The 140,586-nt window shown below is 47.1% G+C and overlaps 6 protein-coding genes across 14 annotated transcripts; 4 read left to right on the forward strand and 2 right to left on the reverse strand.

The window, feature by feature from the left end:
- Positions 1-2,686: 2,686 nt before the first annotated feature.
- On the reverse strand, positions 2,687-8,689 carry SRSF3 (serine and arginine rich splicing factor 3). 2 transcript variants are annotated; one of them, XM_072844698.1, is made up of 6 exons: positions 8,579-8,689; positions 7,559-7,766; positions 6,884-7,018; positions 4,668-4,706; positions 3,809-3,895; positions 2,687-3,537 (listed from the first exon to the last, which is right to left on the reverse strand). In XM_072844698.1, exons 2-6 carry the CDS (start codon positions 7,762-7,764, stop codon positions 3,510-3,512), a joined length of 495 nt encoding a protein of 164 aa, XP_072700799.1. In that variant the 5' UTR covers positions 7,765-7,766; positions 8,579-8,689; the 3' UTR covers positions 2,687-3,509. The 2 variants fall into 2 exon arrangements, with proteins under 2 accessions (XP_072700799.1, XP_072700798.1); XM_072844697.1 differs by having other exon boundaries at positions 6,875-7,018.
- LOC140643201 (parathyroid hormone 4-like) lies at positions 8,154-20,010 on the forward strand. Its single transcript, XM_072844700.1, has 4 exons — positions 8,154-9,011; positions 16,059-16,175; positions 18,103-18,275; positions 19,267-20,010. Exons 3-4 carry the CDS (start codon positions 18,187-18,189, stop codon positions 19,667-19,669), a joined length of 492 nt encoding a protein of 163 aa, XP_072700801.1. The 5' UTR covers positions 8,154-9,011; positions 16,059-16,175; positions 18,103-18,186; the 3' UTR covers positions 19,670-20,010.
- Positions 20,011-21,762: 1,752 nt separating this feature from the next.
- Positions 21,763-39,712, forward strand: STK38 (serine/threonine kinase 38). Its single transcript, XM_072844992.1, has 14 exons — positions 21,763-22,000; positions 23,858-23,990; positions 26,288-26,339; positions 26,498-26,620; positions 27,189-27,272; positions 29,147-29,270; positions 30,165-30,319; positions 31,436-31,538; positions 32,433-32,494; positions 33,041-33,158; positions 33,357-33,480; positions 34,204-34,299; positions 34,552-34,646; positions 35,217-39,712. The coding sequence occupies exons 1-14, from the start codon at positions 21,766-21,768 to the stop codon at positions 35,345-35,347; spliced, it is 1,635 nt and encodes a 544-aa protein (XP_072701093.1). The 5' UTR covers positions 21,763-21,765; the 3' UTR covers positions 35,348-39,712.
- KCTD20 (potassium channel tetramerization domain containing 20) lies at positions 39,500-70,050 on the reverse strand. Of its 6 annotated transcripts, none has more exons than XM_072844995.1 (9): positions 70,006-70,050; positions 66,134-66,206; positions 47,847-48,046; positions 46,839-47,118; positions 45,858-45,960; positions 45,227-45,347; positions 44,083-44,280; positions 43,457-43,567; positions 39,500-42,845 (listed from the first exon to the last, which is right to left on the reverse strand). In XM_072844995.1, exons 3-9 carry the CDS (start codon positions 47,995-47,997, stop codon positions 42,553-42,555), a joined length of 1,257 nt encoding a protein of 418 aa, XP_072701096.1. In that variant the 5' UTR covers positions 47,998-48,046; positions 66,134-66,206; positions 70,006-70,050; the 3' UTR covers positions 39,500-42,552. The 6 variants fall into 6 exon arrangements, with proteins under 6 accessions (XP_072701096.1, XP_072701097.1, XP_072701100.1 ...); XM_072844996.1 differs by lacking the exon at positions 70,006-70,050 and adding an exon at positions 63,017-63,098 and having other exon boundaries at positions 66,134-66,198; XM_072844999.1 differs by lacking the exons at positions 66,134-66,206; positions 70,006-70,050 and adding an exon at positions 57,673-57,792 and having other exon boundaries at positions 46,839-46,981; positions 47,084-47,118.
- Positions 70,051-70,700: 650 nt separating this feature from the next.
- Positions 70,701-77,447, forward strand: ETV7 (ETS variant transcription factor 7). Of its 3 annotated transcripts, none has more exons than XM_072844882.1 (8): positions 70,701-70,834; positions 72,824-72,941; positions 73,181-73,393; positions 73,676-73,783; positions 74,693-74,884; positions 75,194-75,336; positions 75,677-75,777; positions 76,436-77,447. In XM_072844882.1, the coding sequence occupies exons 1-8, from the start codon at positions 70,829-70,831 to the stop codon at positions 76,545-76,547; spliced, it is 993 nt and encodes a 330-aa protein (XP_072700983.1). In that variant the 5' UTR covers positions 70,701-70,828; the 3' UTR covers positions 76,548-77,447. The 3 variants fall into 3 exon arrangements, with proteins under 3 accessions (XP_072700983.1, XP_072700984.1, XP_072700985.1); XM_072844883.1 differs by having other exon boundaries at positions 73,229-73,393; XM_072844884.1 differs by lacking the exon at positions 75,194-75,336.
- A 12,913-nt stretch (positions 77,448-90,360) lies between these two features.
- On the forward strand, positions 90,361-98,662 carry PNPLA1 (patatin like domain 1, omega-hydroxyceramide transacylase). The gene is made up of 7 exons (XM_072845041.1): positions 90,361-90,562; positions 94,062-94,294; positions 95,390-95,455; positions 96,788-97,000; positions 97,352-97,412; positions 97,528-97,634; positions 98,570-98,662. The coding sequence occupies exons 1-7, from the start codon at positions 90,361-90,363 to the stop codon at positions 98,660-98,662; spliced, it is 975 nt and encodes a 324-aa protein (XP_072701142.1).
- Positions 98,663-140,586: the final 41,924 nt, after the last annotated feature.

A 140,586-nucleotide genomic window follows, 5' to 3' on the forward strand; every position in this document is an offset into this window, starting at 1 on the left:
CCTCTCTATTTTCTGTTTTAAGTGCGAGGCACATTCTTAAAATGATCTTCTCTGCCATAAACAAAGAGCAGCATGTACATAAAAAGAAAAAAACAATCCCTTTCTTCGCAAAACCATTTGCACACAATACTCTCCCTAGGGAGAGTGTGAGAAAAGACCAAACCGCACATGAACAGAGGGTAGTTACATCGTTTAATGCGCTTAGATACTGCGCTGATGAGCGTCTGAGGAGCTCAGGCAGTATTAACCTCAGGATGCTTTTGCCGGGCAAAAGCGGAGGCAGCTAAACTTCTCCCCAAATTAGAAATGCCGCTTAACACATCTGTGTGAGCACCATGAAACCCGGCCCCGAGACAGTTTAGGAAGTAGCAGACAGAAGAGATTCCCCCGTCACTCGGGAGTCTTCAGAGCAGGGCTGTCTCCGAGGATGAGGTGCGAGGCACCTAGTTCTGCCAAGGAACCACTGGACAGCGTCTGTCTGGCCTCTTCTTGCCAGGACAGATCGCTTAGCAGCTCTTCCTGGTTTAAGAATCTTTGGGGAGAGGTGAGGGATGTTCCTGGCCTTGGAAGGTCAACACAAGCACTTCCTTGTAAATTTAATTTCAGAGTAGACTTTTTAAAGACAAGCCACAATGCTCGCCCTGTCAATAGTGCTCCCAGGCTGGTCACCCTCCGAGAGAAGCAAACTGGAAGCCTTAAATCCGAGAACGTGCTGCTAGATTAAAAATAACACTTGCTCATTATACCCTGGAAGATGGGCTGTACACAGCCAGTATTTACCCATTTCCCATCTTTCTCTAGAAGCTGCTGATTTTGTTCCCCATCAAAACCCCACCTGATTACATAAAACCAGTAGTCTGCTGTGAAACAGCAGTTCTGATCCAGCCTAAGGGCCGACTTCTTTGTTCAGCTGAGGAGTAAACTACAAAGTCAGAAACCTGAAACTGATAAATATTCCCAGTTCTGCAGACTCCCTCATGCCTGAAAACCACAACCTGCTTCCCTGCAGTGTACGCCGTCTCTAGCGCTTCACATTTCTGTCCCTCCTTTCCCCTCAGTAGTTGAAACTACCAAAGGCTACTTGTCCCCTGCCGTTCCCTCCCCCTGCATAACCACAAGAGGAACCGACGTGCCAGCAGAGCGGCTGGCTCCCAGGCAACATGAGCTGCAATCCTTCCACAAATCAAACCCTGGGAGAAGCACATATTAAAAAAGGGAACACAGCTGCCTGTGGCACATGATATCATCTCAGGCCTTGGCTGCCTTTTGTCAAATACAAACATCCCCAGAGGAGCTGGTCTGTCAACATTTTGAGACCAAACCTGAGTCGGAATCAGCAGGGCAGGAGCCCCGTTCGGCTGATGAGGCCACCCCGACCTCTGCTGGGGAGCCGCCACAGCATGCAGCGGCAGCCACCGCGCCAACGGCCTCCGAGTCCCGGCTTGGCCGTGAGCCCAGCCCTTCCCACACACCCCGGCCGATGCAGAAGCCCCGCTTTCCCAAGAGAACACTGCCAAAGGCACAGAAGAGACTAACTGCCCAGCTCTGCGCCAAGGACTACAGGTCGACTGAACTTCCACCCTGAGCAGCAGCAGCGCAGCAGTATCGATCATCACGTAAACATAACTTCATCAGGCCACACAGGCAAGGAGCAGAGCCAATATGTTTTTCTGTACCTTCTAAGCTCACCACGCTCCCAGTTGAAGATGATTTAGGGCTGCGCATACCTTTTGCAGCACCTGCAGCCTCCCCGCTTTTCAGTGAACAGGAGGGTGGTTGTGCTGGTACCACAACAAGCTGTTTGGGCCCAGGGCTGTTAAACTGCTAGTCAAGAGAATCATAGGATCATTTTGGTTGGAAAAGACCTTTAAGATAATTGAGTGCAGCCACAAATAGTACTAAGTAGTTTAGAAAAAATAAATAAATCAACACTACACCTCAGCAGCCAAGATGGCAACACCTCCGCCTCAGCTGCTGACTGTGATGAACCATGTATTGTCCACACTGCTCGTTTCCAGGCAAGAATTTCTTTCCATCACAGCTTTGCCATCATCTTGTCCCCGCCTGGATACCGCAAGTGAAGGAAATTAAACCACAAGACTGTTCAGTATGGTGGATTTAATCTAAATGCACATGATGGAAAGTGATGCAGCTCAACTTCTTTTGGATACAGGGAAAAAAGGAGGCATTAGGCCCTTTGCGAGTGCCAGTCACGCTCAAGCCACACCATGGTTTTACACTGCGAGTGAAATCTTCATGCAAAGCTTCAGTTTACAGACCAGCGATTTCAAAACTGAAACATGAAGAATACCTTAAATGCTGCTACAGACCCACATCCAGGATGCAAAAAAAAAAAAGTGTTGTGAACCTTTGAATCTCCAGCTCAGTTTTCACAGAGCTCGCTGTGAGGTGAGAAGTCAACCTAGCGCCTGCTAAGCTCCCCTAGGCTGCCTTTGTAGCGCTGGCATTAGACACCAGTGACAATGTGAGGCCCTGCCCTCGCCAAGGTACAACAGCATCTGAACATTTACTGTTGCAGGTGTCACAGCGAGATGTGGCGAGTGCCATTTTACTCCGTACTGCAGAGCGCATTTGATTTGAACCGAGCTGCACCACAAGACTCAAGTGCACGCCCTGCAAAGCGAATGTATAGAGCAGGTACTCAAGTTAAATACTGAACAACAAGTTGTAACCAAAACTTTAATCCCAAGGATCTCACAAAAGACATTTTACAAGTGACATGAAAATTCTTGTACAGTAAAGAAATGTTTAATTCATAACTTTTACAATGTACCATTACACACTCAACACATCCACTCCAGTTGTCAGTTCTGCTGTGTATTTGGTCTATTCAGAGGTTCTGGAATAGATGGTCATCTACTTAAGTACTCTAGTCACATGAAGTACAAAATTAACTGACCCTACGGCTAAAAATTTATATTTCACATAATATAAAGCAGCTCCGTTCCAGGTAATGGAAGTCAGAACTAGAGCTCTGGATAAAACTGCAGCTCAGTCATTCCCTTCACATGCCACTGGCTCGACGCTCCTGACCGTTTCCGAGAACTGTACTATGAAGCATCTACACCTTGTTCTGCACAGGCGAACACCACTCACAGCCACACTTCCGCAATGAACACATCTTCATTGCACACCTCCTCCCAAAAGCTGAATCCCAGCCAAACATACCCCGGCACGTCCAGACCAGAAACACTATCTATGCGAGAAACTGCTTACTGTTCAACACAAACAAAAAATTATGTAGAATGGTACATTGTAAAGTGATTAATATTACAAATCATATGATCTTCTGCTCAGAACCATATACAGATTCACATCTTTACATTTGCCACCTGTTACAAGATACAAGGAACAAAGCAAGTTCAACAGCTAAAACATTTTAAAAATGCACCAAGCTTCATGAAGTTTCAAAACAAAACAATGTTCTGTACATACTCCTCCCGTCCTCAGATCTAACGACTTCCTGTACACAGCTCCTTCTCAGAGTCCTATTTCCTCTCATTTGACCTGGAGCGACTGAGGAAAAAAAGATGTGTTAGTTTCCAGGTGCCAAGAGCAGCAGCTTTTGCTTCAACACCCCCCAGCCCAACTCAGTAGATGACATTTAAGCATTTTAGAAGTACTGCTCCTTTAATAAAACTGGGTATTTAATTCTTTAAGGTAAAGAACATTGTTAAGGAGCAAGAGATGATCTCCACCACAACCTGTTTCAGTGTTGCTAAGACATGGAAACAATCATTTTTACAGGTTTAGTCAAAACACGCAACCACTCTAAGACTCATCCTACCTGCGAGACCTGGAAAACGAACGAGAAGGCTTGTGATTCCTCTCCCGTGAGAGCGATCTCTCTCTTCTTCTGTCTCTGGAGAGGGACCTGTTGAAGATTACAAAGCAAGATGATTACAGTGTCAAAGCAACACTGAACTAATTAGGCTAACAAGGCTATCTGAAGAGCTTCCCTTCAGGAAGTTAAGGTTAACTACTCAACCAGGGGAAACCTGTTAAAGATTATGGTATTAGCTTTTCCATCAGGTAAGATTAATCAGCTTGAGCCACACAACACAGCTTAAGCTGTGGTGTGAACAGGCATCTATTCCTTTGCAGCCGCTTAAATCTGTTCAGAGTCAGACTGCAAGTGACCATGCCTCCACTAACACAGCCTGTCCACGTATACTTACACATCCCATCCAGTAATGCAGCACCCTATGCTACAAGAATATAAAAATCACCTACGAACTCTGGAAATTCAAAGATCCCAACATAAAACTGTGTTACACCGCTGGGTCATTACCACCTAACACTCTGCAGTACGCAACAGCAGAACACGCTCACTATGTTTCTTATCAGCTGTATTTGTGGCTCACAGTATCTGGAGGAGAGGAACCTTGGGCAGCTGCAGAACAGAAAAACTTCATTACTTCCATTCTTGATATCCTTCAACTGATGACCCTGGAATCTCAGCTAGCTGTGTAAATATATTAACTCCAGGCAAGCGGTATGACAGAAGCGGGCCCATTTCTCCCTTCTGCCGAATCCCAGTGCCTACCCTGGAGTCTATTAATGCATACAGACCAAAAATGAAGCTGGCTGTTTCTTTTTAAACCTTCTGGACAAAGCTGTCCAGTCTGTAATTAACTGATGCATACCTGCTGCGGCTACGAGAAAAGCTTCTCCTTCGCGGTGATCTAGAACCAGAAAAAGAAATGTGAGGCTTTTTATCAATTCTTTCAGCATTAACGGGGCGAGGCATTTCCCAACTTGTCAAACTCACTGTTGGGCCCAGGGAACGTGCCAAGAATAACTGGCATCCATCATCCAGTAAAAGGCATGGAAAGATTAGGCAGTAAATCAAAGCTCAGTGTGAACAGCACGTTTCCAACCACGAATTCGCTTTAACTAAGAATGCTTCATAGCAGAGTTGTCCAATGCAACACTTTCCATTTCAACTAAATACACTGCCCAGAACACCACACCAAAGTCCCACAAGTGGTTCCAAAAAAAATAGCACAGACCAAATGTTTTGGAACCCATGCAAGCCAAAAAGGTCCATGACAAGACATAAGAGATACCAAGTGGAAAAAAAGTGAAAATGAGCTCAGTGTCAATATTGATAATGCCATTAAGTGCTACATTAGAACTGCATATCTGTGATTGTCATTTTTAATGCCATAGAGTGTGTTTAGACTATTTTCTTTTAAAAAAAATAAAAAATAAAAGTAACCTTAGCTCGGCCCAGTTCATCCCAAAAAGTAATTGTTTTAAGTTTTGAAAACTGTTAGTAAAACCATTTAAAGGTGATAGGATTTTTCTGGCAAGGAAAAGCTAAGTTTGTTAGAGCTTTATTAAAAATTTAGTTTGGCATCTCACATGCAAATATATTGTTTTTTACGTTATTCACAGTGTAAGAGCTTCCATATCACCCTTAAAAGTTTTCTCAAGCAACATATGTACGTTACCACTCAATTATGCACAGCCAGCCTTTGATTGAGAAAAGTAATTACTTATAAGCCGCTTACTCCTTATTTTAACCAGCAGTAAACTGTATAAGCAGGAAAAACTTACTAGTTTTTGGTTTCAACAAGCTAGAAATGGTGAGGTGAGGCTGCCGGACTGACTGCCAAGAAGAATTTGCTGAAAAGGTTTTGCCAGATGTTGCGTTGTATTTAGTTGGTTGGCGAAGGGGGTGTTGTGGATTTTTCCTGCTTTTTTGTTAGCCGAAGGCTGCTGCTGTAGTTGTTGTGAAGACATTTGGTAAATAAACAGCTGAGCTGATTGGCCGGGAATGTGTGGGCGGTCGAGGTGGCTGCTGCCGATTTGGTTAAGGTTGGAGAGAAGGCTGAGAGAAAACAGCATGCTCGGGAACCAAAGGGCGGTGCAACCTGACGACTGGCCATGCCTGGGTCATGTGAAACGACACCAGCCAAGCTGAATGGGGCGCGCTGGTCACATGACGCTGAAAGGGCTAGTTGACTGGCTAATGCAGACTCAGAGGGTGGTGAGAAGAGACATGATGGTGACTCTGTAACGGGTTCATTTTTATTAATAGATGGACCAAAAAGCATAAAAAAAATGAAAAACAAGCCATCAGTACAACCATCTATTAGCTAACAAATACTCCTAATGTGTTATTTTTCAACAGCAAAAGGGTAAGCTTGAAACCCTGACTTGTGAGGACTTCACTCACCTGCAACAGGTAAATTCAGTCCTGCAAAAACCACGTTGCAGACTTAAACCGCCAGACCAGCTAGTCTGGGTCCAAGAACGTGTCAGTTACCAAAAATCCTGCTATATTCTAGAGCTGGGTTTGCAAACCTCAAGTGACAGGATCATCACACGATGTTTTAATTGCAAACTAACACTAAAGTGTAAAGACTCTAGATGTTTAGAGCAACTGTTACTTGAGCTATTACTAAACAGCTGCCTACTTGGAAAGTATTTAAATTGTGCAAACAAAGCAGAGAAACACATCTGTATGGAAATGCTAAGCTGCTGTATGTCATGTTTTGCCACTATGGAATAAAGGAAAGGAACAGCCTAAGTTGAAGTATGGGGAAGAAAGGGAAAGTGTGACTAGAAGATGAGCAGATTTTAGGAGGAACGAGGGTAAGTCCAGGATAGAGGGCACTGACTACCAACTGGCACAGTGACCTAAGGACAAAAGCCAACATTCAACACAACTTAAGTTCACCTCGATTTTGTGGGGTTTTGGGGTTTGTTTCTTTTTTTTTTAGCATTTGCCATCTCCAAATTGTGATCAGATAGATGAATGTTATCCATCAACATGCTTTTAAAAAGCCTGCTTCTAGGACGCTAAGTGGTAATAGTGCCAACAGCTCTATGAGCATACTCTGACCTAGAGTACCTGCGACGAGGAGGAGGACTTCTTCTGCGATAGTCATCTCGAGGACGCCTGCCCCAGGATGGAGGTGGACCACGGTTCCGACTCCGTTTCTCACCATTGGAGAGCTCCACTCTGACACGACACCCACAGAGGGTTCTGGGAAGAGATTGACATCAGTTAGCATGTCTAGGGACGAGCTGGCGTGCAGAAGAAAACCTATAGAATCAAGGGAGGGAAAAGGACTAGACAACAAGGGGAAAAATATTCTGTGTATACACTCTAGTCCAAGTACACAGTATTCAGAGTCTAAAAAAGTAGCCTCCAGTGTGACAGACAAAAGGTTGGGCCACTTCTGAAAGCTTGCCATGCTATTAAAGCAGGCAGAGAAGGAACCAAGGAGTCTCCCTGATCAGTTTTGCCTCTTTATAGTAACACCATCTTGAATTTTACTGCGCACCAAGAGGTCCAAGTCATGTCTAACTTGGGAGCCCAACTCCAAAATGTAAAATTAACTGTCCCAGTGCTATTCCTGCACTATTAAGAAAGACTTATAGCACCGTACGAATAAATATTGCATAACAAATGTGTCAAGTCCTTGGTTTTGCCACTTGAAGCTTCCCAATTTAAACTGTATCACTACCCACAATTTCTCATATTTTCACCAGGCAAGCCAATCACGCAAAAAGCACATTTTACCTTCCATCTAGTTCTCTTACTGCATCAGCTGCATCTCGTGGATCTTCAAATTCCACAAAGGCAAAACCAGGAGGATTTCTCGCCACCCATACACTGCGCAGTGGTCCATAGTAGCCAAAAGCTCGCTCTAATTCAGTTTTGTTGCCATTGTTTCCAAGGTTACCCACATAAACCTTGCAGTCCAGCGGACAAGAGTCACGATGCATTGCTAGGACAAAAAAAAAGGCTCATGTATATTTAACACACAGCAAGTGTTTATTCACTTACGAGGGAAGTAATTCTGTTGATTGCTTTTCCCAGAAACTTCAACAGCTGTATGATCCGACATGATAGAAACATTAACCTGTGTGGAAGGGGCGGGGGGAGGGGCAGGAGGAGAGTGTTCAAAACAAACACAAAACCTAGCTGCTATATCGTAACCGTGATTAAAATTCACTACTTCAAAGAATTCCGTTTACTTGGAAGGCCCCCAACTTCGAAGGGGGATGCTTCTCTGCGCCCCTCTCCCCTGCCCCTGGCTTACAGCGGGGGCCGGGCCTGCAGGGGGAGCGCTGCGCGGGAGAAGGGCTCCATTGTTCTCGGAGCGGGAGTCGGGGGAAGCTGCACATGCTGGGGGGAGAAGCAGCGCCATCTCCGGCGGAGGCCACGCCGGGAGCGCTCCGGGAATCCCTCCAGAGCGTCTCCTCAGCAATGCGTGAGGAACCAGCGCTCCCCCGGAGCGGGCGGGAAGGCGACACACCACCCCCGCGGCACCTCCCGCCCAGCCGCACCTCGCCTCACTGGCCACAGCCGCGGAGAAAAGACGGCGAGCGGGCTCTTCAAAGCAATCCGTGGCCTACCCGCCTTCTCCCCGCCCGGCTTTCCTCAGCGTGGCGGCAGCCACCGCCCGCGGCCCAGCTTTACAAAATGGCGGCTGCTCTTTGTTTGCCGCCACCGGGCCCCGCCGCTTCCATCCGCCCTGCCAGGGACCGAGACCGCGGGTGCCGCCTCCCCCCCGCCCTCCGAGGTGAAGATCCTCACCGATGCTAAGAGGGAGGGCGCGCGAAGGGAGCCCGCGCTAAATTCGTAGCCGACTCGACCCTCAACGAGACTCCCGCTCCGCTTTTCCTCACTGGACAAAATGGCGGCGGGCGCCTACCCCGCCCGCCCTTATATACTGGTAGCCCGCTCCCACGTGATGCCACCCGGCAGCAAATCAGAGGGTGCCGTTCCGCTGATTGACAACTCGCTTCATCCCGCCGCCTCCGCGCGGCCCCAAACGGCGGCGGGCGGGCTTCTTCTCAGCGACAACAGCGGGAGCCCTGCGGCCGCTCCGCCGGAGAGATCTTCCCCTCCTCTCGCCCAAAATTTCGCTTTAGAAACTGATGATCGAGGGAAGACTTCAGGTCTCTGAAATCAGGAAACGGCAACACACACAAGGAGGCTGTTTTGTTGGCTAAAAAGGAAAAAGAAGGTTTTCTTTTCTTGTTACGTCTTTCTGACCCAGTGGGATACATTCAGGCCGTGTTTTTTAAGCATCGTGTCCTCATCAAGTAGCATTTTACATGTATGAAAGCTTCGATTCACTAATGGCCAGTTTTCCCCATGGGTAGGGCCTTTAAATAAATGTGTTGAGCAAACCGGTGTTAACCCATAGTTTTTGGTAAATTTTATGTCTGGGCTTCCGCCTACTGAGGCACAGAAGAGTGATGTTTTGCAGCACTCGATTTGAACTGAGGAATTTTGGTTACAGAGGGCATTGTTAGTGGTGTTGACGTGCTTTGCTAAACTCTCATACATTTAGCTAGGACATAGGAGTTTTAACACCAGTTTAAAAAAAACTTGCTCCAGAGGGGTTGCCTTAGATAACAAACCTCTTGTTTTGCATTATCAGGTAATGTGAGAAACCCATCCAGCGCTGTTGCTGCAATAACTTCCCAAACGTCACTTTGCAGCCATATCTGTAGGTTGTGTTTAATCCAGACCGTACCTTTTTGACTTGGGCCAAACAACATATTTATCTGGTACAAGTATAATTAATAATACTTTGAGTAGGCATTTTGAGTACAAATGCCTTTGATAAGGCATTTTGAGTACAAATTAATGCACGTGCACTGTGTTTTCCAAGCAGGAACTGTGCAGAGGATGGGGCATCCTCAGTCTACTAGAATTGTACCAGCATCTAAAAAAAATTACTGGAATTAAAGACAACCAGCTGATATAATTTATTAGAATTTTCCAAAATCTTTTGCAGCATCCCTCATTATTTTTAAGAGCCTCGTCTCAGTAAAATCCTCCCAAGCGTCAAAATTGGCCAAGGGACAGAAAACCAACAAGGATTTTGAGGTAACTGATGCTCTAAACTATATCCTGTGTGCAGTTATCTGACAGTTACCTGCTTTTAATTAAACTAATGCATTGTAATCTAAGTTAGCTGATGGTTAATTTCCTGAGGCAGCACAAAGAAAGGAAATAATTCAAAGCTGACTTGGGGCTGTTCAGCCATTTCACTTTATGACTTCTCTGAGATGGTGATTTCCCATGCTCGCCTCCCTTCTCGATTGGTGTTTGCAACATTAACTAGACCCTGCATCACGTCACATAATATATATCTGAAACATGATTTAAGTTTTGCAATAATGAGTATTTAAAAAAAAAGAAACCAAAACAACCAAACATTAGTTAGAGAGCAACTCGGACAACCTTGTAATCTTAACAGATCTTTTAACTTCACACCAACGTTACACATGACATATGAAAATAATTACAGATGACAGACTTGGCAACAAAGGATTTATTCAGAAGTAGGTTCACCTCCTGCAAAGTAAACAGGGCATTCAGCACTCATGTAGGATATACTACCTGTTCTATTCAAGGCACTTCTTACATGGGCTTAGGCCCATCACCATGCTTTATAAATCACATGCCGTAAAAAGCATGTCATCCAAACATAATCCATTTTCAGTTTGCTTTTGGTGTTCAATCACCCTTCAATCTAGTTTCTAGATTGAAGAAAAGAAACTAAACGTGGCACATAACTATGACAAAAGGCAGAGGTCAGAACAGAGGCAACTGTATTCAGCCAAAACCCCAACCTATTTCCACAGTTGGTTTTAGGATGCCCCAACACAGCCACCCAGCACTTCAGTAATTCAAAAGTCAGCATTTTGGTTGTCCTCTGAAAGATGATACCCTGAATCAACTCTGAGCGTCACTATATATGTGTACATGTATACGTATAGGAAAGCTGCATTGTGTTACATTACTTTTTTCCTCATTGCAAGTTCATAAGATAGTTTGAAAAATTCTGCTGCATTGCAACTCTCTTGCTTTTGCAGTAAGAAAATACCATTTGTGTCCAGTATTTATGAGATGTACAGAACTTTTACATTCATCAGATATTCCGTAAAAGCAAGGAGAGAACATGGACCTTACAAACAAACCAGATCTACTTTAAACAGGTTGGCCAAGACTAGATTGAAAAGGCACCTAACGCCTGCACAATTACAGCAGAGCACAGTTATCTGTGTGACCAGAATTCATGACCACACTGACAAGAAGTAAGGTGTTATATTCAGGCTGCTGTCATGGTTTCTGAGATTTAAATCTCATATAAGAAAATGAACATATTCTAGCCGTTACGGTTTGGAAGAAACCTCAGGCACGTGAGTCAAATTTAAGGGATACTGAGGGAGACAGACAATATTTATTGAAGAGTATTTCTATCAGCAATAGGATCTCTTAAGAGTTGCTCCTCAAGCGAAACTAGACAATAGCAAAAACACTTATTTACTGGCATGATTATATCTACAGAAAGGTCTTTTGCTAGGAAATGTCATTACGCATACACAACAGGAACTGGTCTGAGGGGACGGGCCTTTACTTCAGTCAGAAAACTGAACGCACGTAGTCATACCTCAGCTAGCTGCTTGTGAAGTTCTTGTGGATTTAACTCATTTTCACATCCTGCCAATAGACTAATCTTGATGAAGGCTATTTTCTAAAGAAACAGTGACTTACACTTGTCTGATCTTTAGATATGTTACAACCAGCTCGTGTAAGCTTATTCCTGCCACGACTGCTCTTCTGTTTACAGGGTACAAGTCCCTGTTCCCCTATTCCCTCACTTTGAAAATGTACAAATTTTTACACTGTGAAAGCTTTTAGTTGTGCCTCAGACCTTAAGTAAAGGGAGAGTGGAACAAGAGACTGTAATTTATACCTCATAGGCCTAAACTAAGACACACTCGGCATCCAGTGCAGGGACACAGGATGCCCAAGACTGAAGCACTTCGGGATCATTCTGCAAGAAGTCCATTTACTGGAATGACATGTCATTTGGAGACTCTTAGCTCCTCAACCTTCATCCCCATCTTTCCAGGTGTGAGCCTTCTGCCATTGTTGGGGTCCCACCTCCTCCTACATCTTTTACATCTGAGGACTGGGTATTAATCAGAACCCCAGACCCTGTGCTGGGAGCCCCACGACCTCTGCATGGTGGCAGACTGACACACCGCTCTCCCTCAGGGCCAGTACACCGTTTGCTGGCACTAGAAAGAAATCAGAAATCCAGACCAGCTCTTGGCCAACTTGGACCTTTCAGAAACACCTTCTTGGTCCTACAGACATGAGCGACTGGGCATCCTCTCTAGCATAAAGCCCTCTAGGCTGGGGACAAGAGAGCCAATTCCCAGGTAACATCAGGGCTCCCCTGCTTCTCCGGCAGGATTTGGGGCTGCCCCTGAACCACAGCCCTCCACTCACCTGGGGTCAGCACCCACCTGCCCACCCCTGTCCCCGGCCCAGCCAAACCGAGGCGTGGGCACCAGATGGCGGCATTCTCTTCTCGCAGGGGCAGGTCCCAGCGAGCTCCCTCCCAGGGCGGGCAGGCCCCATGGCACTGGGAGATACCCCTCCTTTTATTTTGTTTCTGCTCAGTCGAGGTTCTCAGCAGGCTTCTCCAGGCATACTACAACGCTGTCGAACCAGGGATAAACTCAGGGAGCCCAGTGGGGGTTACAGAAGCAGCACAAGGGACTGGAGGCTTTGTCTCAGCTTCACCTGAATTTGTTTTGCACACAGAAAATATTCCATCTGGAGAATATTTTGGGAAGGAAAAAGAAAGAGGCAGCCCCAGGCTTGGCTCCGGGACAGGTTTTGCAGGACAAAACACTTACCCTTGCTACTGTGTTCAGAGCTGTGAGTCTCAGGCACTTCTGTAAATCTGGCTTGAGATCAGAAAATGGAAAATTCAAACAGTGAGCCTGACTCACTGCTGTTCAACTCTAATTTTAATCCCCTGGAAGATGGGAGTTCTCTCTGGGATGATGCAGTACGTAGTGGCTTAGGGGCCAGGATTTAAAACTGCCCACGCAGCCTAGACGCTGGCCCTGGAGCCTATCTCCCCTAAATGCGACTACCTACGCCTCTCCGGATTGCACAAGTCTGTCCCCCCCAGCAATCAGAAGGTGATACTGAAGAGCTATAAGCACCCAAACCGAGGGGAAGCCTGGAGCCTGCTCTCTCAAGGACCTAAATTTCATCTCCTTTAAATGGTTACTGAGGTGATGCTGCTGCTGGCTCCTTCCTCCCAGGGCAGAGGGCTAGTGATGGCCCCTGTCGTGCCAAGTGATGTGGGTGTGGTGGTGCAAAGCCTTCGTGGCCTCCGCGTTTGCTGCGAGGTGTCATTTCCTCTGATCTCTCAATTAGGGAGGCCAGGAAGGGAGAGCAGCCATTCATTAGCAGCTGCTGCACCAGCAGCTCAGGGGAACTACGTTCACCATCCAAGTGTGGTCAAACAGTTTCCTCTCACCAGGGCGGTGTCCTTTCCACGCACCGCACTGAGCAGCTCATATGAACTGTAGTCTGTTAGGCTAACAGCAGTTAGGGGGGAGAAAAACAACCCAATCCAAAAAAACAAACTCAATTTTTACATTGGAGAAGCACGAAGCCTTCTGGAGCCCACGCTCCTGTTAGTAGTGAGTAACAGAGAACACGTGGAAAAAAATCATCAGATCTTTCCGTCCCTCTCCCTACAGATAGAGGGATGCAGTGCAGTCTTTGTCTAATTAAGTTTTCAAATCCCAGGCAGAGGATCCCCCTTGCCCTAACGAGGCTATTTGCACATTTGCTTTGCTTTCTGTTCCCTCCCCCCATTCCTCCTTCCCCCTCAACTGGGCCTCCAGGCTTTCTCTTTCCTTTTTCTTTCATGCTCTGCAGCAAGCCATATTCCCTTCCTCCCCCACCTGGCTCCCCGGGGAGAGGACTGGAAAGCAAAACAAAAGAATCACTCACTGGGAAAGCATAATTTGCACAGCCCTCCTCGCTCGAACACTCCTGCTGAAAAAGGGGATTGAACAGCCAAGGCACCCTCTCCTGCGAAGTCAGGCTTTAAGACCAGGAAAAACCGGAGGGTGGGAGCAAAGGCTTTGAAGCCAAGGCTAAAACCTTTGATAGCTCCAAGTGTGCTTGGAGGGAGGCCCCGAGGTAAGCAAACTCCAATCAGCCGGGTTTGCTGGTTACTTCCCTGGCAAAACGGGCTCTTAGTTGGCTCTACGCTGTTCAGGGCTCTTGCAGAGATTAATCTATACCAGCTAAAAATATCACCTGGTAGTGCTGTTTGTACAATTTCTCCTTGTGAAATTAGCAATGTTCCCATCATAGAAATATTAACGACTATGTGTGTGGCTGTGGTATAAGCTGTGCAATCAACACATTTTATATTTCCTTTAGAAATACTGCAAACCATGGAAATCAATCCCTGCAAGCATCTCTTCCCTACTGCGCTGCTAGTGCTGGTAACTCTGTGCCGGCTGCTTCTCAAAGACATATCATAACTTCATTGCAGTCCATCCTCACATGCGCCTCTCAAGGAGATGTTACAAAGTAATGTCCAGGGTTATTTTGACTTCTTCTAAGTCCTTGGGTGGAAAGAAATATCCAGTGGAAGAGCGTAGCCACGGCAATGTGGTTTGGCCATTACAGAATGCTTCAAGTGCCCATTGACTGACCCCATTGCGGTGTCTCTGGCCCGCCTGCAGTCACTGGGATTAATGCGGTATTAGTTCTTCCGCTGGAGATGCCAGTAACTGCATTCAATGAAAACCTATTATATAATGGAGACTTGAAAAGTTCAAGGATGAATTGGACCAGATGTTTTGGACATGACTTTGGCCAATGCTTATTAGTCCTCAAAGATGTAACTAAGAAACCTTGGTTTCACAGGCAGATAATTCAGTGTAACTGCAGTGTAACTGCTACCCTGGAAACTAAGATGCGAAGCACGCCTGTTTTACCAACATTTAACAAATGTCATCTTTAATTGGTGATTAAAGTTCCTCACTTTGTTCTCTTTAATGAGTGACACTCTCCTTAACAATTGGGACTCACATAATGAAATCAGGAATGCTTATTTGATTGCTCTGAAATAGCGGGGCTCAAAATAAGCCATCATGAGGAATTTAATAAAAAGCAATTTGATGTCCATAGAAGCTGCGAGAATAGATGAGGTTGTGCGAGCACTGCTAACAGGGCCTGCCTCTGTTTGGACAACGTGTGTGCGTCCACCTGAGATGGGTTTAACGGGAAGGTATGGCTGTACCTATGTGAAAAGAATTGGTAGCTTCTGGTAACACTAAGCAAATTATCTCTTCAGTCTTTCCAGGGAATTTTTCCTCAGAGATGACAAAGGCATTCTCTTTCTTTCACTTAGAGAAATAGGAACTAGTCCTCTTAAATAGACTAGTGTTTCAGCCTAATGCTCCAGCCACATCCTGAGTATGCAAATTCTGTTGAAGTCACCTAGTTAGAGATGATGGAGCGAGTATCAAACCTCACACGGCATCAACTCCTATGGTTTCAAAGCATATCAGAATTTGGCTTTTGGCCTGAGCTACTACTTGCATTTTTACTGTTTAGTCAGTTGATAAGCCTTCTCCGTATCTCCCTGGTTTCCAAGATATAAACCAAATATATTTACTGTACAATCAGTGGATTTAAATGAAATTTGTACTGAACATTAAAATCCAGTGGGATCTTATTTACCAACTCCTCATTTAGATTTTCTGCTAGTAACTGTCCCATTTTGCTAATTGTCTGACAACTGGCATTACAGAGTTCATCAGTATTGTTGATTCAGATTCCTGCTACGCAACATTAGTGTCCTCTATGTGGGTCCATGAGGACAGCAAAGGAGGGAGACCTCTTTTGCATACCAGAGACATTTTTCCTGATCAACCCTGGAACAACAGGTTTGAATATCCCTTTTCCATCATCTTGGGGCACAGGAACGCTGTGTTAGAATAAAAAGTTCTCACAAAGCAGGAGAGACAGCAAAGCAGTAAGAAACTGTCCACAAGCTTGTGATCTTTTCCTTAGTCACAGCTGAACAGAACATTTTAGAATCCAAGATTTATTGTCACTGGAAACAGGGAGCTGTCTCATTTCACTCACACGAGAGGAAAGGCCTTAGTCACAAAGTGCTGTAGAGATCATTTCTATTGTTTTGGTGGTTTCTGGGCAGGTATAAAAGAAGGTGAAAGGCACTTGTTGTCATTGCAACTGGAACATCACGACAAGACTGGCAAGGAGACACATCTCTGCAGATCAGAACTTCACTGTGATCTCTACAAGATCAACGGTAAGTAGGTGATGTTACTTTTGTGACTGGAAGGTGCTTTTTAATTAATACATAGTTTATTGTTGATAACAATAGTAAAGTATAGCTTATCTGTTATGTATAAGCAGGAGTTCTACGTTAGCATAACCTAAAATAATATACAGCACGTAAGTACACATATATCTATATGTATATTTATGTGTATATGTCTGTATTTAATACATAAATTTTAAAATTGGAACTAGTACCTATTTGTTCTTTCATGCCTAGTTTAATTTGAACGTATTGTCCAAGGAAATTACTCACAAATTAGTGGAGTAGAGTTTATTAAGAAAAGCTTAATTTTTACAACCAAATGTATGATATAATTTGCCTTTCTATCCAGTCACTGACAATTCAATATTCAAGTTAGTATAAAGAAAATTCATTTGAGGAGGTGCTGAATTTTTTATTAACCCAAACTGCTTCTGCACAAAAAGAAGCATTTCTTAAAAAAATTAGTAGCCTCGTTATACGGGAACATATCTTTACTATTCTTACATAACAATGTAAATGCTGCAACTTTTGTTTTGTTGTCCATCTAGGTTTTGATGTAACAATTAATACAGGATTTCTAGTAAATAACTAAAGGGACAGGCTGGAGCCAATCCTAAAAGCAGGGTACAGTCATTAGTGTAAAAAATGCAGACATTTCAATGATAGACCTGGCGATAAAGGAGCGGTGGGGTTGAAAGGATGGGTAGATAGAGGCGTACCAATGCCAGGAGCAGATATATAACTGAATGCAGTTATTACTTAGACGAAAATAATCATTGCACAGTGACATTTTCTAGTTGTCATTTCCCTAAGCCAGAAATCCAGTTCTTTACAGAAAAGAAATCCAGTATCAGTCTAATATTAATCATCCTCGTTGTGCTTTAGCCCCAGTCGGCAATTAAGCACCACACAGCTGCTCGCTCACCCTCCCCCCCCGGTGGGATGGGGGAGAGAATCGGGAGAGCAAAAGTAAGAAAACTCGTGGGTTGAGATAAGAACAGTTTAATAATTTGAACAACAAAAAAAATTGTAATGAGAATGAAAACAACAAGAGAGCGAGAGAGGAACAAAACCCAAGGAAAAAAAAAAAAGTGATAACAACTGCTCACCACCTGCCAACCGATGCCCATCCCATCCCCGAGCAGCGACCGCTGCCCCCTGGCCAACTCCCCCAGTTTCTATACTGAGCATGATGCCATATGGTATGGAATAGCCCTTTGGCCAGTTTGGATCAACTATCCTGGCTGTTCCCCCTCCCAGTTCCTTGTGCACCTGGCAGAGCAAGGGAAGCTGCAAAGTCCTTGACCGGTGTAAACACGCCTTAGCAACAGCCAAAACATCAGCGTGTTACCAATATTATTCTCATACTAAAATCCAAAACGCAGCACTATACCAGTTACGAGGAAAAAAATTAACTCTATCCCAGCTGAAAGCAGGACACTCGCGCAGTGGCAGATTCGGATGTCAGCACTTGTATTGCTTGTGGAAAAGGTTGTTTTAATAACGGTCCAAATCCCAGGGCTGAGTACACCTTTGAACTTGATCTGCATGGTCCAGTCTTAAACTCTTCTCAGAGTTTTGTGACAGATTTCTTAGGCAGCAATCCCAATCTTTTTGTTAATTTTCTGCTAAGGTTTTATCAGGAAGGTCTCTTGCCAGTTCTAAATGAAATTATCTCCTGTGCTTGCAAATGCACAAGAGTGGGAAGCAGTATATTGAGAGGCAAGAGTGGAAAAGGAGATCTAGGACTCTTAGCAAGGAAATGTAGAAATATACTATGAAATCTATTAATCTTTTACTGGTATATGTTACAAATCCACACATCTGATGTTCTGGGAGGTCCTGGGATGATGTACCATAGTACAATGCTCCGCTTTTACCAGTGCTTAAAGGCTGAAATTAATTTTGTCAGGTGAAAGAAGGAACAGAGAAAAAAAGATATTTGATCATACTGTCAGCTTCTTGTCCCGTGGAGCAGATTTAAAGAAGAGAGAAAATGTTCCTGCCCCAGAGATCTCTGCAGACGGTTACATTTTTGGCAATTCTTTTTTTTGCCTGTTTTGCAACGTGTCAAGACACTGAAAAGTAAGCAATATCATCCTTTTACTTAGTATCGTTAGAAGACTTTGATTTAATGGGCTGTATTCTCCACTGCTGTCATTTACTCCAGGGCATGGTGGAAGGAAAATTCTATACATTTGATATGGCAACATTTTACATAGCCCTCTATGCAGTATAAAATTAGACCAATTGCATTTTTAGATGTGTAACATATACCACATTTCAGTGGATGCTTTTAAACACAGTGTAGCAAACCAAGGATGTTCAACACAAGCCATGGAAATGGCACGTACTAAAATTCCGTATTTAGGTTCCCATTCAGATCCAAATCTGCAGTGGGAGTCTATAGCTGCAGTTAGCTGTTATCTAAACAGCCTGAAATCCAGAAATATTTGCATCCCAGAATCAGCCTGCCCTCCCCAGTTATATTTGGCTCAAAATTTTTGGTATATCTGAGGAAAATAAGGATTTGTTTTCATTTCATGGACACCACTGATTTCTGTTAAATTACTCCTGACGTACAGCTCTGGAAGGAAAGAAACAAACCCAACAATCCTGGAACACTAAGGTCATGAAAAGGGCATTTTATTCTGGTATTTAACCTCTGAAAAGAACCCAAATTTGGGAAAGGCCAAATCTCTGTAAGAGCTCTTTATTCCTGCTAAGGTAATTTTGTCACTGTCTCTGCAGTGACAAATTCAAGGCATACCTTTTGGGAATGGCATAGTGTTTCAGCTTCCCATCTTCAGGAACTGGCTGCCTCACAGGCTGCCCGAGCCAGCCTGCGTGGGAGTGCCGATGCTGCGGGCTTTGCCAGGCTCAGGCTGGCTGTGGGCACCAGCACTACTAGCCTCACCTCGGGGCTGTCCTCCACATCATGTGTGGACACCACCAATGCTCCTTCCTCAGCTTAGAGAAGCATCTAAGATTGATGGATGTAAATCAGCGCTGTTTGAAAGAGGAGCTTAGATCCGGCTGTGCTTGTTTCCTAACTAACTCTTTCCTCCCGTTGCAGTAAAAGAGCAGTGACGGAGCATCAGCTCATGCATGACAAAGGGAGGGCATTTCAAGGGCTGAAGCGCCTGATGTGGCTCCACAATGCCCTAGGTAGCGTGCACACAGCCAGCAGCAGGGATATTTCACTTTCAAATGCCATGGGGGATTCTCAGAAGAGCCAAGATCCCTCAGATCTCTACAACAGCATCAGCAGAGACGAGACTTCAAGCCTGATGAAGCAGCTGCTGGAACTGATGGAAGAAGAGCAGGGCTTCCCCCCGTTAAAGCAGCTGGATTTGCTGCAGTATGTGAAGACCCCAAAGGGTAACTGGAACCCACAAGACCTTTTCGACCTCCTTCAAATCAAAGAGCTGGGCAGCAAGAGACATCCTAGCACCCAGCCACAGAACTTTTCCCACTAGCCTCAATCCAGCCCAGTCCGTCCATTGCTTTAGACATGTGATGTTGTAAGGAAAAGCTCTAGCACAAAGGTGAACCGCAAAAGAAAAATAATGTCTGTTTGTTCCATTAATTACTTCTAGATGTTGACAAGAGACCCTTATAAGGACCCAGGTTCTCTCCCTAGCAGGCAGTCTGAGTACTGCGATTGTGAGATGGGGTCATTTGTCACAGGCCAGAAATCTCTCCATGGCCGGGCCCTCCCTGGCTGTTACTGGTGTCTTAGAGCTGTGGCAGCAATTTGTAGCTCTTGTAGGCCACATGTAGCAGGAGGTTTGGTTCATTAATCTGCATATTCACAGGCTCACTTGCAGTCTCATGTTTTGACTCCTGAAGAAGCAGTTGCCTCCTCATACCGATTCTCTTCCATTTCACACCTGCCTGCAGTTCTGCCCTGCTCTGCGGTAGTAATGACTCTCCGTATACTTTATGTCCAATGGTTTGGTTTTTTCCTGCTTCTCTGGCCTATAGAATGTTTTAAGCCTCTCGTCTCTCAAGTTTTCCTTCAGGGTGGCAAACTTTTGCCAGGCCACAGAGGTAGAAGTTGGCAGTGATCCCCACCCTCCTAGCCAAAGCCCTAGACATTTACCTTATTCTGCTGGTGGAAGAGATGAGAGTCAGCTTCCAGGGTCCCTATTTGAGCCTTTTGTTTCAAGACTTCCTACCTTTTCTTCGTTCATGTGAAATCCTCTCTAAGAGCTCCTACAGTGCATCAAGTTTTCTCGGCAGAAAACCAGCTTCATGAGGCCATCTGTGTTTCCTGAAAGAGGTAGCACATGATTTTGCTATTCACTTTTAATACCAAACTGACCGGTTCTGTCTAAGCAAAGCAAGGTCCAGTTTAATTGCAAAATCAGTCTTTCAGAAATTAAATCTCTGTCATGTGTGCTACAAATACATCAGCATTTCCATCATGTAGGGCCTATATGTGCCATTTTAAATCCTGAAATTCCTCTGTTGCTGATAGACTTCAACTGCATGTGCAGAAGGTATTTCTGAATGATTAAAACCCAAGAACTCTTTGATGTTGTTAATAATAAAAACGCTTTTCACCTTCTGAATTGCACTTGCTTTTTTTGTAGAAATGTAAATAAGATGAAGCAAAATCCTCTTTTGCTAGTATCCCCACACATTTGGGATGAGTGTGGAATCACATTTCTTTCATCATGCCATTCCTCAGAGCTCCCCAGTAGGTTCCCAAGCCCAATCAAACCATTACTGAAACAGATGGTTTCAGATGTTCTTGAAGAGCAGAAGAGGGCTGAGATGCAAAAGGGTTATACTGCCCAAAGAAGCAGTTTGCTGAGCTGGGACGTGGGAGCCCTTCCTCCCCTGAGCCCATCTCTGGGCTGTGCCAGACTTCAGAGCCGGGGGGTGAAACTGAGGGGACCTATGAAAAGCCCAAACCTCTTGGAAATCGCTGCGTCCCACTCGGCACGCTCTGTGGATCAGTCCGTCTACCCTTGCAGATGAGGCTTCCTCTTGGGCTGAGGGACTGTTTCCTGAGCTCCTCCTGGGAGGCTGAGGTGACCACTGCAGTCTTGGTGGCACCTCTCCCTGGGTACATCTCACCCCTGTGGTCACCACACGGTGACCTGATGCCTATCAACCCTGTGGGGATGGGGAAAAGCCAACCTCCCCTCAACCGTGGGCTGGATGGCGAGGCGAGGCCGCGCGCTGTGAAGCTGCAGGCCACAGTGCCATTACGCAGAGGAGGGAAAGAAGCAGGACAGGGCTCCCCAGGCCTGCAGGAGCACCGCAGGCAGGCTGGCACCCTACACCTTAAAGCGCTAGTACCTCTGGCTGGGCCCAATGGAGAAAAAGGCTGATTTGAAATAAAACGCGTGGATGTTACCACGCCCGACATCGCTGGGCCTGCACCAGCACCCCTCAGGTGCGGCCGCATCTCCCTGGGCCCGGAGCACACTGCGCATGCGCCAGAGCCCACACCGCCCCGGGCTCCTCGGCCTGGCGCGAAGCCTCTACGCGCATGCGCCGCTGGCGAGAGAGGGCGGGGCGCGGTAGCGCCGCCCCGCGGGCAGAGGGCGGTGACGGGAGGATGGTGGCGCATGCGCGGTGCCGTGGCAGTCGCTGGGGTGCCTGTCCCGTCCGGATCGCCGTTGGTGCGGGGGGCGGCGGTAGCGGCGCGGGGGCTCCGGTCGCCCCGGTCCCGTTCCCGTTCCCTCCCGCCAGCTGCGCCCCCCCTCTCCGCAGTCGCTTCGCCTGGCTTGGCGGCACCGGGACCCTCGCCGCCGCCTTGGGCTCCTCGCCGCTCCCCCTCCCGGGGGGCTCCGGTAAGCCGCTCCCGCCTCGTTGCCATGGCGACCCCCGTGCTCCCCCCCGCCCGGTGCTCCGCAGCCCCTCCTCCCTGCCCCCGGGGCCCTTTGCCGCTCCCGGGGCGGGGGGGAGCAGGGGGCGGCCCCCCGAAGCCCCCGGGTCCGGTGGGGCTGGGAGCGGCGGCGCTGCGGGCCGGGTCCCTTCCCCGGGGGTGGCCGCGCTGCGGGCCCGGGGGCGGCGGGAGCACCCCTCTCCCCCGCGTCCGGGGGGCTTGGGCCCCTTTTGTCCGCTCCCGGTGATGCTGCCGGGCCCCTCCGCCAGCGCGGCGGCACGAAGGGCCGCACGAAGGGCCGCGGAGCCGCCGCCCCCGGGGGCTGCCTCGCCCCCGCCCGGCTCTGGTGGAGCCCGGGTGCCGGGAGCATCCTGCCCCGTCACCGTCCCGTCGCCGGGGTAGGGGTCGGTTGGCTCTGAGCGCCGGTCCCCGCAGAAAGGACACCTGAGCACCCAGAGGTGCTTTGGCACTGCTGTCTTCCACCCGGTTACTTTCTCTTGTCTTCCTCTTCCCTTTTTTTTATTTGCACCCCCTTGTAACCTGCTTCTGTCAGATAATTTTCCTATTCTGTTCTCTAGGAGGTGAAAACCAGAGGCATGGCTTTCACACCTGCCTGCTTACAGCACGCGGGGATGTAGCGTGCCATCTCCTCGGAGGTGTACGGAGAATGTGACCCATCACTCGTGTGGTGTCACTCAGAGCTGCTCCTCCGTAAAGACATAACTCCATCTCAAAAACCATATAGCTGGAGGTTCTTACCGGCTCCCACGCTGTTATTTTTTCTGTGAACGAGCCTGTAAGCGCAGCAAACAAAATAGTTGGTGTCTGTAAAGGACGCGATTTGCAAAGGCACAATAATGATGCCTTGTAAAGAGCTGCGGAAAGTAAACAGAAAAGAATAACTCATAAAATGTTGCCGGCGCCCAGGCATTTAAAAACGGGAAGTGTGTGTCTAACCTATATTTGTCTGCAATTTCTAGTAAGAGTTGCAAAACTCAGTTACCTTACTGTGCGTTACGTTGTGACCGGGAGAGCTAGACTGAGCTGCTTTTACGCTTGAAATCATTGCATTTTAATGCATTTTAGAAAGTGGAGCTGGGTTGTCAAATATGCCCTGAAACTGCGCTACCGGTTGGAAGTGGCATACTCTGATATATTTATTTCTTAAGAGAATCCCGTATGTAAATGTAGGGTACTTACACTAGGGTTTGTTTATTTTTATTATTTTTTTTAAACTACAGCTCGTTCAAAGGCAGTGGTCCTCTGGATTTTGCCAGATTTCTGTGTGACAGCATCTAGTAAAAGTGAGAGGGCTTAAAAGCAATTAAGTGCCTTTTTTTCCTCCTTCCTCAGTTGCTCCGTTACTGGCTTGGCTTTCAGGATTTTGATAAATTTTGCAGCAGAAGAGACAGCAGGCAACTGATGGAGTTATTTCTGCAAGGGTCATAGGAAGAGGAGCTTCTGGATTAGATGTTTCGGTGTGATATTTCTGAATTTGTAACATTAAAGATAGAATATATTGGGAGCAATAAACATTTGCAGTACTGCCTGAAATTGTGGTTTTTGAAGCATCACGTTTCTTAAGTTTCCTTCCCTCTTATTTTCAGATCAAAAATGTTCAAAACAGGAAGTTTGACTTGTACCTTTTATTTTGTAAGACTCTTCCCTACTTAGTCTTAGTTTAGACAACTGGGTTGTTAGCGTTTGTTGTTAAAAATCTTAACTCTGTGATTCAGCATCACTTAATTGATTGCAGCTCCTGTTTGAAGGTTATTTGTCATTTACAATGTTAAATGTTTCCTCCCTTTTTCTTTCCTAATAGCCATGGCAATGACAGGCCCAACACCATGCTCGTCCATGAGTAATCACACCAAGGAGCGAGTTACGATGACAAAGGTGACGTTAGAAAACTTCTACAGCAATCTCATCGCACAGCATGAAGAACGAGAGATGAGGTAAAAATCTTCCTTGCTTCCTTTCCCAAACTGGGTAAGAGCCAAAAATATGTATTAACTGCATTTAGTTTTCTGAAGCCAAAGCAAAAATAGACGATCTTTGCTGAGCGTGTACCTAAGCTCCCGAGATGGGCACCTGGATGGGGCTTGGCACGAGCACCCAGAGGCAGCTGGTGGGTTTCTGAATCCCACGGTAGCTTAGGCTGGAGCTTTTTGAGTTTCTTCTGCAACCAATTGAAATGTGCTTGCAAATGCAAAAGTGAGATGACTGTTATCAAGTTTTTAAAAAACCCATATATTTGATTATGCCTCTAAGTAGAAACTAACTTGGGATGATTCGAGTACAGTTCTGCAGTAGAAAGCCAACGTTTACAGATGTTTATCCTGCCTATCTTGGTTCTGTTGCCTCTTCCCATTTTATGTCCCTGGTTGTAATATTTAAAACTCATTCTAGAGCATCAGTTTCAGTTTGGATTATAATGTGTGATCAAGTCAGCTGATAAAGGAAGATAATCTTTTCAAAGACAGCGAGGGATTGCTGTAAGGACTGTCACTTAAGGTTTAACTTCTTGTCTGTGACTTAGCTGAACCTATGGCATCTCTTTAAATATATTGGTCAAAATACAACAAGCGATTTAACTGAGAAGTATTACTTTTACTTTCCTTTGGCTGGAACCATCTAATTTGCTGAATAACCCTAAAGTTGTAGCACTGCGACTTCTGACGTTCTCCCAACGTGCCATGTAGTCTATAATCAGAATTTTCAAAAAGGTTCAGGGTTTGTTCGCTTGCAGACTTGCTGCCAGAAACCTAACTAGATCCAAGAGGAATGCCTGCTAACTACAATAACTGCAGAAATGAGGAAGCAATTTAGAAATAAATACTAACTTGCATACATATTTTCTTCAAAGCTTCAAATTAGTAATGAGAGATTGAGGTCTAATCCAAACAGAAAACATCACCGATTTAATTCCTTTCTTTCTCTTTGCATAGCTCTTGCTTTTTATTATGAGCGCTATTGTCTACTCCCAAAATCTCAGTGACAGGTTTTTTTCTGTTTAGGATGAAGACTTTTGTCTGCAGAAACATACTGGACTTTACAAGTTACATGTTTTTTTTTAACAGTAGATGTGTCTGTGGGTGTGCAATTTGGAGATTAAATGGTGTTGACAAAATGTACACTGAAGCGCAGATAGGACCTATTAAGGATATTTGGGGGAATTTCAGCATCGCTCAGTCACGCTGAGCTATTTAATTCTGCATATTGCAGCAGTCGTCTTTTGCGACTGGAGTCCGTGTTTTGAGTGTGAAATGAGATGACCAGACAGGGCTCGCTGGGTACTTAAATAAGGGCAAAGCGATTTAAATGTGCCTGATTGTGGAGGCGATAACCCAAAATATTATCATGTCGCAGCAGCTGCATAGTGGCACAGGAGACCGGAAGAGGATCTTGCGAAGGATGACTTGCATAAGGAGAAGGATTTTTTTAGTACGTTTGTAATGTTATACCAATAAAAACACACATGGAGAGAAAAAAAACCCCAAACCACCAATCCCAGTTCAGCCAGCTATTAATATGATTGGTGTTGGGAAAACATTCCCGGAGGGTAATCGTTACGAATGTCCCCTGAAGCCATTCCCCCCTCTGAAGTCTTGCTTCCTTTTTTTCTTCTCTCCCAAATAATAATTTTGTACTAAGGCTGTAAATATTTCCAATTCTTTAAGGGGGAGAATGTGTACAGACATGTTTCCTCTTCACAAATATTTTGAGTATCTCGGGTATTAGGAAATATAAAGTAACTTTCCTCATTTTGCATATGATGAGTTTGAGATGCAGTGAAATGACAGTGCAGATCCACAGATGTGTTTAAATAGCCAATTCTCCCTGGAATAAGTGAGTCTTTGGTGTTTAAATATTTATTATGGCTCTGGCCTTAAGTGACTTGCTCAGCTGTCAAAGAGAGAGACAAGAATTGAATCCAGATCTCCTCCATCTACTTTCGTATACAACGAAAACATACACTTGAATAAGATGTGAAACTTGAGACAGGTTTAGATTGTCAAAATTAGAGAGGACAAGGCTAGAATGGTAAAGCTGTAATATTAGATTCTTCAGAATTAATCTCCTGATTAATCTCTGTCTGAGTCTCCCTTGTAGATCATTCAGACTTGTTACTTGCTGGCATTACGTCCTCCTTTCACAGCAGGCATAGACCAGAGGTGTGGGATACGTGCATGTGATTGAGAAACAACGTTAACGATTCAACCTTTATTTTTCTAACTTGTCTCTGCTATAGACAAAAGAAGCTAGAACAAATGATGGAAGAAGAAGGCTTAAAAGATGAAGAGGTAATGAATATGGGAAAATTATCTTAATGGTTAAATACAAGTGATTTTCTTTTATAAATGGAGATCTGGGATCTTTACTTGGAATTGCTGTGATCTCTATGGAGCCCACCTGCAGAATTCTCACTGTTTTTTTTTTTTTTTTTTTTCCTAAACTCTAGAAAAGAATCAGGAGGTCAGCACATGCACAAAAGGAAACAGAGTTTCTTCGCCTAAAGAGAACAAGGCTTGGTTTGGAAGACTTTGAGTCTTTAAAAGTAATAGGCAGAGGAGCATTTGGAGAGGTAAGTCCAGAAAAGATGACTAACAAATACCAGTGCTGTTTAAAAATACGTTTAAAGACTTGCATAGTTTATACAAGTGAAAAAGAAATGTTGAAACAACCGCAGATTGATTTTTAGCTTAAGTCATGTGCATCTGTCTTTACGCTTAATAAATGCTGGTTTAAAAACATTCTGTGCTTTAAAGGAACATGAATGCTGTTGCAAAGGACTTGATGAGCAAGCCAAATACAAGTTTGGCAGTGTAATTCTGACCTCCCGGGGCTGGCCTTACGGAGGAGGGAGAGCTGGAGGGCCCTTGCGGTAGTATCTTCTGGTGGCCTTCTTCAGAGAAAGCGGCTTTGGACCTTCTGCTTTAGGTGTATGATTGCTCAATGTGTCATCTGTTACCATGATTTAATCTCTTAGAATGAACAGAACTTGTTTGCCATTACTGTACACTGTGTAATGCTTTTCGTTTTTATAATCTGATATGATTTCATTAAATGGAAGCCAAGGGCTTGATACCCAAATTTTTCAAGAGTTGTAGTGATAATGCTGTATTTGACTCAAGTTTTTGCATACTTCCTAGGTGCGGCTTGTCCAGAAGAAAGATACGGGGCACGTTTATGCAATGAAAATACTACGTAAAGCTGATATGCTTGAAAAAGAGCAGGTGAGTAGCCACCTTGAGTAGCAAAGCTACCGTGCATGTTTTAGATGACTTTGGGAGGTAATTGCGATGTGTAGAGAGGAGTAGTAGGCATCTGTGCTCTAGGTTTACTAGCTAAAAAATTATGTGGGTGTGTTTTCCTCATTTTTTATCGAGGAAATAGGTCAGAAAAATCTCGTATGAATTCATAAGGACCTGTCTTATAGTGGGCTCTTTCAAGTTTTGGGGGTGTCTTTGGTGGTTTGGGGTTTTTTTTGTGTTAACATTCCTTTGAACAATGCAAATGTTTGAGGAATATGTATAGGGTTACAGTAGTAGTTACAGGCTGTTGTATGTAACTGACTGCTCAGAAGAGTGTTTCGGACAACCTCTACCGTCTTGCTTAGTCTTAATGGAAGCTGCAATTGTAATGCTTTTTTCTAAGAGGCTCTTCAGTCTGAAGCAAGGTAGGACTGACCTCACTTTCTACTTGAAAACATGGGGAAGCAGAGCATTTTTCTAAGGACTAGGTTTGTCTTTCTCCAGTGAAAGAGAAGGACAGTTCTATGTGTCTGATTTATGTTGTTCCTCCTCATTTTATGATGATGTATGTTACATGTACGCACGTGCAAATGATTCAGTATTGATGTCAAGACTGGTGTTTTACTGCCTTTCTGATTTATGGAACCAGATACAAATATCAAGTGATGTGAATGCTGGAATTCTGACTTGGAGAGACATAAAGTAGCCGTGTTTAACTTCTGGAAATACAGTGGTCTGAGACAATCCTTTCTTGTTCAGCACTGGGATGAATCTAGGAAGCACTGTGTGTGTGTTCATAAAATCAGGAACTGGTTTCCATTTCTGAAAATACTTGTTTAAAAAACAAACAGTGTGTCCACGCACGAACTTTATGCGGCACTGCTAAATTAGTGCTGTGGTGTACAAATGTGGGAATAGGCTGAGGCCATATCTGAAGGGCATGCTAACTGTTTCAAGAAGAGCTAGATCTTGAGAGATCTAATTATTAGACATTTTTGTCAAAAATTGAGATATTTTATGTATAGGATTAACCTGGTTTTATAATCAACCATATGTTTCTCCTCCTGAATCTTCCCATGGCAATAAATTGTGTTTTGGAGTGGTCTGTTATCTAAGTGGTTTTAAGATAAGTGCTTTTATAGTGTCCCATATCACTTGTACAGTTCTGATTTGAAGGGGACCCAAATGCCATAAGAATTGAAAGAATAAGAACATAAATGTGGGTTATCTTTCTGTATGGAACCTTGTTGTTCAGGAGGGTGGTTTAAATTTATCTAGCTTGAGTTTTTGCTTAAAAGAATGAAGTTAGTGTTCTCTTGCCTTCCTACATCTGTCTCAATGTATGGCAGCTAAAGTCACACAGTAAGTATAAAAGTTACTCAAGAGTAAATGTCCAAAGGCAAAAGTCCCCATAAACTTTCCAGTGGAAACTTTAGAATGTAAAAGGGTCTTTCAGATCTTCATGCTGAGGAGTAAAATGGAGTTGGTGTTCAATGCGATTTATCGGACTGGGGGGGAAAAAAGAAACATTTTGGAAAAATACAGCTGTGAAAGCTATATTATAGCTTTCAAAATAGCTGTGAAAAATATAGCTGTGAAAGCTTCTCACCTTTTTGTTGTCAGAAGCATGACTTTTGGATTTGATTTTGAACATGTTATGCTATTTTTATTACCTAAAAATATTGAGGGGTGAAACTATTGAAGTTTTGATGGTGTTTCTGCCCTCATGCAGTAGTTTGACTGCTGTCTTTTCGATATTTGATGCTTTTCAATATAATACTTGAATTGTCTGTGAAATAAATGCATGTAATAAAACATAGACTTGTAATTAATCAAACGCATATGTGTCTCTCCAGGTTGGTCATATTCGTGCAGAGCGGGACATTCTAGTGGAGGCAGACAGTTTGTGGGTTGTGAAAATGTTCTATAGTTTTCAGGACAAGCTAAACCTCTACCTTATCATGGAGTTCCTGCCTGGAGGTAACTACCTGAAATCAAAAGACTGCTTTCCTCTTATTTGTGGATTTCTAACTTCTTAATTACAAATGTAGTCTGGGACGAGAGTGTACGTGGTTACCATCCAGTGGTGTTTGTACTGGACATCACTTTGCGAGGAAACAAGTCATTGTAAAGCCTTCTGCTTTTAGGAGTTAGGGTGCTGAGGTCTCTGGGTCAGGCTCGAGGTCCCCTGCTTGGGTCTTCTAGCTACGGATGTTTGAAACTTGGCCTTAATGTTCTGCTAGTTCTTATCCTTACTGTGCACTGGCTAGCTATAGATCCATAACATAACCAGCTTTTGACTTTCTAACCTTTTGCTTTTAGCTGGCTTGCAGTAAGAGTAACTTTTAAGGTCCCTTTTTCAGAGGATGATGCTGTTTGTTTGAATGATAATGCTACTGTAATTCACTTAAGAAGAAAGTTATACTGAAAGCCTGTAATATATGTGGCTAATGAAACCACAAGAATGCTTTCTGAGATGACACTGCACAAATGCAATCTGTTTTTTCTAACAGCTCTGTAGCTGAAAGTATCTATTTTAGTCTGTGATTCAGATGTGTAGTGAAGAGTGGCAGCCCATAGCTGACTCTTAAGGGATGTTTCTGTACTGCTATTTCATCTTTATGCTATTTAGCTGTCTCACTAAGTTTAATGCAACTACAGCACAAGTCTTTCCACATACAGTGATACAAAGGGAGATAGAAGAGTTTGTCACAGAGGTGCTGGGGAACTCTCTTACTCTATATGAAATCAGTTTAGATTTCCTGAGGTTTTAAATAGCTTAATCCTTTTCTTTGCAAATGTCTTCAAAATTAGTGAGAGTGGAGTTGGTGTGCTTGTTTGTATTTACCTTTGCTATATGTGGGTGGCTTCTAGGGGATATGATGACACTGTTGATGAAAAAAGACACTCTAACAGAAGAAGAGACACAGTTCTATATAGCTGAGACCGTGCTAGCCATTGATTCTATTCATCAGCTGGGTTTTATCCATCGAGACATAAAACCAGACAACCTTCTTCTGGATAGCAAGGTATGTACTAACCACTGGCTGGGTAGTAGTAAATAGGTGTTGTAATTTTTAATATTGACCTGAAGTGGTGTTGACAGTTGCGAAAGAAGATGGTGCTTCTTTCTTAGCCCTGTTCCTTCTAGCTTTTGAGGGCATATCTGCCATATTGCTGGGGGGAAAGAAACGAGCCCAAGAAAGACCTTTCCTCCACCTTCAGCTGTATTCATACCTTACTTAGGAGCTCTTTTCTGACAGTTGTTTAAGCTATTTTTAGTTATTTCAGCCGCAGTTTAAAACACACAGTTTCAGTTCTCCCCTCTTAGTCAAAGATGTTTCCTTTTGGTCTCACATCTGTTATGCTCACGCTTGCCAGCTGTTGGGTAGATGATCATATCAAATGCAAAGGATGTAGCTGTTCCATTAGTAAGACTGAAAACTGAGATATTATCTCCCTCAGAATCAGGATGTATTGCTGAAGGCTGGCCAGGCTACCCGATTGCTTCTAGATGGTTATTGGAGGCAGTCTGCAGAAAGCTTGATTGTTTCACCATCCTTCTACTGCTCACTACAAGTTTGCTTAAAATTTAGCTTGTTTGGAAAAAGTTTGCCAACAGTAAATAATTCTACTTTACCACTAGCCAGCTAATAATGCACTGTTGGAATTACTGATGTAATTCAGTGTGCCTACATCTAGACGTAGATAAACTTAGGACTTTGAAAAGTATGTATATTTTAGATATACATCTAAAAATTGCACATAGTCGGTGCGGTCACACCTTATGCACTAGAACAGATCCAGTCCATGAGTTTAAGGTGTTTCTCCTTAGCTATTGGGGTCAACGCACAATCCAGGGACTACAGCTCCCTCTGGAGACGTTTGCTTTCACTCTGAAGTGGTCAGGAGCTTGCAGGAGCAAAGGTTTCTTGAAGTAAATAGCTACTGGGCTTCCTCTGTGGAGTAGTGATGAAAGTATAAATAGCTTGATTCTGTGTATACATCCAGTCTTAGGCTAAAACAAGGAATGCAAAAAGAGTGCATCTATTTATTATACAAAATAAAGGGAGGGGAAGTAGTAGAAAACTTTATTTGCTATGATAATGTCTCATACTGTTTTGGTTTTTTTTTAATGTTTCTAGGGCCACGTAAAACTCTCAGATTTTGGTCTGTGTACTGGACTAAAGAAAGCCCACAGAACAGAATTTTATAGAAACTTGAACCATAGTCTTCCTAGTGACTTCAGTAAGTTGTTTGGCTTCAGAAGGGTATCTGTGTACTTGCTGTCGGTGCCTGACATAACTCATTTCAGTGTAAGGTTAGAAGGCTGCAGAGGGGGGTCTAATAATCAACATTGCATCAGGAGGCGTAACTTTGATTTTCTGTAGACCTTATTTATAAAAATAACTTTAGTTACTTTAAGGTACATAAACATCTTCATTTCTAGAAGTTTGTCTTTGAAATAGACTCTGCTGTAGCCTGCCTTTGCATGTGTAATAAACCTCGAATGCAAACTCAGTGTGACTTGGTAGATGCTAGCTGTATCTCATGTGTTATTGAAATTAATAAGTGAGTCTCTTTGAGTAGTCAGTAATTTTCTCAAGGGGAATAACTCTGATCGTGGAGTTAAAAAAACACTGAAAGCATGGATCGCTAATGAAAGGCTTTGTAAAATTTTATCAAGTTGCTGACAGTTGGGTACTGACAGTTTTGTCTCTTTGCAAGGTTACATCCCTCGCTTTGCTCTTCGCTGTCAGCCAGAGGCTGCTGACCGCTCTGATCTGCCATTGCAGGCACCCTTAGCTTGTGCCAGGTAAACTGAGCAAGGCAAGGCTGAGGCAGGTTAACTCCTTCATCTGTGCTGATGTGGCTTATCTTCAGTGAGGTGAATTAAGGTGTGGTTCCGCAAATAGCTCCAGCTTCACTGTGGTGGTAAACTGTGGCCGTAGGGGCCAGCGATGAGCACCTGGGGACTGTAACCTCTTACCAGGACAGCTGGATACAAAATGGGCTGGCTGTCCAGCCCCTGGTTACCTTTTTTGATGTCGTAAAAGAGATTTTTAGTGTAATGATTTTGGGGTAAAAATGTACGTTGGGTGACCAGTAGGATGCAGTCACATATATTCCCATCTCCTTTAGCTTTCCAGAACATGAATTCCAAAAGGAAAGCAGAGACTTGGAAGAGAAACAGACGGCAGTTGGTAAGTACGTTTCACCTGCTTGGAAACGTTCTCTGCTGAGCTGTTGCGTTCAGCTGGCACACGTATTTAAATGACAGGCATTAATCCATTTCGGAGTTCTGAATAATGCCGAAATAAGAAGATTCATGCTTTTTCTCTTAAAAAGAGGAACGACTCTAATTTGTCCTTCATCCATCTGCTGAACAGCTGGTGACATATGTGCCTGAGATAGCACTGCCATAATTATTTACATTGATGTCTGATGCCTCCCAGCTAAAACTAACAGTTCTTGCCACTTTCAGTATAACAAAGGGCTAATGCCCCATTCCAAGGCGTATATAGACAGCGGTACCTTTCCCCATTTCCCCGATGGTATTTTAAGACTCTTTCACATGAACATGTTGATTTTGTCTCTACATATCTTGAAATAAAGGCTTTAAACAACTTTGCTAAAGGATCTTGGAGACAATCTGGTGTCTTCCTCAAAATAACCGTTGTTGCATAAGTTCCCACTTCCATATCAGGCAGTTTTCTCTAAAGATGCATAACTGATGGTATTTGTTCCAGGCTTTTTCTACTGTGGGTACTCCGGATTACATTGCCCCTGAAGTTTTCATGCAGACCGGATACAACAAACTTTGTGACTGGTGGTCACTTGGGGTCATCATGTACGAGATGTTGATTGGTAAGGAACAGGCAGCGCACAAGTTTTGAGCAGGAATTGTGGTGTAGGACATCAGCTCTATTTACGTGCTTGGGGTCAGGTTCTCAAAGCATCCGCTCCTTGCAGGGTTTGTGAGGTTTGTTCTGGTGCACTGTAGACTTCAGTAACTACAGGAACTATTTTTCCTTTATACAAGATTGTATTTTTCTTTCTTTTCAGGTTATCCACCGTTCTGTTCTGAGACTCCTCAAGAAACATATAAGAAAGTAATGAATTGGAAAGAGACTCTCACATTTCCTCCAGAAGTTCCAATATCTGATAAAGCAAAGGATCTTATTTTAAGGTGCCAACCATATGGTTTGCCATTTAATACTGTACTAATTTTCTTGTCTTGCAAACTGTACTATGCACCTCTTGTAGGTTGTTTCATATGAAAAAAATCTGATGCTTGTGACAGCTACATACTCTGTTATGCACATGCATCAAATGCTGAACTCCCTCGTCAAATACATTTGTCTCTCAGAGGTCATTTAGTGGAGCCCTGACTCACCTATATGAGCTCCCACGGAAGTGCTGCTAGTCTGGCAAAATATGAATGTTTCTGCTCTTTATTTTGTCTGTGAGCTTCTTGTGGAAGCAACTTAATCTTTTTGCCAGAGCTAGCTTCTTACAATAGCAATGGTTCTGACATTGTATGCACTGGAGCATACAAATGTGTCCCAGTGCATGCTGACTCTTGCTCTTTCATTTATATTTTCAATCACTTACCTATTCTCAGGATGGAAATATAAATGTCTAGCTTTTTAGGCTTTATATGTTCTCCTGGTCCTGAAATAGAAAGGGCACATTATCCTGTTGTGAAAGAATACCACATCTTAATTGTAGCATTTGACATGACATTCCTAAGCATAACTTTGTGTGTTGGTTTTGCAGTGGGAGTTCTTGACCTTCTCCATTTATACGTTAAGAAAGTGTCGTAGTATCAGTTCAGAAAGTCGTTCCATTTCTGGATGGAATGCTTTCGTTTTTCATTCTTCCTTCATTTTCATTCTTCCTTCCATCCCAGATTTTGCTGTGAATGGGAGCACAGAATTGGTGCATCTGGTGTGGAGGAAATAAAGAGTAACCCATTCTTTGAAGGGGTTGATTGGGAACATATCAGGTAAGATGCTTTGCAGAAAAGCAAGCTGCTCTTCTCTGTGGACTGTTTAAAGCTAGTCCTGTTCAACAGAAGTGAGCAGCTTGACTGGCATTTATTACATCTAGCTGTGGGAGACAGTATTTTGTTCCTTATCTGAAGCTTGCTGAGGCTTAGGTACCTTCAGTCTTTGATTCTGTTAAGAAATGGAAAGTGGCTGAATCCTGCTTTCTTCTGCCTTTGAAATCTTAATACTGAAACTGCTCTTCTTGGCAGAGAGAGGCCTGCTGCAATTTCAATAGAAATTAAAAGCATTGATGATACCTCGAACTTTGATGAATTTCCAGAATCTGATATCCTTAAACCCACAGGTAAATGCTTTGATTCTGCATGTAAGCAATCCTTCCTCTTCTCTGATAGAATAGTAACTTTCCTGTTAGTCAGAGCAAGGATCTTACTAGAGGCTATTTTTTAATCATGATCAAATTGTTACCTTGGTAGTCTTGAGGCGCAGGGGTGCGCAAGCTATAATTTGGGTTTCGGGAAATGGGATGCAGACTTGTGAATGATGCGGGAGCCATCTGAGGAAGGGCATCTCTAGGAGGCAGCAGAGCTCCCAGCAAGTACAAATCCCACTGCGAGTACCTCTTGGTATTGGCTAACTCTTGCTACCATGTCTAACGCTTAGCATAGGGGGTAGGGAGAGGGTGGGACAGAAGGGGACGATATGTTTTGGTGTAAATCTCTAAAGGATCCTTGTATTTACGTGTCAAAGCATATTCACACATTTGCTCCATCGGGTTGAAGAGTGAAACTGAATGCCTAGATTTACGATATTTCTTTCTTTAGAAGGATTCTCCCCTACTCCACATCCAGTGTTTTGTATGAAAATAAACTTTGCAGTCTTCAAAGGGTAATTTTATTTTTCTGTGTCTTATCAGTGGCAACAAGCAACCATCCAGAGACTGACTACAAGAACAAAGACTGGGTTTTTATCAATTACACCTACAAGCGTTTTGAAGGTCTGACAGCCCGAGGAGCAATACCATCCTATATGAAAGCAGGAAAGTAATAAATCTTTACCTGGGACAACTTCTGAGCGGTGGAATTCTGTTCCTGTACTTTGGGTTTATACCCATAAAAGAACTTTTTCTTTTTTTAAAGAAAACTTGAGGGCTATCAACTCTTGGAGAAGACTTCAGGACCCTGTTTTGTTACACACCCGCGTTGTTACTAAGGATTTTTTCTTTCCGCGCCATTGAAAAATTCCACAAAATGTTTGCATCATCTCTGCACAAGCACATCTTGCTGCTTCAGGAGCAAGAGTTTGTTTTCTTTTTAAATTCTTTGCCAGATTGTACAGTCCATCGGGAGATGAGAGCAAGCCTTCACTTGGACGTTGCAAAGCACGTGATGTTTATATGGACTGTTTTGCCAGTCCTGCATTAAGTGACAAACTCAATCTGCCAATTCTGCCAGCACTGTTTTCCCAGTGGCTAAGGACTTCAGTACAGAGGAAACAAAGCAATAATTAAAGCTTGAGATAGACAGCTCTCCAGGAAACGATCTAGTAGAAGGACACAACTTGTATTGCCTTAACTTTAGTTTGTAGTGCTGGTTTTTATAATGCTACTTGGAAGCCTCTTTAATAGCATTTCTCAACTCTGTCGCAGTGGCCTCCAGTTGTGGTGCACTTTACTTTTGGTACTAAGACAGTGACCCTCAAGCCATTTAATATTTTTTCTAAATTAAAAAATTGTTTTCTTTTCTAGACAGTCATAGGAGAAACGGGCCCCTTCCTCCAGCGCCAACTGTTTTCAGTTACTGTATGAAAGGATGGATCTATAAACAATGCAGATGATAAAAACTACAGCGGGTTACGCAGGTGGATCTGGAATTAGAGCAGAGAGGGAGGGAAATTCATTTAACCTGATCATTGGTGGGCATCTTGCATACTGGTGGGTCAGCTGTGAGGCTTCCCGTTCCTGCTGCTGCCATCTTTTGGCCACTTGGAAGATCTGCATGTTCATCGGTTTAAAGACGAAACCATCTTTTGTGGCCTTTTTGCTCTTGGTTTTGAGCAGAACAGTATCAGATTCTTCTGTGAATCTTGATGAGAGGCCTCCCTGGCGTTTCCTTACAGAGCTTCTCTTGCTGTCACGGCTGAACCATGTGTCCCCATAGTCTTCCAGAGAGACAGTGCCTCATGAGGTCGCTTGTGGGGCAGTGGAACCCACCATGTCCACTCTTTGAATATTGCCTAATATAAGTGATAAAAGTACTTTCAGTTATGATCAGGATGCTCTCCAGGAGAGCCCCCAAGTGCCTTTCCTTGCTTAAGCATCTCTTGGAACACGACTGCATTTTGGGAGGGAGGATTCTGCCTCAGTTGAGCTTTTGGTAATTCCTTTTTATAATCGTGAGCTCTGCTTTCCATCTGTTTTGTAGTTAACTCTGCACTGCCAGGGGCAGGTGGCATTAACCTTTGGGCCTGCCTGGTACCAGTCTTTAATTTGCAATTAAGATTTTTTTAAAAAATAAATTTAATGAGGTTTCTAAAAGCATGTATCAATTTGAACTGTCTTGGATTCTTGCAAACTTTTATTGGTGCTGAACACTAGCTACATAGCACAGACAAAAAAGCAGCTGTTTAGAAACAAAGCTAGAGCGGTGTTTCAAAGTAAAAGGAAGGCTTTCAGTTATATTTAGTCCTAACTTTCTAGATTAGGAAATGAAAGAAAATGAGTTTGTAGTGAAATTTTTTTTAATAGGTGCTTTTAGGGAATTTTTACCTAGGTGTCTTTTGAACTGAGTGCCATCATGAAGGACTGACTGGGGGACTGAAAGCACCGTATGTAGCTAAAACTGGGCGATAACTTGTTAGCATCCTCCCCCTGACCATCCTTTGTGCTTTTTGTATGTGTCCTAGTTTAATGAATTGCCATAAGCAGTTTAGATATCAGTTGGATCCTACAAAGCTGAATTGCAAAAATAGCCTTAATTAGAAGTACCAGGATCACTGTAGTCAGTAGGGCTTACTCAGATGAATAAGGGCTAACAATGATTTATAGGGTCAGGCTTTTTATCAACTAGTCAGTAATATCACCTTCTGCTCCCTTTTTATTTTTTATGAAGGACTGATACCAACTTCTCAGATTGCTCTATCTCCTTATCCTGCAGTTTCTTCTAGCCATTTGAAAATGTTGCCTTATAAACCATTGGAAAACTAAGAGGTATTAATATCAAAACATTTTTTAAAATTCCTAACAGCTTAGTTACTGCCTTAAAATTAAAAAAAAAAAAAATTGAAATTCTTTAAAGCTGCTGTGGATTAGGAATAAATGATTTTGAGTAGCTGCATTATTATCCCTTTATTAAAAGGGACTGGCATTTTTATTTATAAATACCAAAGATGAAGCTATACAATTGTACATTGTGATAACTTGCTGTGAAAAAACCCCCTATATAATAATATGTATTGTGCATTTTTAGTGCATGTGTTTTAAAGTCTTCTGAGACCTCAGATTGTTCACTTTTTGAGTTAAAGGTGAAGTTTTTCAAAGGCACAAGGAGCAGTTGGGTACCTCACTCCTGTTGGCTTTCAGTAGAAGTTGGATGTCTTTGAATATAGTCCTCTCTGGACACACCTTTCCAGCGGTAGGTTTTGTATCACAGGTGCATTGTAAGCCTGCTTCCTATTACAGGGAATAAAAGTACAGTGTCTTCTTTCCAGGATCCATACTTCACTGCTAAGAGATAAGAGGTTTGTATGCCTGTTCCATCTCCCATGTTAGCCAAACATTTTTTTTTTTAGCTGCTGGCTTGTGTGTTGAGGTTGTATGTATCTTTTAGCTTTTTTTTTTAAGCTGCAGGCAGTTGCTGGACTTCTAGGAGTAATTCCAATCTGAATTTCCAACGGATCTGAACAAGAGTTATGCTGCCAGTTCACCTCTGTATCATGCCTAGCACAAAACTGCACTAAGTGTTTCTTATCACTGTGCCCTGACTCTGCCTTAACCTGTAAGTTGAAAAAGTGTTCTGTAAATATTTAGAAGCTGTTACTAAATTGCACTGTAAGATTTGGCAGGTGTATTGTGTGTTGCTGGGGGAGCCAACTTTTTATGGAGCCATCTTTACATTGTGTTGTGTAAATAAAATCCTCTTAGTAAACACAATTTTGCTAGCATGTTTTGTTTTTTTACAAACTGGAATCTCCCAGGTTGTTTTTTTTTTTCCAGACCTGAAACTGATTTTAGAATCAACTGCTTGGGTATGAGAATGCAATCGTAACTCATGGGCTGAAGACTGCATTTTGCACAGCAGACATGAAGAAAAGAGCACCCTATTAAAGGTGAAAGACAGTGCTGATCTTCAGAAGAATTAAACCTTTCTGGCAGAATTGCCTCCTGGCAAGGGTGGATGACCCTGGCCTTACTCATGCCTAGGTGTCTGCATTGTGTAAATGTCACTTCAGTTTGAAACTTCAGGGCAAGTTGTTTTTAATCTTTTCCCCTTTCTATTTTTAAAAGGGATAATAAGCAGTGAGCAAGTGGCATTGGAAGCAGCTATGACCCTTCATTTTTTTTCTACCTGTTTGTAACATGCCAAAATCAACTTGCAGTTCTTATTTCATTGCTTGACATTTGCAACAGCTCCACTTGTTGAGTACAAGTTCCTGTTATCACTTCCGTAATTCCACTCAATTCCACCTTGTTCACAAAGTGGAACGCCTTAACGCCTTTCTTAAGCTTCATCCAGAAAACCCTTGAAATACATCCAACACTGAAGATGAAAATAAAAGCCAGACCTGCTCCAAAGCCGTTTTCTTCCAAAGACAGAAGTAGGTAGAAGGGGAGAGCATCTTTCACAGCATACTAACCAAAAATAGCACTAGGGCCTGTTATAGATGCTGCGTAGTTTGTGGGTTAAGTAGTGTTGTCTCATACCTGTGCTATGTGCTGCTTTTAGAACATCACTGCCATGAGTTGCTAAACTTTAAGGTCCCCTCAGCACAAGTGGTAGTAACACTTGTGTGCACCTGCGGCACGAGGTCCCTGCCGAATCAACCAGGCTCTGTCTGATGCAAAACTACTTCTAAGACTTTGGGGTCACAAGCTACACTTACCTTATGAAGCAAGGAAACAAAACCTTCTAGCAATCTATCCCCTGCCCATTTGTCTACTCCACATTTAAAACAATTTTTAAAAGAGCCAAACAAGCCACATATAATTTATACTTTAATACAGAAAAGAAACCATACAGCTGTAGTTCATACACACCACAGGTAATACTTCAGTATATCTAGAGTAAGACAAAACTTGACCTTGTACCTGAATAGTAGGCAACCGAGAGAGGAGGAAAAGCAAATGCACGCTTTTTCAATTTGATTTAGTGTTCTAATGAAACTCACTCTACTAAAAAAAAACAAAAAACAAAATCCAAAATTCATCTTTAATTACTTGGGACAGTGGCTTTTTACTGGAGTTTAATAACTGGAGTACAGTGGCTTTTTGGAGTAATAAAAACTGCATGGAAATCACAGAAGCTGGATACCTCCATCCCATGCTGAAGGTCCAAATTGATTACACACAGTACCAACAAGTTCCTACAAGGCATTAACAGTCTAATCCTCAGGCAATGGCCTGTTGCAGTTAAGTGCCTGGGGCCACTAGTTCTAATAAAATGGCCAAATCCTTCAAGCAGCCTAGCTGACACTCGGCTCAGGGACGGACGCTGGTGGGGTCTGTTTTGGCTGAATGTGGTACTTAGCTGTCAGATCCCGTAAGGTGCTGTTGGCGTCTGATGCCTTGACACAGTCCTGTAGGGTAGTGCTCAAGAACATGCACATTTGAGTCCTTAGAGCAGAACATGTGTAAATGCCAATTCCAAGTCAGCTGGTCAATACCAATACACATTTACTTAAAACTTACACTGCTGTAAAAATAAATATACACACACAAAAAAAATCCATAGGGCCTGCGGGCAAGCTCCATCATTGCTGGGCAGACAGTCTCACCAGTGCCTTTGCTTGACTTGTGGGAAGGGCTCGTTACCAAGGCAGGTAATGGGTTTGGTCTGGCCCTTAGCTGGAAGGTTAATGGTCCATATGTCTTCCTTTCTCTACTACAAAAATAGAAATTAATCTAGAGCAATAATGGAAAGTGATTGCATGCCATCTCTGTGCAGATACTGAAGGACACTTCTCTATACCGATCCAATGACATGCAGGGAGGATTTTTCAGAAGTAGTCAGGTGGACCCGGGCATCTGAACCCCTGGGACTCTCAGGAGGTCCTGAAGCACTTTTGGAAATCTTCCCATAGGCACTTATAAAAAGAAGAAATCTATTTGCTGCACTTAGGAAAGAAGCTAAGAACAGAAACACTGCAAAGAATGGAACCTGTATCCATACAAATGGGAACTAAATATATCAGCAAGTATATGCCTTGGCAGAGATTTTGTTACTTGTAACTAAAATGACGCTCATAAACCTTCAAGAAAATTTGTGCTTGATATTGTCATGTTACTTACACTGAAAAAAACCAAACATCCTTAGCAGCAAACAGTAACAGCAATCTTCAATGCTAAATCTACCATACACTTTGCAGACAGATGGAGAATAATAAAAATTTGCTTGATGATGCAACCCTGACAACAAAGGATTAAACCTGCTAGGGGCAGACTTGTACCTACCTCTATTTTGCCAAGTATGACCAGGTAACTCAATGCGTAAGTGGTACAGGTTTCAACAGCAGTCAATTGCAAGAGCAGAACTGACCTGAACTTAACAACTTTGCAAGAGACCTCTCTCCCTCTCTTTCTTTTTGAATGGGTTTCAGCTTTTCTTTGCACCAGCACCATGTTTAAGTACTCCGCTTTGGGTACGTAAAACCTCTACACAGCCGTCAGAAATGACAGCTTTGTAAGGCAGGCCTGTTGTGGTTGATGTGCAGCTTGGTTGTGGCAGTACTGAACTCTCTGCTAATCAGGGGGTTAAGCAAGCCTACAGGGAACTCCATACTGCAGGAACAGGACCAGCTAGGCTCTAATATAACTGAGCTAAACCAGCCTGGAGTGTGTCTATACCTGTAGTCGCAGCTTTGTTGGCCCTGAATCCAAAATGAACAGAGCCTTAACCACAGACTAGGATTACGTATTCAGAGCAGCAAAGAAAAGTTGTTCCTACGTACATGTATTTTTCTCTACCGAAGGCTGGTTTACTATTGGTATTTCTTACCTGCCTGACAGCAAAATGGTCCAGCCAATTCCAAATTGGGAAGAAAGCAGCTGGCCTTTTAAAGCTGCAATAGTAGAATGCTTCTGGGAGAGTCTACAGAAATTTTGACTGACTAAGGTTGATGAGACCAAGGATTTTATTCAGGTAGTAAACTGTCTGTACTGGGAGCCCCTCCACTGGCTTTTTTCGTCTTAGCAGTGGGATGGAGGAGACAACTGAAAGTCTTTAGCATGCACAATCACATCTAGAAAGCTTCTTACATCTATCAATCAGGCTACTAAACAGATTTACTTTGTTGGTAAAATATCAAGTACAGTCTCTTCTTTTTGGCTTTTTCCTTCAGCATGATCTACTTGTTTTACTGAACTTAACAGACAACAGCCCTAAAAACAGTGATTCCATCTTACGGAGAAATATATATGGGAAATTCCTGTGAACAGGCATATGCTTCTTATTAAACTAGTTCATCCTTCCTTAGAACAGCAGTACAACATGCTGGATGCAAAGCCAGGTGGCAGTGTAAACAGATTCCTCAGTATTTTGCTCACATGCACTCACTCAGTATTTTGCTGTCACAACTGTGCTACATTTCTGCTGGTTGATGAAAGAGTATCATCTGTCCTGCTTTGATGTTGGGTCCTTTGTAACTGATTATCACAAAAGCAAAGCTAAGTGCCTAACGGTAAAGGAAAGCTTTGTCTTGACAGGCCCAGAATTTCCTCTCTCATGTCAAACAAGACGTTTCTAAATACTTCTGCTCTTCTTTTAGAAGTTTAGGTAAAATATTCAGCACCCACTGGTCTGGAAGCCTTTGTAGTAGAAACAAACAGCATCATTTCTCTTTGTTTGAGGAGACGTTGCTTTTGATTGCACAATTAGACTATGGAGTGTGGCTCTTTATTAACGTGCTTGAAATATGACAATGTAGTAAGAGCATGAACAAGGACAAAGCACCTTGCAGGAGTCTGTGTTCCATCACCTGGGATGAAACTATGCTGAGACATTCTCACATCAAGCAGGACTATCCACCCTGAGCTGCGACTAATCTGGTAGATCGTTAACAGCCATTTGGGAGAAGGGTGCGTTTAGCCTGTCGAGTTCATCTACTTGTGGGGGGTGATGCATTATAACCTCATGGTCCTCTGAAACGTCATCACCCACAGCGACCAGGTTTGTTAGAGATTTGCTCCGAACGCACTGGAAATCAACGTGACGGCTTTTGCCCTCTTCCTTTTCCCATGACATCTGGATGAATGGCCGTTGAACATAGTTGTATATCACTTCTGACCGGCCACCAGGCCTCCTCTTCACCTTCTCTTTACAGGTGGGATATCCTGAAAACACAGACAGCCAGTCAGTTGCACTACACACCTCTGACTTGCGCAAAGGGACAACAGGATCAGAGAACACCCAGGCAGGAGCGATTATGGGGCAGGGGGCACTTAGTAGACAAATGCTCACATTCCATATCATTGGCTTGCAGAAGACTGCTTTCTTTTCCCCTGAAAACAGGGTGCGGCATTGTGTGTAGTCATACAATTAATGGCTGCACAGCATTGGCCATTTTGTGAGCAAACATAGCTACTATAAAAATAAGACAGTCTCCCAGGACAGAGCATGTTCTCTAAGCTCCCTAAGGGAATGCTTGGATCAGCAGGCAGAAGCGTGACTCCCCTTTCCTGTTTGCTTGGTCCTAAAGAGACAAGGCTTACTGGTACGTGCTCTGTATCTCTCATTTTTCCCTTAACTTTTAAGCCTCCTGGCCAATTTCAGTGTAACATGGTAGAGGTGAAGAAAGATGCCCAGCTTCTACTAGTTTCACGAAAATAAATGCTTAGTAAAACACCGAGCAAAACAGGAAATGCCTGGAGTCCAGAGGAAACCAGGCTTTACTGACTACGGAGTCACCTGTTTTAGAATTTCCTTTGCTGAAGAAATACTTTACCTTCAATGCCAATGCGAATATTTTTCAGGCCCCGTTCCTTTAATACAGCTTTTGCAACATCACGGTTCTCAATGTACTTGAAGAATCTGTACAGCTTGGAACTGTAAAGGACTTGAGAAATAAAAAAGGTGATTAGAATCCACAAGGAGGGACCTTCTCCCCGTTTTTGACATGCTCAGCTGTGGGGGTGCCAAAAACGAGGTCTGGTTTCAAGAACTACTTCAAGGTGTCTGTTCTCATCACTGGGATTAGCTACACTTCCTTGGTGGGAGGGTAGAGATAGACATTACAGTCTGGATAGAATGGGTGGTGATGGGTGTGTAAAGCAAGGAGTATTCACTCTCTAGGGAGCCAGGAAAAGGCTGAGGGGGATGTGGCAAACAAAAGGAAAAGATGCAGTGAGTGCTGTCATTACCAATGCAGGTGGTCAGACCAAAGCTCTAACTAGCCAGGTATCCTGCCTCTAGCAGCAGCCAGTTCAGAAAGAACATACGAAACAGGACTCCATGTGCTAGCGTCTCTTCCTGGAGGAAGACTGCTGTTGGGGCAATGGGTCCCTTTCTTAGCGTGAGATGTCTGGGTGCGCGCTGAACACAGAGCCAGGAGCCCCATTGTAGAGCCCTTACTTTGCGAGTACTCCTCTCCCATTGGAGGTGGATGATCTTCGTCCCAGTCCACGGTGTCTTCATCTGTCAGCACGACAATATGGCATTCACGTTCCCCTTTCCTTGCGCTATCCACCATTATAGGCAGAATTAGCTCCTCCAAGTAGCTATCAAACTGCTTGTGAGCACCATCATTGGAGAGCTCATGTAACAGAGCACCTAATGAGACATAAATCATATGATGAGCTTTTTTACACAGTATGAAAATATGTCCTAGCTCTACACTTTCCAGATACATTCAAGAGCACAAACTCCTTAACATATGTTCAGATGCATCAACAGTCTCCAGCTCCAGAATTGGCTGCAAAATTAGATGTATGAGACTGCATTTCAAATGGGATGCAAATTACACTGTAGAACCATTACATTACCATTAAAAAAACACCAAGGTCCAATCAATACAGTGAAACCGTAATAGACTGAATAATTAATTCATTATGATACTTAACTTGAATTTCCAGCAACAACCTCTGTCCTTGAAAGTACATTTTCTGCCTTCTCTGTGATCACTCATCAGAGGATGGGGTAGGAAATTCTACCCACAGCCTGTGCTATGATACCATATCCCCCATTTCAGTGTAGTGCCTTTCACAGATTTGCCTATGTTAAAAGTACTTTTTTTCCAGCGTACCCACCAAAAAGCTGCTCCCAATCAGATCCCTTCATGACTAGGAACTCTCTACTACTTTCCAACTTTGGAATCTTTGGTTCCTGCTCTGCCTATCATCCTTTAGCTTAAATTATTCATGATTCTCTGGTACATTTTAGATAGGAGTTATAACCCTGGTTTTAGCCTTCATTTGGTTTGGCTGTAACAGCAAGCTCTTCTTCTCAGCCTCTGTTACAAGAGGAGACTAGAATTTTTACAATTTCAATTTGCTTTTTTGAGCAAGGTGTCTGCGTTCTGCAGGATTCAATCACTTCACTTCGGATTGATGCAGCAAAAAACGAAGCTGTTTAAATGCAATGCATACATCAGTCCTAGTGGAGTCCATACCTTCATGCTTAAACTAAAGCACACGATTAAGAACTGCACTGAATCAGGATCAGAGTGCTCAACACCATGCAGATGATCTCCTAAGAGCTGATTTCTCTCCATACTTACTTAAATCTTGACATTTGATTGTGTTGAAATCAAAGTTTATACAGAGGTAATCACACGTGTCTCGAAGGTCTGGGATGGAAATCCCATCAGGGCAGTTAATGATTCCGGTTTTGTAATAATCCTGCAAACAAAAGGACAGTTTTTGGAGAGAAAAATTAAGAATATCTTGGACTCTGATAATTTTTAATTAGTTCTTTGTTTTGTTAACCAACATATGAGAGTTACAGAGGCTATATATAGCTCTGTGAACAGTAAAAACAGCCCTGCTTGTCCGAGAATCTACGTCTCTCTGCGGACCCTCTTGGGTCTGATAAACGGTGAGCTCCAGTTAAAACTTTTCCCATGGCATAGGGTTTCATAACATCTCATATGCAATATGCATTTATAGGCAACCACAAGGTCAGGACGCAGCTCAGGAACTACAACAGCATGACACAAGAAAGGTAAAAGGCAACATGAGCAAATATCTGAAATGTTGACTCGTACCAAAGTCTACTGTGATTTTTTAAAAAATCACAATGCAAAACGGTAATAAGAGTATGTCCCAGGGGGTGTGCAGCTGCCTGGGAGATGGCTCAGTTTTGCACATGTGACAAACAGACTGTTCTTTCTCAAACTGCAAACATCTTACCAGCACAGTCCGGAACACAGCTGAGCTAATTCCTTCTGCAATTTCATATTCTCCCTTTTCATTTGGCCTGGTGAAATTATATTCTCTTCCTGGTCCAAACATTCTGAACAGATAAAAATCTACGTAAGTGCACAAGTATACTTAAATGCATTCATTCTAGAGACCAATAGGTGCACTGAGGTTAAACAAAACCAGCAGTGACACATACATACAGTAACTTGAAACCTATACTCAAGTCTCTTACATAGTAAATAAGCACAAGAGCTGTCTCAGCTAAGTCCTCCTAGAGCTGGACTCTGTCGCTATAGCTACTGTATTGTATGGAACAAGCCACAGCTCAAAGGAACAGATCATTCAACCCTGGGTCAGAAAATACCCTGGCAATAAAGCCACTGAGGCTACGCAAGATAACCACTGCATGCCTTTTGGTCCCTTGTTTTACACAACAACCTGTGCAAGGGTCAGTAACCCAACAGAACCTGGCTCCCTTTGGTCAGAGATGGGTGAAAGCGCTGGCAATACAGAAAAGGAGCGCTGCTTGTTGCATCAATACGCTCCAACCTTTAAGCCATGTTACAGGGAGCTGAGTAACTTCTCTTTGGGGAGAGTATCAAAAGTTAACAGCAGGAGGGGGATGGAGCATTATAATTTTCCCCATTCTGGAAGGGAGGTTATCAGCTGTGAACAGATGCGCTACCTACAAACAAGGCAAACACATGGAGGGAAGGCAAAAGGAGACCATGGCTAGCTAAAAGCGCACATTGTTTGAAGGAAGTGGACCGAAGGGAGAATGTTATCTAGAGAACTACCAGCTCTCTCTACATCTGGGCATGCCTTCAAGGCCTCACTCACAGCCAAGTTCTGAATGAGGTCAACCTTGCTTCGCTTGTGCGTACAGATGAGATCGCAAAACAAACATTAGGGGTTTGTTCCATTTTAGCAAATATTTGACTCCCTTGAGATATAGTGGAAATCACCCACCTTCCCAGCATAGTATCAGGGTGAGCAGTGAAAATCTGTGGATTCACTGCAAAGCGAGTGCCATCTACCACAAGCGTCACTTTCTCTGGAGCCACTGTTTGTGAATTGCTGCTTGAAGACAAAGCACAGCATCCATGGCGTTCCTGGGTATTAAAATATTCTGACTGTCTCTTATTTCCGTCTTGGAAGTGACAGTTGTGTGTGTCTTCAGGAGCAGGTAACATGCTACCGATCTGGGGACTTACTGGACAAGCTGTGTGGCGGCATTCAGAATCTAAACCTGAGAGAGACAAACGAATATTGCAAGGGTAAGATATAATTTATTGAAAAACATAGGCTCATAGTAACACTTCCTACCGTAAAGAGAAAACTGAGTCATACAATAACAAAGGATGTCGATATACCTAACTGCCAGGGTAATGTTATATGACATAAAACTAGACTGCATCTTCAAACTGAGCCAGCAATTGGATTTTGGATAAAAAATTTCCCGATGAACCATGATGCTTAATACTCCTTGTTAAAGCAAGATGGATTCAGTGTGTAAAGAGCAGGAGGCACAGGAATTAAACAAAGCCATAAATACAGATACAGATTCCTAGCACTGACAACTCCTCTCACAGGAAAGCTGGAGCAGAAGCACATACCACGCTAGAGGTGGTTTAAGCCAGCAGTGCTTGATGCCCGGTCCATGGTGGGCACACAGCTCATCAGGACTGCCCAGCTACTTTCAGTTAATCAGCCCAGGGACAACCTCAGGAGGAGCTGCAAGTTGGCTGGCCAAGGGCATACCCATGTGATGATTTTGCCAAGACAGCAAGACCCTAAACTCTGCTGTGGACTGTCATCCTTTAGACCAGCAGCCTGGCAAAGGCAGTGTACATACTCCCCAGTGCAAATTGCCTTGGGATACTGGAATTTTTCCAAAACGTAACACCCCTCCAAAAAAAAAAAAAAAAGAAAAAATCTCCCTTAAAGATTACTGTAAGGTAAAGACATTATCCTTACCCTCAGTCCTGGGAACTGCAGCAGGGCTGTGACCTCCTAGCACCACATTACTTTCTTCTGACTCATGGACTGCTACAGTTACGTTTTCCACAGAGCAACTGGACTCCAGATTTCTTGACCAGTCTGTCCCACCAGCACAGTTAACATTCATGCTGGGCCTCCGTGATGTGAGGAGCTGGTTGCGTTTCCTAAGAGAAGAGCTAGGAGAGAAGATACCAGGTTGTTAGTTTTAGAAGAAACTCCCAAGCAATGAAACTCAAATCCCTGTATCTGGTACCGCAAGCAAAGTCCCTCAGGCTCAAAAGGTGTTTCTTCAGATACTTAACTGTGTTTCAGAGAGGCTCATGATGCTAGTTATGTCCCTACACTTACCTAGGAAGAGGGGGAAAAAAAAAAGGTTTTAAAGTAACCAGGGGTCTATTTAATCTCTAAACCTTTGCTTTTTTAAAAGTGAGGCTAAAGCCACTGATGTCTTTAGATCACACGTGTGTTCCTGCAAATACTCTCCTGGCAATTGCCTGACCTCCAGACCACTAGAGCCCTTTAAAAATGTTTACATATCTCTTGATTCCCAGCACTGGCAAAATAAGCTCTGTAACGTGGCTGTAGCCCAAAATATAACATTTTCCCAGTTAACAGCTCAGGCATTGCCTCTTAACCCGAGGTTTGACTAGCAGGTTCCCTGCTCCCAGTCATTACTTTTTTTGGTCTTCCTTCTTCTTGATTTATCACCCTCCTGTCATATAGTGCTGTGCTAGCTTTGGCTGTGCTAGAGTCAGTTTTCTTTATAGTAGCTAGCATGGGGCTGTGGTTTGGATTTGTGCTGGAAACAGTGTTGGTAACAGAGGGGTGTTGTCGTTCCTGCTGAGCAGTGCTTACACACAGTCAAGGCCTTTGCTGCTCCTCACCCCACCCCACCCGCGAGGAGGCTGGGGGGGGCACAAGGAGCTGGGAGGGGACACAGCTAGGACAGCTGACCCCAACTGACCAAAGGGCTATTCCATACCATATGGCATCATGCTCAGCATATAAAGCTGGGGAAGAAGAAGGAAGGGGGGACGTTTGGAGCAATGGTGTTTGTCTTCCCAAGTCACCGTTATGCGTGATGGAGCCCTGCTGTCCTGGAGATGGCTGAACCCCTGCCTGCCCATGGGAAGGAGTGAAGGAATTCCTTGGTTTGCTTTGCTTGCATGCGCAGCTTTTGCTTTACCTATTAAACTGCCTTTACCTCAACCCACGAGTTTTCTCACTTTTACTCTTCTGATTCCCCATCCCATCGGGGGAGAGTGAGCCAGTGGCTGCGTGGGGCTCAGCTGCTGGCTGGGGTCAAACCACGACAAGTGCTCACCCCAGTATTTAACACAATACAGTCCTACAACAAATACTCATATCACATCGAACAGCCACAACTGCAGCAGCCTTACATCCATCGCATCCTGGCTCAGCCCGACACACACAATGCTTTAACCAATGCCATTCAAATCTTAAATGTTCTTTCAGCATATGCAGAGAGACAACTTCCGTTTTTGCTGTTTGGCCACCTTACACTTAAATGAAATTCTTCTTCCCTGTTCCTATCTTTAAGACCTACTTCACTGCTTTGTATCTCCTGACAGATCTCTTTTGCTGTCTCTTTCCCTCATTCTCTCTTTGGCATTTATTTTGTCCTGCTATTGCCTTGGACAAGAAACAGCTCTCCTTTCTTGGCTTGAAGTGTTTTCCTTTCACCCTCTCAAACATAAAACACCAATTTCCTCATTAATGAATTTTCCCAATTTCCCCCCTGCAGAACAATTGTCCTGTGTCTTTTTCTTGGCTGAATTAAGACTCCAGGGCCCGCTGGTGCCATATATAAAGCATGGCAGAACACTGACATGGCTGGATACAAACCAGATAAAATACAGCACGAATAAAACAGCAAGATGCCAAATAAGAATTGGCGGGTTTTCTGGTCAAGACCTGCTAAGGATGAAGGCCTTAATGAGCAGTTCAGTGGTGGATTTCAAGCCCATCGTTACTGGCAGTCAGTGTAAGCATTTAATTCTTAATTAGAAATTTTAAAAAGGAACAATTCCTTCCTCTTGTTCCGTAAAACCAATGCTAAGATGCCAGCATTATTATATCTGTATATTTTTAGAAAAATCTGTTGCTGACGCATCATGTGATATTAATCAGAAAGAAGATTTTTGGCAACAGCAAAACCATGTGAAAAACTACCGTACTCTTTCTTTTTTTAAAGGCTCTGGCTGGCTGGTAGGAACAGCAGCGTGAGGAGCCTACAAGGGTCATCTAGGTTCCAGCAAACTTAATAGCGTGCAGTGCATCGCTGTCCACCTCTCCTCTCACCAAATACCCAACGTTGGCTCAGAAAACTCCCTCTCCCGACACTTTCTGGGCTGTTTCCCTTGGACCCATTTGCACTGGTTGCCAGTACCCTGGGGCGACCTCCTCATCAGTCCCACCAGAAACCCAACAGTTCCCGTGAATGCTGCTTTGCATTCGGTCACACATGAACAAATCCATACCCTTTTGCCTGGGCGAAGGGCACCACAAACTCCCTGTGAATATACCCGTGCAATCTTTTGCCCTCTTCTCTCATGTGTCAGACCAGGAAAGAGGTAGTAAGAAATGCCCAGCAGCCTGCTGGGCGGTGGGACATGGGCGCGTGGCGTCCCCAGTATCCAAGCAGAACGTACCAACGTACCCACTGCGTGTGCATTGCACAGACTGCCCCGCTCATACAACAAACCTACCACCCCAGGAATGATCCATATAAATGAGTAAACATATAGAATATGCAGAAAACGCTGTCTGAAGTAAACTCAAATATGCAAACCCACATACTGTACAGCACCCTGTCAAAAAAAAGTGCCTTTAAATCAATTCCAGAATTGACAATTTCAAATGTAGCAACAAAAATTCAACCATTCCCCTATTTCATACAGCCTATTGTGATTATTGCGAGGAAATTGAGTTTTCCAGACTGCAAATGTTAAACTATTTATACAACTAATATTGTGGTTTCAAACACATTCACTGAATTCCAAACACTGTAATTATGCTATACTTTTTGACCAAAATGCTTTAAAATTTGGTAACTGCACAGAAAGCCAAAACATTTTTTAAAACTGCAGTTTGATTTACTTAGGCAAAAGTGTTTTGAGATGAGGAAAAAAAGTATCTTTGCCAAGTGGATACGTAATCATCTTGGGAAGCTCGTAAGAGGAGTTGTTCTTGATACTAGCTAGTTGTTGGGAAGAACACAAACAACATACTGGGTCGTGTCTCAGGAACTGGTTTTTTTCCCCCCAATTTTTCTATATTGAAACAAGCTCCCTGATAAAACTGAGATGCTAACACGCTCACATGGGAACAGAATTTGGTCTGTGAGCTGACAAGGACTCTATTAAGAAAACTTGATAAGCATAAAATGTACTTCTTAGGCCTCTTTCTTTCAAGAGTGCTCAGTCGCTGCAGTTCTGCCAATAAACTCCCCTTGCACTGCCTGAAGAATCTCTTAATTATTTAATACGTTATTTAGAAGAGAGGAGAACTTAGGCAGGGAGTCAGATCAATAAGCGGTTTATATCCAGGCAAACAGCAGCTTTATCAAAGGACACTTACATTCTGTAACTTCACAAGAGGCCTGCCTTATAAACCATATTTAAGTGATGTCAAATAGCATGAAATGCCGGCAGACTGCATTTTCACAACAAGCAAGTTGGGTTTGATGAACGTAGCAATCTGTAACTTGACAATCAATCTTTTTTCATCACCTTAAGCTTTGAATTAAATGCACACACAGTTCAAGAGACCCCGCATGCCATTCAGCAAAGTCCTCTACTGCAATATCTCAGAAACTATTTCTAGAAATATCATCAGATACACAGGAACTACATTACATTAATTTTCCTTGATCACTTCCCCACCCTTTTCTGCTTAATCTGCTAAGCAGGATTTTTAGGAAAGAAAGCCCCAGCTGCCGACACCTTTCTCCTCATTCTTTTCTATTACACTAAGTTTAGCACCAGTGAAACGCACTAAAAACACAGAGATGGGAAAATTCAGAAACAGATGCTCTTTGCAATTGTGGTGGCTCTTACAAGCATCAGATCTGACTTTCCTCATTAAATCTACGGGAAGCCAAACATTCAGCCCTGCTGATAATCAGACTTGGGCCAGGCTAATGTTATTTTCTTGTCTTCTGACCCCTCCTGGCATGCTCAAATCCTACATATTACGTGTCAGCAGAATTGAGGCAAATGAGTAAGGATTCCTTTAGAACATCTGGCTGGTACAATAAATATCCACACTAGTTATTTAACATGACAAATATATTGCAATCACACGTACAACCCAGTAGGGAAACTAGTACATAAAGACTTCAGAAGGCCACACTCATGCCTGACCAGCTTACAAATGTCCTGGTTTCCTTTCATGCCCAGCATCAAGGTGAACTACCCATGGTGAGAATGAATATCTATAAATAATAATTAGCACTATTCATCTTCAAAGCTTTTTACAAATATTAACTGCTCATTCCTCCTAACAGCCCTGGGAAGCACTGCAGGGAAATCTTTTATGAGACAAAACAGGGACACAGAAAAAGAGACATAATCTGCAGAACCAGCTAGAGTATCAGGCCCACTAACTAACTAGGTGTTACGCTGACTTTTAGCACGTTCACTACCCAAGCTCCCTGGCCATGCACCAGCAATTACCCTGCGGTTAGCAAAACAAATACTAGCAGGTCACCTTCTTTTGAGGTCTGTTTCCATGCACGTTTCCACCCTCTGGTAAGCATAAATTGGCTGGTACCACGGAATTGATCACGAGCAGTAAACGAGCACCCTGACTTCTTAGCTCACTTCTCAGTAACTTGCTTGTATGCTCAGGTCCTGAACGACCAGGTAAGGACCAGTATGCAGAGGAGCTGAAGTCTCATGGCTTGTGGACGGCTCGATTTTGGGAGCTGGGAACTCATGAATACCAAAAGCCCAGTGTCACGTTCAGCACTGAAGATCAGAGAAAGAGCTCCTAAATAGGCAGTGATTTTATTTTTTTTTTTTTTTAAGGGAAATCAGTATCACAGTTAAAATTCCAAATTCACATCTGACTCTGGCCGTTGGTTTTGCCTAACTTGGAGCATGTGGGTTCCTCCTCCCTCCAGACCATGACAATGTTAAGAATGAGCTGTGCAACTGAACAAGCATCTCTGTTCTCCAAACCACGTGCTGATGGTCACGGTGAAGTCATCTTTATTTGAACTTGTTTAGAGCCAACACTTTTGTTGAGAGAAAAATATGGAAGCAATACTTAATTTTTTTTTAAAAAACACAAACTGGAAACAGAGCTTTATTTAGCAATGCATCTTTGGCACAAACAATTCATGCTACAAACCTTTTGCAGAGATACACAAGCTGATCCTTGTTCTACATAATTCTTAAGAAAGAAGGAAGTGTACTGAAATGGAAAAAGGCTGGGACGATCTTCAGCACATTATCCTTCCCCACCCTAACGAATCTGAGGCACATCCAAACCCACTTCCCAAGGTATACAGTTCTCACCCAGCTCCTGGAAGGAACTGAATGGCTTAACTTGTACAGACCAACATAAACAGTCCATAGGTGATGTGTGCAAAGAAAAGAAACTCAAATACAGTAACATGTCCAGCAGAGAAAACCCATTTAGATGCAGGACATTTTATTAAGCAAAAGATAACAAAAGCATCAGTACAGACTTGCTGGTTTCTAACTTTTTTATTGTATTACTTGTTTCTTATCCTTACCCCTAGGATTTTTTTCTTTTTAAAGAGCCATTATAAAATATTTCAGGTATCAAGTCTGCAGAACTTCACAGAAACTTCAAAGAAAAATCATGAAAAGCTGAGCTGTCAAAATCCATTGAAGAGTAAAGCCCTTTACTGTAACATCTGACAGCTTATGCACTGCTTCACTGTCATCTGGCATGACAAGAAGGAAGTCGTAAGAGAGTAAAAATAGAAGTGAGTAACCTTACTTCACTGTTCGGTTTGCGAATGGCAAAGAACGACCAGCACGTTGAGCGAGTGAATCAGATGGTTAGCAATCTTCCACTCTTCCTAAACCACAGCGTAACCACGATGACTTAAATAAAACTCCAAACAACTCATTTTTAAGGTGACAACACTCCTTTAAATTTACAAAAACACTCATGTACAATTATTCCCAGAAATATGAGCAAGCAGGAAACACGCATATGCAGGGTGTGCCTGACCTAAATTTACAGTCTACTACTTTAGAACAAAATGTATTTCTAATATAATTGCACGTCTTTCAAAAAAGTTTAGCCTTGCTTTAATTTCTTAAAAGATATCCTTGGAACGTGCCAAAAGTTTCTCTAAACATAAAAGCAGAAAAACAAATTAGCAATGATTGAATTCCTCCTCCGGAGAGAAAAAGGGAAATCTCACTGGCTTAAGATAAATAACGAGAAGCATTTCCTGTACATAAGGATCAGCGAATCAGTACAGGGTACGTCTAAACCACAACGGGGAGTGCAGCACAGAGATACCCAAGCCAGGACAGACCTGCTGGCCAAGGCTTTGCTGTGCCATACACATACACAACGTGCGGATTTGTCAGTTGGAGGCCGAATACAGTCTAGCCATATCAGTCCTGTACCACACTGAGTTAGTAAGCCTGGCCTCTCTCATGTAGTACTCACCACTCACATTCATCCTCTCTCACTTGGTCTGCTCTTGTGCCCCCTACACATTTTTGGAATTGGGTTAAGTAAAAAAAAAGTGAACAAACTTGATATGAAAAAACATCATATTGGCAAGTAGGGAGCAATCCAGCTTTCTAATTTTCATAAAAACTATTTGCTTTTGATCATCAGATGCATGCTTTCCCGGAGAGAGGGAGGAAGAGAAAAATAACCATACTGCTTGTCAGCTCAGTTCAGTGGCAATAAAAATTCCCCAGTGTCAGGGAAGCATTCCAGAGGGCTGTGTAGAATGAGAGTAATCCAACCGTTGGAAAGAAAGGCAAAAAGTAAAACTCTGCTCTATTAATGACTGAGAACAGATCTGGGGTCTCATTCTGTAAATATGAAGGAAATCCACTGAAAACAGCGGGTTTGAATTTGCATGAATGAGACTGGAGTCAAACCCTAGGAATTTTGGCCCAGCTTCTGTTCCTTCCCAGACCTGTAACTTGGGAGTCCCTGCAGATTTTAAAAAATAAAATGGAGAAAGTATGGAAAGGAAACAGCATAGAAGGGCACTGGAGAAAAACCTGCCAGGCTGTGTCTGCTCTAGTCTCGACAGAGTCTCCTGTCTTATGCTCTGCTTTGTTCCCTTCTGCATTCCCATAAGAGGGATGCATAGCACCATTAGGAAATTGGAAAAGACAAAATAATTATAAAAACTGCCTATTAAAACGCATCTTCAGTATAAATTGTATAAAACTCCTCTAGAGTTTAAAATGCAAGAAGCTGCCTTTCCAAGTTGCTTGGAGTAAACACAAGCCTATCAATTCTTTATCTACTAAAAAATAAGAGCGAGTGATGGGCCCACATTGTCAGTGCTGCAGTTTGCACTAGAAGAAAGGCACTTCTAAAGCAATGGCACATCCTTCTTTTAAGTCCTACTCCCTGCTTTTGGCCAAATTCTACAGTGTTTAAACATTTTAAGATTCAGAGGGTCTCATTCATTAGCAGGTGGGGTTTTTTTTTGTGTGTGTGGTTTTTTTCTTAAAGCATTTTTCCAGTTGTCAAGTACAAATCTGGTTCCTCACTTACTAGTTCTCTTATGAGCATAAGACTTGTCTAGGAGATCAGTTTTTGTCCTCTTCCAGAAGGTGAAGGGCCATGCGTAAAGTCTCACATCAGCAGGGAAGCTGGTCTCACCAGGCTGCCCTGGGCAAGTGTACCTTCTAGCACAAGGGCCTGAGCCTCAGGCACTGCCCTGGGCGGCTGAATCAAACAAGGGATGCTCAAGGTGACGTGAGACTTGGCAGGTCTAAGGCTGGCCACTCACTGGCACCTGTAGATATGCCTGTACCACAGGAGAACAACATAAAAGTGCATTCACCCAAATTGCATCAGACAGAAAATCCACCTGGAGCCTTTAACATGTTTTTCTCATACCTACTAATATTCCTCGCTTCATCTTCTGCTATAGACACAAAGATAACCAGACAATAAAAGGCCGATTTACAGGCTGAACTAGCACAAGCACATTACAAAAGGCTTTTCCCTTGTTATGAAATAACTCTATCAATATACAGAGGAATCATTTTCCCTCTGGCTTCGAAATATAGATGGAAAATAATGTCCAGCAGGACTGATGCAATGCAGGACAGCCTGCAAATTCTGGCAAGAGACAGCAAGAAGGCTGATGAAATGCTTGATTGTTTTCTCCTATTCTGTGCATAGTGCTTCACTGTTAGCAAAGTTTACAGACTTACTCGTTTACTTGAGTCTTCACAAAAATCCACTGTTTCTACAAATGCAATTCAAAACTACAGTCTGCAATATGGCTTTGCTAGTTTAACACTGCACATCCACACATTGATTTAAGACCCGTGGTTGACTAGGTTCTTCCATAGCTGAATGGAAGCACCTCGTTTACGCGCCAAAAGCTCGCATCGTTGCCGATGGCACTGACCCACATCAGTGCCCCACACTGACAGCATCACTTTTTTTGCCGATCTATAATCGCCAAGACTAATACATGCAGAAAACTTGTTGAGATTTATTAACTTGATGCAACTTTTCCAAAATAGGCAAGTTACACCGTGGCAGCCTCATCAACTGGAATAGATGAAGTGCATCCAATAATGTCCTACCACTGGCTGTCTCAGAAAGGAATAAAATTTCTGAATAAGGCAACAGGTTAATGCTTTGCTAGGGCTATTTCCCTCCCTATGAGGCTCAAGTTACTAGTGGTAAAGAGCACAACCAAGCAACCTATAAAGGCTATTTCCAGTATTCACACTATTGGGTTTAAGATAGTCATCTGAAAAATTATAGTTCTTCTATTTGATCCTCATAAAGAGCTTCTTAACACTATAGTAATGACAGGTTTGCTAGTGCTATCTGATTAAATTCAGTCAGGAATTTAAATAAAGCTGGCCATGCCCATATTGAATATATGGGCATATATACCTCCTTTCTCAGCAGAAGGATGCAGTATGCAGATCTGACCAGGGTAAGGGGAAAAACCCTGGTGAAAGATGAGCTGTTGCAAATATAAGCAGGATCATCTTCTCTAGAGACAGGAAAAACAAATGTTCCCCTGCTAAAATACAGAATACTGAGCTAAATAAAGTTTTAAGCCAGGTGACACCTATGAGTTACACTTTGTCTTCACCTGTGTTAGATTAAGCTACAAATACTTATGTAAAAATCTGCAACATGAGCAATAGCAGCAGACAATAAAGTTTTGCCCTATATTCTCTGTTCCACCATTTTCTGCAAAACTACTCAGAAAGCTTTCAGAAAAAAAACCATGTTTTAACAAAACATAAAAGCAAGACCTACCTTAACTCTTTAGATTTTAAAATGCTATTTTCATTCTCAATTTTTCTTAGGCCGTTAAATCTAACTTGGTTTCAAATTCACACCAATTCCTACATCTACAAGAAGTCAAGCTTCTGGATTATAAGCTATACAAAAAAGCATAAGGACAACAGTATTTCTGAGAAGGCTCTAACCCCAAGTCCAATATCCCTGCAGCAATCAGAGCTTCTGAACAGAAATAATCACCCACGTTTCCTATTGTAACTCTGGAGCAAACCCTCTGCCACCCAGCCCCTCTCAAACAACACAGCTCCTTACTTACTGGCGGCTCATATGTTCTCAGCACTACCAGCACCAATATCCTGAAATCCTTCTTTAGTAGAGGGAAGCACTAAGTCACAGCAAAGCTTCAGAGTTTAAACTGTTTGTGCAGCAATGGTCACTCCCCCAAAGCCCAGATGTCTGATTCATGTAAATATTTCAGTTTAAAAGTCCCTCCCCCCCAGCTGATTCATGAAACGTTTGACTAGAAAAATCTGTATGGTTACAAATAGCTTTAATTTAAGCCTCCTATTTTCAGCAAAAGCCCCTCAGGATCTGTCTCCCCAGATGTCTGGTTCAGCCTGTTTTTGCAGGAATCGCGTGGTAGAAAAGACACAGTTTTGTTAAATCCTTGATGCCATACGGTCAAATACACTCCTGCCACTCATCTGCCACACATCCCTTACGCAGGCAGACAGGAATTAACTACCAGAATTTCTGAATATGTACGCAACCATGTGCATATGGATTCCTGAGTCCAGAAGACCTTGGACTTGGGCCCAAACAAATTGTCACTGAGGATACAATTAGTTATTTTGATATGTTAATTCCCCCCAAGATGCATTGCTAATGAGCCCCAATAAGTACCTTCTCCCCTCAGAGCTTGGGAGCCTATGCACAGCATTGCAGAGGCATTACACATTTATGTCACCTGGAAATGTTACCCTCTATCAGTTCAAATATTAAATCAATCTGTTCTGTTGTTCTTAATGCTTTCCCCTAAGATATATCTGGATTGCTCAGAGACTACTCCAAACACAATTTCACAGAACAACAGAATTAAATATATCGTATATCATCAATAATATATCATTTTTAATGCCACAGAACCTGAAGAAGTAGAAAACTATTTTTGTTCTGACTCATGCCAGCGATAGAGCATGTGTGCGTACAAGTTTTAAAGTCTGATCATTACGTAGCACGCACCTGATTAATGAAAGATACCTTAAGAGATAATTTACTTAAAAACAAACCAATCTGACATAATAAAAACAAGTTGTCACTAATTTACTAAGTAACTCATGTTTGTACTGTACATACATACAAGGTATTGCAAAGGCTTGATATTACTTTTGGTTTGGGGGTAAGCTTTTAATTCTTTAATGCCCAATACCTAGTCTATGCAGATACAGGTGCAATAAAGCCCTGTAGCCTCTTAAGGAGATTGGGGGATGTAAAGAAAGAGCAACAGCCTCTAATATCACTAAGGCATGTTGTCCCACACAAGGTGAGGTGGGTTACCATCATTCAGAACTATGAAAACTCCACAGAGAGCAGACGATGCTCAAGAGCAAGGCAGCTTGTTGCACTTTCAAAGCATGCAGAAGACCATTCACCCCCAAAATCAGAAAGGAGACGACAACAGGGTACAAATTAACAACTCAGCTCACAACTGAGGGGCTGAACACACCATAACCCCCTCCGATCTCCTTCACCACAGCAGCCTTAGGAGCTGCAGACAGCATCTGAAGCCCAGTGCTTGGAGCTGTTGCCACCACCACCTGCAATTTTGACCTGCAGTGCAGGGTCCCAACACCAACACCCAACCTGCAGCACCATAAAGGATAAACTACCCTCTTTGCTTTTGGCATAGCAACTAGCCAGTGTGGATTCTCTTGAGATGAGGACCAGTGTATTAAGAATCAGTGTGTTTTGAAATACACAAGAGTTTTAATACGAGTGGTTTACTTTACAGCAGAATATCGGTAGAGAGAATATTGAGACTAAAAATTCCTCTCCTCACTTACTGAGCTTTTAGTTTCCTACAAAAAGTTAGTTGATGTTTCACTCGTAGCAAAAAGCACCTACTTGCTTTGACTCTTATTTTAGAAAGGCTGCGAGCAGCTTAAAACTCCACCTTCCTTCTCTGGAAGGGATCCCAACAAGTAACTGCTCACTCATTCCCAGCTCATCTGCTACAACTCCAACTGCCATTCATTTTTAACCAATTACATGGCAGCAGCTTGAAAAACTAACAATAGATGGCAGATTTTTTGAAAGTCGAATGCAGTTACAGTAGCTATTCACCAAAGAGACTTCAGAATAACAGAGCATACAGCATCAAAAAAAAACCCAAAACCCAAACCAGGGAAGCTGCACACTGTTTAATGACATGCAATTAAATTTGAAAGTAAATATTCCAGTCTTGAAAAAGCAGTTCATCTGTACTACAGTCAGGAGGAGCTCAGTGCTTGCTGATGTACCTGAATAAGCTCTGATGTCCCTATATGCCTCTGCCTCTGTTTCAGGGCCCGAAGGCGGGCTGTACAAGGGTGACGGGAATGGGAAGAGGGCACAGCATAGCAAGCCAGCCCCTCTACCTGCAGCACAGAACCCTGGTGCTCGGGGCCAGGCACTGCTGTCACTGATTAAAGGTCCCACAGCAGTTTGTGTCCAGTGCGGAAGAGCAGAACTAGGCTTGGAAAAACTCAAGTGTCATAACCCAGCACAGGAGATCTTTACCTAACTTTGGTATGGGACAGGCTGGCATGGGATCCCTGCCAGGGTAATTATCTGGCATGCCCACGGGGCGTTGCCATATCTCACCACAACAGTCAGCAGGGCAAGTCGCTGGAAGCCAGTTCAGATAAAGCCCCCCAAGCTACAGCTGTACTGTCCAGCCAAAGGGCTGAGGGACTCCTTCTGAGCAGAGGCCCAAGCAAAGTGAAGACTATCAGCATTGTCTGTAGAAACAATGGAGTTCTCTGAATCAAGCAAGTTATTTAATTCACATTAAGATACAGACAATAACAGAAAGGAAAACAAACATAAGGCCTACCTTTTAGAGTGCAGCCGCATTAGTAAACTCTGCAAGTAATACTGAAGTAATCCAAAACCAAAATAAACAGAAGAGTTTTATTTAGCACAATTGCAGCTCTTCAGGAAAACACATCTTGATTTATTTTTAGGGAGGCAAGAGCGGGGGCTAAAATTTCAGCTAGGTAAAGCCAACCATTAGCACTCTGTCAATTTATGTCAGCAGAGAACTTGATATCTTATTTTCAAGAACTGAAAAACATCTTGCTCAAGATTTCAAAATAACTCAGGTTTACAATGGTACATTGGCAAGACACCTCTTGCTTTGTTTACATGTCTGGATAAATATTTTACATGTCAAGCATAGTTATAACACTTTCTAAGAATATTCCATTACATTCTTTCTTATGTGACTAATAAGTCTTTCACAAAAATATTTGGCTAGTGTCATGTTTCAGCAAAGTTAGCCAGGAACTGTAGCCATATTTTGTGGAAGTTTAAAACAGGGAAAATACCACTAAGAAAAATACAAAATTGAAAAGCAGAGACGATGCTTATTTCAACACCCATAATGAGGTGTGCGTGCAGAGGAAAGGTGCCCATTTGGGCACTGAATAAGGTCGCTCTTGAAAGTGGAAGGTTCTAAAATTGAAATGTATTCCAGAGCAGTCCACTCCAGATCATTTTTAATTTGACAAGCAAGCAACCCACCAATATTCTAGCCAAAATTGCAGCTGGCTTTGTGAGTGTTTATCTCAAAGACAGCAAGCAAAAGAAAGGCTAGGATTTTTAAAAATTTATTTATTTCAATGAAATAGTCTTCAAAGTCTGTCCTTGTGAGGAATAGTCAATCCTCTGCTGAATAATCCAAGAGATTCACAAATAAATTAGCATATTTCAGCAGTAGAGTTTATGCATGATTTTAATAAATCCTTAACAAGAAGGCAGGTCTTACTGTGAAGCCCGCTAATTAAAGGGTCTATTAATGTACAAAGAAGCTCGCGCTAACCCTAGGACTTCAACTCAATCCTGATCAGACGTGACCAAAACCATAACATTTTAGAGCTCTTAACGTGGACTGCATGAAATGAGTTTGCTATTTTCAATCTGGCTGTCAACTAGACAAGACACTTCCAAGAAACCACCATCACTAAGTGAACCTCTTGGTGGTAAACCTGGACCTAAGCTCACATGGGCAGTAGTCTCAGCACACTCAACACCAGCGGGTGAATGCTTCTTCCAGCCCCATCTGCGGGACACCGCTGGGGCAGCATGAGGATGCTGGTATGCTCATTGTCAGGGCTCCGGCTGCTCTGGGGATAAGTAAAGCCTTTAAGTCTCACAGCTGTCAATCTGGCTGGCCCGAGTTCACAGGAGGTTTTGTTTTGAATTGTTATTTTTAATTCAGCTGTGACAGTCTGCTAATTAAAGATAGCACTAAGTGGCTGCAACACACAGGGTGAGAGACTGGAGAAGAGTCTATTTTCTGCATTAATAATAGTTTCATCTCCCAGAAATGCAGTAATTCCACTCTACAAGTGGTGAAATGGCATTTGCCATAGTTGCCCACAACACCTTCAAAATGGTCTGGGAATGACTTAACAGTGCAAAGCGAAGACAGATACAGATGCCACAGCCATGGCATATTAACCAATTTTCTAAAAACAACTGAGAGTTTCAAAAACAGCTTTTAAAAGGAGAGGCTCACCCCATGATCTTGGCAAAGAACATTTTGTAATAGGGACATTTGACAGACAGGGTACCATTTAAATACAGCACAGCCCTAATGCACTAAGCTCTCCACAGCTTTATAATTACCAGTAAACAGAAATCCAGTTTCCCCCTTGCTCATCCAACACTAGGTAACAGACGTAATTAGACTGGTTTCACTTTAGTATCTTGCGCAGCACAGTCAAAGTTAGCCATCTCAAAACCAGCTGTTTATCACTGCTCCTCAAGTCTGACAGCAAAACTGCACGTAAACACATTTCCTCGCTATCAAATACGTTCATTTAGGTCTTTCTGAGAGCGCCACATCATACAGCCCTGCGAGGGGACTACCATCTCCAGCAGGCTGGGAGCAGTGATGCAGAGCTGAGTCACAGCAACGTTTTCATGCCGCTCAACAGCGGCCGGAACAGCACATCTGACCACAGCCTCACCCGTACATTTGAAAATGGACAGGTTGCTGCAGGAAGGGGGGCAGACACATGCTCAGGCCCTGTTACAGGGTCTGAAACAGGGGACTAATTCTGGGAGGTGATAATGAGAAAGCCTCCTCTCCCACCTGCTGCTCACACATGCTCAAGAAATGCGCATCATCGATATCTTTCTCCATTAGCGCAGCATCCAAATCAATGGCTTTCGATCATACTCAAAAAGAAGGTTTTAAATTGCTGTGCAGTACAGCTTAATCCAGAGATAAGCAGCATTAAGCATAAAAGGTAAAACCGGTCTAGTTCAAAATGACTCAAACATTAGCTAATTTACACACCATAAGAATGGATCTCATAGAAACTGTGGAGGTTAGCAAAAACTTGAGGTTTTGAGGTGCTTTATATTAAAATGAAACTGTTTCATAAATATACCTGATTTGAAGATCACCAAGTAATCTTATGATTTTTCATATTTGCAAGCAAAAAGAACAAAGTAGATCCTATAGAAAACAGCCTGTAGAAGAAAAAAAGATTGTGATCATACATATTAAAACTCCACAGATTTAACAAATCAAGTTGTAACAGCAAATCAGCACTTCCTGAAACTTAAATGATCTCTATTTCTTTTCTGTTCCTTAGTTGGCCTTCTGAACAAAGTTACAAGAAATAAGGCAAACTTTTTGAAAACCTCCAAAGACTCCTTTCCCAACACATGCAGTAAAGTCTTTTTCCAAAAACCGTATTTGTATGAAAGGCCTTTGCTATCGTAAACTTCCATCTCCTGAGCCTGTATCAGTCGCTAACACCTGACGAAGGGCAGTCTTCTCAAAAAGCATTAGACTACAAGGAAGTTTGCAAGTACCTGCCAGAACATTTATGTCAATGGATTAGGGAACTCATTCATAACTACCAACTGCTACAGCAGATAACATTCCAGGCAGATGTAACCTCTTCTGTGGCTAGAGATTATGCAACGCCATGATTTTTAATCCACTCACCCAGAGGAAGAAGAAATTAGCTAGCTTTCACATAGGTTAAAGCTTCCTTATTCTGTTTTTCTCCGTTACTTGTTCCAGTTATGCTGAACTAGCAGATGATATTAACTGCACATGAACTGGGAGACTTGTAAAATCCACCCAGCTGATTTCCAGTCCTACTAGAAACTCTGTTGCTGCAGCCTCTGCACCACCGCGGCTGCAGTTTCTCTCTTCCTGCCTCTTCCCTACTCACCTCCTTAGTGGACCTTTCACTTTGGTTTCTCCAAGTTATCAGAACACCCTGAGTGAGAACTGCAGTCATTCAAGTTATAAAACAGATACCACTTAGAGAAAAATAATCTCAAGGATTATTAAACGAGAAAATCACTGAAGTTGGGGTATGTGCTTAATCAAGACAGTTAAGAGGACATCCTACAGCGTCATGTGGACTCACAGATTAATTTCAGGAAACATCACCAGCTGTTGGCCCAGCAGAGTGAGCCACGGGGCTGGACTCCAAGAGACCCAGCTACACTTTCTAGAACCAGAATTATATTTATTGAGGAAACCCTTCTTTTATTAAATACGGCCTCGCTATTTTTGCATGCCTAATCTGTTTTTCAAAGCTTCGTTGCCAAAACTTTACATACAAGAAGCATTATCTGGCAGCAGTGATCACTGATTATTATACACCATTTCTTATTGCTGTCACAAGAGCAGGCTGTCACTGAACTTGCACATTCTCACACTGCTCCGTTGTGACGAGCATTAGGCACAAGGTTCAGTTCTGCTACTTTTATGGCTGCCAAGCTCTACTTCCTTCTGAAAACTCAATGGACTAACCTACTACATCCCAACACATGGGTCAGGGACATAGCACTATTCGATGAGAGCTAGCTGGTAGTTGCATTCATTTCCCCGTTCTTGTAATACACACTTTTGCCGCTGAAAGTATGACTAACAAATTTTAATCCATATTATTTCTCCACAAATTGCAAAGGCAGACCTGATACACACACAGCTGTGCTCTCATTTCTCTCTCTTTATTCAATTTCCCTCACCTCTTTTTTTTTTTCCCCTTCTTTTGGCTATTTCAGTATTGGATCCCAGGCAGTTTTTTATTCCCAGAGTAAAATGCTGACTAGTTCTCTAGTCACTCTGACAGTGGGATACATATGACCTGTTCCAATTTATGGTTCATGAGGGTATTACTATATTTGCATGTTCAGTAGCAAAACCAATGCAATGACTGAGCATTCCCACACCCAGAAGCAATCAGTGGATTAATGTAATTTTTAATAGCTGCACATAACACATTTGAGGTTGTTCTGAGAGCAAAAGCCAGGGAAAAAACAAATCCCTTCACTGCTGACAAAATTACTGAATGTTGAACTTCAGCAACATGGTCAGCCCATGTTGGGCTGAACTTCAGCCCATGGTCAATGCCTCTTCTATGACTAACAGCCATTGATTTTACTTCTCAATTTCAGGCCTGCGCTCACAAAACAGCTGCCCTTCAGAAGTCCTAGCCCTCTTTTGTGCTCTGTCAAGCAGAGCCAAAAAATACACAGGCCAGCATACGGTCCGTGCTCAGGTCTGAGGACCCATCACAACCGCAAATTAGAACTTGAACAAGAGACAGGAGGAGAAACAGCCATGAAAGCTGATGAAATGAGACATAGGGAAGGCAAGTCGCAGGACTTCAGTTACTTACAGCATCTGTAATTATTTCCCTGTAATAGACTCCTGAAACACACCCATGTGAAAGCCCACTTTGCTCTGCCTTTGTGGTTCTGCTATGTTACAACCCAGCCTAGTTTGGTCACCGGCCTGCTGCAAAGGAATTCCAGTCATCAGTTCCATGGGTATGGGCTAACAAGGTCTTGATAAAAAAAGTCTCTCCCCTTTACTTCCAGATCTGAGACTGAAAGACACATTCCTCAACTCTGGCCTCCTGTTATAACCCCCTTCTCTGGAAAGCTGGACATCCTTTGACCCTCAAAGCCACAGCGCCTTGGCCTCTCCTCCCACCAGGCACAGACACATCCCTGGGCTCCATCTTAGCTATGAGCTGCCCGAGTCTCTCTGGGGAACATGTGGTAGCAAAATCAGGATCTCAGGCTCCGCAGTAGAGATCAGCCACTAGCCATTCTCATCTCAGAAAACTGCAGTTTTGGATATTCATGCTGCTAATCTGCCTTCCTCCATGCTGCTGGCTGGCTGGAGTCCGTCCTTTAGGTCCTCCTCATACAGCAGTGGTTGCTTTCCTTTTCCCCAGGATAAAGCAAGGCTGCATGGGGCATGCTTAAGCACTCCCTATTTACCCTGGAGCACAGGGGGTTGGATTCATCTCACCTGAGCTGCCTAGATTACAAGTCCCAGCTTCTCTATACAGACAGTGGTAAGAAACAAGCACTGGAAAGCAATTCAGCTCCTCAGAATGCAGACGGGATCAGTCTGGGCTATGGGACAGAAGATGAAATTTGGGAATTTTTCAGAACTGGGAGGCTTTTCAGTAGACAATTCATGTGGCAAGGCTGTCCAAAAGCCAGGGACCCCAAATTATACTAACCTTGACAAAAGATGGTCCACAAGCTCTAGCCGACTGTCATGTTGGAATCAGAGGGAATGTTGGGATCAGAAACCTGAAATCAGAGGGGTTTACATCAGCAGTCTGGCCAATCCCCCCAGAAAACAGATGCTGCAGTCACGCTGCTTCTACAGAACATGTTAATTTTACCAAATTGGTAATTTCTGAACTCATCATTAGCTCTGGTTATGCTATTTATGAATAAAGTGGAAGAAAAAATGGTGGTGGCTCCCCATCCCTTTACATTTCCCCACAGAAAAGTACTTATGCTGCTTGTCTGGATAGGGGTTATATTAGCCAGTAATGACCTGATCCTCTAGCTAGATTTACTTTCTGTTAAGCAATTCATTTAAAAATCAGGAGATCCTTTAGACAGCTGAAGTGGCCTTTATCAGCAGGCACCAATTCAGCATTTTTCCTGTAAAGAAAGAGCTCATTATCCACACACTCCTCTGGGATCTCTAACCAGAGTGCAGCAGTCCCAGAGTCCGTTCCCAAGCTAAAGTTTTAGGGAGGCTCACTTTGAATTTATTAAACAGGAATTTACGTTCTAGGAGGAAGAAGAGTTTCTGATACCAGCTTTGGCAAGAACATGTAACTACGAGAGACTGCACAGGTACGTACTGTTTCAGGTAACTCTGCAAGTCTCCTTTCACAAGTTATTTGGCTGCTGAGTCAGCCGATCATCATGCAGTGACTTTCATAACAGGACTGCAACTTTATGATGCAATTATTAATACAGTACCACTACTACCTACTGCTTTATGATCACAGCTTTTGGCAAAAGGGGACAAAGGTGGTAATTTCTATACAGCACTGAAGTCTTACAGCAAATTCATTACAAAGGGTGAAGTATTATTTACCTTTCTCTACACCCAAATTTTCTACTTATGGGTTTTCACGTATTTAAAGTGGAGTTAATGGCATTACTTTAAAACAATATTATATATTGCTTCCTTTGACTACACTGCTACAGTATGAACTAAACACTTGGCTGCCTGTCATGGGCACATGGAATGAGTTCAAGATGAGGTCAAGTGACAAACACATCCTAGCATACCCCAAACTTTGTGCTGAAAGCATCAAGTAATAAAACCAGACGCGATTCTTACTTCTCATGACCTGTAAAGACAGACTGAATGGCCACACAAAAAAATGTTACAATATCCTGAACAGAAAACTCAAAGTGGGTGGTTATGAAACCTCTTGGATTCGGAGAAGGCAAGACCGAACATGCCAAGACATGAAGGCACCTCAAAAAGACTGAGGTTAAAATCAGATTTATGATCAAATCAGCTAAAGTAAGAGAGTTTCTGAATTCTGATGGTTAAAAATACTTTGGGGAAGGAAACTAAAGATTATTGCTGTGTATAGCTCAGGTAAGGCTACCTCTGGAGCACAGAAAAATAAAGTGTAACATTGAGTAATTTTATACTGGACACATCCAACAAACCTAGCCACATTCACGTGGATCTTAGATGATACACTTCTGTTAGCACAATTATGACCAGTGATGAGGCTTGCTATTTTTGAGACTCTGGAATTACTGTCTTACCTTCCACTCAAAGAACTGTCACAAAACCTTTCCAGAAAAAAAACAACCCCAACAAAACCCAAAAAAACCCAGCCACTTTCTCTGTCTGTAGGTACATGCAATCTACATCAAACAGCTCAAATGACTTTGCTAAAACTTGTTTCTCACCACTGTTGAGAAGTTTATAAATAACCATTTTGACTCTTTCGACTACAATTTCTTCCAGGTAGACACCTGCAGCTTGACTGGGCCCACTGAAGTCCACTCAACTTTACACAGAATAACTACAAAATAGTTTTATCTTTTGGGAGCTTTCTATGTGATTAAATCCTACCAGAAAGATCACTCTTTAAGCCCAAATCAAACAGAAAACTCATCCCCTTCAACACTAGCAGCAAAAGACAGTATTGAAAAAGATAAAAAAGCATTTCATGTGCTGCAAATAAGTTCTATCTTGAAACAAACACCAATTTAGCCAACTCAGCACACACCTATTTCCATGAAAGCATAACTTACTTCAACCTGTTCTTAATTGCTTTCAGATAAGCTGAAATAAGTCTTCTGCACAGGTTTCACTTAGGATTAGTCTACATAAACTGCTCCATTTCAATCATAAGATCAGACCGTAGAAGATCCGCTAACGTGGATGTTATTTTAGAAAATAGACAATTAGGCCAGTATAAGTAATTGTTGTACAAGCTGCTTTGCAAGAGAGCTTTTATTTTGTGACATAAGTACACACAGGTTGCAAACAGTATCAGTCTATTTATTTTAGTAAAAGGTAACTGTTTCCCTAAATAAAATTGCTCCACAGTAATAAAGGCGTGTGTAAATCCAGTCTGAAGAATAATAACTAACAATTCTTTACAAAAAGCTTTGCTTACAGACTAACCCGCAGTTTTTGAGCCTAGTAATTCACTGGTTTGATGCTTACATCACTGAAAATGCTTCTATGAACCAAGGCAGAAGTATTTCTAACCCTTAAATCCAGGTGACTGTCAGCACTGCAGTCTCACAGTCCGGGCACTGAGGTAAACAAGGACACAGCTCAAAAGGGAGAGCTGTGCCTTTCTGTTGATTCCCCAGACACAACCTCCTTCCGATTAACAGTTCGTGATTGCTGCTAATGCCAGCAGGAAGGATTGTGACTTTGTGATGAGGATAAGGCAGGCACAGGGAGCACAGGTGAATTTTCTGCCTTAAAGCCATAACCTACTGTTACAACAGGATTTGGGTTTGCAGCAAGCCTGGCAACAAACACTCTCCCTACAGAGGTGTGTTCTCAGCCTCCCAGGTTTATGCCCAAGATTGCTAGCATTATTATTACCCCTTCCTTTAAAAGCCTAAGGTCACTGAGAAGGCAGTACAGAGAGAGCAGGATCAGAGACGGGGAAAATCATAACACAAAAAGGTGCCTACGAGCAGAGGCAGGCTGAGGTCTCACCTACTGCATCCGTCTAGGGGAAAACCCCTTAGAAAATCCTCCTCCCTTTTGAAGCACAGTGGGGCCAGAAAGGAGGGAGGAAAGGGAAGGTAGACTCAAGCCTAAAAACATGCTTAAGAATAATAATGCACCAGCCTACAACCCCAGAACACGCGTAGGAGGGTAGTGTGACTGACGAGCACCCTGAGAGTAGGGTGTTTCCTGCTCCAGGGATGGTGGTCACAAGTAGCAGTCTCACTAAAGGGCACTGGGCACAGTCCAGGCCCCGAGGCCTCCTACACAATACAGGGGAAAGGGGCAACGTGTCAAAGATGCAGGGATGCAGCACTGTCTCAAGGGATAACAGTTCCAGCCCCCTGCCAAACACAGACAAGACTCTCCTACAGAGGCCCCAAAGGCCCCTTCTCCAAGTAAGCATGGGGCAGGGGGAGGCATCCCCAGCCCCATAGATGGCCCTCCCTCAGTGCACACATACCCACCTCCCCAAACGCCCACAGAGGAAGGGCAGCCCCCCCAGCCCCACAGGCCCCTCCAAAGCCCATACAGAACAATGAGAGTCCACTGTGACCCCCCAGACATCCTTATCAAAGCCCGCAGGGGACAGGTAAGGCCTTCCCCGACCCCAGAGTGCCCCCCTGCCGCTGAGCACACAGCGTACAACGGGCGCCCCCAGGCCCATAAGTCGCCCTCAAAGCACCGAGAGGGCCGGGAAGGCCCCTAGAGCCCCCCCCAAGCCTCATAGAGGGCCGGAAAGGGCCCCCACAGCCCCACCAAGCCCCACAGAGGGCCGGGAAAGCCCCACAGGTCATCCCCGACCCCACGCAGGGCGAGGAAAAGGCCCCGGCGGCCCCCCCCCCCCCTTTAGGCCTCACTCACCGCGTCCCCGCCGAGGCCGCTCCCTCAGGCGGGCGGAGGGCGGGGTCCCGCCGCTAAGCCCCGCCCCGTCCATGCCGCTATCCGATTGGCCCCGCGCGCAGAGCCGGCTGGCCAATGGGGACCGACAGAGCGGGAGGGGCGGGACGTACCGGTGCGCGCGTATCCCGGTGCGCGCGCGTGCCGGTGTGCGTCCCCCGGTGCGCGGGCAGCGCAGCGCGGCTCCCGGTGCGCAGGGGCCGGTGCCTGCCCTCCTCCCTGCTCCCACCTCTGCGGCCGCTTGTGTGCATCCTCCCCGGGCCTCCCCGCGCCCCCCGGCCCCGCTCGCAGCCCCGCCGGCCCGGCCCGGCCGTGCCCGGTGGAGAAAAAGGGATAAAAGCAAATATCCGAGCTGCTCTCCCCACGGTGTGTCCCGGGACCTCACCCTCCTCCGGCACCGCCTCCGCGGCCCTGCCCGGGGGAGGAGAACAGGACCCCCGGGAGGACAGGGATCCCGGGGACACAGGGACCCCCGGGCCGGCTGGGGACACCGGCGCTGTCCCGATCCCGGCAGTGGGCGGCATCCCCCGGGCGGAGGCGGTGGCCGTGCCTGGGGGTCGCGGGACCACGGCCCCGGGGGAGGGCACGACGGGACACTGTCCCGGGCGCTGCCCGCCGCCGCTCTCCTGCCCCCCGGGGCTCCGGCTCGTTTCGATTTCGTTTCCCGGAAGGATTGCGCCGAAGCCGCAGCGGCCGCAGGGACCGGACCCGCCCGCGCCGGGCACCGGGGCAGCGCCGAGCTCCGGGTCGCACCGCTGCGGGGAGCGGCCACCCACCGCCGGCGGGGATGCAGGTAAGAGCCGCCCGCCCCCAGCCCGGTCCCGTCCCGTCCCCCCGCTTTCCCCCCCTCACTCAGGGGCTGGAAGTTGATGCCCCGCGGGGGTGACCCCCCCATCCACCTCCAAACGGCCTCACGGAGCCCGGAGCAGCCGGGGGGCTCCGTCCCCCCCATTCGGGACTGAGCCGACAGCTGCTCTCGCACATCTGGGGTTTTCTTTTCACCCCCCTTTCTCGCTTTCCCACTCGAACCCCGCCAAGGACAATCTTTCCCCTTGAAGCAAGGAAATGCCATCTCAGAACCATGTGAAAGAGCTAAGGAGGAAAAATAGCAAGAACATAAAATCGGGACAAAGTAATAAAAATTAAGAATGCGTCTCTTATGCCCTAGAAATTTTTAGGAGAAAGAAAAATATCACACATTTGGTCTGGTTTTACCGTAAATCTCATTGTAAGAGTCACACTGATGGGAGAAAACTGAAATACCTTTTTAGAGGAGTTCTAGACAAAATGCACTGCTAATTTCTTTCACTTTTATTTTTCCCATAGCTTATTGCTTAGAATGAATCCAAAAGAGTTTGCATTGCTATCAAGCCTGTTCAGAGTTTATACTGGAGTGTCTCTGGTTTCCTCATACAATATTAGGCAGCTGCTTGCTTTGCTAAAACCAACAACCCCGAGACAGCCAGCAATGATTCCAGAGCAGACAAATTGTTAACACTCACCCTTCTGGTGAGGAAAACCCCTCACCCATCACCAACCTGCTGCCTCTCTCCTGCTTTTACTCCCTTGGGATCACAGGGAAGCATTTTCCCCAGGAGGGATGCTGGGGTGCCTTGCTCCTGTTTCCCATACTCCCGATTTTGGGGACACCAGCTTTGCATTTAAGATGTGTCCAACCACCATCTGCTCTGTCAGTGCACACTGTGATTTTCTTCACCCCTGATTTTCAGGGGGGCTCAGCTCCTCTACCCCCACACACAGTCGAGGAGTGCTGGCTGCTCTAACCACCTCCGAAAATCTGCTGGAGGGGGTATTGAAGCGCCCAGAGTTGGCAACCGCTTCAGAAAATACTATTTGCAGGCAAACTTGTTAATTTTCCAGAGAATGAAGCTGAGAAATTGCTGGGATTCATGTTAATAGATTTTTAAGGGGAAACATTATCTGCTTGGCTGCCAGTAGTATTTCAAGATCTAGATGGGGCTGAATGCAAGAGCCGAGCTCCCTTCTGGCTCATGTGCTCTGGGTGAGAGCCCAGAGGCAGAGCGGGGGCGATGCTGACCCCCCAGAGGGGCTGGGGCTGCCTCTCCTCCCGGCACTGACCATCTCAGCCATCGGGTGCTGCTGGAGGGGCTCCTTAATGAGCAACCACGGGGGACGAGTAATTCTTGAGCGGTTGAGACTTAATGGCAGGAGAGCAAGATGAGAGGACATCTCTATAAACCGTGGGATGGCTATTTCCACTTACGCCCAAATGACCACTGGGGAAAAAGTTAGAGATCTCTTCATACAGTGTTTTTAAGCCAAAATCTAAGCATTATTGCCAGCTGCATTTTCACAACTCTAAAGAATTGAAGTACTGTCCTAAAACCCTGGGCATCCAATGAGCATCTGAGGATCCCGCAGGAAGCCAGCACGGGCACTTCAGGCTCTGCCAGTCTTGGCTTCATCTTCTACTTCCCTGCAGCCATGGGGCAGTGGGGATGGATAACCCACATCCAGGGCCTGGATGAGGACAGGTACCCCTGCTAAGGAAAAGAGCTGGAGAAAGAGAGTGGGATCTCTGGCTACTAACGCTGTCTTGGGCAACCAGAGATTCATCCTGGGGCTGGTAAAGGACCTAGAGCCAGTGTGGAAGAGCTGCAGGCAGCACGTCACACTGCTATGAGCAACCAGTTAGAAAATATTTGAGCAGTGTATACTGTGGTGGAGGCATCTCCAAAGCAAAGGCAGGACCAGAGCTGGGAATTGTCCCCCACTGATGTGTTTGATCTCTTTTCCCCAGGGTAAAGTGGCAGTGATCTCTTCCAGCCCCATTGTCAAAGCTTCGTTACCACCCCCATCCCAGGCCAGACAAACACCCATCAGCGAGGGGGAGATCTTCAAGCTTCCAGGCAGGCTGAGTGAGTAGATGTTGAGCAAGTCAATGCTGCTTAAACAAGGAGTTTCCACAGGGTGGGACATGGTGAGTACAGCTGTGGTGTCCCACCCAGGGACCATTCCCTGCTGTCAAGGGGGACAAGATGGACCAGTCATCAGGGTTCATTTTCTCTCTTTGGGGTGTTTTTCACCTGTGAGTGCTTAATATAGAGGGAAAGTTTGGTGATGGAGAAGACTAGTATCCCACCCTGCCCCTCAGCAGTTTTGAAGATGGAGACTGAGTTGTTTCAGAGGCTGCCCCTGGTTTCAGGAATTCAGCCCTCACTGTGGAGCAAGGATGACGTGATCCACTGGCTAAGATGGGCTGAGAAAGAGTATTCCCTTCGGCAAACCGACGAAAGCAAGTTTGAAATGAACGGCAAAGCCCTGTGCATCCTCACCAAGGATGACTTCAGATACCGAGCTCCGAGCTCAGGTTAGACCGAGTGCAAGAGTGTTTCTGAGGACCATCCAAGTACAGCACAAGCTGTGGTCTGCTGAGAGGGGCTGGATGGGTCCCAGCAGACCAGGCTTTAGCTCTGGCCAGTTGAGTGCTGGAGACAAGGACAACCCTCTTCCTTCCTTTAGTCCATCTGGACTGGAAATGCTTTGGGATGGGGAATAACCCTTTACTCTGTAGCACAGAAATCTAAGCCACAACATCAACTGAGAGAGACAATAATACAAGGTCATCTGAGCAGACTTTCCTTCCCTGCAGGTGATGTGCTATATGAAATACTCCAGTACATTAAAACTCAAAGAAGAGCTCTGGTGTGCAGCCCTTTGCTGAACTCACCCTTCAGGGAAGCCAGGAGCACAGAGGAAGGTATGATGGAGAATGGCAGCTGTCCATCAAGCAGAGCCTGCCCTCACCTACAGTGGGTTGCACACATCTGGCGTTTGAAGCTCAGCCAGCTGAACCCATCCCACACTACCTGAGCAAGGCAAGCAGGACAGTCCTGGAGATAGCAGCCAGGTCCAACAAAGTCCAGGTCATCAAGGAAGTTTGTAGTGATGAGGCAGGTCTGCTCAGAAGCAGGCCTAGACAGCACCAGGTGGGTCCATGGTGACCAGGCAAGGCTACACTAGGAAGTCTGTCTACAGACTGAGGTCTGGATCAGGGAGGATTAATAGCCAGGCAGAGGCACAGCCCTGGCTGGAGACTAGTTCTCCTGCAGCATAGCTGGGAAAAGACTGAGGAGCCAGGGCTGAGCTTAAATAGAGCTTCTGGGCCAATGGGTGGAGTGGGGAGAGGCCCCAGGTGAGGCTGGCCAGGGCCGGTGAGGCTTATTAGTGCCCTCGGGGTCCTAGGTAGGAGTTAGGGTATGGATAGGCTGGCATCAGTGGCTGGCTTTGCATTGAGGTGGATCGGGGAGTGCTTTCCTGAGCATTTCTGCTGGCTCAGGTGCAGGGTGACAAACATCTTAAGCCCCCACAACAATTGACAAGGGAGTGCCTGTACTCTGGTGCATTCTCCTATTCCAGCTTTTCTTCTCTATCTGATGCTCACCTTACTGGGCATCTCCTCTACCCCCCTGGACCTTCCCCTGCTCCTGCCTTAGGAAAATCCCAGGCTTTCCTCAGCACCTGCCTCCCTTGGCTGGGCTGGTACTAGGCTGATAACCAACCTGGGCCGTCCCTCCCCACCTATTTCAGGGCTTTGGAAGGGCTCCTGGGACCTGCCATAATGCACCACAGGGGGTTTTTGGGGGTTTGATTTTTTTTTTTTTGGCAGGGACAGACTGTAGTGCTGAGGCTGCCCCAGTTGCTGTTTCCCCCTGCCTGGGCTGTGCAGAACAGCCCGTGTCCTACAGCCACGCAGAGCCGCTGAACCTCTCCCATCACAGCTCGGAGGGCAGCTGCAGGGCAGATGCCATCTGCTCTTTTCCTACAACCCTGTCGGCCCCAGTGGATGGGAAAATTGCAGGTAAATATGAATTTACAGCCTGGTTCCTTGGGGAAATGAGATTGTGCTTTGTCCTGTCTGCCCGTGTCTCTCTTCCATTTATTCCATGCATCAGTGTGTGCTTCCCTGCCTCAGTTTCCCCACCTGAAAAGTTGTAGTTCCTGTTAGCATTTTGAGATCTAGCAATAAAAGTGCTGTGCATGAGCTCTGGGCTCTTCTTATGTTTATTATCATTGCGACCATGTGCAATCCTGTTGCTGATCGACCCTCACTGGAGCATAGGTGCATTAGTGGGAGCTCTGTGACTATTTATTCTCCACCAATGCTCAGACTGCAGGTTGCTGTGGGATTACGTGTACCAGCTCCTCTCTGACAGCCGCTATGAGCCTTACATCAAGTGGGAAGACAAGGAAGCCAAGGTCTTCCGGGTCGTTAACCCAAACGGACTTGCCCAGCTCTGGGGGAACCACAAGGTAAATGCAGTTGAGATCAAATTTGTCATTCCTGGGCTTCTGCATGTTGCCTTCAAGATCTGTTCCCCAGAGCTGATGGCACAGGGACTGGGAAGGGTGAGATAGAGTGGGTGCAGAGCTACTGAGAGATGATTAAAGAGGGAGGCTCTCTCATCCCCTGGAAAGCAAACCATGATGGCTGTGGACCCAGAAGCAAGTCTGGGTTAGAGACCCACACTGCAGCTTGCAATGCCCAAGAACCACCTTGAATGTCCCACATGTGGTCCTGCTGCAGACAGTCCCAAACCAGGTGTTGCTGCTTGCTTTTACTCAACTCCTCCCAATTCTTTTCTCCTTCCAGAACCGTATGAACATGACATACGAGAAGATGTCACGAGCACTCAGACATTACTACAAACTCAACATCATCAGAAAGGAGCCAGGGCAGAAGCTGCTGTTCAGGTGAGATGAAGCAGATCAGAGAAGTGAGCTGCCTGGGACAGTGCAGATGGGGCACAGGAAGGCGGTGGGCTCCAGATGTTGGCAGCTGCTTCATCCAGCAAGACCCTTCCCTGCAAATGCAACACCCTGTTGGGTTTGTGTCCAAGCTCTGTCCTGTGCAAGCCAGGAGCTGGGCTGCCTGGGCTCTGGGTCCCATCCGATGGACTTTCCAGGGCTGCGGGCCAGCAACCTGCCCCGGGGCCAGCATCCATCCGCTCTCCTGCATGGAGTCCATCTGTGCTGGAGGAGATGTCCCCGAGCCCACCCAAGCTGGACAGGTCCCTCCTGTTCCCCAGTGACACCAGGTCTGAAGTCCACCTCCACACAGAGGAAGGGGTGGAAATAAGTCAGGAGCCTCCTGTTTTCAGTGCTGGCTGCTTCCCTGGGACTAGTTTGGACTTAAAATGCCATCTCTGGGCCGATGAGTGTTGAGCTTTGTCTCCCCCGGGCTCGGTGCATCCTGGGTGCAAAGCTGGGATCCTCAGCAAAGCCCAGGGATGGCAGATACCCTCTGGCAAGCTCCAGAGCTCAGCTGAGGAGGGCGAGGGCTCCAGCATTTACAGCATGGTTTGGGGCTGGTTTGGACATGCCCTTAAAGCCATTAAAAAATATATTGCAGGTTTTTGAAGACTCCTGGGGAGATCGTCCATGAGAAATCCAGCAAACTGGAGCATCTGGAGAATGAGGACCATGAGGATTTGAAAGAAGACCCACTGGAGGTCTCACCATAGGAAATCTTTGAAGGTGGCACCTGCAGTGTGTCGCAGACAGACTTGTGCTCCACTGGGAAGCACCGGCATCTCTTGCATCTCCTGGACAGAAGGCCTCAGAGCTGGTCCTGGATTTCAAAACCTGCCCCGAGCCAAAGCTGTGACATCTCTGGGGCTTCATTAGCAAAACACACCCAGAAACTGTCGCCCAGCCCCAAAAGCATGGGTGAACATGTGGGCTGGTCTTCTGTTCGCTTCTCATCTGTCCTCTGGGAAGGAATGTGATGTTTTTGCTCTGTAAATTTTGATGCTTGTCTTTAAGGTTTAAACTTGCTGGTAAAGACTGCTCCGTTCTTACAGCAAGATGTGCTGAGCAGAGAGCACCGGAGCATGTGCTCCTGGTCAAGCATCTACCAAAGTGCTTTTGCAGAGAGCAGTGGCCCTAAGCGTGGACATGCTGCTCTGAATCCGAGCCATTTCCCTCATCCGAGAACGGACTTACATTGCAGATATGCTGTAATCTCACTGTCTCCTGTGGGGTTGCTCCTGTGATTAAGGGTGGGAGTGTGCTGAAATATCTGCCTGGATCAGGCCTGGCTGGAGCTCCAGGCTGCACAGATGCCCTAAGCTGGGTCTCATTTTAACTCCTTTCGCTCCATGTAATGCTTTTTGTAATTAGCTGACTAAATAATGTGAAAAGAAACAAAGCCAGTAATGAATATAACCACACTCGTCGTCAGACACGTGGTTATTTGCTTTGAGCCCGAAGCAGGAATACCTGCAACCCCAGGCAGTGTTAGTGACCTGGAACGAACAATGTGTGTGTGGTTTTGTGTTTTTTTTTTTTTTTAAATCTGAAAATATCCACTAATATTTTCAGATTGCTTTTCATTGAGGAAATAAAATCCTGTGACTGTGTAAGGCTGAAAATCCCACTTCTTGCTGGTTGAAGGTCTGAAACGCGGAAATCCAAGCCTTCCTCATTTAAAACCAGCTCCTGTGGGCACCCAGATCTTGTCCCCAACCTTGGCAGCCCCTAAACCAGAGTGCAACAGTCCGAGCTGCTCAGCAGCTGATGGGTGAAAGCCCTGCAAACACATGGCGTTTTGTGGCTACGTGGACAAGCACAGACAGAGGTCGTGAAGCAGCATCGTGTTTCACGGCTGATAGGAAAAGGGGAGTTCCTTCCAACCTCGGTTTTGCACCGCTGCAGAAATCATCCTGCTGCCTTGTATCTTTGCTCTGGACCCTTTCCCAAGCCCAAGCTGCTGTCTCAGAGGTGCATTGGCACCGCTTTTGGGGCAGCAATGCTGTGAATGGGTCTGGGAGCTGTCAGCCTTGGGAAAAATTTTGGCAAGGGTTGGTGACTGAGGTTTCCACCAAAACTGGTTGTTGCCAAGCTGAAACTACAGCCCCTTTCGCTGTAACTGGTGTTGCTCCTCCAAAACTACTTTACGCTTATTAACTGGAGCCTGGAGATGCTGGTGGGCTATAGCCAGCAAGAGACGGTGGTGGAACACATGGTGGCTGGTTGGCAAAATGTCAACAATACGACATCTCCGGAAACGCTGCCTAAGAAGTTTCACTTCCAGAAAAAAATCACCAGCTCATTGGCAAAATGCAAGTGCTTGACAAGTCAAGCGATGGAGGAGAAGGAAATGAGAAATTCTAGTGGGGTAAATGATCATAGTGTCGCAGCCTTTGGGAGGTCCTGGCTAGGCAGGGAGGCCAAAATCTCTGCTAGGAGAGGGGGCTGGAGGTTACCCAGCTGCAGCCTGGGAATGCACCATGCCAGGAAGGTGCAGTGAAGCACCCAGACCTCAACCTGCCTTCCACAAAGGGTGCTTTTGGTCCCAGAGAAGACTAAAGCCAGATCTTTCTTGAGGTGAAATCTAGCAGAGTCAGTGTAAGTCCTGCCCAGCCTGAGGGCCAGCTTTGGTGGGAAAGCAGATCTCCTTCCTTGGCAACTGTCCCATCCTGGCCCTGTGTCGCTCTTGGGATACGCACCCATGGGTGCATTTTTCCTGACCTTCTCCTAACAAGACACCCCCCTGGCTTTCTTGTCGTGCAAACAGCCCTGATGACTCCTGAGCATCCCATCACCTCTCCAGCCTGCGTGGTTTGTTTTGTTGGAGCAGGTGACAGTTGGTGACAGCTTGTGCTGTGCTCTCAGGGAGCGTGCGAGATGCCCTCTCTTCACCTGTTTTTCCTGCAATGACTAAGGATCCTGTTGGACTTGGATTTCCTCTCCGGGTTGGGAAGCTGCCAAAAGCACTCAACCCTCCTTGTGCCATGCCGTGCCACCGCAGCTCAGGAGGGATCTTGGAGGGTGAAAATCAAAGGGCACCTTTGCAAGGATGGGCTGCAATGACGAGCTCTTTCCATGCTCCCAGGAAGCCCTCGTGTCCTTCCCGGGGTGATGTGTCTCTTTTCCCTGCGGTAAACAGAGGCAGGAGGGCTGTAAACCTGCTGCTTTCCTGGAACGGGGACCCGTCCCTTTCGGTAAACAGCCCAATAACTGCATTTGCGCCAGGGTGTTTGGTGTGGGTGTGTGGGCAGGGAGAGCACGCAGCCGTTGGTGACTTTTGCTGTGGCTGAAGTCCAGGGGCGGTGGCATGCAGGCAGGTGCCCCATGTGGGCTTTCCCGAAGGTTTGCAGGTGCTTCGTTCCCTGGAGGTCATCATCCATGCTTCAGCAGCCCCAGGTCTGGTGGTGTTTGGGGCAGGGTGTTGCACGGCAGCAAATGCAAATGCCCGTGCATGCCCGCTGCTGTCTCGCACTGCTCATCTGCTGAGGGAACCAGCTAAAAGCAGTCCCAGGGCTGGAGAAAAGAGGATTTGCTTTGGGGGCTGGTGCCCACCACCCTCCTGGGTCAGAGGCACCGCACAACTGGGCTGAGAGGTTTCCACCGAGGCCATGTGTTGGCTGTGCCGTCTGTCCAAACCGTGGCCAGTGCAGGGAGCAGTGGCTGCCCTCAGCACCCCTGTCATGGGTCAGATCTGAAACTGCAGATATTTTTGTGTCCAGGTGGCTGGTGTTGGCTCGAAGGGACCTTTGTGGTCCACTTAAAACACAACTGCCTCCAACACCCAGTCAGCTTGGCTGTGGCTTTGGCTAGCCAAATCTTGAAGACCTCCAAGGATGGTGATTCCCCACCCCTCTGGACACCCATCTGAGGTTGTCCCACCCTCCTGCAGCAAAGGCTTTTCCTGATGTCCAACCTCAGCCTGTGGCCTGTCTGTCTTGTTCCCAAGAAATTTGGGTGATTTGACTACTGCCTTCTCCTGGGCCCGTTGTAACCCTCTGTGCTTCACAGCTCTGTGCAATGAACACCTCTCCCTTGATTTTTTCCATCTTCTGGAGCAAGTTCCTGTAAATAAGCCCGTTTTAGTTCTGCTTTTCCCTCCAACGTCGCTGGCCTGAAGATACCAACCTCGGCATTGTGTGCTCCCTCCACGTGACCGCGTCTCCAGCCAGCTTCCTCATTCTCTCCCAGTATTGATGAGAAAAGTGGACAAATTTGGATCCAGATCTCTTCCCCCAACTCTGGCAATGCGCTTTCGGTTTTTCCCAGGTCTCTTGCAAACATCTTTTTCTTATGCCCCTCTTCCATTAGGTTTTAGCATGTCCCAAATCCCAGAAGGGACCTGAACTTGGATAAAGGTCTGGATCCAAAATCACAATTCAGGTCAAGATTTTTCCTGGAGTCACTTTGGGTATCCCATCTTCAGGCTGTGTCCAGAAATGCTCCTACAAAGAGGAAAAGCCTGCAAGAGGCCGTAAGTCAACGCTGATTCCCAGTTTAATCATGAGAAGTTCTCCATGAGCAGGGACGGTGCTTGGACTCGGCCTTGGATGATCTCTAGTAGCAAGACCTCCAAACTGGAGATGGCCAAACTGTGCCCCATGGCCAGAGGGGATGTGGGTTTTTTTGTTATATGGATGTTGCAGAGAAAAAAACAAACAAAATTGATTGTGAAACTCCTTCTCACCCACTGGAATCGACCTGCTTATGAAAAGACATGGTCATATGCTAGTTAGCTGCACGGAGCTCCTGATGGATGGTTTAATTATTTATCAGAAGTAGATGGGGATGCTGAAAAACAAAGCCAGGTAATTCCTAATCAATACCAGACTGATTCATCAGTGTAGGCTCAGGAGAAATGGAGGGAAATGGACTGGATCTCTCCCAATTATAGGAAATCATGGTACAGAAAGTTTGTAGAAATAGAAAGAAAATAATCCCGGAGTGGTTCAATTGCAAGCCGAACCCCTTATGAGGAAAAGAGCATTTTTATCTGGGAGGCCCCTGGGCAGCACATCATCCTAGCTGAAAACTAGAGAAAATGCCGCACTGCTCAGGTGGAAATCTTGCCGAGGGGTTTTCCAAAGCCTGTGTGCTGGCAGCCACGCCCGGCAAATGCTCCGCATCCAGCACCGTTCCTGCAAGGTGCAGTGCAAAATATTGCCATCAGATGGCCAAATAGCAATGAGGATGGCAGGCAGCAGCCTGCGGGAGGGTGCAACAGGCACAGGGGTGCGGGGGGGTGGCTGTGGGGCCAAATGGATCTCTGGTGTAAGAAGAAAGGCTGAAGATTTGTTTGGCCAAGGGGCAGATTGCAGATGTTGGGATGCGCAGATCTGTGTTGCGTGGGTTCGACCCTGGGAGATGCTCTGCCCCTGGGCAAGGCTGCGTGGGAGCCATGTGGGTGCAAAGGATTCGGGTCATGAAGCCGGTCCTGTTTCATGTTTTAGGGTGAGTGCGCAGGCTGTCTGAAGGACCCCAGGATGGGTTTCAAAGATGTTGCAGCCCAGCCATGCTCAGTGTTAGGCAACAACCTGATAGCAGCGTGCCCCAGAGCGCCTGCGGTCCCACAGCAGCCCTTCACATCCACTTTCCGGGAAGCTCCTGGGATGTGAGCGGGTTGATCTGCTTGCTGCATTGAAACCCTGTTTATCCGAGAAAGTTATGACTTCTCCTTACAAAAACAACCCAGAAAAGCCCATACATGGCATCACACCCATTAAAAAAAAAACAGAACCAACCAAAACCAAATGCCAAACAGCCGGCTTAGCTGGTTTCAAAGGCCAGTGCTTACACCGGGTGACAGGTGATGTTTATGCTGTTTTGCTGCTATTTGTCATAAGGAAATTGCTTTCTCCTCCAGCGAAACTCACGCCTGCTGGTTTTCCACCACGAGGGAGGTGATAGCGGGGATCCCAGGCGGAAGCGTTGGCCATTCTCCTACCTGAGTGGCTGCTAAAAATAGGACTTCACTCAGCCAGGCGCTGGCCCCAGGTATAAAACAAGGCACCTCCCAGGAGAGCCTGACAACCTGTGGGGCCCGTGGCCGAGGAACTTGTCTTGACATACGTCCAGAAGGGCAGAAATACTGATGGAAAGGTAAATACCCAAAGAGCAAATAAACAATGATGTGGCCAATGTGCTGGAATCAATCGAAGTAGGAAGGGGGTTGTTGCTTTGCTGTGATTAAATCTAGTTGAATAATTTATTATCGGGTGGTCGGGTGGCTTTGGTGTTGGCTTGGATGAAGGAAACTTGCCTTCTTGATCCAAAAAAAGGCCGGGTTGGGGTGGCTGAGTGTGCTTGTGATGATGCTCATCTAGACTGAGCGGAGGCTGATGCCCAGCTCCAGGGCAGTTTGTATAGCCGAGCGTGCTGGATTTTGGTGTTGGCTTCCCATGTGCTGTTCAGTGGTGGAGAAAGTCTGGTTTGGGTCTGGTTTTCTGAAGGGTGAAATGGGTTTCGGAAGTAGAGCCATTACGAGGCACAGGCACGGCGCTCTGTTTTCTCAATAGTAACACCTCCTGTTTAATTTTTCTTGTAAATGTGGAGGAAAAGGGTGATGGAAAAGGCAAGGACCAGGCGCTCCGAGCTCTGCTAGCAGCCCTACGCTGGTGAGAGCTCGTGGAGGGGCTGCATCACCGCAAGGTGTTCAGCTGATATTGGCAGTGACGGAGGATATTTGCAAGAGCCCACGTTGCCCTTGGCCTCTCCAAGGGCTGGAGGCACCTGGCCTTGCTGCGGAGTGGGTTTTTTTTTTTTTAGCAGCCAATGCTTTAAGGGGAGATACTCAAAAATCTGGGTTGTGTGATTCATCGGGGGGATGGTGCTCCTGGCGTGTAGTTTTTCATCGGAGCACGGGAAGACGTTGCAATAGGAAGATACAGCACCATGGTATCTGGATGATACCCTTGCTGGATCAAACCCTCTGGATGGTAACCAGGCTCTCCCTCTCAGATGTGCCCAGCTTGTCTCCCCCCTCCCTGCAGTTTCGCTTCCTTTATCAGCGGTATCTACAGCCCATCGTAAAACCCCGCATGTGCAGTCTGCATAAGGAGCACTCAGATAACAACTATAAAAGGGGTTGATCATTTACTGGGAAAATAAACAGTCTTGGACACCCAAAGCACCCTTGAGTGGCAAAATGGAGGTGATTTCCATCGTGCCCAACCTGACCGCGCAGAGTCCTGGGGAGAGCAAAAATCAGGCTGAAAATGTTGTTTTCCTCCACAGCAACGTGCAGGATCTGGCTGCGGAGAAGCCTCGGTGGGACGCGGGGAGGCAGCCGTTGGGCAAGATCCTCTCGCTGGACAGGCAAGGGGCCAAGAAAGTGCTGGAGATCTATGTCAGGCGCTCGCTGAGCTGCTGCGAAAACTCGCTGGTCGCCAAAAAAACACTTCAGGAGAGAGCTGGAGGGCGAGGGAGGAAGGCAGGTGGGCTGCAACAGTCGAAAAGCGACTTCTGCAAGTACTCGTGTGCCAAACTCGGCCCCAAGAAGGACCAGGAGGAGGGAGTCAAAGCACCGGACCTGGATGAGGCTCTGGATGATGACAGCAAAGCTCCCAGGGAGGTCCCTAAAGAGGAGCCGGAGCCCAAGAGGAAAAGCACAAAAAACTCTTCCCAGGGCAAAACCCAACGCACCTGGTTCAAAAGTGTCTTAAATTTCCTCCTCAAGAAGAGCCCTGAGGACCAGAAGGAAAATGCAGGGCAAAAAGCAAAGGAGAAAGATGCCAAAGCTCCTCACAGCTCCAAATCAGAAGGGACTAAAAGACCCGGAGGGGTCTCGAACACATCCCCGCCGCCGGGCAGAGCCCTGAAGAAGAGACCCAGCCTCAAGAGGGTTTTCTCCTTCAAGAAACATGCGGAGGAGGAGTGGGGAGAGATGGCAACCGGGGTGAGGGCCAAGCGACCCAGTTGCCTTCCCCTGCGGCACGTCCAGGCACCCGCCACACCAGGTGGGACCCCCACCACCCCTAACCCTGACCGTAAGCCAACCCTACTGCCAACGGGACCTCCGTTGGGCTTCTTTTGGGAAAGCTATAGTGTTTAGTGCTGGTTTCTAACCTAAGCATCACCCTCCTGGTGCTTCCTGGGGTTTGGGATAGGTTTTGGGGACTCCAATCTCAACCTGCTGCCCCAGGAAAGGGTCAATCTGCCCGTGCTTTGAGCACACGTCATTGCTCCAACGGGTGAGCACAGCAAGTTACCCCAAGCCAGCTGCTTGGCATTAACCATCAAAGCATAAGTTTTCCCCCTCTGGCAAACAAGGGACGTGGTGGTTTAGTTTAAACCTGCATTCGAGATCTGAGATTAAATCTTGAGCCACTCTAGGGCCAATGTTAAGCTGCTTTCGATTTGCTGCGGGGAAGGGTGCGGGCAGCCGGCACGGCAGGCAGAGCCCGCCAGACACCCCCGTCCCCACCCCAGCCCTTCCCCTGCCGAAAAGCTGGCGAGGGGATTTCTGCGAAGCTTTGGCAGATTCGGGGCAAGTTGCAGCCGCTCGGTTAGAGTTCAGAGAGCACAGCCCCATCGTTCTCCGGCGGTATGCCCTAATTCAGGGAGGGCATGAGCACCACGTGGATGCAGTCACTGCTGCAGCTGCAGTCCTTTCAATCAATGGCCACAAAAAAAAAATCCTCACTTCTGAATACGGGTTTTTCTTCCAGCAGACGTGGAGCAGCCCGATGGTTACTACGCACGAGTCTCGGAAGAGATCGGGCTGATCGTTCAGGGCAGCGAGAGCCAGGGGAGCAGAGCATCTGGATGCAGGGAGCCACCACAGCCGGCCAGCGCCGATGGGGTCGGTGAGTGTTGCCCTTGCAAGCACTCCATCGCTGGCACGTATAGAAAACGTACGTGCATGAGACTTGTCCCCATGCAGAGCCTGCACGGGATCCAAACCCTGCTTCAGTCCTGTCCCAGGGGCTTACGTGTCCCGAACAGTCATGTGAAGACTCTGGGGGAGATTTTCAGCATCAGGGCTTGATTTGGGGAGAGAGAAATTCAAAGGCAGGAGGTGGTTTTGCTGGCTGAGGATATCAAGGCACTTGGCAATAGGCTGAAATGGGTTTTGGAGGGATGGAGGTGGATAAGCATTGCTCAGGGAATTTTTCCTGGGGACTAAACACAGCATCTGGGTGTGAGGCTTGGAGAAAGGGCTGGAGATAACATGGGATCTCTCTCCGCAGATGAAGCCATCAGGAGAATCGTCGCCCTGCTCCAGAGTGCAGGAGATGAGCTGGACAGGCAGGTGAGAGGAGAGCTGAGGTCAGCTGGATGGGGTTGAGGGAATTTGGGCCAAGCTCTGTACTGCTGTAAAATACAGCAACACCATCGATTTCCCCGGTGCAGGGAAACGCTGAGTAAAATCAAGGAAATGGCATCTTTTAATTCCCCGACTGGGTGTGATCGTGGCTGTCTGTCTGTCCTCCCTCAACTGCAACCCTAGCGTGGAGCGAAGGCATCAACTCAAGGATGACACACCGAGTTATTCGCTCATAACATGCGTATCCACTTGCTTCTTAACCAGGTGAAGGAAGACGCACGGCTACGGATGTTCTTCAGAGACATGTCCTACAGCTCCTTCAAGAACTTGGCCGATGCCTATGTCCACAAGGAAATGACGGCCAGCAGACCCAACGTCAACCCCCAAGAGATCCAGTTTGCCTTCACAGTGCACCTCACCGCCAAGGTGGCGGGCATCTGCAACCAGGCAGTGAACAGGATCATGGGCTTCGGCACCCGCTACCTGGAGGATTCGTTTGTACCCTTGTCCTACAGCAAAATTCTCCAGGTAAGGAGGAGGACCGAGTCCAGGGCTGAGCTTCCAGCAGCAAGTTGGGCAAGTTGGTGTAATTTTAGGGTGATCGATAGACCTGGGTGGGTAGCAGTCATGCTGGCTTATACTGGGGAGGTCACCGGGTGCTGGATCTTGCCCTGTGCTGTTTGGGCTGCCTTTGCCTTTCTCCAACATGAGCACGGCCCATGCACACCCAAGGAGCAGGACTTGCTTTCTCCCTGCCCACTGCATCTCCGCAGTCAGGAGATGCCCTGTAGTGCACGGCATTGCTGCACCCTGGTGTACCCACAGCTTTCCTCGGGGAGAATTTCCTCCTCAAGCCATTTAGAAGACCAATAGCACCAGCTCAGTTTGAGAAGGGACCTCACGGATGTTTTCTTCTGTCTCAGCAGGACAGAGAAAAGTTCAGCACAGACAACTGCGAAAGCCCGGACTGACATCGACTGCTCCGAAGGGCCTGGGGCGCCTGGGAAGCCAAGGATGCAGATTTACTGATGGGGGGACAGTCCCTGTTGGTGACCTGGATGCGGGGTGATTTTCCGAGCTATGGATTTAATGTCTTCTAAGGAAAACCACAGCGATAGCCACAGCAGCATGGAATGCTTAAACCCCACCTGGCTGGTGGCAAAGAGTCTGTAAATAAAACAAACCCCAAATTTCACCCTGTATTTGCATTTTAGCTCTCACCAAGTGCATGTGTTGAACCTCATGGTTTGTTCGTGTTCGTGTACCTGTATTTATTTACCCGCTTTTCTATACGTAACTGTGAATGTACAACATAATTTTTGTAGCTTCTGCTGTCAGCCAAGTGTCCGGTTCAGGAAAAAAACCTCTAAAACTCAAATAAATTGGTCCCTAAATGACAGCCAGGCTTGTCTAATGGGTGATGTGTACGGATGTTATACACAGAATAACGTTTGCTTTGCTACAGCTGTTGTGGGCTGCTCCTTTCCAGCCAGATGCAAAGTGGCACAAAGGGAGCCTTACAGCAGATACACAGTGCGGTCCTGCTATTTTTTACTATTTATAGCCATTCCCTTTCCAGCAGAAGGAGATTTATTAGCCCAAGCAGCTTCATCTGACACCAAGAACTGAGTAAATCTTGTTCCCAAGTGGCGCAGGAGCTGCCCTCGCTCTCGCTCCCTCGAGGACCGAGGGGATTTACAGCTGCCAGGGTCTCACCTATGAGGTCTAAGAAGATGTGAAATGTCAAAGCGATTAAACCCTAATCGCTGGGAATGTTCCCAGCTAATCTTTGCCCAGACCCCTAAGTAGGGCCATGGATTAAGGCAGCTTGGGGCCGGGGAGGATTGCCGGCGCCCAGCGCAGTGCCACGGGCAGGAGCATCTCCCTTGCCAAGGGTTGGAGGTAAAGGTTGAGGTAAAGGGGACAAAATTTTGGGGCTTGCAGTGCGCAAGAGGTGGGATGATCTAGGGTATTGAAGGCGATGGTGGTGGCAAACAAACCTGTGGGCCTGGGCCAGTGCCATGCGTGGGGTGACAGTCCCGCATCTGCCCAGCACCGCTCTCTTACCCTCCTCTCCTGGAGGACACCATCTTTTCAGCCCTTGTAAAACCCTAAGTAAAACAAAACAAGGAAGCACGGTCCTCGTAAGAAAGGAGCAGCCCTTCCCCACGCAGATCAACATCCCCCTGTTTGCGAAGCCTTTAAGGAAACATTTGATAGAGCTGCAGAGGGGTGAATCACTGGCTACCGTAAAGCCCCAAGGCGGGGGGACACCTTGCAGGGGCTCCGTCTAATTTAGCCCAGGGTAATTAGGACCATGGAAAACATCAACTCCCACTCCTGGGTCCTGCCTGGCAATGCCAGCAACAAGCGCAGCGCCAGCACCTTGTTTCCCTTTGGCCAGGAACAAAGCTGGGAGACTTTTACTGCAGAAGAAACCGAAACCGCTCTCGTCTGTTTGCAAACCATCACGACGTTCCTATCCCCGGCCCGGAGCCCAGGGGACTGTGCTGGGGCTGTGACCGGGGCAGGGCGAGTTCGTGCTGGGGACACGGTGGGGACCCGGCGGGAGGATCATGTGATGCCCCTTTTTGTTTTGCATCTGAACTCGTGGTACCAGGTATGGGTTGGGATTTGCATGGAGCAGAAAAGGGTTTTGTCTCCTTGCTGACTTCCTGGAGGACATCATCTTGCCTCGGCATGTGAGATGTGCCTGCTAGGCAAAACACCGGGGAGAAAAACAACTCTTCTCTCCCATTTCCTTCTCCTGTGCTTTTCCCGATATCGTGCCTGAACCAGATATCCTCCTTCTGTGGTCGCTGGACATTTCCCCACCCATCGGGGCAGCGGTGCTGGGGAAACAAGGAGCAAAACCTGCACAGCCCTTTGCACAACGGGCTCCGGTCCCAAAGAACCCGACCCGAAGCAGGGATCCTGCTCCAGCCAGGCTCCCATCCATCCCGGGTGGGACGAGGATGGGAGCAGCCATAGCTGTCGTTAGTGCAGCGCCCTGGGGCTGGCGGCTCCTGGAGCCCAGGTGCCTTCTCGTGAGTGACTCCAGCGTCTTGGCTTAATCTCTTAGTTATAAAATTGAGACACTGATTGTCTGTGGCCACTGAAGATATTAAGAAGGTATTAAGGAAGGGCAAGTGATTAGCCCCGGGGTTTTGATCGGTTTCCAACTCTTGGTATTACCTTCATCCTTCCCTAAACGCCCTGCTGTGGCTTCAAACAGCTAAAGCAATCGCCTCGCCCGAAAATCCCTGGGATCACAGACACTGGCCATCTGGGCACAGATCCTGCCCGGGCAGAAAGCAGCCCTGCGCCCCGCACAGCCCCCTGCCCGCCCGGAGCTCAGTGCGAGCGGGGGGGCCTTCTCCCCAAAGCATCTCGGGCTGCTTCTGGGATCTCGCGTCTCTGAAGTCGTTAGTCCTCGCTAATCCTGCTTTGTCAAGCACCAAGTGGGGGAGGGCGGCTTAGAAAATCAGCCCAGCACTTAATGAGCCAATTAATGCAAAATTCGCTGTTACTAAGAGGATGATGACAAGGTTTCATCTCATGGGAGCGTGGCACTGGGCCAGGGAGGATGCAGGAGGAGACAGTGGCATAAATCACGCAGATGCAAGCTCAGATATCACCAGAAGGCTGGTAGAAATGCTGGAACATGTGGGAGCCTCGCCCAAGGAGGGGATAATGTAAAACCAACATCAAACACTGGAAAGACAAGAAATGAGAAGACCAAATCCAGTATGTGTATCTACAGCAGGATGTGGTCACATGCAAACACCCTGATTCAAGCAGTTGTTCACCTCCAGGAGAGCCCAGATAATGTTTCAATATATCTTTGAGCTGATAACTTGCTCCTGCTTGTCCTCTCATCCGGGCAGCAGCCATCGAGGACAGCCTCGGCCATGCCGAGTGGCATTTATCTGGGGGGCTTTGCAGGCAATGTTCGCCTGCTGATGGGCAGCTACCAGCGAAACTTCAACCCAGGGACATTCTGCACATGGAGGGGGGGGTCTCTGCCCCCAGGTATCGCACAGGACACAACCCTCATCACGGGGACCCAGCGATGGCTGGAGAGGCCAAGGAAAAATGTATGAAACTTTGGGGTGGAACAGCATTGCAAAGGTTGTACCAGGATGCTGGGACCATCCTCTGTTTTCTTGTACTGTCCTGGCCAGGCTGGTGCACCAACATGGGGAAGGAGAGCTCTCTCCTTCAGCCTCTTATAGTACACATGCCCATCTTACGTATATATACACAACCTCGAATGTAACGTACATAATATCCATTCTATAGTGTGCACGCTATATGTATTTGGACAACGTAAGCGACGCAGTATTTAGTAATATTTAATAAATACATCTGTTTAAAATGGCAATTTTTATTCTGCATGTTGGCAGCAGCATTAGGTTATTAAGGCTGAAAAGGCCCTAGAAATCTACTGAATTTCTCCCTATTTTTTTAACTATCGCCCAGCCAATGAAGACAGCCCGAAGGCAGTTTGAGTTTGGTTCAGTAACCCCAGCTTTGGGGAACACGGTGCTGCTGCGGGCAGCCTTCTGCGGCCTTACAGAGCAGAGTGCTGGAGGGGCGAAGGGAAAAGCAAATCCAGTTCCCTGTTTTTCCCCTGCCAAAGGATATCCAAGAGCCAGGCAAGGACAAAACTCCTCCAATAGGGAGCAAATATAAGCAATATTTCCAAACCTAACCCAAAGTAACGCCCTGCATCCACCCCTTGTGTAACACCCTCTGGCTTTAAGTGTCTTATACAAGCCTTTACTCACTCCGTACTGAGCTGTGCCTAAGCTGGGATTGACAGAGAATCCTATTTAGGAAAACACCCTTGATGAAGAAAGCACGAAGCAGAGAGGTAATTTTGCATGCATGTTTCCAAGCGTAACGGGCACAGTAATGCGGAGAGCATCTCTGGGAGAGCTCCCGGGGCACTTCAGATCACTTGGTATAAAAGGGGAGCCTTGATTCAGCCCTGAGCATCTGAGCGGGCTGTGGTCGAGGATTACAAGAGCTGTTTTGATCAGGGGAAAAATTCTGTTTTTAGCACAGGCAGCAATTAAAATAGCTTGTGAATCTAAACACCTCGGGCAGCTGTCATAAAAGAAGGTAGAAAATCCATCTTCTGCACTCCTCTGCAGCCAGAGATGAGCCTGGAGAAAGCAGAGGAGAAGAGAGCTTAAGGGTCACCTGGTGAAAAAGGACAACCTGAGACATCGAGCCGGATACGCCAATTTGATCTCGAGATGGCCGAGGAGGACCTCCGGGGTTCGAGCACCCCTTTCTCGCTCTCCTTTTCGGGCAGTGGCTTTCTCGCCCTGTACCAGGTTGGGGTGGTGCAGTCCCTCCTGGAGCTGGCTCCCGAACTCCTCAAGTCTGCGTGCAAGGTCTATGGGTCGTCCGCCGGCTCGCTCATCGCCGCTGCCGTGGTGTGTGGCATCAACCTCGGTAAGACACTTACTGTCTAGATTTCCTTACTATAGATTTTTTATTTCAAAATAGAAATAGAGGAGCTACTGCCTTAAAGCACCAGTGGGGATGTGATACTGGTGTAACTCATATCACTCACAAGGCATAAAAGAAATCTGCAGATGTTGCCACTTTTGGCAGCCACTCTGGAGCAATTTTGGGTGGTGTAAGCTGAAAAAGCCAATTATTACTCTCTGTCATGGTTTACACCCGGTCAGCAACTAAGCACCACGCAGCCGCTCGCTCACCCACCCCCCAACTCCAGGTGGGATGGGGGAGAGAATCGGAAAAAAAAGTAAAACTTGTGGGTTGAGATAAAGACAGTTTAATAGGACAGCAGAGGAATAATAATAATAATAATAATAATAATAATGATAAAGGAATGTACAAAAACAAGTGATGCACAATGCAACCGCTCACCACCCGCTGACCGATGCCCAGCCCGTCCCCGAGCAGCGGTCGCTGCCCCCCAGCCAACCCCCCCAGTTTCTATACTGGGCATGACGCCCTATGGTATGGAATAGCCCTTGGGCCAGTCGGGGTCAGCTGTCCTGGCTGTGCCCCCTCCCAGCTTCTCGCTGGCAGGGCATGGGAAGCTGAAAAGTCCTTGACCAGTGTAAGCACCGCTTAGCAAGAACTAAACCATTAGTGTGTTATTGCATTATTCTCATCCTAAATCCAAACCACAGCACTGTACCAGCTACTGGGAAGAAAATGAACTCTATGCCAGCTGAAACCAGGACACTGGCTGAATGTTATCTCAGATGGTTGGGGAGATACTGCATGGGTACATCTGGACGTACCTCTATGTTACCGGCTCATTTTCCTGCTCCTGCTGAAGGAGCAGGTCTCCTTCTCTTCTGCTACGAGGTCTAAGGAATGATGTGTCTAAGAAGCTGAGATGTGTCCCAAAGCAAGTCTGCGTGGCTGCCGTGGGTGGCTATGCCCATGTAAAGTCCCCTTGTCCCTTATGGATCAGGTCATTTGGCATCCTTAGCTATGAAGGGACACGAGTGGCCGTCACATAGGTATCTAGAGAGCTGAGAGCCCTGTTTGCGTGTTGCTTTGGGTTATCCCACTCAACCTTCCCAGCACAAAGGGAGATGTGGCACAATTCCCATTTCCAGATAGTGGAGCACCTTTCCTCTTGGCAAAAGCTCAAGGGCTCGTCAGCGGGACATGCCCAGGGCAACAGCAGTCCCCACTCCAGCCCAGGGCTGGGGTTTCTCTTATTGCTGCAAAAGGGGTTTTACTCTGAACAATCTTAGGCAACGTGGAAATAGGCCCACCTAGCAATAAGATCATCTATGTGTAGAACTAATTCAGAGCAGTTAATCTGCTTTTAATAATCACAACCTCCCATATATCCAACTAGTGTCCATGTGTAAACAAGTGTACACAAGACCTAAGTCTTCAAAGGCTGATCCAAGCCCCACTTCAAGCAATGGGGACATTTAGGAGGAGTGGGGGTTTTAGGTCCAAATAATGACGGAGGAAGCAGGGAGGAAACAGGCAGTTCCTGAAAGCTCTGGTGGATGCTAGAACCACTCTGCTGGAGCTAAAAATAATTCAAAACTTTGGCAAATACATTTAGACAAAGCAGAAAGGAACCTTTCTGCCCATATGGGGGTGAACTCCTCTACGAATCAGCAAGGGCCCCAAAACCTTCCTCTCGGATTCCTCGTGCTGGTGTAATTGGATGGAGCTGGGGCTGTCCAGCAGGTATAAATCAGTTTGGTAACTGCTCTTGCTGTGGGCACCAGTGCTGGAATGGGGGTCTGCTTCACTAGGGGTGGTAGGCACCATCCACTTAGAGGTGCTGAGATGATCTTGTGCCCAAAACATCTTCCCCAGGAGAAGAAAAGACCTTTTGGGTAGTGATGACTCTGGTTGGGTTTCTAACAAGGAAAATGAATATGGCACAAACTCTGTCAAATTCACATTGGGGAGGACTGGGGCAAAAAGAGGGTTAAAGGTGTGATGGGGTGTCCCATGGGGTGGCTGTGGTCGTGTACCCGGCCCCTGCCCTGACCCAGGCTGGGTGAGGAGCTCTGAGCTCTCCGAGCCAGGCTGTCCTCTGCCACCCCACAGGTCACCTCCTGGGCACATGCTTGTCACCAGCAAGCTGGTGCAGGCAGAGACAGTCACGGCATTGCATGCCAGGGTCATCCCTCGCTCGCCCCGAGTCAAAGCCCTGTCCAGAGCCAAAGCCCCCAAAGCTGGGGTCAGCTCTCACCTCCTGCCCGGCAGCTTGCAGGCAGTTTTTCCATGTTCTTCCCCATTTCCAGGACACAGAGCAGCCAGACAGTGCCCGGCGGGTGCATCACCTGCCCGGGGTGTCTCCGGCTCTTTCGGTATCCCTGAGGACCCTGCATGAACCCACCGAGCACTAATCATCACGCCACATGGCCTGAACATCTGCTCAAATATTTATAACCCCTCTTAATACCTGTGTTGCTCCAGTTGCCTTCGGGACACTCCATCTAATCCATCTGTCTGTCTGTGCTTTTAAATCAATCTCACGAGACAGCCCGGAAACCTTTGCCCCTACAAAGCCATGGTGCTAAGGCAAGCCCGTGGCTTCGTGCCGGTGCAGGGTCCTGGGGAGCCCACCTGGGTGCAAGGATGGCTCTTTGCAGCCCTGGGGAGCCAGATAAGCTTTTTGCTGCAAGAGTTTAGCTGCCCAAGGTAGGGTATTCCCCCAAGCGAGCTCCCCATTTCAGCAAAGGGACCAAGCTCCCTCCCCGGGATCAGACTGACCGTGGGCTTTGCTGCACCCCTCTTCCCCCCGTCACTGTGCAGCTTTTAAAACCTGGTGTCTTCTGAGCCCTCGGCCAGGGCTCTGCAGCTCTGCTCCTTTAATCCAGCTTCTGGGACGTGCAGATGCATGTAATGGCTATTAACACCGGCTGGGAGGTCACCGGGGGAGCTCAGGTGAGCGGGGAATCCCAGCACGGTGGAGCCAGGGTGCTTGGCTTGCAGGAAAGCCCTAAGCAGAGGAGGTGGGGGTCTGCCCCTTGTCCTCACCTTGGAGCCGTCCCAGCTCCCCCGTGAAGCCCGGGGCTGCCCTTGCGCAAAATCGGAGGTGGAAGGCAGGAACATGTTGTGCAAGTCACATTGGCACCGATAACTCCGTGTCTGCACCTGCATCCCCCTTCCCCGGGGCTCTTTGGAGCCCTTCCCTAATCCACGGCAGGCACATCTTGAGCACCCATCTCCAGTGCAGACGGGGATTTCACCAGTGAGGCCGTGCTCAGCAATATGTTGTCCTTTGAGGACATCATGGGGGTGATCTCCCCCTTTCTGTCCTGCCCCAGTGTCCCCCGTTGTAGCAGCAGTATTGTCCTGGGGTCACGCACAGGGGCTGCAAGAGGCTTTATTTGTGAGGAGTGTTAAAAAACAGGACTAAAAATATAACTATTAGAGCAGCAGGGATATTGACTTTCTCTCTGTTTCCTCTCCCCCTCCTCTGTGTCAGATGACCTAAAGGAATTTTTCTTTGCCATGGCAAAGGAAGTCAGGAAAACCATCCTGGGCCCTCTCTCTCCCAAGTGCAGCTTGCTGGCAAATATCAAGACTGTTTTGCAGCGGATGCTACCAGAAGACTCCTACCAGCTGGCTTCGGGGCGGCTGCACATCTCACTCACGCGGGTGGCGGATGGCCAAAACGTCATGGCCTCTGAGTTCAGCTCGAAAGAGGAGCTCATTCAGGTAAAGGGACCTTCCTCTGATGCCGTAGGAAGATGTCTACCTACCGCTTGGGGTGGAGGTACCCAAGCGTTGATGACTTTAACTGCACTGTTTTCTACCCACGATGGGGAGAGCGTCAGGAAGCTTTTCCAGAGCCGTGGTCCCACCCCAGTGAGCTCCATGAGGCTTGGAGGGAGGGAGGAAGATGTTATTGGTCCAGAATCAAGCAGGAATAAACCATGTTAAAAAAGCAGAAGGTTTGTTTCCAGCCTGAAAAAGCTGATGCTGACAAGTTGGCCAGCTCTAATAAGTGCTAATGACTCTTTGCAAAGAGCTGTGTTAATGCTAACATGACCTCTCAGCTTTCTGGACAGGTCTCTCCTTGGCCAAGCCCCATTGGCAGTAATTTTCCTCATTGCCTCAGCACTTTCCTGGGAGGAAAGAGCTGGACAAAGCGTCTGTGCTGCCAAACAACAAGCAGCTGATTAACCAGTGAATTAGCTGCTGGGGAAAGAATCCCAGGGTAAAACCCTAACAGAGCTGACCATGAGGTCGTGGGCTTGCTTGTCCCAGGGAGACAGTAGAGGGTGGCAAGTCCATGGAGATGTTGGAGTTCACCCCGTGGCGCCTGCCCTAGGTCAACCCAGGAGCCCGGGATGTGCATTCCCAGCTGATGAGATTGGTGCAAAATGGTTGCAAAAGGCCCAGCAGTGGCTTTATCATTGACAAATCCCAGCAAAATGAAAATGCATTGTGAGGATGTCTTAGTTTTGTCCAAAATCCCACAAATATGAAAAATTACCCCAAAGCTTCACCTTCCCACCGTCAAAGGACAGTGAAAGGGATACATAACTCTAATATTGCTGGCAGCTATAAAAATAAAGAATGAATTGCTTTGCCCTACTCAAGAGAAGTGTTTCAACTTTGTTGAAATGAGATATTTTCCCCTTCTTGAAACCTTTCTTCTTGACACAGTCAAGTGCAAAGTCCAGGTGGTACCGACAGCCTGGCTCCAGACGATTTGTCAAGCCTGAATTTGCAGGCACCAGTCAACAGCTTTTGTCCAGGAGAACTTTGACAGGAACATTTACTTCTGCAATCCCTCTCCTCCCCCAGGCTCTCCTCTGCAGCTGCTTTCTTCCTATCTACTGTGGATTCATCCCTCCATCCTACCGAGGCGTGGTGAGTGGTATTTCCAATAAAACATATGCTCCCAGCAGTATGTTCTTGGGTTTGAACTTTACATTCCCTTGAGCAGAGCGGGATATATATGTCTAGGCTTCTTCTTTAGTTGATGGAGGATGATAAAGCCTTTTAGCTTGTTCTTCATCCCATCCTAAGATGATAGCTGGGTGGAATTGCCATGTGGAGAGCCCTCTCCTGCTTTGCCTACAGACAGAGCCTGGATGACTAGATCTTGCTTTGCAGATCTCCAAAGTGAGACGAGAGGATGCCCACACTCGGGACTTTGACACACAATCCAGTTATCCTGAGCAGGATCTGTCTGCAGTGCAGATGTCTCCATTAGCTCAGGTGCAGACTTGGATGGCTGAAATATCTCAAGTTCATGGGAGGATCCTCCCCCAGCCATGCGCCTATTCATACTCTGTGAAACACCGCAGTGACATCAACAAATTTGGGCTGGCTTGCTGCTAACCCTCAGTGAAAGGGGAGCACAGCAGCGTGGTGGTGGAGCATGTGCAGACGGACCACGGAGTAGCCGATGCATCGTGACCTGCTTGTGTGTCAAAGCCCACAAAGCCACGATACCAGATTTGCAGCTGGGATAGAGCTAGGATCTTTCCTTGACTCTTGTTGGGCTGCACTGATTGAGCCTATTTAGTCCTCGGATGTCCGGTCAGTCTCCAGCTTACCCTGACTGTAGGGCTTGCCCACAAAGTGCATAAGTTTGCAGGACCCAGAGCTCAGTGGCGTTGCCGCGTCAGGCTCCTCTGCACCGTTATTTCACGAGCATTTAATTCAATCAGCTGCAGTCCTTGCAACCTCAAATCCCACTGAGGTGGGTGGTAAATTAAGATTCTTTTTGGAATAGAGCAAATGACATTTTCCTTGCCCAGTGAGTAATCCTCCAGGGATCTGCAGGCAATTATTAAATTCAGGAGCCCTACTGCTTGAGCTCAGGACTTGAAATTTATACGACACTGTAAATTCAGTGATGTTTGAATTGGCTAATGACTGCCAAAACAACTTTACAAAGCTTTGTGAATTAAAATAATTGTATTTCTATTTTAATAACTGCTGTGGATTACAGCACCTGGTCGAGGAGCCAGCTGGGTGCTGTAGGCAGGGCAGCAGAAGGAGCTGGCAAAGGCCAGGATAAAGAGCAAGGGGTGGGAAGAGATGCTGTTGCAAGTGGGAAGAGAGGACATACTGGGACTGGCTCGCGGCAGATGTTGCCTTTGCAGATGCTTGCTTTCCTCTCGGTGACGCTGCCCTCACGTCCACGCTGTAGCAATCCTCAAAGCAAACCCTCCCTCTGCTCTATCCTCTCAGCGATACGTTGATGGAGGATTCACCGGCCTGCAGCCTGTTTCCAGCTTGGAGGAAGCCGTGATCACTGTGTCCCCATTCACGGGAGAGCTCGATATCTGTCCGCGGGATTGTCCCGCTATCTTCTTCTGTTTCCAGATCTTCAACGGCAGCATTCAGATCTCGATAGAAAACCTCTGCAGGATTAGCTATGCTCTCTTTCCACCTAGCACCATGGTAAGCCCACCAGGTTGTCTTCCCAGCTTTGTTTTGGTTAAAACAAATTAGTGCCGGACCTGCCTTCCCAAGCTTTTAAGGTTCGGGTCAATCTCCATCGCTAATTAATCAGATTTCAAGGGCAGTGCATTTTTTTGGTGGACACTGCTGGTGGGTGGCCAACCTGGGATGGGGTCCACCCTGGTTTGACAACCTGCAAAGGTCTAGCGCTTTGGTGGTTGGAAACCAGCCTGTGCTTGCTGCCTTCCCAAATGAGCCATCCCAACCCTCCATGGTCAAACAGCCTTGGATAGCTCCTGCCAGTGCCTGGATAGAGGGCTCTTTAGTGACCTCAAGTGTTTCTCCTTGCAGGTCTTGAATGACATTTTCTCCCAAGGGTACCAGGACACTGCCCTTTTCCTGTACAGGAACAGTAAGTGTCACCCCCAGACCCGAAGTGCAGCCTAGAAGCGTGACCCACTGCCCATCGGCATTGCGTGACCCATGCAACCGGCCAAACACCAGCCCTTTCTTTCCGTGTCTCACAGATGCCTTTGGCTTTAACTACTTTGACGGCAATTTCCGCTTCGCCAGCATGTGTGGGAAGAACGACTCCGCACAATCCAACAGGATGTTCACCGGCTTGTGCAAAAGGGTACCGCAGTGTCTGGCTCCTTGCTTCCTGCCAGGTAGAGGATTTGGGGTACTGATCTTGGGTTTTGGGGGTGGCTGGGGCCACTGAGGGCTGCTGCAGTCTTTGAGAGGAGAAGTATTATATTTAAGACATTACTGAGGTATTTGTTATAGTAAATATTTCTAAACCTGCAGTAGCCATTCGCAAAGAGGCTTTGTAAGAGCAGCTCAAGCTGGATCCTGGCCTGGGCTTCGGTACCTACAGGCTGAGCTGCAGCAAGAGTTGCTGGACAAGAGGAATTATTGCATTTATTGGGTTATTTCTAATTACTGGTCTTTATTTACTTCTGTGTTGTCATTCATGGGCACAGGCTTGGCCATGTGGAGGAAGGAGCAGGTGACCGGACTGCAGGATCCACTGTCAAAGGTCCTGTTGCAGCCCTACAGGCTGCCAGCTTTTGTCAGGAAGGGGTAAGAACACCTTGATAGAGGCATCAAAGCCGAGAGTGACATAGAAACCAGTGGTTGTGCCTTCAGCAGCGGCGAGACACCTGAAGGGATGCGGTGCAAGATTAGCACGAGGCACGCAGGCATCCCTGCCAGCCCAGCGTTGGGCGTGCAATGGGCTGTAGCATCCTTCAGATGGCAGCTCCATGGGAAACACATGGGGCAGTGTCTGGGGCAGTGGGGGCTGGCGGCGAGTCCCTCCTTTTCTAGGGACCAGGGCAAGCTGACGCACATCTACGGCATAAATAAGCTTAGTGGCATCTCCTTCCTCCGCAGGAGGATTTGGTATTCCCCGAAGGCAAGCTCTCAGGGAGAGCGGGTATGGCTAGCAGGAAAACCACAGGACTGCTTGGTTATGAAAAAGAGTATTACAGTGTGCCTTTACCATTAACACCCTCCCCCTTTTGCTGCATTTACTGGTCATTAAAATCTGCCTGTTTGTTTTTGCAGGCTGAAGAAGCTGTGGGGGCTGCTGGAAGGTATCAGCTCCATGGTAAAACGGTTCCAGAAGCTCCTCCAAACCATGGTGCCTGGTTTGCCTAAGAGAGCCGTGGCCAGGAGGTGAGGTGCTCGGGGGATGCAAACCCTCAGCAGAGGGAGGGCAGGGTGCAGAGCAGGGAAACCCCGGGGGACCTCACCCATGGGTCACTGATGCTAAGCGTGGCTAAAAATTCCAAATCTGGGGTACTCCACATTAAAAGTAGCTAATTTTTGTCCCCGTGATATTGTTTATTTAGTGACATCTGAAAGAAGCTATGAACTAGCTTAGTGCCGCTTCCCTATGGCAACATATTCTTGTTCCAGAGCATTTATCTGCTGGGCTCTGTCCTAGCAGGACATCAGGCACGTACACCAAGATCCTGAGAGGCATTTTGGCACTAAACTCTCAAGGATTCAAGGCATTTAACTTGTCACACATACAGCTTTTAAGCCATACCTCCCTAAAACCTGCTTGCAAGTTACTTCACGTGCAGCTGGTGAAGAGACTTGTACAGAATGATTTCATACTGCAGGCAGCTACACAAATGCTCAGCCATGAAAAAGCCCTTCATTAGCAAATGTCCCTGGGGCTCCTTGTCCCTGTTGGATCATCGACCCTGACTCAACTAACTGCCAGCTTGTTCTCTTAGGTAACCGTCCTGGATGGGCCCTGGGGATCTCGGACACCATGCGATTCTGCTGCCCCGGGGAAGCAGTGGGCGACACCGGAGCTCATTTCACACAGCGGCACGGCTGCTGGTTTTTTATGGAGTATTTTGAGAGTGTTTTTTTCACCTGGGGAAACCGGCTGGTTTTGTTCCCGGTGCTGATGCTGCAGTCTCCCTGCCCAGGCCTGACCTGCTTTAACATGACAGCCGAACCGCAGTCTGCGCAGGGGAGATTGGGCATCTTTACTTGCATGTGTGTACAGCCTGGCTGCCGGTTTCCCTAGCCACTCCACTTGCTCATCACCAGCAGCATCCCTCCCCCTGCTTTAATGCAGATTACAGGGCAGACATTTGCCAGGAAATGTCACATTTTAAGCGTTTGCCTCCCACTCAAAAACTTTCCGAGATTCATCAAACAGAAAACGGAGAGAGGGAGAAGCCTTAGGGAGCATCACACTGGGCAGGAACTCATTTTTATCCAGTTTCCTGGAGTTACTTTACCAATTACCTATTCTTGAGCTTCATACACCCTCGGAGGCCTGCTTCTCCTGACGGTGGAGGTAGGTGTACATTTGGATCCCTCTGAATTCGCAGCTGTGGAGAAGGATGGAGAAACCTAAAGATTAACCTCCCTCTACTTCAAAGTATGACAGCCTTGCAGACTGAATCTCCTATTGCACCGGGAGAGCTGACATTTCACAAATACCATAGTTCTTTCCATGCAATTTTCTGCTATGAACAGTGTATAGCCCAGGCAAACACACCTCGTGTCGCTGGTCTGTACGTAGAATGAATTGGCACTCTTATCATCCCAAATACAATTTGCACATCAGAGGCTGATGGATTGGCTGTACCCCAACTGTTTCCCCTGTTTGTTGGTTCCCGATGGGGAACAAATGGATCACAAGAGCACGAGTTGTTTATTTGAGTAAACAGCTTGTTTAATTGCACAAAGGGAAACGGTACAGAGGGAAGTTTCATCCAAAGCACCCTAGAGACTGCAGGCACGAATGTGGGGAATAGCTGAAGGCTGTGCTGATGCAAAGAGATTCAAAGTTAACTATGAATGCTCAGTGAGAGATTAATACTGTATGTTCTGCTATCTCGGGTTGAAATCAATGACCTGGGAATATTTTCTCTGCAATGAGCTTGCTAAAAGAAACCTGGATGCTCTTTTGCATTGGATCCATTGAAACCCACTCCTGTCTCCCTTCCATCCTGGATGGATTTACATCTCAACCCCTGCAGCCAAAGCCAGGCTGCTCAAAAGCAGCTTGTGAACTGTGACTATGTTCCTGCCACAGGTCAGAGCACAGAGACACCCACGACTCCCTGGGTCGTGGAGCAGGGCCTGGGGCGAGGAGCAGGGCCAGTCAGCCCATCATTTGCTTTTGCTCATGCTGCACTTCTGCTTTCCCTCCCAGGCAGACAGCCCCACTTCTGCAACAGCCCTTCTACCAGGCTCTTGGTCTTCCTAGCAAGCACTACCACCTCCAGGCAGGATATAACCATTTCAGTCAGCCTCAAGCAGTTACACTGTCCCTGTTCACATGGGAATTAAAATCCCCCAAAGAAAATTCCCAAATAGGAATTGGACATGCAAATCCACTAAATTTGTCTGCAAACCTCAGCCACAAACAGGAGCATATTTTGAACTACCCAGTGCATCCCACCTGCCCTTACACGACACGGTGCTTGACCATAAAAAGGTAGTAAAACCTTGAGAACTTTAACAAAAAATAGCCTACAAGGAACACCCAAACCAGAACAGTCACAGCACAGAGCCCTCCTGCCCCAAACCTGCAGGGATGTGCTAAGATATAAGTATTTAATGACTCCTCATTAAAATTAGCTGTCTTTTGCTTTATTAATCCCCTACCTTTTCAAGCAAGCACACCTGGTGCTGTCTCTGCATGAGCTTGGAGCTAATGGCAAGAGGAGGCTCTGCCAGAGGCAATGGACAGAGGCAAAGTTTGGCATCTCCTGGCTCTCAAGGAGCTTGTATCCCCCCTAAGGGAAGCAAGCTGGGAAACCCAGCTGGACACGGTTCAAACCAGCTGCAAGAGGTCCTGCCTTCAGCCTGAAATGCCTCCTTTGAAGGTGGGTCATGGGAATCACCTGGGGCCTGCGGGGGGGACAGGAGCGGGGCTGTGGCCCTGCCTGTGCTGGTGACATTGCTGCCACAGCGTGCTCTTCAGTGTATCGTGGTGTCTGTCTGCAGGCTGGGTTGCAAGTTGCTCTTTCTCTGTTTAAAAGATGAACTGGGGCCAAGGGCAGCAGTGGGATCAAAAGTGCTCCTCTGTGGCTGGTGTGGCCCTAAAGGGAGTAAAACCACATTGGTCAATCTGACAGACACTTCTGGCAGTTCTTGTGAGACAAACTGGATTCAATACCTGATCGGGGCTGCTTCCCTCCCTCCTGTTGTCTACAGGGTAATGGGATAAGCAGGTTTTGATATCTTTGATATCTTGGGATATCTCCTTAAAATATTGCCCCCATAGCACTGTCCTGTGGCTTGCCCTGGTCTGCATGGAACTCAGAGATGTGAAGCCTGAGGTGGATGGGATGAGAGACTGGAGACAACCCACGTCAGCAGGAGCTTTCTCTAAAGCTAGACCCCACTGCAGGTCTAGGGGGAAGGGGAGTCCTGGGGCCTGATCCATGCCACTGAGCCAAAAGAAAACAAATGTGTCCGGTCCCATCTGTGTGTCTGGCTGCAGGTGCTTTATGCCAGACTCTGCTTCTAGTCTAGACACTAAGGAGGGTGCAACTGTCCTGGTGGGCACATGGATAAAAATGCAAATGCTAGCGGTTAACCTGCTAATCCAGCCTGAGCCTTGCTGGTGTGCAGGCCCTACCACAGCAGTAGTCCCTTGGAGATATTCTGACTTATTCAGGAAAACAGGTGCGAGTGGTTTGCAGGTTTATACCCTTGCTTATTTGGTAACATCAATGATATTATAGTATTGTGCAGATAAACAGTAAACCAGCCTTTTCCTGGCCTAGATCATCAGGGCTTTTTCCTTCCCAGACCTGAAAAATCCAATGTGCTTCTCCCCTGGAGACTAAAAGCCCTGACTTACCTCTTGGTTGCTCTCTGGCCTAACAAATGAGTCTTGATCGCTTCCACAGACAACCTTAGGTTGGTGCAAAATGCTGCAGCCCAGATGCAAACCAGAGACTAAGAGACTCCTTACAGCCCAGAGCCTGCCCAACCTCCAGAGAAACTTGGTTCCTACTATGTTGCTTTCAAAGCTCCACGTAGTTTGGACTGATGAAGCCTTTAAAAAAACAAGCATGGAAGCAAACTGTACAGCCTAACACTGTGTCCTGCATTTCTATAGTGGGTCTCTTCCCAGAGGTAGAGTTGTTTTGTTTTAAATGGAAATGTCTTCTTTGCTTTTATTTTACATTTTCCAACCTTTTATTTTTAGATCTGGAATGGTAATGATCTTGTTCTTTCCCCTTTATATTCCTCATTTGGTGTGGTCCTTGTAGATATAGCAGAACAATATTTGGGTCTTTTTTTACTATTTCTTTATTTTTATGTAGCAATATTTTAAACATCATCATATTGGAAAAGCAGTGTAAGTTTTCCTAAGCTGACCAATTCCGAAATGTTGAAAAACTCAGAAAGCAAAAGAAAATAAATAATAAACTTGAAAGAAATGTTGCACTCCAGCACATACTTCTTCGTATTCCGCTAGTAAGAATAAGACAAACTGGAATCTGAAATGCTGAGGGTTCACCGGTTTTCCGTGTCAAAACTGAAATGGGACAGGGCATTATTTTGCATAGGATTGCAGAAAACTAGAAGTTTTAACCTGCCTTATGTTGCTTAAAAATGATACATGTCGAGGTTTACCTGCAGCTCTAATAAGCTTTTCTTGCACTAAAGTATTTACACATGGCTGCACACCAGAGTAACCAAGTAGAAATTTTTATTTGACTGGCACAGCAAACCCAGCTCTCATCACTGAGACACTGCTCCTTCCCTCGCCCTTAACGAAATGATACATGGGTAGAACCTGTTATTACCTGGCAAGGTGAGTAAATGGCTTTCTTCATAAGAAAGAGCTACTTCTCCAAAGGGCCCTTCTGACCTGGCCACAGCCTAAGTCCTCAAACCTCACCCAAAACAAGTTCAGCATGAGGCTTCACTAATAACCATTGACCCAAGAGCGGACTCTTTCCCATTCCTCATGTTTTTTACCTACTGGAGCCTGCAAAAACCCAGACAGCCTCTTTTGGCAGTGAGAGCCCTGGGCAAGTGTCACTTAGCTAATGAAAACTGATGGGGTAAAGGAAGTGCTGGTCCTCTACCTTTCTGATGGTGGAGAAGGTGGTGTGGGGCTTCCTCTTCCACTTCATCTGCTGCCCGGGTGGTGCCTGGATTCTCTTCGGTGTCATCCTCAGGGTCTGTGGCTCTGGAGCGAAGTACTCTTGTTTCTGGCTTCCAGTACACGGTCCCTTCACCATTCTGACATGATTCATTGGACAATGAAAGCATAAAGCCCTCATCAAGGTAATTTATACCAAATTCACCTGGTGGGAAGAGAATCCAGCTCTCACTGCCTGTCGCTCAGCTACCAGGTCTCCAGCAATGTGAGGCATGACCAGGGTTGACTGGAAAATAGGGGGAGTGATGGCCACAGTGCATGGCTAATCTGAGCTGGGTTTCTGGGTCACGGATCACCAAACATTGCTGCTTTGTGCATCAGTGGGTCTAACACCACGCAGGGCACCCAAGCCTACACTTCTCCTGTCTAGGTCCAGGGGACCTGCGCTCCCTGGAAAGCTCTACCATGCCCAGCATGGCAAAGAAGAGGGGACTTAACATCATCAGAGGGGAAGGGGTGAGTAGGGAGCTTCAGGAGAGGCCACAGAGAGGATGGGACTCAAGTAATCCTGGCAATGCCAGGGATGCACAGATCTCTCCGCCCCGGTCACTCTAGATGCACTGACAGCATCTCTTACTTTCTCATCAGCAAACCAATGTTGTAAGAGAAGCACCCGACCTACCTGCTCCTCACTCCCAATCACTTACTCAGTTTTTTTAAGAAGGAGACTGTGTCCTGGTAGCCATCAGTATAAAACTGGTTGTGAACCTGCAGGGGGGAGGTGGCAGTCAGGGCCAACGGGCCAGCTATAGAGACCTCATGGCTCTGGGTACCTGTAGAAGCAGCTCACTTGATCTGCGGGAACGTGAAAAATGTACAGAAAGCGGCAGATGTTTCTTTTTGATATCTGTAAAACAGAGTCAGAGAGTACGAAATTGAAGAAGGCAGCTGAGCCATCTTTGGGACAGATGTCATATTCACCGGCAAAAGGAGACACGGAGATCATGGTCCGGGCCGTGATGCTGCCCCGCCACATGCTGAGTTCCCCATCAATGTAACGCTAGGAGAGAAAACAAGGAATCTTGAGCCTTCCTCTTCTCAGAGAGAAGAGTGCTGTGTCACATGTGCATGCATCTGGGGCTTCTTCTCCACCCAGGCCCAAACTAGACTGAGGTACTGGGGCGACAGAGGTCCCCTTCCAGGGAACAGCTCTGACCACTGTCCCGTGTGCTCCAGGTCTACACCCACCACCTCCTCCCTTCCAGCCAAAAAATTACTCTTTAATGAAACTGGGGGAAAGTGCAGCAGAAAGGAGTTGAGCTAACCCCATGGACAGGGTGAGGACGGACACTTTTGTGAGAAGGTCAGTTCTGTCTGCAGTGAGGTCAGATTGTGGGGCACCTGGGTTCAGTTCTTCCCTCTGCAGACAGTGTGTGAACACAGCACCAAGCAACTTTGGTGGCAAACACGCGTATAAACATGCTTAATGCCACCACTGGAGAAAGGACAGAGGCTAGATGGGCCCTTGGCCTGACCCGGGATAGGGTCTCCAGACCACAAGGCTACTCACCACCCCGTGGTACGCAGGAGGTAAAAGTCCAAAATACAGAGGGATGAAGCAGCTGCATATCAGGACCTGTGGGTATGGAAAGCATGGAGGTGAGCAAAGAGCCACAAAAACCTGTTGCCTTTGGGAATAGTGGCTCATCTGTGAATGCCAAAATGGGGACCCATGGCTGCGTTATTGGGCACCACTGACTACTGTGGACCAGACGTGGTCTGGTCCACAGCCAGGGTTGGGGAAGTAGGAAGGTAACCTGTGAAATGCCTCATTTTGCTCCCTGCATACTCAGGCTCTGTAGATAATTCAGCCAGCAATCAAAAGGGTTGATTTTTTAATTATTTTCAGCTTGTGACCATGTTTGGCTTCAGAAGGTGGTAAGGACAGAAATCATGACATAGACTACCGCGAGGCCCCAGGCTTCCCCCACGGACGCTGTGGGGCACGGAAGGGCAGTAAATCTGACACGGCTCCTTCCCTCGCAGGGCGGCCGTGGCTGCTCTCACCTGAATGAGGTCCTCCCTCGAGGCAAACTCTGAAATCACCACGTTCCTCCAGTCGTGCAAGCGGGTGAGGACAACATGCAGCCTTCCAGATACCAGCTGGTGGGCGTTTGCAGGCAGATGTTTGTTTAAGAAATCCTTTAAGATTTTAGGGGTTTTTCTTCCAGCGAGATACCCCAAGAAAGAGGTTTTCATAGTACTGAGGGACAGCTTCACATCTAAAGCAAAGTAATCATTCCACATCCCTTATATTATTTACGTACTTTCTGGGCTGCACTTCCACCTGGTAAAGGGGCATTCTACCATGCTGGTAAATGCTCATAAAAAGGCATTATTTTCATTAGGGCTGAAGCTCTCATGAGTGGACCCAGATTTTCCAAGGACCTTCCATATTGCAGGAAGCAGAAGTATTTTGATTTTTTTTTCCCATTTCTCTCCATTTCTTCCACAAGACATCTTAAAAATTTTTGGAGATAGGGGAGAAAATTGTCAGGAAGCCTTTGCGTAACATTTCATTCTGTTGGCTCTGCATTTATGCCCCCTAATGTATTTCTCAGCTCTGGGACTATAACTTTCTTTTTATTTCATGCAACGGCAACCCTGATCCTCTCCATATTCAATATTTTCTTTCCCCTCTGTGTTTTAGGAATCTACCAACAACCCCAAGTGCCTTATTAGGGAGGGTGCTTCTCTTTCTTTTATTAGATATTTTTACCATTAATTCAAATTAATAAGATGCAATGATTTATTTAATAACTGTATCTAGTCTATTTTCTCCGTGCTGGTTAATTTGCCCATGTTTTCCACTCTTAAAGAAGTCAATGAAGTAAAATCCTGAGGAATTAACCACTGATTAAGGATAACTAAAAAAAAAAAAAAGATCTTTTGCAACTCCAAAATTTCCAGACGTTCAATCTCTTTAGACACAGAACAAATGGAAGTGCGTAGCCCTTACCTTTATCATACTCACACAATGCAAGTGTAGCTATAATCGATCCTGAAGATGCCCCATAGATCCTGGACGCCGATTTCAGTATGTCAGGCGACAATTTCTGCAAAGCATCTAACACTCCAGCTTCATATAGTAGCAAGAAACTGCAGCCTCTAAACAGTATAGACAAAGGTCTTCCCTCATTTCCATTTATTTTCATCACCTCTGCAAACACCAAGCACTCAAGCCACAAGAAAGCAGCTGCCCAGGACAGGTTTGAAGGTTTTTTTCTACAGCCAGCCAGTACTTAGCTGTGGCTGTTCCCAACCTGCTTCTGTCTCTGACCACACTCTTGCTGTCTTATATCTCCCTGTTTCACTCTAAGCCAAATGGCCAGTGAAACAACAGCAGTGGGCAGAAGTGGATGACATGATGTCTTAATACCTAAAGCCACTCATTAAAAATTACTACATTGCAATATGTGTGCACTTAGCTGCCGAAGCCCCAGGCGATGTGGAGGGCCACATGTCACATTGATGTGTTGGGGAAGCAGCCCGGGGCAGTCAGCAGGGCCTCAGAAGTGAGCCCTCCAGAGAGAAAAGCTGCTTGCCCAAGCTGGTGGACTGCTTTAGTGGTACCCTGGGGTCCCAGCCTAAGTTTCCAGCCTCTTGGGAGGTCGGAATCAGCAAATAGTCCCTGGTATTCAAGAGTCTTGCAAGATGCTGCTCAAAACTGTCTTGCCCCATTTGTAACAGGTTACCAAACCCCATCCCAGGGACCAGAGAAGTTCGAGAAGGTGATTGGATTATTAAAGAAATCACAACCCAAGTTGTTCTCCTAGTTTCACAATTTCAGGGTTTGAGTTTGCTTACAAAAGGGTAAAAATACACAGTCCACGTAACAACTCGTGGCTTAATCTGCCTCCTAAATGGCTGAGCTTTCAGTAGAGCAACAGGTCAATAAAGAAGTAAAGAGGGGGGAAAAAAGTCTGAAAACCAGAGCAATCTATTGATTATCCATCCAGAACTGCAAAGCCTTCTTAGCCTTGCAGCTAGGCGAGACATTGGGAAACCGCTATGGGGAAAAGCAGCACTGAAAGCTGTGCAAGAGCAGAAACATCTGTCCAACATAAACAATAAGAACTTGAACATACTTCTCTGAGATACATGGAAATCTATTCAATGTCTTTAGGTAAAAAGGCTTCCAAAACCACCTAGGAGATGCTTCTCGCCCTCTTGCTGTGTCGTGAGGCAGTGCTGGGTGAGTTTTTTGCCTGGATGCAGCCCTGATCTGTGCAAAGGGGCTGCAAAGCAACCCTGATGATCACGTAGCAGCTGTGCTGGACATGCTGGTGCTAACACGGCTGTGGTCTCCACTAAACACCAAACTCCTGTTGTCCCAGCACCATCGGCACAGGGTTAATCCAGCCACCATTCCACATGGGAGCAGTGTATGTCACCACCCAGGAGCCAAGCCACTAAGCTCCTTGCACACACCTTGCATAAGCATTGCAGATCCCATCGCTGAACTGCAAAGGAAAAAGAGCAAAGAAAAACTGAAGACTCAGGAAGAGAGGAATAAATATATTCCATGCCCAGTCAAGAGAACAAATGCACTGGAAATAATTTTCCACCTACCCTTTAGTGTAAGGAACCCGTAAGAATTAACTGCAATGAGAAGAGTCAACTCCAGAAGCTGCTCTGGGCTGTTTATCAGATTCAACAGGGATGTGGCATTTGAAACCCACTGGTGAGCCACGCAAAGGAAGCTCTTGAGAGCAAGGGAAACTTTGACGCCCAACTCCAGGACAAGGGCAAAAAACCAGAGCCAGCCTTGCAGAAGCAACAACATTCCCACTGCTTCAAGCCCTGGGTTCAAGCCCTCCTCCCCTAAGCCAACAGCCCGGGCAGGGAGCTGGAAACGTGACACATTATTGCATTGCTTTCCAAACACAGGTGGACAACTGTATTACTCAACCTGCAAACCAAAACCATGGATCAGGCCACACAGGCTATGTTTTATTCTTAATCACATCGCTGCATTATAGTTTAGATAATATAGTTTCTAAATCCATTTGTTTTAACTTCTTACCCAGTCTTGCAGCACCAAGAAGTAAATAGTATTTATAGTGGAATAGTAAAGAGAAGCCAAGTCTCCACCTGCTTACTCCATCACTACCAGGTACTGCCATCTCTCCCTGTCTTTCAAACCCTCGGACTGTCCCTGGTGTCTTTCAAATGGAACAAGGAGCGAAAAAAAATTGCAAACCTGTTTACACAGCCCTGGGTGGGCTTTGTGTCAGAGTGAGAGGTATGCAGACCTCACCAACAGGGCTTGTAATGTAGAAGAATTCCAGGTGATCTGAAAAGGAGTGACCCAGATGGCATAAACAGTTATTGAGAAATCCTACTGTGGAAAAGCAGAAGCTGTTTCTTGGTGCCCTTCTCTGCCCTGCACCAGGATGGGACACAGATCGTGTGCATCCTTGTGTGATGCTCTGAGTTTTAGGTCTGTTGTTTTACCAGGCCAAACTCCCTCATGCTCTTTGGTGTGTGTCATGTCTCCATCACTGGGTCAGAAACAGCTCCTAGCAAAGGGACCCTGCTTGTTTGTCTCTCAGTTCTTCATCCCAGCTTTGGACAAAGCCAAGCTTGGCCTTGAGCAAACTGGCCATCCAGGGTGGGCCAGTTTGAAGCACCACTTCAGGAAGCCAAATGAAACAAAGGAATCCATGTGCATTCACAAAATGACTGACAATAGAGGGCAATACCCAAAATAGGACTTTCCTCCTACGGCATTAAAATGAGAAGACCAGAAGCTGAGCCAGCAGCCTAGTCAGGACACAGCAGGGAACAGGCTGATAGATGCCAAGACGTCATCTTGACTCCCCAAGGTGGGATATTTTAGCGTTGAGCTGACGCCAGACCAAAACGTTTCTTTCACAGATCTTCTGCAATGACAAAACTGTGACCTCAGGGCTGCACTGTTCTGGGAATCCAGTGGTGTTCGTAACCCACATACTGTTTCTCATGTGCAAGTCATTTGAAGAGAGAGACTTTGAGGAATTAATTTCTGTGGGACAATGAATCACCTCACCGCTTTGATCAGATGCGCAGTTTGTCAGACTTCAAGCGCTAGCACATACCTCAACAAATACATTCAACGCGCAGCAGATGAGCTGGTATTGCTGCGCCTTGCAGGATTTACCTAGCTGTGAGCTGTAGGTGTGTTGCTTCCCACACAGACCACTGGATGTCCAGAAATATCATCTCCTGCCACTGAGAAAACAGGAAAAGCCACGTCCTGAATGTTTTTTCACTCAACCATGTATAACACAAATTCATTCCCCTTAGACGGCAGTGTCTGGCTACTCTAAATGCATCACCCTCAGTGAGGAAGCTTTTAGCTAGGAAGGATGTTCAGGGCAAGAGGCCGAGGTCAGGAGGGACTGAGCTCATGCAAGCTGTGTGCTGAGTCACCTCCCAAAATTTCCTAATCCAGCTATATTTGTAGCAGTGCCCAACACTAATCTAAAAGCCCCATGACAGTTGGAAGATCCCTGGCAGGGACAAACCCTGTGCAGGACCAGGAAGAATTTTGAACCCTGAAGCTGCTGATGCAAAAGGCGCTTGAAAAAAAGTTACTGACTGCAAGATATTGAGCTGGAGAGGGCTCATGGCTTACCAGAAAAGCAAAGCTTCTGCAAGATTTCCAGAACAGGGACAGACTACCCCTTGCTGTTAAGAGTCTGCTTCCTCTCTCCTGGGGTCAGCAGGGATTAGCCTAGACTGTATCCTCTGTCACATATCCTGGAAGAAAAGGGTGCAAGTTCTGGCTTTGGCTTCACATTTACATTAGCAAGACCGTCCCAATACCAGAGGATTCATCAGCCTTGCCTATAGCCTGTGTCCTGCTTCCCCACATACAACAAGCCTCGCCTCATTGCTCTGCTGCTTCTGTGAATGCTCAGAAGCAACCTGTGATGCCACAGGGTCCAAAACAGGGAAACTGGGCATTCCCTACAGCTACAGCAGGAGAAAAAAGTAAAGGATTGAGGAGGAGAAAGAAATCACTGTAGAAATTCAAGATAACAGTTTTATTTCGGGTTGAAATCTTCTCATGGAGGAGTCTAATCTTGGCAAAAATCAGCTTATGTCTCTCTTTCATCTTCATGGAAGCTGAACATTTTTTTGTTTCTTTGTGTTTAAACAGTCCATAAAGTGATTAATCGAGGAGTTTCCTTGGGACCTCCCCAGCTTAGTGCACTGAAACAGCAGCGTGAACAAAGGTGTGGCTCTGACAGTGGTCTGAACTTGCCCATGCCAGGGGAAATGCCGTTTTTGCCAGCGTGGCAACTTGTGCTGCGCTCACCCCGTGCACCTTGCCTACCTCTCAGCCAGTGAAGTGTTCTATCAGCACATAGCACTGACCTAGAAACAAACAACTCGCTGCCTCCCCACCAGAAAAGGCTGACGCTGGTCCCAGAGACCATGCTCCCACCTGCCTGCCCTCCTTCCAAAACACTGATTTTAACAGAGTTGACAACACGATCAACATTTGTGCCACTGATTTCACTGACAACCTTTATTATAAGTAGGAAAGAAAAAAAAGGGATTAATGATCCATCCTAGACCTTGCCTTATAGATTGGTATTTTGTGACTTTGGCAGCTCCCAGAATGTGCCCCAACATTTTTTTTTTTTTCTCATAACAGGAATGTGGCATACAAACCTCCGGTCTATCCTAGGTGTAGACCTAGTATAGACTATTAATGGTAAACCTGGTTTACCATTAGTTAGAGAAACCCTTCCCCTGCTCACGTGACAAGTATCTCCTCCAGGCACATGACATGATGTCACTGTCCACAGCAGCCAGATGAACTGTCCTAATGATGAAAAACCATGTGATGGTGATGAAACCAGATGGTGATGAAAACCACTGACTTCACAGGTGTCCTACGGCTGCAGGCAAAGGCTGTAGCATACGGTGCTCGCAGACAAACGGACCACTGCAGCGAGACTGAGTCTCTCTGCTGTAGATCCTTTCCTGCTGATAGCTGCGCACATGGGGCTCTGAGGACAAGATGTTTGAAGCAGATCACCTCCAGTCTGAAGAAGTTAGGGCAGGCACTACTTCACGTCAGGCTAGCAGAGATTCTTTAGCCTTACCAGACCCGTAAGATCACCCTGTTATAGTAGTAAGCTACCTTAGTAGTAGATGTTACATGATACCAGAGCAAAGTGACATCATCCGCTCTTTTTAGGTAGGGGAGACGACCTGGGAAGAGCTGCTTCCCCATCAAATGGCAGCCAGAGTCACACTCAACCTTTCCGATGTGTTCATCATCTGCACTTATACCCACACCGCTAAGGAGCTTTTCAGTGCTCTTGGCTGCAGGATTGCTATTGCCACCCAGGACAGCAAGGCAGCAGCCACGTGACACAGTCTGGAAAAAGAAAAGCCCAAGGAAATGGTAGACTTTGCCACTTAAAACTTTTAAGACCCTCATCAGTGCAAAAATGCAGAAACCTACAGGCCCTGAGGCAGACTCTGAACATCTGACATGAGCAGTTTAACAGAAAGGGGTCTCTCAAGCTATAAAGAGAAAAAACACAACTTGCAGAAAACCCTCCTAATCTGTACTGGGGCGTTCAGCATTCTGTACCAGTAGTGACAGCCATTTAAGAAGCCAAAAAATCAGGACACCCAAACTGCTCCACGATTTGGGAGCACCAACCCATGGCGGGCATTAGCGACAACAGGCCCAGCCTTTTGCTCTGACGGCTGCCTCAGACACAGCCTAGGAAGGGCCTGGCACCTGCGGGCACCTCAGAGCCGCCAGCCCAGGACGGAGGGGGCAGCTGAAGCCCCCGAAGGGCCGACGCGGCTGCGGGGGCCCTCAGGGCGCAGCTCAGCGGCACAGCCCGCGGGGGGTGAAGGCCCCACCTCGGCACCACTAATGGAGACGGGCCCGGTGTGAGGCCAGGCCTGTCCCTGTCCCTGTCCCCGGAGGAGCCGGGCAGCCCCGCAGCCCCCGCAGGCAGCGGCCGCGCTCCCTCCCCCGCTCCCGCCCACGCCGCCCGCGCTCGCCGCGCTGACGTCACACAACTCTCACCCCACTACACCTCCCTCCTTTTCCCTTTCCCGCCCCACTTCAGCCCACAAAGAGAATTAAATATAACGCCAAAAAGATCCACTCATAGCAAAAAAAAAAAACCCCAATAAACGCTTCCCTCGCATTTTTAAAGGCTCCCGGTGCGCGCATGCGGAAGGCCGGCGTTTGCCTGGCCCGCCATGTTGGAGAAGGGCAAGAGTGAGGGCAGGAGACCCCGCCCCCTCGCGCGGGTATAAAAAGCCGGGCGATGGCCGCTGCCCCTCACTGAGGCGAGGGGCTGTGGTGGGGCTTGGGCTGTGCGCAGGTGGGGCTGGGCCTTTTCTTCTCGTGTCTTTCTGTCTATCCTGTTGTTGTATGTTAGATCTCACTCTTAGGCTGCTCTGTGTGTTGTAGGTGGGATGAAATTGAAGTCTAAAGTACCCTGCAGCAGGCGGTGGCAGGGTGAGCTGCAGGCCGGGGTCTTCTCCAGATCTTGGGGGGTCCCAGGGACACCAAGGGGCCTGGGGGGGGTGAAGGAAGCCTCCCCTGAGCCTTCTATGCATGTTGCTGCTGTCTGTATTATAGCTGCTTTACTTGAAGGCAAATGAGCAAACAGAGACATGGGCCTGAAACAGCTTCTTTGGGTTTTTCCTATTTAAGAGTTAGAAATAACAGTCTGAAAACTCAGCTTGAGAGAGCTCAGAAGAAGGTCATGTAGTCCAGCTCTCCTGCTCAAAGCAGTGTGAGGCAGAAGTTCAAACTAGGGGACTCAAGATATGGTTTAGGTGTGCAGGAGTGCTAGGTTTCAAAAAAAAAAAAGTCTCCTTGTTTGCAGGAGGAATTAATAAGCCTGAGGAGCTGGGCCCATGTGTCTCGGGGCTCCCCCAAACACTTGGCAATAGTTACAGTCTCCTGAAATGCAGCTGCTTGCGATGAGAGGCACCAGCTGCTTTGCACTGGGAAGGGATGGAAACTGTAGGGAGAATTCAAAATATTTTAGCAATAAGGGCTTCAAAAACTTAAATAATGAAAAATAAATGAGGTTTTTTTTCCCCTCCTATTCTGGGCATACAGTCAGGTCTGGCTCTGTCTTGTGGCACAATGCTTCACTGAGGGAGCATCAGTTTGAGAAGGACAGCTGTCCTGCTGTTCCTTGTACGTGTTGGGTGCTTTCCTAGTTCTGTTGAGCTTTAGCACTCAAAGCCACTGCAAGCTCCCGGAGACTTGGTAGAAACAAGACTAAAGCAATTATAGGGAAGTCTAAGATCAGCTTTCCAGTCTTTAAATGCTCTGTACTTAAACATGGCACTGACCTCTCAGCAAACAGATGGTTTGACCTTCCTCCTGTCTTGTCAGAGCAGGTTGGGCTGTGAGTCGCTGAGTGTTTGGGAGCGGAGCAGGGTGGCCATGCCATCTGGCGTATGGCTCCGGACGTGCTGGATTGTGCTGATTGTCAGCTTTTGGGATGGATCTGGCATCGATACAAGCAGCTCCCTGGCAGCACCTGCGTGGTTTGGAGCCCAAGCGATGAAAAGCGGCTCTTGGAAGGGAAAAGACTCGGCGCGGTGGTGCTGTGCTGTCGGATGCAATCATGCAATCCAGAATAAAACCCTACATTTTAAGGGACAGTCCTGCAATGGCTGTGACAAATGACTGGAGGAGACCACATGGAATTTGTTCTCCTTATGTCCATGGCATTTAAAAGCCAGCGGGCTGTGCAGCGTGTATTTTGTATTGCGTCATCATGCCGTAGTCAGGTAATTGATGGGACCAGTAGGAATCTAGATGCGAGCATTAAATGCCTTGGGAAGATGAAAGGGACCCCAGGGAGCCTTTGGCATCTGTCACTGACGCTTTGGGGAAGGAGGAGAATACCAATTGCTGTGCAGAGTTTGACCTGGGCTGGCTGTCGTAGCCAGAGTGTGTGGGTAAATATTCTGGTCTCTAAGATGGCTAGCTGTTTTTGAATCACAGCCCTTTTTGTGCCTCAGTTTCACTGTTGTAAAGGATGGGCACTGCAGGTTGTAGGCACAGGGGGAGTTGCAGCTATGGATTTATAGAGGGGACCCATCTGGCTGGGCTGGGTTGGTGCAAGATGTACCATTTTCTCTGAACAAGAAAATGACTTGTTGATCAGATGGCGGGGCGGCGGGGTTTCAGGTGTGCGGGGGGTGTGCTGGGAGGGCAATGTGCACAGCAAGGCAGCAGACCTCCCCTTCTGTCCCTGGTCTGTCTCGGTTTCTGGATGAGTCACATCCCTTCTGTCCCTACGTGCAGCCAATGGGAGAGAGATGGGATTGAAGGGGAATGGTGGGCCATGCTGGTACAGCCCATACTGGCACCAAATATGGATTAGAGCCAAAGGTTCCTGCTCCTTCTGGACAAACAACTTTTGTCTTTAGCAGGCAGGAACATGCCGAGCCCCAGGCTGCTTACTGCCTCCGTGCCCTTTCCCGGCCATATCCCCTGGGATAAGCCACCAAATTCTGGTGTCCCCTGGAGGCAATACCCAAAATAAGGTCATGAAAAGGGGAGGGAGGGATAAACGCTGCAACACGCTGGCTGGTGCTTCTGGTAGGAAGAGCACACAGACACGCTCAGGCTTTTTATAATCAATAGATTGATCAGCCTTTAATCCCACAGGATCTCAGGGAAGCCCTGGGCCAGGCTGGATGGAGAGAGCGAGAGCTTTGTCTTGGCCAAGGCCAGCAGTGCAAGGGGGAATCTCCTGGCTCAGGGCTTTAAAAAGTGATCGATTACAGGATAAAATAGGTTTGAGCCTGGTGTGGGTTGTTGTAGAACTGGTAGCAATGCTCTTTTCTGGGAGAAGTGATGGTCCTTAAAGCCCTTTGTTCACGCGCAGGAAATCTTTAGCGTTGTAAGTTGGGGACAGCCATCTCTTCATGTCTGCACGGGAAACAAGCTAGCATGGGAGCGTGGGTTTGCAGAGCTCTAGTCGTGGATTTCTGCAGAGCTTCACAAGAGGGCAGAAAACGGCTGCGGAAACGTGTGTGGCTCTGGGAGCCTGACAGTGACTTTCTGATGGAAAATTCTTAGGGACGCTCTGGTCTGCTCAGAGGCAGAAGCATATTGCGGATTTGCCAGGAGAGCTGGTGTAAACATGTAGCAGAGAGCAAAAACAAGAGAAGCATCCCTGCCACGAGCACCGTGTGTGAACAGTTGAGCATTTCATATGAGTAGAGTCACAGCTACCCTCATCCCTCTGTCTCCTGGGGAGGGCAAGGGGGATTTATTCCAGATACAAATATGGGGAAAGTGGGAAGGAGAAATTAAGCTATGGGAGGAGATGGGAGGGTGTTTGCTCAGGGTTGTGGGAGGTTGGAGAAGAGATGGACACAGTTGTGTGGCTAGCTGTTCCCTCGCTTGGCTAAAGTTCAGCCCCTCTTGTCCCAAACACGCTGCTTCTCCTGTTTCCAGCAGTTCCCAAACAGGAATTGTGGTTTATACCAATGCAGTGGCCTGGAAATTGGTGTGATGGAGGGAGAAGATATATGTTCTCCTAGTGCATGCAAACCACCAACCATCACCAGATGTGCACAATGGAGTGGCCAGGGAGACCCATCGCCTCGAGTGTGCACAGCGGCTCTCAGGGCGGCTGCTCTTTGCTTTGCTTAGATCTGGCCTAAGGAAAACCCAGGTCAAAGCACCCAGCCTTGGTCCTGGGGAGCTCCATGTTTGCCAGCATCAAGGAAACTGTAAGAGGAATTTGTATGTGCAAAATTAAAGTCATCACCTGACCAGGCACTTAACCCCTGCTTCTCCAGCTCCTGTGAGGGTATCCAGGGTGTTTTGAGATCTGCCATGTGTCTGGCACCACAGGGAGAAGCAGCTAGCAGTCCCAGCTTGTCCTTTCCTACAGGCTTCAACTGAGCCCCAGGCAGCCCTTCTCCCGGCGCCGGGGGTCAAATGACTGTCTTTGAGTCTTGACAAGGAGAAGGAAGCTGGGAGTGCTGATTTTTCACTCCTGCTCTTTTCCTAACAAGCTCGTTGAACCGTGGCCTCTGACTGCTCAGTAACAAGTTTCTCCAGGGCTGGGATGGGTGTTGTGTGTTGTTTTCCTTTTTTCCCCACTTTTGAAGCAGAGAGAACAACCTCGGACTCTGGATATTTATGCTCCCTTCCATTGATTTGTCTGTAGGAACAGAGCCCAGGAGTCCTGACTTGCATCCTCCTCGCCGCCCGTAACCCCTAGACAACACCCACCCGCTCGCCGCGGGAGCAGATGGTGAACTGTGCGGAGCAGACGGCCGCCCGAAACAAGCGTATGGTGTAACCCCGCATGGCAGCGCAGGGCAGCCCCTGGGCGGGGAGCGCTCCGGGTCACAGACCGGCGCAACGGGGAGCAGAGCAAGGACGGATCCAGCACACCAAGAATTAATCTTATGCTGCTTAAGTGCTGGGAAGAGGCTGGGGAAACACAGCAGGGCTGTTTGGACCTAGGCTTGAACTAAGCATCCTGCAAAGCAAAGTCTTCTCTCTTAAAGCCTCATCTGTGAGGTGGGATTTGCTGGGGATGTCCTGGCAGCCGGGCTGACTCCCAGGGAAGCGCAGAGCCAGTTCCAGGGCTGGTGGCACCTGGGCCACCAGTTTTCCCTAGTGGTGACTCTGGCCTGGAGGTGGGACTTGCTCACATGGATCTGCTTTAGGAAATCAGTGCCAAAGTGTTTAAACTTATTTACAGGCCAGTTTCACTTTTTGGTTTTTTGGTTTTCTTTAAAGGAACTAAAAATAAATCTTTAGTTGTAAAGCAAAATAAAAACACTGCCATCTTTCATTCCAGTTATTATACAGTAGCTGGCATTCTTTAGACAAAGCTTAAAATAACCATGAACATACCAGTGAAAATAAATGGGTGAGTCATGTTTGTTAATGCAGGATTGGAAGTATTGCTCTTGGCTCTCCTACTGTGTAATATCACGTGCTTTCTCAAGCAGATACAGGGTTTTTGCTAGCTTGGTGAAGGAAAATTTGGGATCAATCAATTCCAGGTGCTCCTGAATGGGACCTGTGTAAGGAGGTTTTAAACCAGGGACTATTTGTTGTTTATTTGTACAATCTCTGGCACTGTGGTAGCCTAAGTACCGTGTAGTGTGAACTGTCAGTAGGAGTTAGGCTTGTGCCTCACTCTTTGGCTATGCAAGCCTGATTTTGAGGAGTTAAATGGGGAAATGCACTCGAATACTCATCTGCAAAGCTGCTGTGAGCTTGTCTGGCTCCTGCACTCCTCTCTGGGGCAGGAGTTGAGAGAGGAGGAGGATGGTACCAGCATGGCAGTTTCAGAAGTTGCTCATGGGCTTCAGGCTGCATGGGGTCCATCATCTGCTCTTCGGCTACAAAGACCCCAAACTTCCCCTTAGGATGGACTGCTATTGCTGGCGTTTGGCTCTCTGCCTCCTGCCTGCAGTTGGACACAGAGGGGGGCTGGCAAGGTCTCATTAAAATCACGTCTGAACCATTTTTGGGGCTGCTGGAGAGGCTGGACAGAGCAGCTATGGAAGTGGAGAGCAGTGACCCATGGTGGTGTGTTGGGTATGGCTTACCGGCTCGATGTCTGTCAAAGTCAACTCACTGCGGCCAAAGCAATGGGAATTTGTGACCAGCAGGACAGATGCTGCTGTTTTCCCTGTGAGTTGCACTCATGGAGGTTTCAGGATGGTTTAAGGAGACATCAGTGAACCTCTGTGGAGCAGCTGTGATCTCCAGGGCTTAAAGACTTTGACAGCTCAACTCTGCTGAATCTTGCTGGTGCTCTGGAAGGAGCTACCTTTCTGGCTGCCTGGAGGTGACTGTCCCTGCAGGAGGGACAGCTTAGTGCTCACACATGTCTGCATCCCGCTGCCACGGTTCACAGCCTGCCCTGTTAGGACAAGCTGCAAATGACAGTGATTGAAGTCAGGCAGTGACATACGGCAGCTAGGGAGGCGAGAGACGGTGGTGTCGGCTGGCTGTGTTATGTGGTGGGGGCAGAGAGCTGCCGGAGGCAGCAGGTACAGTGTGCTGGCCTTTTGTGAAAGGACAGATTCAGGCAATCAGAAAGGACTCTGGGAGAGACAGTGTAGCTAATGTGGAAGATGCAGAGCAATGATCCAAGCAAGCAACTGGTCAAGGGCCTTTCTGAAGGACCTGTAGTGAGATGTGAAGCAGAGTCTCAGCTGAACCATAATCCATGTGATCCATTCGCATTCAGCTATGGGCCTGCAACTGCCTTGGGCACGTCCCGAAGCCCCCTCTGCGAGGGCCTCGAGTGGTGCAAGGTGGAGCTCAGCTCTGCCTTGAGGTGGTTTACGCTGTGTCTGGGTATGGACTTCAGCATCATCATCCTCTAATCATTCACCCGTGGGCTGGCAAAACGGGAAATACGGGGTATGTGTTGCCCCCCTCAACTTTCATCATCTCTGATATCAGCCTCCTCCCGCAGGGGGATTTCCGTGTCTTCCTCTTCTCACATCTTTAAATATCCTGGTCCAAATATAGGCCAGCAAGAGGGATTGCTTATACTTCTAAGTTAAGAAAAAAACCCAACCCACCAGGGATGGGTAGCACCGCCTGGTGCAGCGTGATTGCTCCTGTATTTCTAGTGTGATGCTCTTTCTTACATATTGTGGCTATGGGTCCTTAGCTTGTGCTGGTCAGGACAGACACAAGCTGAGAACTGCCACCTTGGAGGAAAATCAGGGAAAAAAAGGACCGAAAAGTAATCTCAGAGTGCTGCTGTGTGTTGCTGATGAAAAGCATTAGTGGGACAGACTAAAGCATTCCTGGGACAGAGCTTGGGTTCATTAGAGAAGTTAGTAGTGATGCATACTAATTGAGGAGGAACACATTTTTGTTGTTTATGAAGGAGAGTAATGCTTTTTCATACGAATATTTAATCAAGCACCCCCCTCCCTCCTGTTTAATTTTTCCTCCTTGTTTCAGCCAAGTTCAAGTGCGTTCCTGGGCAGAAGAAGCCATACTCATTGCTGTGCCATCTAAAAAGCCAGCCCTGGGTTGTGACCTCCCCTGTCTCAGGGGTTTAACGTGTCCTTCTGTGGCTCTGTAATTCTTTTCCTTTTATTATTGCCAATGTGCAAAGGGTTGAGCACCCAGTCTGGTGTGAGCATTCCCCCCATCCTGCTTCTGATGTTGCTGCGAATGGTGCTCAGGCCCTGTGAGGCTGTCCAAAATCTCTTTATTCCTGCAGAGATTGAAAATCACAGTTTGAAACCCCATTCCCATCCTGGGTTTCTGTATCAGATGGAGCAGGATCATGTTATTAAAAGCAGCAACAGAGTGGGTTGAGATGCCTTCTACAAGAAGAGGTTCAGCCAGCGCTGGGTGGCCCCCAGGAGAACAGGTCCGCTGTCTGCTTTCCTCAGTGCCAGGAGAGATTTGAAACCAGAACTCCCTAAGTCATTTTCAGTAGAAATGCCTCGAGAAATGATTCCTCTCCTCCTACCTCCAGACTTTGTTTTTATTCTTTCTGGTGGTGGGTGGAGGAAGCCACAAGAAATGTCAGGGCAATCCCGCTTGACTGGAGGCATAGCTGAACATTTTGGGATGACAAAGTGTCCTCTTCTAATGTCCCCTGGCAGGGCAGAGGCAGAGGAGAGCTCCTCGTCACGCCTCTAGCCCCTGGCTGCCTGGCCACAGCCACCTCACATCCATTTCAGCTTGGCAATCAGGGTGCATCAGGCCGCTTTATGTTGATTCAAGTCAGACTGAACCTTTGGCCAACAGGGCGAGCGACTCCTTCCTCTGTTTTCCTTTGGCTCCAAAACAAAAGGGAAGAAGCCAGAGGCTGCTCTGCAGTTGCAGTCATTAGGGCTGTTCTCCTGCTTCCTTGACAATGTGTTAATTGCTTGCCTGGCCAGCGGGTCTGCTGGGCTGCTTGCTGCAGGAGACCACTGGGGCTTTTTTGTTCTTGTTCCTCTTAGAAAGGAGAAATAAATATCTGCAAGGAGCCTTGTGCTTTTCCCCATCCCTCCTGGGTTCAGTGAGAAATGGGGTGTATCGGACTTGTGCTCCAGATGCCCAGAGAGAAGGAGAACCACTAAGCCGCTTGCATCCCCTCTATGTGCACAACTTCAGGGAGCAGAGAAAGCAAATTCTCTCTTTGCCAGGACTGAGGATGGATGCTTCTCCCCCCCAGACTGGAGCAGTTTGGATCCATGTCCCGGATTCCCACTTTCCCTCTCTCTTAACCCCTGCAAAGTAAACACGAGCTGGCACCTCGCAATGAGCAATGTCTTGCAAAAGAGGAATTTAAACTCTGCTGAGCAGCTCTCTCACTGCAATAAGCTGCCGTGATTGCACCCCCTCTGCTGATGCAATGGCCCAGAAGTCATCCGAGCTGTCTCGCCAGTCAGCCTTGCGTCCGCCAGCCCTGCCTGAGCAGGGGCTGCACGCGTGCTCCCGCCTTGGGTGGCTGTCAGCACACAACGGGCAAGGTTATTATGGGTGACAGTCTTGTCACCCCTCTGATAAATCATGCACCAGTGCGGTATCAATTGTGCTTAAATTCACTGAAGACAATAAATGACCCATCTCTCTATGTAGTTGGTTTTTTTTTTTAATAGAGAGAATGGTCTTGCTGTTAAAAATCCTGCCTTGGGTCTATCAGGCAGTTTCTGCTGTGCTGGGCAGTTTCTGCTCACCTCAGCTGGCAGCGTATTTTTCTCCTGCCCTGGAGCCGTGGTGGGGCTGGTGGGTGGCTGTGTGCAATGCTGCACGGAGGTGGCAGAGCCCCACTTTGCCCACAGGCAGCTCTGATGAGGTTTGGCAGTGCAGAAGAGCAGCCTCTGACTCCTGGCCAAACATTTTTCTTTCTACTTCACGTGGTTTGGCTAGATTGTCACCCCCAGAGGTGGGGGCAGACTGAGAAGACTTTCAGAGACAGGAGCGTGCAGGCAGGGACAGTCTGGGTGTCTCTTCACTCCCGTTTCTCCTTTGGGGCTGTGGTACGGTTTAATTTGTCCCCCAGAAGGGAGTTTCTTTCTTCTGACCCCCTTCCCAGGTGGTGCAAATGCTTGCCATTTACTCCTGACATGGGTTTTGGGGACAGATTCCCATAAAGCGTGGAAGCTCCTGAAATCCAGGGGAAATGGTGAAGCTATCTTGGTCTGAGCTGAGAGCCTCTCTGTTGCATTGACCTCTTTGGGGTTTGCAGACTAGGGCACTGTATGACTAAGTCCCAGGAGGACCATGAGGTAGAAGGCTGAGATCACACCCAAATCCCACAAAAACCATCAGCACTTTTCCTGCGGACTCTGCAAGACAGGCAGTACAGTTTTGTCCCATTTATAGCAGAGTCTAACAGTGAAAACACTCCGCCAGGAACCAGAGGTTGGACCCCAGCCCAAGGGTGTTGAAATTCATCTCTGCCAAGGATGGAGAAACTTGCTGGAAAGACCTCACTTAACAGCATCCACCCCAAGCAGATTATATGATTTCCTGGGTAGTTCTTTCATGCAGAGACCTACTGGCCCTATAGACTTCCATAGGGCACGCTTGTATAGCTGTTACTAAAAGGTTGACATTTGTGAGTATATAAAAGGATGGAAGTCACCATCTCCTAGACTTGGATGAGTCTGGATGCTGGACTATGAGTTTGAGGATGAATCCTATGTACTTTTTGCACCAGGGCTTGCACCAGCCTTCCTGCCCCTGGAGCTGGCCATGGGTGGTGAGGGTGGCTGTGCAGAAGGTGGCTCCGTTCCATGCCCCACTGGAGTGATGTGCTCCTGTGGCTCTTGATAAAGTGACAACAAAGTCTTCAGCAGGAGGAGATGCATTATGGTATCATAGCTTAAATGCCAACCTGCTTGGTGCTCATTGACTGGTCTTGTTAGCACTAGCTGTGGGACACAGAGAACCCCCCCCTCCCTCCGTGCCCCTGCGAGCGTGCACCATGAAGGGTTTCATGTAGGAAATAGAGCAGAAGGAATTGAGCATAGCATGTGTTCCTTCTAAAGATAGCACGCTGTAGCTTGCATCAAGGATCCTGCCACACTCGGCATCCACAACAACTCCCGGCGCGCTGGAAGGACGCCAGACCTGGAGTTCCTGGGACTTTTCTGCCTTGCTGCAGTGGACTAGAAAACGTGTACATAGAGCATGAAAAGGCAGGCATTGGCGGTGGCTTGGGTGCTCGCTGGCGCTGCAGGTGTGGTTTGGGGGCTCTGCGGCACGCTGCCATAAAGCGGGGTGCAGAGTATGGGGTTATTTCGGCCTTATCTGAGCCTGGCTGTGTCACCTGCGTCACGGCGCTGATACGCAGCCTCTGCCAGAGCAGAGCAGCAACCCAGCCCTGTTTTATGGCCTTGACATTGGCTGGTGGCCCCACGTGTCACTTAAATCAACTCCAAGGCTACGATAGTACGTCCCCAAGGTGCTTTTATGGGAATAGCTTGATTTCCCTGCCTGAGCCCTGTTTTCTCTCGCCACCCTGGGTATCGGTGTCATGCCAGGATTCCCTACGCGCAGGGAACCCCACGGAGGCTGGCTGCAGGTGCTGTTGGGCTACCAGAGCAGATGTAGGATCTGGGCCCAAGATTTCTGCGGGATTGTTCAGCACATTAAATCCAACCGTGCTTGCTTGCCTGAAGGTCCTCCATCTGGCACACTGAGTCTGAGCTTGCCAGGCTGTTGCTGCTGAGAAGGGATGTGGCAAAGGGGATGGGAGCTGGGAGAGGTGTTTGTCTTCAAAGTAAATCTCAAGCCGTACAGGTCATGAGTCTTGGGTTGTTGTGTGTAACCCTGCACCTCTGCAGTTGCAACAGCACTCCGCTATCGTAAGGTCTCTCCAGCTATTCAGCACCCTATTTTGCATTAAAATCTGTAGAGTCTGGATTTCTGGGGGGGACCTAGCTGCGATTCGTGGTGTCCCTGTGCGAGGTGCTGTGGAAATATGTAGTCCCCATGAAGAGCTGGCCCTGTGGGAAAGAAGGGAGCAAGGACTGCCCCCCCTCTTGCAAGTAAAGGGAAGAAACCAGCATCTCGTAGCTCTCCCTCCTATGAAAATCCCCTGTTTGCCTGGTATTGCAGAGCGCTGCCCTCTCCAAACAGCTGGGCCAGCCCCTGCTGCGCAGCGGGATGAGGCTGACAGCTTTGCAGCGATCAAGAAACCAGAAAGAAAGAGGAGAAGACAGACAGTGTACCTGGGAAAAAAACCATCATGTCAGGTCACGTTAAAGCAAGACAATCAGTTGCTGCAGGCCTGAAAGGAAAGCGCTGTCTGGGGTGAGGTCTCGTGGGGTTTGAAACACGTCCAGCCGTGCCTGCAGAAGGGATTTGCATTCTTCATGTGGCCGCGGACGCGCTGGATGGCGTCACGCTCTTTCCATTTTGAGAGCCTCGGTGCTGAGATGGGGAAGGAGCACCCCTTGCTGCCGGTTTCCTTACAGGGGAAGTGCAGGTTGGGGTATGGCAGAGAGCAGGAGGTGTTGGAGTGTGTAGAGGGGGACTGGAGACATTCCCGGGGTGTCTGATCCATCAGACAACTTATTAACTTCATTCTCACTTGCAGCAGTGCTGCTCTATGGGTACTGAGCATTTCTGGGTTTTCCCACTGAAGTGTGCCATGAAGAGGTGGGGAAGCATCTCGTTAGGGGCAACAGCCCCATCTGAACGTATTTCTGGCGGGCTTTGGGTCCAATCCGAGCTAAAATGAAGCCTTCAGACCCATTTCTCTTGCCCTGTGAGGGTGTCACAGAGTTGAGCATTAAATGCACAACCAGGTGTAAAGGCAACAACCCTGAAATCTTCCCTCAATTAACTTCATCTACCATACATTCTCCCCTAGGCTCAATTTTTAGTTGATCACTGGATTTTAGGGTTTACCTTCACCTGCCCTCTCCCTGTCGGGATCCAAATACCTGCACCTCTGCTTTTTGTCCTGGCTTTTAAGCTCGGTTGTTTTCTGAATCCAAACATGGTGCAGCAAAACTGCATTTACCAGGGATTAGCTGAGCTAATCCCATAAATGTGGTTTTACTTAGTTATCAGAGGCAGGTCAACATATAGGGCTTTCTCCTTTGCTGTACTGGGTCTCCCAAAGTATTTGTGGATCCCCCCAGCAAAAGAAAGGATGTGCTGCCAGGGAGACAAGCTTTTTCTTGTTTTTAGGATTATTTTGATGAGGATAAGGAAAACAGTGGAGGTCCCTGCCTGGGCATCCAGGTTCAATATCCCCTTTTTTTACTTTCCTGTCTCTGCAACCTCCAATCACTGCAGATTTAACAGAAGAATTATTATTAAAAATAAATATGCCGCTTAACAGAACAGGGTTAGCCACCACTGGGCTGAAGTCCCTGTTGACAGGATTTTTAAGTTTCCTGAAACAACATGTGCTGCTGCTCTAGCACTGTGGGTTTATTGTCTGCTTAGTTTTGCTTCTGTATTAATAACCCTCCCAAATGCCAGAAGACGAATAACTCCTGGCCAGGAGGGAGCTCAGCACAATGTGTCTTCTCATGGCAGGGCTGCTGGGGCACATACGTACCTTTCCCCTCCGTGAGTTCAGCTGCGCGCCCGGGTGTGTAAGTTGGCGGGGTGGGTAGAAAGACAAACGGAGCCGCTGGAACGGGGACGGCAGCAGTCAGCTCTGAGCTGGACACTGGGATCTGCTCTTGCCTAACGAGCGGTTGTGGGTGGTGGTCTCCAGGTAGCCAGGTAGAAGTGGTTGAAGATGCTGTCATCAGGCACCGGTGACACCGAGGAGTGAGGGAGGTTTGCATGTTACTGGGCACTCGATTCTCTCACCCCTGAGAAATCGTCAGCTCTCCCATCCCAAGCACTCCTCCACACCCCAGTCTGGCTGGGATGGGATGGGATGGGATGGGATGGGATGGGATGGGATGGGATGGGATGGGATGGGAAGGCTGCTTTCTCTGTGCGTCTGTGATGACTCAGGTTGAAAATGTGAGCGTTGTTCCCGTTGCACAGCTAAACGCGTGACTGTGCTCTGAAGGGGTGGCCGTCTCCACCTTCTCCCTGACACTATGTTCACGCCGCTGAAGGTTTGGAAAATGAAAAACACCTCTCCAGCAGTCGTACAGCAGCACCTTAAAATAGAGGCGTGCTGGTGCGTCACACATCCCCCGTCACATCTCACCTGGTGAGGTGATGTTGGCCAGGTGCTTGGGTTGGGAATAGATCCTGCTGCAGCATGAGCGATGGAAATGGGGAGAATTCAGCCGTCCTTGTGCAAAGAAAGCCGAAATGAGCTCCTGTTCAGCTCCCCTGGCAGCTGTAAGTGTGTGCCTTGCTGGGCTGAGAGGTGCCTGTGGTTTAGTGTCAGGGACGTTGAGGTCAGATGCGAGAGATCTGCTCGTGGTTCCTGAGATGAGGCTGCTGGAGGAGACCTTATGCCTCAGTCTCCTATCTCTGAAGCAAGGTTAGCACTTTCAGCTGTAGCTTTGTGGAACAAAAGTGGTCTTTCAGTAGGTGTGTAGGCAAGACCTGACACAGTGGGTGGCAGAGCCTTGTGGAGGACTTTTGGGTATGGAGTAAGGGTGGATACACCCCGCTCTTAACTGTGGTGGGGGTTACCAGCATCAGTCCACAGAAGAAGAGATTGTCCCATTGCATGCAGGACTGATAAAAGGCCCAGAGGTGTCTCCTTGCCATGCTAGGGATGCCTGTTGGATGCTGGTGGTGATGCAGTGCTTTCCAAGCTCTCCGTGAAAGCTCTTCAGGAGTTATGGGCACATCTTGTGGTCAGCCAGGACCTGTGGCAAGGAAGGACAACCTCTCCTTGCTGTGGGGTCCATGGCAGGAGCTTGGGGCATCCGCTGCAGTCAGCTTGTGCCATTCAGTGCCCCATCTTCATCCCAGGGCCAGACTCGCTACTGGGGATGTGGGTGGTGGGTTTGCTTGTTTGCTGCCCTTCATTTTCCAGCTCTCGCTAGAGAGTTTGCAAGATATTTTGTTGATCTGGGAAGGGATAAATGGGTTTGGGTGGAGGCTCTGCCACAGCCCGGCTGCCTTACACTGCGTGACTATCAGAGATGTATCACAGATGTGGGGGCCAAATCTAAGGCTTGGCCCTGGGTTTCTGTTTCAGGGCTATTCAGCTGCGTTGTTGAACTTTGCAGAAAGGGGTTTTCTCAAAGCCGGTGCCTGGATCTCTCAGACTTTTCAGGAGTGTCGGTTCGAGGCAAGCAGGGCTGGCAATCAACGGTGCCAGCTTCGGTTCACCTCAACATGCTTAATGGAATTTATGATAAATTTTCTTAACAGCCTTGGGTCTGAATGGCCTCCTAAGGACTTGAATTCTGGAAGTGCCAATTCTCCGAGCTCCCTAGGAAGAACAAAGACTTGTCATTCTCCTAGCAGCTTCCTTTGCAAAGCAAAAAACAAGCCTCCTTCTCCCAGCTGTGACTGTAAAAATGAACAAAAACCCAAGGTGCAAAACATTTTGTCCCAAATCTTGTCGTTAATGATGTCGGTAGAAATGACAGGCTTTGAATAGATATAAAAGCGGGCTGTTAGGACCCAGAAGGATGCAGCTGGTGCCTTGTACAATGGAAAATAAGCCAGCTGGCAGCAGGCTAGCTGTGGGGTTACCGATGAGAAATGAAAGATGGTATCAGCTTCCTTCAGTGTTTCCCTATCAGCTGCTGCAGATGGACATACGGAGTTTAACCACCTCTAGATAACGTGGAGGTTAAATAGACATTTCTCTTAGAGGAGAGCATTCCTCAAATTGCAATTATGCCTGGGAAGGAACAAAGGCACCTATCAGTTGGATATTTCTGCAGCAGGGAGATTTGCATCTGATTTTAATGCACACAGCTCTGTAAGAGAGTCTGGTTGGGAGCTGAAGGCGTCTGGGGGAAGACTTGGGGAAATCTGTAAGGTTTTCTGCTTTCTGGAAAACATCTCCAAGCTTGTCACACCCCTCCCAGGCACACGAGCAGAAGTTGAGAGGCGTTGGGGCTCTGCGTGTTGCCTCAGAGAAGGAGACGGGGATCGTGCGTGTGTGTGTAGGGAGGTGTATAAATGTGCAGGCAAAGGGACCAGGCTGGATGTCCGTGTATCTTCACAGCCTCCCTGAGGACAGACTTCCCGACTCGTGAGTCAGAGAGCTGAGTCCTGTAGCATCTGTACTAAAGCAGAGCTAATAACCAAGAGCAGCAGGTTTTCTGGATGAACTTGTTACGCTCGGTTGAGCTCCTGTCCCTGGCACCGCAAAGCCTCAAAAGTGAACCTTCCCATCCACCCAGTGATGGCTAAAAATAGTCCTTTTTCCTCTTATTTTCTCCACGTATATATATATGGATGGGTCAGTCTGCGATGAGGAGCGAAAAGGCCACCCAGGGGATCCTCAGCTCTTCGTCCCTAGCATCGCTCCTGGGTGCCCACCTTTGCAGATGGGGCTGGGGGCTGCTGGGGCAGTTTGCCCCCCAAACCCCACCGCTCACATATTTTTTCACTGTCTCAGAAAACAGGAAAAAAAAGGGACATATGAGAATATGAATCTGAATCCAGGATTTTTAACACATCACCTAGGTGTATGCCTGCACGACCGAAAAATTCACAAGCCTAATCCCTGGCTTTCCTAGACGGGGAGTGCAGGAGAGCCTGTACAGCTGGAGGTCAGCAGAGCAGTATAAATAGAGCAACACAGAGATTATTAGGTAAAATGGAGAGAGTGGGGATTAATGCAAGAACCAGAAAGGATTTGGCCACTGCTGAGCTTGCTCTGCTTGGATAATGCAGGCAAGCGCTTCCCGAGAAGAGCAGTGCAGCATCTTCATGGGATGTATCAAAAGTAATAGGTTCGGCATCGAACAAAATTGAAGGAGACAAACAGAAACTAAATCAACAGCTTTGGCCAACTGCATTTGTTCTGTCTTTCTGCCACCTGGACCCAGCTGGTGTTAAAATAGGATAAGAAACAAACTCCTCGACCTCAGATGGCCGAGATCAGTTGCTGTGTTTGCTCCAGGACAGTGCTGAGGGCCATGGTGCAGTCTCTCCCTCGGCTGGCTCGTGGAGATAAAGTCTTCTTCCTAAGCAAAATTACATTTTTCATTCAAAATCTGCATCTCAAAAAGAATTAATACGAAGCTGGGCTAAGCCGTGTGTCTATATCCGGGAGGCTCAAGTGCTAAAATACTTGGCAGGGAGATGCTCCTCCTCTTCTCTCCTTTTTTTAAATGGTGGCTCCATTTCCATCATTTTTAAGCTGAGGCCCTAAGATTTGCAGTTCAAAGACTATCTCCCACAGCAGTTAAGGGGCTTTTTATGGGAGTGTCTGTAGGATGTAGCTAAATAAACTCAGCTGTGGAATAAAGAGGGAATGGAAAAAGTAGTGGAAATTTTACACTGAGATGAGGTGTAACGTTAAAGATCTCCTCCAGCTCTGCTGCAAACCAGGCTTGATGTGGGAATTACAGGGCAAGAAGTTGTTTTATGTTAAACACAATGGAAAGCCTTCCTGCTGGCCTGTAAATCTGTGTTTTGTACTAACGTCGAACCAGATGTGGGGAAGCCCAGATCATTTTCTTAAACTCTTTTTCAAACAAGAATGGATTTAGTCTGTGCTTTGGGGACACAGGTTGGGGGACATTTCCCAAGAAATGGCTAAGCTTAGGCTCTTGGTATTTCAGAGCAGTCTTTTACCAGGGGCAAGAATTTTTAGTAGCATGAAGCTCTTGTGGTGCTTTAATAGCAAGTCAGTTTTTTAGAAGAGCTCATTGCAGAAGACAGTGGCTGCTGAAAAGTTCACCCTTCCTAGTTTAGGGCATCTTGCAGGATGCTCTCACGAAGCCCAAGGCACCGGCTCGTACTCTGCATGCCACAGCTGGGTCTCCAAACTGTGTCACCTTCCCTCATTGCTCTGGAGGAGGGACAGCTGGAAATAAGGTCAAGTCCTTTCCCCAGCAAGGAAGAGGACATCGATTTGTGTGGTGGGGGGGGATGGAAGGGTAGGTTCTCCTTAGAAAAGGGTTTACAATCATTTGCACTTAGAGGCTGAACACATGCAGCTGCCACCTGGCTTCTCGGAAGAGCTGGGATTTGGGGGACGATTCAGGGTAAATGCTCAGTACAACATGCAGGAGCTGTAATCTCTCTTGACCAGCCCATCCTTTAACTTAAAAAAACCCAAACCCACACACTGGGGAGCTGATGAACACCCTGGCCGTCCATCCTTTTCCTTCTGCCTTTCTGAATGCCTGGGATGGGCACCTGCTCTTTGTCACGCTGAGAGGGACGTCCCCACCACAGGTGGCTGCGTCCCCCCCTGCCCCGCCGTCCCCGTGCCGTGCCCTGTGGCCGTGTGCCGGGACAGCTTGCCAGGGACACATGGGACACATGGGAGGGAGGCTGTTCCTGTAGCTGCACGCAGACCCCATGGTCACGTCACCTGTGTCACTCAGCAAAATCAGGAGGCTTAATGAAGTCATCAAGAGATATGTTGGGTATTCCTGAGTGCAGGATTTGGCCCAGATAATCCATCTGCCAACGAACATGTTGCAGCACAAACCTCAGGAATCAAGAACGCTATATCAGCGTTGGAGCCTCCCTGGAGGCTGCGTGTCCTACATAGCCACAAAATGGCAGGAGGAGGTTACGTGACAACCTATAAACCTGCTCTCATTCGGGGTGACGCACGGCGACGCGCTGGAACCACAGAAGATGCACCGATCCTGCACTGTCCAGGCTTGGCTTTCACCGTGTCAGCATCGTGACCCTGAAACCAGCTGTGCACGTCCGCGGAGGAGCCGGCTCCTTGGGGCCTGGGGAAAGCAGTCCCTCCTGGATGCAGCTTGCAAAATACTAACGAAGAGTCGCCACTGGTGCACATTAATTTCTAATAAAATGCACCGTCCACACTTCCCCGCGTCCCAGTTATCCTCTGTGGAGATGCGCGTCATGCACACACACGCTCCCTCGCTGGCTTAGCTAACTGAGTTCACCATTTTCCATCCAAACTCTAATCTCGCTAGAGATGCTCTGAGTCCCGCGTTTTCACTGGAGATGGACTCTGTGTTTGCAGTACATCCCTTAGGGCTGGATGTGAACCCAGTTCTCAGTTTCCCATTATTTCCCCCTTTGATTTTTTTTCCTCCCCACCTTTTCTGGGGATTTCTAAATAAATTTATAAGGATGGGTGAACTTGGATGAAATCGGAATATTTCATTCTGGTTTTGACTCCTATGAAGTATTTTACGTAGCATTATTATGAACACATTTCTGGGAATGAACTTCTCTCATCTTCTAATAAGTTGTATCAGATTTTAGAAGAAATGGAAAAAACTTGCTTGTAGCACCTAAGAGTTTTCAGCAAAAAAGGATCATTTTGGGAAAAACGAGGAGATGGGAAAGACTTGATTCTGGACGTTTGATGTAAAGCCCCTTATAGATCTGGCTACCCTAACGGGAGATATGAGCAAGCACCCGGGCAGCAGGAACCTTAATTTTATTAAAACTTTGGAAAGTTGCTGTGCCTTCAGGGACAGCTCTTCGGAGACTACGGGGCCCATCCCACCCAAACTTTATATTCCTCATAAAACGTTTGTTGTCCTGTCTTAACTGTAATGTGCAGCGTAGCGCGGAGGAGGTTTGAGCAGAATATTGTACAAAACAAGACCAGTATAGACTATTGCATTGTTGATGTAACACTAAGAAGAGAATATTTAGGTGCTATATGTTGAAAAATAGACAAAATAGCCTTGTAAAGGATCTTGTAATTTCATCCCTGCACTTTGTAGGATAAATCCTGAACCTCTAGGAACTTAAACATTAATTAAAAAAAATATATAGGGAAACTTAATGCAACAAGTAGCAGCTTGATTTGTCGCAACGTACAAGTCTCCATGAATATTTTTTGAACAATGCTTGACTGCTTTAAGAGTTCCTGTGCACCTCCACAGCATCCCTCCAGAGATGCCTTTCAGCCAAAATTATTCCAGCATGATACTGGATATGATACTGTTCTTTTAAATCTCTTTCATTAAATATGCATGCACACACAGGCCTCCATTTTTTTCCTGAGATCTTCAAAAAAAGCATTGGAGCTGCTGCTGCATGTACCTGATATCTGTATGGGTAGCACTGGGTAGCAACTTCAGCAGCACTGGGAGTATCAGAGGATCCCAAATATTTTTCATAGCAATATTTACATTGTAACGCAGAGATTAAGGATTGCATGTGCCTTTCAGAAGCCTAGTAACTTCCTTTTGTCACCCTACAGCAGCAGCCCTATATAACCAGGAATTACTGCGTGGAGCAGCAAGGTTGGAAAATACCTTTGAGCCGACCTATGCTGTTAAGCCAGAAGCCGGGATGAGATGGCAGGCTGAGCACAAGGAGCAGAGAGTTGGAATCACCTATGAAAAATTCCCCTCCCAATCTTTCTGGGGGGAGAACAGGGGTTACCTGGGGACCACCTGGAGCAAAGGGATTCTGCAGGAGCATCTTCCTGCCGCTGCTGAGCAGCAGCCCCTGCGCTGGAGCCTCCCAGGCTGTTGCTTGGGTGCTTTTAATCGGTTGTAAACTTATTCACATGTTTGTTTTTTTTTATTTTCCCCAAGTAACCCAAGTGCCCCAGCCAAGTTAGAGTTTCTAGCCCTCCCAGCTGTGCCTGTATCCCACAGGGCACCCGCTTGGCTCTGGTGTATATTTGGGACCTCTTCAAAGGAACAGGAGGAAACGGGTGGTCCCAGCCCAGCAAACTCCCTGTAGACTCATCTTTTACCCATGCTATTAGAGCAAAGCAGCCTGTTTGGAGACTCAGAAGAAAGAGAGGCTGTAAACTTGAAACAGCAGTATCCCAGAAACCCCAGATGACCTGTCCTGTGGATGTAGTGGGCTTTATCAGCCAGGGTCTGCATCCTGGCAAGAGTTTCTTCTGTGCTTTCCCACAGTACATCGTATTAGTCATCCCTAATTATTCAGCTCTAGTTGAGCAAAGCCTTGGCTCTGTCTTTTTTTTTTTTGTTAGCCTGAAAACCTATATTTAAATATGAAGGGGTGGGAGGCATTTTTAATCCCAGCTGGATAATTCCTAAAATGCACAGAGGTAAAGCCTTAGCAGACAGCTGCTGGGAGAACGTGCTGTTACGTTCCTCTGCTGCCTTGGGTGCGTAGAGCCGGACTTGAGCGCAGCTTATGCCAGGCTCTGCCTTGCTCTGTGCCTCTTGGATGGCAGATAGGTCCTTTCTGCTAAGTTTTGCCATTGTGTGCTGGATTTGTTGCGTATGCCTGTGTAGGGATGTTCGTGAAGACGAGCCGGCGGGGAAGATGACCGGCCTGGCTGAATGGAGAGCTCTGGCTTGAACTCAGGAAAAAGAGGAGAGTCTACGACCTCTGGAAGAAGGGGTGGGCAACTCAGGAGGACTACAACGGTGTAGCAAGGCTGTGCAGGGAGAAAATTAGAAGGGCCAAAGCTGAGCTAGAGCTCAATCTGGCTACTGACATAAAAGACAATAAAAAATATGTCTTCAAATACATTAGCAGCAAAAGGGGAGCTAAGGAGAATCTCCAGCCCCTAGTAGACGGGGGAGGGAACAGTGACCAAGGCTGAGGAAAAGGCTGAGGTACTTAATGCCTTCTTTGCCTCAGTCTTTAATAGCGGGGCCAATTGTTCTCTGGGTACCCAGCCCCCGGAGTTGGAAGATAGGGACGGGGACCAGAATGGAGCCCCCATAATCCAGGGGAAATGGTCAGTGACCTGCTGCACCACTTAGACACTCACAAGTCTGTGGGGCCTGATGAGATCCACCTGAGAGTACTGAAGGGACTGGTAGAAGTGCTCACCAAGCCCCTTTCCATTGTTTACCAGCAGTCCTGGCTAACTGGGGAGGTCCCTGCTGACTGGAAGTTAGCGAATGTGACGCCCGTCTACAAGAAGGGCCGGGAGGAGGACCCGGGGAACTACAGGCCTGTCAGCCTGACCTCGGTACCGGGGAAGCTGATGGAGCAGATCATCCTGAGTGCCATCACACGGCATGTAGAGGATAACCAAGGGATCAAGCCCAGCCAGCATGGGTTCAGGAAAGGCAGGTCCTGCTTGACCAACCTGATCTCCTTCTACGACAAGGTGACCCGCCTAGTGGATGAGGGAAAGGCTGTGGATGTTGTCTATCTGGACCTCACTAAGGCCTTTGACACGGTTTCCCACAGCATTCTCCTGGAGAAACTGGCTGCTCATGGCTTGGACGGGTGTCCTCTTCGCTGGGTAAAGAACTGGCTGGATGGCCGGGCCCAAAGAGCTGTGGTGAATGGAGTTTACTGCAGTTGGTGGCTGGTCACAAGTGGTGTCTCCAGGGCTCTGTGCTGGGGCCAGTTCTGTTTAATATCTTTATCAATGATCTGGATGAAGGGATCGAGTGCACCCTCAGTCAGTTTGCAGATGACACCAAGTTGGGTTGGAGTGTTGATCTGCTGGAGGGGAGGAAGGCTCTGCAGAGGAACCTGGACAGGCTGGATCGATGGGTGAGGTCAATTCTATGGGGTTCAACAAGGCTCAGTGCTGGGTCCTGCACTTGGGCCACAGCAACCCCATGCAACGCTACAGGCTTGGGGAAGAACAGCTGGAAAGCTGCCTGGAGGAAAAGGACCTGGGCGTGTTGGTTGCCAGCCAGCTGAATGTGAGCCAGCGGTGTGCCCAGGTGGCCAAGAAAGCCAATAGCATCCTGGCTTGTATCAGCAATAGCGTGGCCAGCAGGACTAGGGCAGTGATCGTGCCCCTGTACTCGGCACTGGTGAGGCCGCACCTCGACTGCTGTGTTCAGTGTTGGGCCCCTCACCACAAGAGAGACATGGAGGGGCTGGAGCGTGGCCAGAGAAGGGCAACGGAGCTGGGGAAGGGTCTGGAGCACAAGGCTGATGGGGAGCGGCTGAGGGACCTGGGGTTGTTCAGCCTGGAGAAAAGGAGGCTGAGGGGAGACCTCCTCGCTCTCTACAACTGCCTGACAGGAGGGTGTAGAGAGGTGGGGTCGGTCTCTTCTCCCAGGTAACAAGTGATAGGATGAGAGGAAATGGCCTCAAGTTGTGCCAGGGGAGGTTTAGACTGGATATTAGGAAATTTTACTTCACTGAAAGGGTTGTCCAGAATTGGACCAGGCTGCCCAGGGAAGCGGTTGAGTCGCCATCCCTGGAGGTATCTAAAAGCCGTTTGGATGAGGTGCTGAGGGACATGGTGTAGTGGTGGGCTTGGTAGCGTTAGGTTTATGGTTGGACTCGATGATCTTAAAGGTCTTTTCCAACCTATCCGATTCTGAGATTCTGTGATTCTGTGAAGCCTTTCTGGATTTACATGCTTCATTTCCACCTCGGTCCTGTCTTGGGTACCCTGTCTCGCCCACGCGACTCATCTGATGCCTCTTCCCCATCTCACTGTTTTAAGCCTGTTAAACTGCATGATATTTGGGAGGCAGGGAAGGATTGTAGCTCAGCAGAGAGGGATGACAGAGCTGCAGTAAGCTCATATGCCATGGTGGCCAAGGGGCTTTTCTGGGGGTAAATTCAGGAGAAGAAACTATTTAGATCTGGGGCTGTTTCTTGAGTAGCAAGAGAGACCAAGACGTGATATAGCCAGGGACACCCAACAGCGACCACAGACCAGACCTTGCCTCTCTCATTTGTGAAAGGAGCCAGACATGACATACTCTCTGAAATAGAAATACCACACACACAATTTTGGTACGAGGGTCCAGAGCCCTAGGAGGCCTAAATGCCTGACCCAAGGCCACGCGGAGGGCGGTGGCAGAGGCTTCAAGGCTTCCTCCAGCCTATTCCCCACCCTCAGCTCATCTTCATCACAGACTGCCTCTCCATCCCATTAATTTGAGCTGGGGAGGCTTAGTTTTGCCTTGTAATCTTGATTTGGAGTTTCATTATGAATTACTTGAGTCTCATGTGCCGTTTTAAATTGATTCGTTATGCTAAGTACTTGCCAAATGCATAATGAGGGTCTAAATCGGTCCGTATGTAACAAGGCAGCGATTCAATTATTCCTAACACTCACGCTCTGACAAAAGCCTCGATTATTGCTGTCACTTGCGTTTTGGGACCTTCCCACACACATACACACACACACAAAATCCGTCGGAGGCACTTCATGGTTTCTAGCACCCGCCCCGTTATTTATTATTATTATAAACGTTGCTATTTTCGGCTTCCTCGCACACGAGCGCGGGGCTGGGAGTTCGCCCTGTGGGGATTTGTATTAATGAGAATTGGAGCAGCTTTCGGGGGGGATCACTGCTCCGTCTCTTCCAATCCATTCACAAAGTCTGTGTGGCAGCTCTTAAAGACCGACGGCAGAAATGAAAATTAATCAGATGAAGGGGCTATTAGCCACAGCACATCAAAGAGAGCCTGAAAGCCTTCAGACCAACCAGTGAAAAAAGCTTTTATCTCTTTCTAACAAATGTCGAAATCCAGCCACAACCATGATGGGCTCTAAAATGCCATTAGGGTGGTGTAAATAATTATAATCACCACCCTAATCACATCTTCCCTAGATTTCAGGGCACTCCACAAAGGAAGGACAATACCTGCAGCCCATTTTACAGATGGGGAGACTGAGGCAGCATTGTCCCCTCATTGGTGACAATGCAAAGCCTTGGTGACAGGGATGAGGGGACATTGGGTTTAGTCCTTTTTCCCCAAAATTTTGTGCATCACCTTGGGAAATAGTCCCAAAGTCATCTGTTTAATGGCCTAATGAATGATGGGCTAAACCAGACCCAAATGTGGGCACTGAGTCGAGCCTCCTGGCTTTTCCCTGGCCCTGATTTGCAGTTCAGGTATCTTTAAATGGTGAAGCAGCCTCCAAAATACAGGTCCAGGACTGCCTTCCCTCCCTGCTCTATGGCTTTATCCCTGTCCTCGAGTCGGGCTGGTGGAGGAGGTGGTTGCAGTATTATGCACATCATGTTTTGGGGCATTCCTGCAAACTTTGGAGCACAAAAAACCCTTTTACCTCTTTGTTTTGGAGATTCAGATGAGCAGAGAACAGCCTCAGGTCCAAACCTCAGTCTCTCCTCCACGCTGGAAGAAGCCGGGAGTTGCTGGTAGCCGTAAGCTTTTCTTCCAAGCTCCCTTGTGATGAAATGTCAGCGCAAGGCAGCGCCCCGTCCGCAGTGCCGCGGCTGACACCGGGGCTAGGAGCTACCATGAATCATCCTCATTAAAAAGCATTTCCAATTCAGCTTTGCAGAGATGCCTCGCGCCGTCTTTGCTGCCATAATGGAGCTATTAAAAGCTCCCGTGTAAGGCAGGCGGCAGACAATAGACACAGGCAGGTACAGCCTGAAACCCCGTTGCAGAGGGCACGGGGTAAAAAACACATTTTCTCACCCGTTTCCCATGCCAGGAGGAGGAGGAGGAGGCTGGGTCTGCTGGCGGCATCTCCGAGGCACAGCGGCTGCTTGCTGGGGATGGAGGGACCTGGCCTTATGGCATAGGGGCTCCTAGGGAGGCTTATCTATAGGTAATGGCTGTCACCTGAACGTGGGTGAATTGGGAAGAAAGGTGTGCGTAGGGTCTGTATGGCCAGCAGAGCTTCTTCAGTATCCCACTGTATCCCCAGACCCACATTATCCACGTGCCCTGGGCTCTGGCATCGTTGGGTTCCTGCAGCGCCGAACATGGTTGTACGTGTTGCAGAAATTGGAGGATTTAGCAGGATTTCCCTCTTGAATTCTGGCTTATGATAACAGTTGAGCAAGGAGGCATCTTTTGGGTTGATTTTTCTCTAACAGGCTCTGCCACCCTCGTGCGTTTCCCAGCCGTGAGTCAGATCTCATCCTCTGCTCTTCCCCCTCCCCGAAATCATCAGGCTTTTAGATTAAAAACTCATGAGGTTTTTAGAAGATAATAACAATAGTATCTTGTGCAGGGCTTTTGCTGGCTCTGCTCTGCACGAGGGCTGGAAACTCACCCTTTGAGCGAAGGGTGTTCCATCGCTGCTGGGTGGCAGGAGTTGGGGTCAGCAGGAGAGGGAACCCAACCCAGACATCGCCACGTCTGGCGAGACCATCCGGGCAGCTTTACAGCGTGTTGGGGGTACCTAGACATACTCCTCACGATGGACCAAACGGATGGATCAAAAGCAGAAATAAATCCTGGCAGTTAAAAAAGCATCGCCAAATGCCCTGTTTATTAGGAGGGGTGTCCCATAGCTTTGCTCCCAGGGGGCAGCTGCAGAAGCATGTCCTCATGGGGACCCCCCTGCCGCCGCGGCTCCCTGCCTGCTCCCTCCCTCCCCGGGATGCTGGAAGCCGCCCTTGGGTCCCGCTCCCGCCAGCATCTCCCTGCTCTGCCAGCCCTGTGTTCCCATCGCTCTCCAGCCAAAATGACTTTACCAGGAGGAAAAGCTGTGAGAAAAAGGCAAAGTCAACGGATTTCCTCTCTCTTGGCTGTTCTGGATCTCATTTTGTGCTTCCCCAAGAGAAGAAGGGGAACAAAGCAGAAGAGAAAGCACAAGATTTGCATTAAAAAAGAAAGCAAGCAGCAGACAAAGAAATAAGGTCAAAGGAAAGGAGAGAAGAGGCTTTCAGTCATTTCGGGGAGAATTCTTCTTTTACGAAGGTCCTCTCAAGTTTCCTCCCCTTTCTTGCTATCTCCAGGCTGTTAATAATTCAGTGATTTATATTTGCAGCAAACCCGGCCATCTCGGGAGTCATTTCTGTTTGTAATGACTTCAGCGAATTAATGGTGGGTGCTGCCTTTTGAACCAAAATGAGTTCTTTTGTGGAATTAAACTTTTCCTTGATATTCACTGATTTTTTTTTTTCATGTGTTCATTTATAATTGAGCTTTCTTAATTATTTTTTTAAGGGGAGGGTTAGAGGAAAGGAATAGCAAGACTCTTCCAGCAATGGTTTTTATGAAGGGTGAGCTGCGAAAACGAAGCAGGCAGTGAGTCAGCATCCTCTCCTGCCTCTGCCGGCAGCCGAGCTGTTGCTGGGGTTACTGTCACAGGTGACAGAGTGGATCAGCCTTCCTGGTGTCCCCAAGCTGAGCGAGGACCTGTTTTTCCTAATATATCAAAGAAAAAAAAAAAGCCAGGCTCCAGGAAGCACCCCCCCCCCCAAAGAAAACTTCCCCAAATTGGTTATATTGTCATTTGGGGCTTAGAGAAATGGAAAAGAGGAACGTGGCAGCTTTTACTTTTGCTTTGGAGGTTGCGTAAGAAAAGTCATTTGAGAGAATCTTGTGTTAATTGTTAGCAGATCTCGTCGTTATTACTAGCTCTTGCCAAAAAGGCCGTCGGTCAGCCAAATGAACACGGTCCCTGTGGCACCCACGAGTGACCTCCTGGCGGGACTGTCACCCATCGCCCAGCATCACGCCCCTTGGTCCCAATGAGAGGGCTTAAGAAGACAAAAAAGTGACTCATCTGCTGCCCCTCACCCTGTTTTCAGGGCGTTCCTCCTTGCAAACACCCTGTGATACAAGGGGATTTCTGAGCAGGTTTTCAGAGGTTTTCTGAAATGGGCTGTGCAAGAAGGGGGATCCCGGAGAAGAAGTGCTGTAGCCAAAAAGCAGGAAATCTGCTTAAAAATAAATCACGGGGTTTTGCTGCAGAGCTTGGATCTTCGAGCTCTCCTGCAGACTCCCCGTGATGCTGCACAAATTCCTCTGCTCCGAATTTTTGCTGGTTTGGGTTTCCCAGCTAGAAATGAAGCCTTTGCCTAATGGCTGGGAAGCGTAAAGGAGCTCCAGCCTCACCTGCAGGCTTTGCAGATCTACCGGCATCCAGATGTTGCAGCTAAATGCAGATCTACCAGCATCCAGATGTGACAGCTAGACCCAAACAAACCTACTGCCTGGGTTTGAAAACTGCAAGCCCTGTGCAAATGCATCTCTCCTGCAGAAAATAACCCCCATACAATAATGTTACAGCTAAGGGAGGGCTTTTTGTAACAAACCAGTTCCCAGCACTGGTGATCGAGGGTTAAACTCACCGTGAAGATGGGGAGGACAGGCAGAAGGGCCTGCAGGCAGAAGAGAATTTCCCCTGGATTGCCAGCTAAAAAGTGAATGATGACAATATTAGCACTTAATGCAGGTTTTTTTGTTTGTTTGTTTCAAAGCACTGTACAAACATGAACTAATTAACTTAAGCCAGGAAGCCAGGGCTGCAGTAATGTGTTTTGCCCGGTGACCTGTGCAAGTTTTAATTTTCTATTTAGCCATTTCCGTTGAGACCAAAAGCCCGAGGACCGTGTTGCTGGGGGATGCAGCCCGCTGGACCACCCTTGTCTTTGTAACGTGTCTCTCTAATTGCAGCTGGGCAGCCATTGCCCTGTTTCTTTCCATGACTTTATCAAACTCTAATGGAAGTTTGATGGCTTCAGAATAATGATTCCACAGTGCATTTGCTTCTGTGTTTGTTAGAAGGCGAAACACGACGAGCTACGAAAGGCTTTTTCTGTCCCCTCTTGGCTCTCCCCTACCCATCGTGTTCCCCATTTTAACCACCAGCAGTTTCACCTCTGGCGAAATCTGTTGTGTGATTTTGGTGGAAACCAGAGGGCTTTCTCGCTTTGGTTTTTTGAGTTAGCATAGTCGCATGGGGGCTGTAGGTACCCAGAGCTGGGCCAGGCTCTCGCAGTCCCGCTAGCCCTTAGGGGACTGGGATGGTCTGGGGGACAAGCCTGGTTCTCCAAGAGCTGGCTTGTCCCTGAGCTGAATGTATTGATGCTTGCGTTCCTCGTGCTAGCTCCTTACTGACACCAAATTTGCTAAATGATGGCTCTTCCCCAGCGATGCCGAGGACGTGTGGTTGAGGGAAGTCATGTCCCACTTGAATACACATGATGGCAATGCCTCATCCCTCGTTATTTGCTCCCAGGCTGTGTCGATCAAACTCTGGCAAGCTCAGATTTCATCTGTCTCCTCTCTAACATGATGTTCACTGAACTA

The sequence above is a fragment of the Ciconia boyciana genome, chromosome 23 (assembly GCF_034638445.1).
Source record: "Ciconia boyciana chromosome 23, ASM3463844v1, whole genome shotgun sequence".
Taxonomy (NCBI): domain Eukaryota; kingdom Metazoa; phylum Chordata; class Aves; order Ciconiiformes; family Ciconiidae; genus Ciconia; species Ciconia boyciana.

Bases quoted from the DNA above. Each gene is read 5' to 3' on its own strand.
- KCTD20 (XM_072844994.1), bottom strand. The intron at 45,348-45,857 runs GTAAGATGTTTG...TTTTGTTTGCAG, and splicing joins CTGTGTTCCGGACTGTGCTG to GATTATTACAAAACCGGAAT. The intron at 44,281-45,226 runs GTAAGTATGGAG...ATGTCTCATTAG, and splicing joins AATCAAATGTCAAGATTTAA to GTGCTCTGTTACATGAGCTC.
- STK38 (XM_072844992.1), top strand. From the start codon at position 21,766: ATGGTGGCGCATGCGCGGTGCCGTGGCAGTCGCTGGGGTGCCTGTCCC. The intron at 23,991-26,287 runs GTAAAAATCTTC...TCTCTGCTATAG, and splicing joins CATGAAGAACGAGAGATGAG to ACAAAAGAAGCTAGAACAAA. The intron at 34,647-35,216 runs GTAAATGCTTTG...GTGTCTTATCAG, and splicing joins TGATATCCTTAAACCCACAG to TGGCAACAAGCAACCATCCA.
- ETV7 (XM_072844882.1), top strand. The intron at 75,337-75,676 runs GTAAATGCAGTT...TTCTCCTTCCAG, and splicing joins AGCTCTGGGGGAACCACAAG to AACCGTATGAACATGACATA. The intron at 75,778-76,435 runs GTGAGATGAAGC...AATATATTGCAG, and splicing joins GGGCAGAAGCTGCTGTTCAG to GTTTTTGAAGACTCCTGGGG.
- PNPLA1 (XM_072845041.1), top strand. From the start codon at position 90,361: ATGGCCGAGGAGGACCTCCGGGGTTCGAGCACCCCTTTCTCGCTCTCC. The intron at 95,456-96,787 runs GTGAGTGGTATT...CTATCCTCTCAG, and splicing joins CTCCATCCTACCGAGGCGTG to CGATACGTTGATGGAGGATT. The intron at 97,635-98,569 runs GTACCGCAGTGT...TTGTTTTTGCAG, and splicing joins TCACCGGCTTGTGCAAAAGG to GCTGAAGAAGCTGTGGGGGC.
- LOC140643201 (XM_072844700.1), top strand. From the start codon at position 18,187: ATGTTCCTGCCCCAGAGATCTCTGCAGACGGTTACATTTTTGGCAATT. The intron at 18,276-19,266 runs GTAAGCAATATC...CTCCCGTTGCAG, and splicing joins ACGTGTCAAGACACTGAAAA to TAAAAGAGCAGTGACGGAGC.
- SRSF3 (XM_072844697.1), bottom strand. From the start codon at position 7,764: ATGCATCGTGACTCTTGTCCGCTGGACTGCAAGGTTTATGTGGGTAAC. The intron at 7,019-7,558 runs GTAAAATGTGCT...ATCTCTTCCCAG, and splicing joins GTAAGAGAACTAGATGGAAG to AACCCTCTGTGGGTGTCGTG. The intron at 3,538-3,808 runs GTAGGATGAGTC...TTTTTTCCTCAG, and splicing joins TCGTTTTCCAGGTCTCGCAG to TCGCTCCAGGTCAAATGAGA.